The following is a 115,786-nucleotide window of genomic DNA, read 5'->3' on the forward strand; positions in this document are numbered from 1 at the left end:
AGGAAAACCTACCAGAGAATGTACTCCAGCCAGAAGAAAAATGAATCCAGGAGAATATATTCATTTTTTATTTTTGTAATTAAAAAGTAACTTTTGAAAAGATTGGGGAGAAAGAAAAATAGGAAATACAACTTAATTCTTTACTTTTATATCCATTCCATTTTACCTTTGTATAATATGTCATCACAGTTTACAAAATGCTTTCAGATAAACTGTCAGTAGCCACAATCACAGGACCTACAAAAATATGTTTTAAGAGGAACCATGTTGGAACAAATAATAATTCCAATAAAACCTGGAATTGCCCTTCCTGAGGGTGGTAATGCTCTTCTTGCCATGGAAGCTGACTGCCTTGCACCAATCATCATGAGGATAATGATAGTGGCTCTGAGGAGGGGTGATGAATGTCAGGTTTAGCAGACTGTTTTTCTTACTCTGCCTGCCAAGTTGGACTAGATTATGAATTGGTAGGGAAGGAGCTCAACAGAAGTAAGAACTATAAAATTTCAGACCAGCTGGTGCACCGAAAAGGGACTCGTTAGGCGCTCAGGCTATGAGGGCTGGGGACTAGAAATCTCTCGCTGCCAGGATGTAGCCAAAGGGACCCACTCTGTGCAAGAGGCCTGCTAATAAAAGATCTTAGGCTCCACAAAGGCTTCTGTTGAGAGGTCTATGGTGCTATTGCCTATGATGACACACACGATGAATTTAGGGCTTGGAATCTCTCGCTTGAACTTTTTGACGCCATCCCGGTGTGTGCCAGAGAAAGAGCAGCTGTTGAAAAGCAAACATTTTCCTGTCTCTAAAAATAAAATGCTGGCAACACTTCAGCCCCCTGTGCCAAGACCCGGCCCTTCCCAGGATAAACAATAGGTGGCCAAGCTGATCAGAGGCAGGCACTGAGCCCCAGGTCCAGCCTGGAATGCCTAGGTGCGGCCATGTGCAGCTGTAAAGCTAGAAGCCAGAGGGGGCCCTCCCTTCTCCACAGCTGATGGAGGGCAGCTCCAGCCCTCCAGCCAGGGACCAGTTGCGGCAGACTTGGGTTACACCAGAAACCTTGACGCAGCTGAGGTCATAGAACTCCCACCAACCCCTGCCCTCACAGCCCTGGGGTGCACGGTGACGGATCTGAGGGCCTGTGAGATCCTGTCCAGAGAAAGTTCCCTACGAAGGAAAGTTTCATAAGGATCTATCTGCATTCATCACTCAGGGCAGTGGCCATCCCCTGTCAAAACCCATCATGCCCAGCTGAGAGCCCTCACCTGCTAGACACAGGCCCCATAAACCAACTTAGTGTGGAGATGCTATAATAACTCATCCTTCCCACTCTCATTCCCTCCCAACTCATCAAATGCTTCTACAGCACTGTTCCAGCCCCTGTGCCTTGTCATTGGGGTTCAAATCTTCCTGAGACCATAAGCTTGGCTGTTTGATGGTTTGGGGAGTTAAAAGGGCTAAGAGGGGGTTAAGGGAAGAGAGGGACTAAATACAGCAAATATTTGCAGACATAATCACTCCAGAAACATGCTTCAGTGGAACAGAGTGTAGGGCCGACCCAGATGATAGATGTCGCTCACCCAAGTGTCATATCATAAATAAAACTGAAGGAGCCCATTCTCCTGCGGAACCAGAGCGACGCCTTTCACACTATAAATATTTATGTAGTCATGGTCCTTAGAAGACTTTATTTTTCCAGGTAAGTAGACTTTAATGAAAAAGTTAAGCAGAGCTTTTCCCGCCATTACAGAATAGTCGCTGCAGCTTTTCAACGGGCATTCCAGGGAAAGGAAAAGAAAAAGAAGAAAAGGAAAAAATAAGGCTCCTTCCCAGGAGGCTGCTGCTTGGAGATCTCATTTATGCCAGTCCAGGTTCATTCTCATTCAGAAAGTGACAGCCATCAATGGGGTGGCGGAAACCAGAGGAAGCTCTATTGGACTCCTTCGGCCCAGGCCTGTGTGATGAAGGGAGCACAAGAAGATACACGTCACCCAAGTTCAGCCCCTCCCACCACCTCTGCCAGGTGAGACCGGCTCCTTACTGCTCTCAGCTCTCTCTACCCGCCTTAGTAACAGAAAAAATGTACACCTCAGCCCACTACTCTGCTCACTGGAGAAGCATTCTCAGAACGTGAGGATGTGTGTCTGGGTGTCTGGGAGTGTGCATGTCAAGTCCACCACTCCTGCTTTTATCCGCTCCTGGTTGCACGAAGCAGGGCACCCCAGAAACCCTGCCAGCGTCTGACCCGCTTTTCCTGCGCTCTTCACCTCACACCCTCCGCCAAGAGCAAACCCCCCTTGGGCTCCCAGCAGTGCTGTCATACTCCCCTACTCCAAGGCACTGTGGCAATCCTGCCACCTGGAGCTCGGGAGCCATTGTCTCCACAACAGTTCATGCTAATTTTCATGTCACTTTGCAGTTTACTCATCTCTTCAATGTACCAAAACCCTAGCCCAAGTCCACCAAGCCAGTTTCTTTCCCAGGGCTGGCCTTCTGCCCGGGCTCCCTTCCCCTCCAAACCTCAGGGTGGCCTCTGCTATGTCAGCCTGAACTGGCCTCTCTGGGAAAATTTGATGATCGTTTGGTTCTAGTCTCGGGAAATCTTGTTTCACCAGGAACAAGAGTCTTTGGTTTTGTGCAATGAGTCTCAGGCCGCCTTGATCATGCCTATCAGGGGGGGCTGGGGCTGCCATGTATGGTCCTCGCTCTGTGCCACCCACCTCTCCGTGTAAGTCGCAGCTCTTTGCCAGGACAGCCTGAGTCATAAAACTCAGCACATTCCTTACGCGTTGGATAGTCTTTCCTTGCTATTACTTTGCTTTTGTTTTATGCAGCACCTGGTTTCATTTTAAAAATTCAAATAAAATCTCATGGTCGGGGCTCAGGTGGAGTGGGGGGGTAGGAAGGAAAGAAAAAAAGAAAGGAGTGAAGCCTAGGTTAGGGGAAGGAAGAAAGGGCTGTAACTCCCCAAATAGGCAAGACCCAGAGCAGGACAGAGAGTGAGGGGCAGAGTAAAAGGCAGGGGAGAGAGAGACAGGGAATATGCTAGAACTGAACTGAATTTGATCAGTCATTTTTCTGTATGTGATAAAGCACATGACGTCAGTCTCCTCCCGAAATGAGGCCCCAGGTCTCAGTTAGTCCTTTACTCATAAACCATGGGATCTTCTGTAAACCCCTACACTTTCTGAGTCTCCTCAATAAACTGACAGACTTCTTTTTGACGAATTCTAAGGAACTTTCCAGTTACAACACTATGATTCTACGAACCTATCTGTTCCCTTTTTTCTTAGACCACAAACCCCAACCCATGTGTATGGGAATATTTTTCCAGAGGCTAACATTTGTTTGTTTTTTTTTGTCTTTAGGGGGCAGAGGAATGGGGGACAGAAAGGGAGAAGGTGTAGACCCAACCGTATAAATGTTTCTGGTCAAACTGAATTTCTGTGGCCAGGTTATTTTGTAAAATCATCCGTAAAGCTGTTCACACCGGGTTTTAGAATTTAAAGAGTATTCTATTAAGCTATGCTTTGCATTCCGGAAAAAAAAAAACACAAACACAAACACTGAAAGAAAGAATGAATAAATACCTATTAACATAGAGAACTGTGTTTTCTTGGAGTAGTAAAACGTATTAATTACAGCACAAGACCAGGACCCTTAGGTATTTAGACCTTCAACAGAGGCCGTCACCTCCCTCTGCCCGAGATCCTCTCCACGAGGCTGGCCAGGGCAAAACCCTGAAGGTTTCCGAGTGGCTCCAAGGCAGCATTCCAAAGCACGGTTTGGAGACCTTAAAAAAAACATACGAAGGGATCCCGGGAATCAGACCAGATGGCTTTCCGGGAAGGTATTTAGCCTAACTTGGGCTAAAGAACAAAAATAACCACTAGGAGGTTTGGGAAGGCGAGGGGGGGGGCACGGGTATGTAGGGGTGGTGGTGCGACTTTTAATTACCTTTTCTATTTAACAGAAATCATACCGAGAAGGACGGCTTGGTAAATGGGAGTAAACGGGGCACTGGGCAGAGAGGCGGGCGCGGAGGAAGAGGTGTAGCAGGAGGCAGCTACTTCCGTAACCACACGTAGTTCGGCGTCCCCCGGTGGGACAGCAGCAGCGGAGGCCCTTCGCGCCCGGGACAGCGACGTTGCCTTCCCGCACGCAGGGTCTCCGCGCCCTCCCTCCAGCGCGCTCGGCGCGGGCGGGGGCAGCGCGCAGGAGGAGGGCGGTGGGAATGCAGGGGGAGGAGGGTCGCAAAGCCGGAGGAGAAAGAGCAGGAGAAGGGGCCGGACACTAGATCCAGCGGGGTAGGAGGATCTTGGAGGGAGGAGGAGGACCTGCGGAGAGGCGGGAGGCGAGCGCACGGGAGGAGCCGGGAGACCAAGACGGCGGCGGGGAGGGGCCGGGCCGTGGGCGGGGCGGGACGTGGGAGGGGCTTATGGAGGCTTGAGGGCACTCCGGAGGGAGCCGAGGCGAGAGAGGCCGCGACTCGCCCCGCCCCCAGGCTCCGCCCCCGCCGCGACGCGGACCGCCCCTCCTCGCCAGCTTGCTTCCTGGCGGCGCCTCGCGCGGAGGAAGACCTGGCGGTGCAAGGCTGCAGCTCTGCCGGCTATTGCTCTGAATACAAAAGAGCCTTTCTCACGCCCCTGCGCCCTTCCCGGCCCGGGACCCCCGGACGGAAGGGGCTGGCTCGTTGGACGCTGGAGACGACAGCTGTCGGGGCCACACCACCATTTCTGTGGTTCTTGCAGAGAAGTGTGGTTCCAAGTATTTATTTTAAAGGAAATTTTAATAATGATTATAACGATGACTTTTGTCCCCTCTTCCAATTTAAGAGAAAAAACAAACAGGGATGAAGGCGTTTGAAGCCCCGGCAAGTGCCCAAGAAAGCTAACCTGCCCGGGTCCGGGTCTTCCCGGGCCCTCTCATACCTCAAAGGCGTTAATTAAGCAAGCTCTGGGCCTCCAGCTTTGTGGCTTCGTTTTCCGACTCAGCTAAATGATGAGAATGGTCTTCCCAGACTGTAAACGGAGTATTGATCAGCTTCTGAGTCTTCAGATGAGCTAGTCTTGCTTGTAGAATTACATGGTTCCCGAAGCTGGAAAAAAGAAATGGCCTGGTTGTCAGCACTCGCCCAAACGCTAAGGTTACTTTTTTGAACAGAATTGGGAATTAAATTGCCAAGACATCGGTAACGAGCAGGAATTGGGATTGTTCCTGCATTTTCTTCCACCTCCTTTAACCTTCCTATTTCATGTATTGTGTCTGTGACAGGAAGCCCAGATCAATAAGCAGGAGAGGAAAAAAAGGCAAGAACTCTTGGAATCAATAACCGAACCATTCACTGCTTCTCTACTGCCCCTTAATCATCCTTTAGCGGTAAGATTTTTTTCCCCCTGTCTTCCCTACCATCCCTTTAGTCCAGACATTCCTGGGTGTGGATGTCTCTGCTTTCCAGTGTTACATCATGAACTTCTTGAAAACAGGACCCAGAAATATAAATATGCAGAAGATGGTTACCAAAAGCATTAGACACCAAGCAAATACTTTTTAAAGTGAGAATACTGTTAATCATGGTTGAAATTTTCATTCAGTCCTTACTTATTGCTGAAAATCTCATTCAGTCCCTACTTGCTGCTGATGCAGGAATGTGTACATTTTACATCTCAGTGCTTGTTCCCATTCCCCCAAATATAATGCCTATTTTTTTTCAAATTAAGATTTTTGCCTTGGCCTATAAATTACAAGTTGTGATTTATTCTTTACTCAGAACCCTAGGCCCAAGGCTTCCCAAACAAGCACCCCATATTAATTGTGTGGGGTGTGCCTGTGTGTGTGTGTGTGTGTGTGTGTGTTGTACTTTTAGCCTGTTGCACCGTACAAACAAGAGCAGGATGTAATGTCATTGATTTGTCGGTAATTGTTGACTAAAAAGAAGCTACTGTGAGTATAGAAAATTCACTTTAGGGGAGGGGGTCGGGGAAGCACCTCGAAGAGACAGGCAACTGTTCCCTGGAACAGCTGCGGACACTGGCAGCGGAATTGCTTGGCATCAGTACAACTCTGTGCAGCAAGAGGGATTTATTTATTTAACAATAGTTCATGATTCTCCCAAGCAACTCCCAGGAGGCCAGCTAGCAGTAAATATACTTTCAGGAAATCAGCTACCCTTCCTAGAAGCAGGCATCAACCCTACAGGGAAGGGAGGTCCCTGGCTGCCCGCATAATACAACATTCAGTGGACTGCCCAGCTTCAAATGCCCGCACATAACTCCCTCCACTGCCTGCCACAGCCCTGCCCTCCCGTGCTAGGAAGGTTACCTGGTAACTTTCTGGAAGGCCGCCATTAAATAGATTAGCTACCTGGGAAGGGAGGTGGGCCGTTTCAACCCTGTCCCATTAGCGAAATTTATCAGATAAGCCTGTTGGTGCCCACAGACTAGGATTTTCCAAAGTGATATGTGTATATACTGGTGGTTCTTATGATAATGTTAGATGGTAGTTGAGTAACATTTTTATTTTAATGGTCAGGTTTTGGTTTTTTTTGGCCTCGCCGTGGTGCGGCAAGCGGGATCTTAGTTCCCCCACCAGGGATCGAACCCATGCCCCCTGCAGTGGAAGCTTGGAGTCTTAACCAATGGACCACCAGGGAAGTCCAGGTTTTTTTGTCTAATGCACATAACTAGCATACCAAACCCATGGTATTGTAAATATAATTACTTAGGGTGAGGCCACATTTTTTAAGTCAATTTAAAGAGAAATCTTAAGCAAAATAGGATAGCAGAAATCGTTGTAACTTTTATATTAAATGAGGTGAAGTCAGTAGGGTGCTTGTAGAAACCAGTTTTTATTCTTTCTTTCTCTAGAAGTCTCTGCCAGAACTCTTAAGATATAAGAAGAATCCCATTTTCGTATCCTGTTAAAAATTACTGGGTTTTGAGAATGTCTGAGTAGGCAAGACAAAGCCCCTGCTCTGGAGGGCCACGTCAGGGGGAGCGGGGACAGGAGATGTTGGGTAGCAGAACGGGCACATGAGGAAGCTGAGCCCAGGACCCTGGGCACCCACGGTGGGTCCCCAGAAGGGGAGGACAATCTGAGAACTTATTGCCTTTTTCACAAGAGGTGGAATCCAGCAAATCCCTGATGTCACTGATGAGAATTTGGACCGTAGGAGAGAAATTCCTGTCCCTAAAAGCCTCTGAGGCTTGCTTCCAAAATAACTGTAGAGATCTAAACAAGAAATGTTCATGATGCTTTTGGGAAGACTGCTTATCAGAATAGTCTATTTCTATAGTCTTTTCTATTTATCACATGATTGTAAATTGTGGATTACCTTCACACCAATTCTAAACACACACACACCTCCACCCTCACGGCTACACTGTGCAAAATTACTGACACTCCCAGGGATCCACTGTTGGGCGACAAGTGAAAAGATTCTTACATGCTTCAGGAACTCTCTCCTTAGTCAGCTGTACTTCATCAGGTTCTCAGATGCTGGCTTTTTAATTCTCACATCTGGCATGAAGAGACAGACAGCCAGTGTGTAAGTGCTCGTGGTAGAGTCTATCATAGTATAAATAAATGAACTGTACAGACATTCCTAAACCATTTTTTAATCAATAGTTCATACACACTACCTACCTCACACACACACACACACACACACACACACACACACACACACACACACTACCCTCCCACCCCGACCCCCAGCTTCTGTCACCATCACAGCCTTTTCACAGGTGCACTCTTTTTCAGAGCTGCTGCTAGCAGTGCCTCTATGGGAATCCCCCCACTGTTTACTTCTGCTTCCTACCATCCTTACAGTTAGGAGGGGTATGTGCAATGACGTAACAAAGTGCATGATGGGAGGAAGGAGGCAAAAATGCAAAAGGCCTTAAATGACTTCAGACTCTGGAATGGATGAAGATATCAGATAAAGATCATAATTACAATAAAGGCAGAACATGAATGTAAAGTGGTAGTTTGGGATTGGACTTACAGGTTCTTTCATAACTTGGAGGTGCTAGAGGAAAATCCCCAGACAGAATTTGGTGTGCCTGTGAAAGAGAGGTAAAAATAAAACCAACCACATTCACAATAGAAACTTAATAAAATTCCTTTTCCACTGTTGTGTTTCCACTGTGTCATCCTCCCCATTCAAAAGGCATTTGATACTGCTGTCAGCAGCCACTATACTAACAGATACTAGCAATAGAATAGAAAGACAAAATTGGAGAAAATATTTATAAAATTGCTATCCTTATATGCAAATAGCCTACACAAGCCAATAAGAAAAAGCTAAACACCCTGGTAGAAAAATGGGCAAAGGAAGTGAATACAATCACTTCTCGTTGCTCATGGATTCCATATTTGAGAATTTGCCTGCTTGCTAAAATTTATATGTAACCCCGAAGTCAATACTCGCAGCACTTTTTAGATTGTTCAAGGACATGCCCAAAGTGGCAAACAGTTTGAGTCACCTGACGTGCACAGTCTCGATGGAGGTCCAACAAGAGCACACTCTTTCTTGTTTCAGCTCTCAGACAGTAAACAAAGTATGCTTTTTGCAGCCAATTTAATGCCACATGTTCTGCGTTCTCATGTTTTTTTGTTAATGACTTCACTGTTTAAGATGGCCCCCAGGTGCAGTGCTGATGTGCTATCTAGTGTTTCTTAAGTGCAGGAAGGCTGTGATGTGCCTTACAGAGAAAATACGTCTGTTAGATAAGCTTTGTTTAGGTACAGGTTATAGTGCTGTAAGTTCAACGTTAATGGATCAACAATATATATTAAATAAGGTACTGTTAACCAGAAACATGCATAAAACAAATTTATATATTGATCAGTTGGTGAAAACCGTATGACCAGAGGCTCACAGGAACCTGACCCTCCATTTCCCTTAGGAGCAATAATAGTTCAGTATTCAGTGATTCAGTGTTAGTGGAGACTTTAGAAAAGATAACTACCTTGAATAATGAGAATTGACTATAAGTCACAAAAGAGCTATGAATAACTAGTACACAGAAGATGCTTAACCTCACTGATAATCAAAGAAATGAAAGTTAAAAGGAGATTGAAATATCTTTATCAAAATTATTTTTTAAAGCCAGTGTTAGAGAAAATATCGGAAAACAGGCACTCTTGTGGACTGCTAGTTCATAAGGCTAATTTTCTGGAAGGCAATTTGGCTGTACATCAAAATTTAAAATAAGCATACCTTCTAACCTAAGAATTCTACTTATGGGAAAGGACTCTGAGATGATGATTGTACAGTTATAAAAATTTATATTCAAATTTACTGATCCCAGCATTATTTATAATAGTTACAAATTTTAAAAACCTAAATGCCCAGCAACATGGCATATTTTTAAATTGATACATCCAGTCAATGGAATATTATGTATCCATTAAATTAATGATTGTGTTAACGTTGAAGATGCCCATGAAAACATTAAGTGGTTAAAGCAGGTTACAGAGGACTATGGATCCCATCAATGTACTCTTAAGTGTATGCCTGTGCGCACCTTTATGTATGCATAAGTATAGAGATAAGTTTCTAAGGAAGTTCACTAAAATGTTAGTGGTGATTATCCCTGGGGAGAGGGGAAGGATTTCAGGTGACTTTTACTTTTGTCTCTATTTCTCTATTTCTATTTGAAAGTTTTCAATCAGAGAAAAGCTGTTTTTGTTTTTAACTGTCAGTGTAGTATGTATCGTTATTGTCACACATGGGAAAGAGGAAAAGTTGGTGACTATTAAAGAAAGTACAGTATCATCAGTTCACAATTATAATATTGGTTATCTCTGTTTCTCCATCATCTAGAGGAAAGCTACACACATAATAAGCACTCAGGAATAAATGTTTGATGAATGAATATATTAAACAATAACTCCAACTCCCTCCAGTTTTTTTTAAATAAATAATATGCAGTATGCAATCATTTAAGCTCTACATGTAAATGATCACTGAGAAATGTTGCACTTACCACTGCATGCTTGACATCAATGAATTTTTAAAGGAGCTGGTTGTATGAGGGAATAGTCCTGCGTGCAAATGAAGAAGGAAAACCTTCTTCAAAGATCAAGCCCAGTGCTAGAATAAAATTTCTTACATTCCCAATTAGGCTATACCAACAAATTGTATACACATCACTTATTTCCCTTTAGAATCTGACCAACAGAAAAGTAAGAGGTAAGACAAAGCTATAACTAAAAGTTAAGTCATAGTAAACATTCTGGAGCTTCTGGGGTGGCTGGGTAAAATTGTTTGTTTTTTATAGTACATATTTCAATATTATTTTTAAAAGAAAACCATACTGATAATAGCTAAGAAGACATTGAAATTGAGTCTATAATAAAAAGTGTTATCAGAATAATTCAGTTTTATATGTCCTTTGGCTTTCTCTATGAGGTTTTCCTGAAGTAAGTCTAAACTAGGGACTGTGTTTCAGTCTTTATTAATTTTCTTAAATTTTAATTCAGCTACAAAATAATTCTTTATGTCCCCTCTCCCCCATAAAAAAGAAAAGTTAACCTTTCAAATGCTCTACATTTTTAAAGATTTTAATTTTTTAGAGCAGTCTTAGGTTCACAGAAAGATACATAGAGTTCCCATATACCACCTGCACCCACATATGCATAGCCTTCCCATTATCAACATTCCCCCACCAGAGTGTTAATCATTGTTACAATTGGCACACCTACATTGTAACATCATAATCACCTAAAGTTCACAGTTTCCATTACAGTTCCCTGTTAATGTTGTACATTCTATAGGTTTGGACAAATGTATAATGGCATGCACCCATCATTATAGTATCATACAGAATATTTTCACTGACCTAAAAATCCTCTGTGCTCTGCCTATCTATCCCTCCCTATACAAATTTTAGAATCACTTTGTTGATACCCACAAAATAACTTGCTGGGATTTTGATTGGGTTTGCACTGAATCTAATTTCAAATTCCACTTGTTCATTGCTGGTATATAGGAAAGCAATCAACTTTTGTGTATTAACCTTGTATTTTGCAACCTTTCTATAATCACTTGTTACTTCCAGGACTTTTTTTGTCAATTCTTTTGGATTTCCTGCCTAGAAAATTATGTCGTATGTGAACAAAGACAGTTTTATTTCTTCCTTCTCAATCTCTATACCTTTTATTTCCTTTTTTTGTCTTATTGCATTAGCTAGTACTTTCAGTATTATGTTGAAAGGAGTGGTGAGAGGACAATCCCTGCCTTGTACCTGATCTTAGTGGGAAAGCTTTTAGTTTGTCGTTAAATATGTTAGCTGTAGGTTTCTTTTGTAGATTTTCTTTATCAAGTTAAGGAAGTTCTCGTCTTTCCCTAGTTTACTGAGACTTTTCCTAGTTTACTATCATGAATGGGTGTTGAATTTTGTTAAATGCTTTTTCTGCATCTATTGATATGATCGTGTGGGGTGTTTTTTGTTTTTGTTTTTTGCTTATTGATGTGATGGACACATTTATTGATTTGTAAATGTTGAACCAGCCTTGCATACCTGGAATAAATACCTCTTGGTTGTGGTTATAATTCTTTTTATACATTCTTGGATTTATTTGCTAATATTTAGTTGAGGATTTTTGCATCTGTGTTCATGAGGTATGTTTATCTGTATATCTCTTGTAATGTCCTTGTCTGGCTTTGGTATTAAGGTAATGCTGGCCTCATAGAATGAATTAGGAAGTATTCCTTCACCTCTTAGTCTCTGAAAGAGATTGTAGAGAATTAGTATAATTTCTTCCTTAAGTGTTTGGTAAAATTAACTGGTGAACCCATCTGGGCCTATTGCTTTCTGCTTGGGAATGTTATTAATTATTAATTCAATTTCTTTAATAGATATAGGCCTATTCAGATTGTGTATTTTTTTCTTGTGTGAGTTTTGGCAGCTTGTATCTTCAAGAAATTGGTCCATTTCATCTTGGTTATCAAATTTGTCAGCATAGAATTGGTCATAGTATTCCTTTAGTATCTTTTTTTTTTTTTTTTTTTTTTTTTTGCTGTATGCAGGCCTCTCACTGTTGTGGCCTCTTCCGTTGCGGAGCACAGGCTCCGGACGCGCAGGCTCAGCGGCCATGGCTCACTGGCCCAGCCGCTCCACGGCATGTGGGATCTTCCCGGACCGGGGCACGAACCCGTGTCCCCTGCATTGGCAGGCGGACTCTCAACCACTGCGCCACCAGGGAAGCTCTTTAGTATCCTTTTAATGTCCATGGGCTCTGTAGTGATTTCCCTTCTTTCATTTATTTCTGATAGTAATTGATGTCCTTTCTCTATTTTTTCTTAGTTAGCCCAGCTAGAGGATTATTGATTTTCTTGATCTTTTCAAAGAAACAGCTTTTTGTTTCCTTTATTTTGTCTCTTGATTTCCTGTTTTCAATTTCATTGATTTCTACTCTACTACGTATTGTTTCTTTCCTGTTGCTTACTATGAATTTAATTTGCTCTTCCTTTTCTAGATTCCTAAGGTGGAAAATAAATTGATTTTAGATCTTTGTTCTTTTCTAATATATGCATTCAATGCTATAAATTTCCCTCAAAACACTGCTTTTACTGCATTCCACCAATTGTGATAAGTTGTGTTTTCATTTTTGTTTAGTTCAAAATACTTTAAAATTTCTCTTGACCTTTCTTCTTTGACCCATGTGTTATTTAGAAATGTATTGTTTAATCTCCATGTATTTGGGGATTTTCCAGTTATCTTTCTGCTATTGATTTCTAATTTAATTCTACTGTGATCTGAAAGCAGACATTCTATGATTGCTATTCTTTTAAATTTGTTAAGGTGTATTTTATGACCCAGAATGTGGTCTATCTTGGTGAATGTTCCATGTGAGCTTGAGAAGAATGTATTTTCTGCTGTTGTTGGATGAAGTTATTTAATAGATGTTGATTATATCCAATTGATTGATATGTTGTTGAGTTCAACTATGTCCTTACTCATTTTCCTCCTTCTAGATCTGTCCATTTCTGATAGAGAGGTGTTGAAATCTCCAACTATGATAGTGGATTCATCTATTTCTCCTTCCTATCAGTTTTCACCTCACGTAGTTTGATACTCTGTTATTAGGTACATACATGTTAAGGATTATTATGTCTTCTTGGAGAATTGACCCCTTTATCATTATTATTATTTAATGCCCTTCTTTATCCCTGGTAATTTTCCTTGTTTCAGAGTCTACTGTGTCTGAAGTTAATAGAGCTATTCTTGCTTTATGTTTCATTGGTATTAGCATAGTATATTTTTCTCCATCTATTTACTTTTTTTATAGCAATTATTATGATTTGAAGTGTTTTTTTAAATTTTTCATACTACCAAGCATCTCAAAGCTTTCTCAGTTACTTAGTTTGCATTGTAAGCATTTATTTTCTTTTTTTGTAAGCATTTATTTTCATTTAACTTTGTATGGTATTTCTAAAACTTACATATGTTGAAAATCAAGTAATCCATCCATTTACTTTCAATCTATACGTGTCTTTATATTCAAATGGGGTTTCTTGTAGATAGCATAAAATTGGGTCTTGTTTTTTGATCTACTGATAACCTCTTGTCTTTCAATTAGTGTATTTAGACCACTGATGTTCAAAATGACTATTGATACAGTTGGATTAACATCTACCATATTTGTTTTGTTTTCTACTTGTTGCCCTTATTCCTATTTTTGTCTTCCACTTTTTCTGCCTTCTGTCATTTTAAATGAGCATTTCATATGATTGTGTTTTGCTCCTTTCTTAGTATAATAATTCTACTTCTTTTTTTTTACTTTTATAGTGGTTGCCCTAGAGTTTTCAATATACATTTACAGCTAATCCAAGTGTAGTTACAAATAACACTATAGCACTTCACAAGTATACCTTATAATAATAAAATACTCCTATTTCCTCCCTCCTGTTTCCTGTATTATTTTTGTCATTCACCTCACTTATATATAAGCATAGGTATATAAGTATATACATAAGACATATACATATGCATAAGCATACATAATTGAATACATTGTTACTACTATTATCTTTGAACAAACTTATCTGTTAGATCAATTAATAGGAAAAATTAAAGTTTTTATTTTACCTTCACTTACTCCTTCTTCGATACTTTTCCTTTTTTTAATGCAGATCCAAGTTTCTGACCTATATTATTTCCTTCTTGCTAAAGAACTTAACATTTCTTGCAAGGCGGTTCTACTGGCAAAAAATTCCCTCAGTTTTTGTTTGTCTGAGATAGTATTTCTTTCTCCTTCACTTTTCAAGGATAATTTCACAGGGTATAGAATTTCAGGTTAGTGGGGTCTTTCTGTCAACATTTTAAATATTTCACTCTACTCTCTTCTTGCTTCCATGGTTTCTGAGAAGAAGTTGGATATGATTCTTATCTTGTTTCTTTATAGGTAAGGTGTTTTTTCCCTTTGGCTTCTTTCAGGATTTTTTTCTTTAACTTTTACTTTCTGTAGTTTGAAAATGATATGCCTATGTAGAGTTTGTTGTTTGTTTGTTTTACATTTATCCTTCTTGATGTTCCCTGATCTTCCTGGATATGTGGTTTGGTATCCAACATTAATTTGTGAAAACTCTCATTCATTATTGTTTTATATATTTTTTCTATTTCTTTTCCTGGTGTGCCCATTACACCTTCTGTTGTCCCACAGTCTGTTCTGTCTTTTCTGTCTTTGTTCTCCTTGCCTTTCCGTTTTGGAGGTTTCTATTGAGGTAACCTCAAGCACAGAGATTTTTTTCCTCAGCTGTGACCAGTTTTCTAATAAGCCCCACAAAAGCATTCTTTCTTTCTGTTATACTGTTTTTGATCTCAGCATTTCTTTTTGGTTCTTTCTTAGGATTTCCACGTAGGCTCATATTGCCCATCTGTTCATGCATACTATCTATTTTATCCATTAGAGCCCTTAGAATATTAACCATAGTTGTTTTAAATTCCTGGTCTGATAATTCCAACATCCTGCCATGTCTGGTTCTGATGCTTGCTCTGTTACATCAAATTGTGTTTTTGCCTTTTAGCATGCCTTGTAATTTTTTCTTGATGGCAGAATGTGTTGTACCAGGTAAAAGGAATTGCTGTAAATAGGACCTTAAATAATGTGGTGGTAAGTTGTAGGGGGAGGGGAAGCATTCTATAGCCCTATGATTAGGTCTCAGCCATTTAGTGAGCCTGTGCCTCTGGACTGTGAACTTCACAAGTTTTTCCAAGTTTTTTTCTCCCTGCTTAGGTAGAACAGAATGGCTAAAGTGGACTGGCGTTGGGTATTTCTTTTCCCACATGGAAAGCTTGGGTATGCTGGAGTGGGGTACTTCCCTGCTCCCAGGTCAGTTAGGCAATGATAACAACCCTGGCAGATTAGGCTCTGGTTAACTAGCTTCTCATGAGGGTAGACCTTGTTAAGAAGAATATAGTGCTCTGGAGTATTTCAAAATGGTTCCTTTTTCCCCTCCCCCCGCCAGAAGCACAAGGGGATTTTTCTCTGATATTTACCGTGGGTACCTGGTCAAGTTCCTGGGGTAAATCTCACAGTACTGTAGGGGTTGCCCTATGCCTGGGTCCTTTTAGAATTTTTCACTCTCAGACTTGTCTACATTGAGCCTCCAGCAATTTGTCAGCAATTACAGTTCAGGTATTCCAGCCCTGGCACTGGTTCCCGTAGTGGCTTCCACTTGTGAGACTCCTCTGCTAAGTTGTGACTCTCTGAATTCACCTGTCTGTCTCTTCAGTCTTGGGGGTGGCGGTTTTCCCTGTGTCCTCACCTCTCTTATGGATCTAAGAAGAGTTGTTGATTTTTCAGTCTCTTCAGCTTTTTACCACATTGTGAGGATGGAGTGGACTCGTTCAAGCCCCTTACATGCAGAACTGGAAGCCAGAAGTCAAGGTAAATTTATGCCTGGAACATTCTTCCATGATGCACAGCTTATACTCTTAGAATCAGAGGGAACCAAGACTATGCTGAAATGCTAAAGCTATACATTTTTCTCAAGGTCTGAAGAAGCTCTAGTGTATTTTTTAACAATTTTATTGAGGTTCATCCACATTCCATATTTCGTTCTTTTTATTGGTGGGTAGTTAGTATTCCATTGTATGAATATATCAGATTTTGTTATCCATTCACCAACTGATGAACGTAAGGGTTCTTTCCAATTTTCGCTACTATAGATAATACCGCAGTGAACATCACGTGCAGATCTTTGTGTAGACATTTGTTTTCGTTTCTCTTGAGTGGGTACCTAGGTGTGGAATTGTTAGATCCTATTGTAAATTTGTGTTTAACTTTTAAAGAAACTATCAAGGTGTTTTCCAAGGCAGCTGTGCCACTTTACATTCCCACCAGCAATGAATGAAGGTTCTGGTTTCTCCACATCCTTACCAACATTTGTCTTTGTGATTATAGCCATTGTTATGAGGAAAAAATTATAAGTTATAAATTTCCTATAAGATGAAAAAATTAAACTTGATTAAAAGTAAGTAAAAACTGATTTAAAAGGGTAAAGAGGGTCTGGTTTGGCATAAAATGATGGGGCCTGGTCAACAGGGATGAGTCAAGGGAGAGGAATAGCATTTGGGAGATACTCATTATTTGTGCTATTTTATGCTGATAAACTTTTAAAAACAAGCTATCTTAAGCTAAAGTCAAATAAAGAGTTCAATAATTATTTAGCTAAATTCAAGAAAAACTCACTTTTTCACAGCGGCAGTTAAAGCATGTGGATTAGAAGTTGATCCTGCATAATTAGCTATGATTATTCCATTGGCTGTAAATCCTTAGCTTTTCGAAGCTCTATAAGACTTTTATAAATCCCATAGGCCTGCCAGAGGCTTTAGGTCGTTTTTTGTCACCCTTCCTTGCAAGAATTATATGAGATAATCATTAATTACTAAATTATATGATTTTATAATATAGAAGTTTTATAGAAAGTAATTTTGAGGCGTTTGTTGGATTATAGGGGGAAAACAGGCATTAGGATTTGTGCTAGACCACTGCATGAGGGATTTACACGTTTATGCTCATCTTGTAGCCAAACCTGGTCATTCTTCTGAGTTAGAAACATCTCTCATTTTCTTCAGTCTGTTTATGGAGAAGAACACCAGCAAGCTCTCATATGTTGGAGTTCGGTCAGCTGATGATTTTTTTCTTTGCAAGTTAACAGTTGACAAAATAGAGCCCACAGGGCAACTTGACCTTGGCAGTTTCAACTGGCCTGTTAATTAAGGACATTTAACATTACCCTAATTTGCTACTGTGTATCCACCTCCCTGCTCCCACTTCCTCCTCCTAGAATTGCAACCAAATTGGGCAATTTTGTTGATGAAACTAACAATGTCAGTAAGGGCCAACAAATTCTACCTTACATATTAGGTCCATAAATCTTGCCCCAACCCTGATGGAATGCCACAAGTATTTGGTTTTAAAAGTGAATTATCAAGAAAGCAAGTGTGGGTTTGCGAGCACCGCTCTTTCAGAATCAGAGAAGCTCAAGTTGGAAATATTCTTGGTCTTCTAATCATGTAGTCCACCTACTGGGTATCTGTCATTGTACTGCTCTCAGCTGTATTTGTGATTCCGTTTTCTTAGCTTAGATTACGGGATCATATGATCCCCTACCTACCCATCCCTGAGGTCCTTGAAACTTTGAGTTCCTTGAAATGAAGCTTCATGAACACAAAACATAATGTTGGAAAGGGAAGAAAAATAGTTTTTAGCCTTTCTGGAGTACTGTGGTCTCAAATTGTATGTACACAAAAGAGGAGAATTTAGATCAAAGATTAACAACACTTAAGCAAGAGTCCATGGACACCCTGGAGGGATCCAAGAGGTACGCGTTGTTGGCTTGTAGAAGGGTCTCAATGGATGTGTTTCTGAAGATAGGGCCCAGAGCTTTCATCAGGCTTTTCAGAGTGCCTCAAAAATATAAGGTATTTCAAAGAGAGAATTGCTAACCATTGGGATAGATGACAGAGTGAATCTTTTCCTGACAGATTTTTAAGAATAAGGTATTTAATGGTCTGTATATTAGGTAAAAATTTTTCTATCAATATTAAGTTTCTTACGTGCGATAATAGTATCACAGTTATGTAAGAGAACATTTTTTTTTTTTTTTTGCTAAAAGAACATTCTTAATTCCTAGGAGTACATGCTGAAGTATTTAAGGATATACTGTTATTATGCCTGTAATGTACTCTCAGTAGTTCAGCAAAGAAGTACTATATACAAGTATCAATAGGGAGAGACTGAGATAAAGCTGTATGTTAACAAATGTGGCAAAATGTTAACAATTGGTGAATCTGGGCAGAGAGTAGGCAAATATTGGTTGTACAATTCCTTCAACTTTTCTATGAATTAAAAAAAAAATTAGGACTTCCCTGGTGGTCCAGCTGTTAAGACTCCACACTCCCAATGCAGGGGGCCCAGTTCGATCCCTGGTCGGGGAACTAGTTCACGCATGCCACAACTAAAGATCCTGCACTCCGCAACTAAGACCTGGCGCAGCCAAATAAATAAATAAATATTTTTTTTAATCTTTAATTGTGTATAATAAGGCATTCACTTATCTGCCTTAATTTCATAATTATAGGCAAGGAAGTGCTAGTATCATATTTTATAGATGGCTAAAAAGACAGAAGAAGATTAAGAAAACCAGGCAGCAGCATCCCAAATTACATTGGAGCCATAACCAAGGACAGACCTAAAAACAGTGTCTTCTTCCCATCTTCTCCCCACATAGCTCCAGCCCACTCCGTAGGCAGACCCATGGTTTGTTCACACAAGCCCCTGAAATCACGGTAGTGCCCACTGTCGTGCTATCTTTTAAGTTCACGGGCAAAAGCAATCGCAGCCACCGCCTAGTCGATGTTTTGCTTGAACAGCAAAGTATGCACAGTAACAGATGGCATCTTGTGACCTTCTTAATAACAGGCTCAGCTGCCAATGTTCCCTTGTGTCCAGTCTCTGCAGGGAATTTGGAAACTCTTGCCTTACACTTGAATATTTTCTGAAAAACACATTTAACCATTTATTAGACTGTTGCCTGATTTCAAATAGAGGAAAACAAAATTCCCAATTCCTGAAAGGGACATGGGTATTCTGTGGGTCTGGGGGGCCCATCCTGGGATTCTTTGGGGTGTGCTGGCCATCATCCGGCGTATCTGTCATGTTGAGTGTGGTGAGGACCTCAGTCCCAGGCAAAACGCTTCCCAGGCTGCCTGGATTGATGGGTGGCCAATATAAGCTTTTTTCTTTCTGTAGTTTAAAAGAAATGTATGCGCTTCCCACAGCCAGGCATACAAATTAACCAGAAAACAAACTAGATGCCGGCGTTAGAAGGTCCCTCTGCTGTGACAGCCCACACCAGGAGTGAAGTCGGGAGCCCCGTGGTGGGTGGGGCTTGTTCTAAGCCACTTTGCTCCCTTCCTTGGGCAGCTGCGCTGTCGAGCTCCACGGTGGGAGTGGGAAGAAGGGGGCGGGGCAAGGATTAGGTGAGGCAGTGGCCTGCCCGGCGGCCCTGCTGGTCCTCAGCTGTCCTGCAGGGGCAGCTCGCCTGTGTTAACAATGGAAGGCACACAAGAGTGGCCCTAGGAACAGCCAGGGAGGATATTCATGTGGAAGCCTGAGGAGTCCTCTTCTCCCCCAGCAGAATAGACCTGCAGGGCTTGCACCAGGAGGAATCCAGGAACAAGTCATATCGGTCCCCATCAGGCAACAGGTGTGTGGGGGGGGATGGGATGGGTGGAGAAAGTGCTAGAACATTCTCAGTGCGGGTGGTAGGAGTGCAAAGTGTGGAACCTCAGGGATAAACAACTCAGGTGACAGGCACAAGGTGGCGTGAATTCACACGCAGGAGGAGATAGGTAGGAATTAGGTTTCTGTTTGGCGGGGTGGGAAGTTTCATCTGGGGGTTTCTCCTGGTAGCTGAGGCAGAGGAGGGGAGTCTTTCCTCTTGGCCCCAAATTCTGGCCTTAGGAAAAGAGGATGCCTTGGAGAGGGGCGGCCCTCCAGATGCCTCTGCCTGGGAGATGCTGGTTTGGATGTAGAGAAGCCTGGATGACGAGCTGCGAGTCTCTCCCAGGACAGCTGGGGCAGATTTTGCCTGGTTTGGTGGCCATCTTACCCCTTTACTGTTCCGTCCCGGGGCTGGCCTGTTGCTCCCTCCCCAGGCCGACCAGCACACCGGCAGGAAAAGTCCCTCTCTTCGGGCATGCCCTCACCCATCTGCCCCCACCTTCACTCTGGGGCCCCAGCCTCCAGAAGCCAAAAGCCTTGGAAACGCTCCCAGAACAGCACAAGGGGGCACATCCCTGAGACGTTATGGAAACAAGGTGAACAAAGCTTGGAAGCCACAGGACACCCACATCACGAAGCAGAGGAAGGTACTTGCCCTGCCTCGGGCCCTACAGGCACCAGCTCTCCTCCCGCTCTCTTTCCTCTCTCCCGCTCATCCCCGATTGTGTTCACCATCACGAGTTTACACGACTGCGTGTGTATGTTTCAGATTTGGGTTCGCCTGACTGTGCCTTGTTCAGCCTGTTACAGAGCCTGGGTGGGGGGTGGCGCAGCGTGTACATCTAAAACCACGTACCGAATGCAACAGTGCCATTTGGAACGCTATTTTTCATTCCTTTTTTTTTTTTTTTTTTTGGCCAAGCCGCGCTTGGCTTACGGGATCCTAGCTCCCCGACCAGGGATTGAACCTGGGCCCTCGACAGTGAAAGCACGGAGTCCTAACCGCTGGATCGCCAGGGAATTCCCTCATTCAATTTTTAAAGTATTACAATTTTATGTGCTACTACAGAGGATTTTAAAGCCTGCCATTGGAAACACAAGTTGTTTTTTTTTTAACAACTTTATTGGAGTATAATTGCTTCACAATGGTGTGTTAGTTTCTGCTTTAGAACAAAGTGAATCAGTTATACATATGTCCCCATATCTCTTCCCTCTTGCGTCTCCCTCCCTCCCACCCTCCCTATCCCACCCCTCTAGGTGGTCACAAAGCACTGAGCTGATCTCCCTGTGCTATGGGGCTGCTTCCCACTAGGTATTTTACGTTTGGCAGTGTATATATGTCCATGCCACTCTCTCACTTTGTCCCAGCTTGCCCTTCCCCCTCCCCGTGTCCTCAAGTCCATTCTCTAGCAAGTCTTTGTCTTTATTCCCATCTTGCCCCTAGGTTCTTCATGACCAATTTTTTTTTTTAATTCCACATATATGTGTTAGCGTACGGTATTTGTTTTTCTCTTTCTGACTCACTTCACTCTGTATGACAGACTCTAGGTCCATCCACCTCACTACAAATAACTCAATTTAGTTTCTTTTTATGGCTGAGTAATATTCCATTGCATATATGTGCCACATCTTCTTTATGCATTCATCTGTTGATGGGCACTTAGGTTGCTTCCATGTCCTGGCTATTGTAAATAGAGCTGCAATGAACATTTTGGTACATGACTCTTTTTGAATTATGGTTTTCTCACGGTATATGCCCAGTAGTGGGATTGCTGGGTCGTGGAAACACAAGTTTTTGAAAGGTTGCTTCAGTAAAAAGTATATTCTAATTTTTGAAAGTACTTTATGAATTCCCTTTGGGAAGGCAAATTCTATGTAACAATCTGCCTCTATAAGGAAATATATTGTGGGAAAGAAAAAGTCAACCATGGAAAGTCCATAAAAACCACTGTTCAACATACAGTTAAACGACATCTGGTTTGTACTGAGCCCTGTCCTGGGTGCTGGAGTTACAGAGACGAAGAAGACAGACAAGTTCCTTCTCTCATGAAGCTTATGTTCTAGAAGAGGAATGAGATAACAAGTAAACGAATACAATAATACATGGCAAATTAGGAACTAAGATGGAAATTAAAAATGGAAAGAGTGTGAAGAACTGACTTTAAATGTAGTGGCCGGGGAAAACCTCTTTGAAGAGGTGACATTTAAATTCAAACTTGAAGGATACAGCTCAGCAGAGCTGAGATCATTGCATTCCAGCAAAGAGAACGTATGTGCAAAGGTCCTGAAGTGGGAAATGGCTTAGCAGTTTCAAGTTTCTGAAAGAAGCCAATGTAACTGGAACAGAGTGATCAAAAGCAGAAAGGCATGGAGTGAGACTGGACAGATAGGCAGGGTCCCATTTGTGCCAGACCTTACAGCCTTGGTAAGGAGTTAGGATTTGATTGCAAGTTTGACAGGAAACAGAGAAGTGACATCATCTTGTTTATGCTTTAAGATAAAGACATGACTTGTTTATGCTTTAAGATCTCCCTGTGTAAAGACATGACTTACGGGTGGTCTGCTGAGTTCTTTTTACTTTTGTAAGTCTCTTGAGGTTTGGAGAAGGCTTTGCAGGAGAATAAAAGTGAGAGTGAAAGAATAGGAGAAAAAAGATGTTAAAAATGGACACACACACTCTTGAAGTAACATGACAAACTATATTCATGTTGCCCTCTTAGAATATTATTTGGTTCTTATAAATATCTTCCTGGATCCTGTCATCCTTGTAAAAGGCCATATACCATAGAGTTCCAAGTAGCTGCTTTAGGGACTTGGAATTTGTTATGTGTGGCTAGGGAATATCCCAAGAAGATCTTACACATGCTGTCACATCTGGGCTTTGATGTGGTCATTCTATAGATAACCTCTTCCCTAGTACATACGTCTCCTGGAAGAACAAGAATCAAAGAGCCCAGTGTACCCTTCTGCAAGGGTAAGTTGGGCTCATCCTGGAGGGACACAGGCATGGCCTTAAGAACGAGAAGAGGGAAAGGAACAGCCCGTGAGAGCTACCCCAGCTGCCCCGCATCCCACCTCACTCTTCATAAATTGCTTCTGCTGGAGGGAAGCTTTTTAATTAAACAAAACTTGCTAGAATCTGTCTCAGAGAAAGTTGAATTGTTGAACAGTTACTGTCTGTGGTATTGCAGTTTTAGGATCCTTGATTTTAGTTTTTATTAGCTATTGCTTTGTTCTTTGAACATGAGAGATGGGCATATGAGGGGCCAAAGAAGGGAAAAGCCACAACCACATCACTTGGAAAGAAAATTAATAGTGGCGCAAAAGGAAAACCCGCCTTAGTGTAGGCAGAACAAATAAGATGGAACTCTGTGAAAGGCAGTCGTGAAAAAGAATTTGAGAACGTATTTCCTCTGATGATGTGAATCACACTTAAGAACAGCCTGTCTGATTTGCATATCTACGAATGAACACTTTAAAAAAAAATTTTAATGACATCTCTCATCTGCTATCAATTCTTCTTCGTTCTTTTTTAAAAATTTTTATGTATTTTATTTATTTTTGGCTGTGTTGGGTCTTCATCGCTGCGCGGGTGCTTTCTCCAGTTGCGGTGAGCAAGGACTACTCTTGGTTGCGGTGCAAGGGCTTCTCATTGCGGTGGCTTCTCTTGTTGCGGAGCACGGGCTCTAGGCACACGGGCTTCAGTAGTCGTGGCTCGTGGGCTCTAGAACGCAGGCTCGGTAGTCGTGGCGCACGGGCTTAGTTGTTCCGCGGCATGTGGGATCTTCCCGGACCAGGACTCGAACCCGTGTCCCCTGCATCGGCAGGCGGATTCTTAACCACTGCGCCACCAGGGAAGTCCCAATGGACACATTTCTACAAAGAGACAGTCAACAGACCAATGTCCGCTAGTGGTGAGCAAATTTATCCAGTGGGCTTGTACTGACAATCTGATCCTTGGCTTTGTGTTTCAATTCCCTTCATTAGAAGCTTCTAGCACAAAGTTGATGATCCAAAAATTAGACCTGGACATTGAAAAGAGGCACAAAGGGAAGTTATCCTCTGGCCCAATTAAATAATTCTACTCTGATGTACTGTCACCTCTTAATGAAGAGTGTAGTCATCAGTTAAATTAAAATGACCATTTGAGGGGCTTCCCTGGTGGCGCAGTGGTTGAGAGTCTGCCTACCGATGCAGGGGATACGGGTTCGTGCCCCGGTCCGGGAAGATCCCACATGCCGCGGAGCGGCTGGGCCCGTGAGCCATGGCCGCTGAGCCTGCGCGTCCGGAGCCTGTGCTCCGCAACAGGAGAGGCTACAACAGTGAGAGGCCTGCGTACCGCAAAAAAAATAAATGACCATTTGAGGAAAATGAAAAAGGCAACATGGGCGAGGTCCATTAGTAAGTCATCATTATGAATACAACATTTATGTCCTTTCTACCTTTCCTCTACTAATACTTTACCATAAAGACAGGAGAGGAGATATAGGAAAACAAAGCAATTCCTATGGTAGAGGGGTTAAGTAATTTAATTTCCCTTACCCTAGCTCAGACTTGTCTCCGAGCTATGTAGTGTGTTTCGGTTTTACGTTTATTACTGCAAACGGGGAAAGAAAGTCTTTCCTGACTTTCACAATAGCACAGATGGTTACCTGTGCTGTCTCTTGCCTCAACAAATCATACAGGGACACACAAAACCCATTTCAAATGCACTATTCCCATAAAGTTCAATTTTATTAAGAAAGCCAGCAGAATGGTGATAGCCATTATTTAGGAGAACCCCATGAGGCTGCAGGGTGGTTCCTGACACCATCCACCCTCCTCCCACAACACATGGGTACATATTGAACAACAAATACAACAAAAAGTATTAACAGAATATTTTATAAGGTGCTTTAAAAATCCTAATTTGAGATAATCTTTAGTCTTATTAAACCTTCAAAGATGGAACCCTGAGAGGTGGAAATTGTATGAGAAAAACCTATTGTGTTTCTTCCCCCAAAATCAGAGTGTGTGGCAGGAAGGCCAGCTGTCCCCTTCCACAGTGTGCAGTTGTTACTGGGAAGAGTCTACCCAACCCAGGAATCTAAACTCTCTGGCATGTAGGTGGGGTCTTGTGACCGCTTTTCCCACTGGAATGTGAGCATATGAGATGCGAGTCATGTCCAGGCTGAAATGGTGAAAAAGCAGGGGTGCCTTCCCTACCCTTTATTCCCTCCCGCTCGATGGAGAGAAAGGACTCTGGTGCCCCAGGGGATGTGGAACCCCAAGATGAAGGAAGTCTGTGTCCTTAGATCACCCTGTGGAAGGTCTGTCTGCAAAACACCCTCCTGGGCCTTTAGATGAAGGAAAAAACTGCGTTTTAACGTGTTAAGCAACTGGAATGTGGAGGTTTATCTATTATAGCAGCTAGTGTTATCCTGATTTAACTAAAACTGGGTGGAGGTGGGTATAGATTAGTAAATGGAGTTTCCTCCATTTACTAGTTTACTATAATTGGTCGTTTATAATAGTTTGTTTTTTCTTCCCAGTTCTTTGATGTACCCAGTAAAGCTCAGATTCCATTACCTAGAGCTCCAAGCTCTGTCAGAAGGTACATTTGGGACTAACATGGAGGAGGAAGTTTTTTTGCCCTGGAATAACTGTTATTTTTAAGAGCGACAGATCCAGAGTGGAACATGCTCGTTTTCTTGCTAGAGAAGCCTTGCCTTTAGTAGGCAAATGGAAACCATCTGGATGACAATCAAGTATATAAAAGTTATCAAGACAGCAAACTTGGCCAAAGGGCTGTGCTCAGAACTGATCATGTTGCACTTACCTTTAACATCTGTGGTCTCTTGGAGACCAGCCCTGCGGGCAAAGCCGTTTGACAATGACATCCTAAAGAGAGCAAGTACAAATTATAAGCTTATGGGTTTATAAGTCACAGACTATGGACTTAACAGGGCTTTTCACTCACCCTTTCATTTGATTTCTTAAACTTCGACGCTTCTTCTCTTCCTCTCTTTCCACACTCCCAACCGTAAAATCTCATTAAATCAACCCAAGTTGGACTTTCTCATTGTCTTTAGTGATTTGTTTGGTCCCTGATTTGTCATAAAAGGGTCAACTTTTGTACACGAAAATCTCAAACATTAAGTTCAAAATTGTTTTCACAGGATTTCTGAGACTTTCGCTAGAGAGTTGTTTTCAAAATAAGATAAGTGCTGTGAATGGAATAGGAAATATTACGGTAATTATGTTGGTTTCCCAGGAAAACTTAGTAGCAATGCGGTAACTTGGGGATTCACAGATGCTGTGTCTCTCTTTCAAAACATATCTGTAGTTCAGTTTCCCTGAATCCAGATATGACACTCGTTTTAGGCAAGCAGTTGGCTTGGCGGGAAGCACAGTCATCAATTTCTAGAGGGCGACACATGGTGGCCATCGTTTTAGGGCCTCTGATTGGGGGGAGGAGGGTCTCTGAGCTCTGAGGACCTGGAATGTGTGTGTGAGGTAAGGATCGAGGGGAATTATCTCAGCCTAAAGAGTTCTAAAATGCTCCTGGACATGTATTCAGCCCACAGACTAGCCCTAATAACTCCTGAGATGACAGCTGGTGGCCCACCCTGTATCTTTCTTCTCCTAACCAACAGCAGCGATTGAATCACTAGAGGGTATTACTTTTTAAATGTACATTTCTGAGCCCAACCCCAGTAATTATTTTTCCAATAGGTTTGGGGCAGAAGGTCTGAGGCAGGTAATCAGTGGGCCAGTTTCCTGACTTCTTTGGGAATCATTTCTTTGCTTCTTATATTTCTTATTACCCAGGCAGATATACCCAACACTATAGTTGGGCTTAGACTGTGTTTTTTTTTAATTTTACGTAAATGGAATAATACAATATGTATTGCATCTGGCTCAAAACGCTCAATATAATGTTTGTGTCATTACAAGGTGTAACCATAGTTTGTTCATTTACACGGGCATCGTATGATCACAGCACTGTCTGTGCATTCTGCTGTAGATGAATAGTACATATCGTACCTTTGGCTTCTTTTCAGTTTTTTGGCTATTATGAAAAATGCAGCTATGAACATACTTGTACATGTCTCTTGGTGCACGTGTGACAATGCCTTTCAGCTGGGTATATACTTAAAACTGCTAAGTCCTAAGAAATTTATAGCATCAACTTTAGAAAACAAGACCAAACAGTTTTTCTAAAGAAAACAATTCAATGCACATTCCCACCAGATGTACATGAGAGACCTCATTGTTCTACACTCTCACCAGCACTTAGTATTCATGGTGTTTTTAATTTTCACCTTTCTGGAAGATGACATGAGTAAGCTCACTGTGGTTTTAATTTACATTTCCTGATTACTAATGTGGTTAAGGACCTTTTGATAAGTTTATTGGTCGCTTGGATTCTCTGTTCCATTTTTCTAGTGGGTTGTCTTTTTCCTACTAATTTGTAGGAGTTTTTTTTTTTTGCGGTACGTTGGCCTCTCACTGTCGTGGCCTCTCCCTTTGCGGAGCACAGGCTCCGGACGCGCAGGCTCAGCGGCCATGGCTCATGGGCCCAGCCGCTCCGCAGCACGTGGGATCTTCCCAGACCAGGGCACGAACCCGTGTCCCCTGCATCGGCAGGCGGACTCCCAACCACCGCGCGACCAGGGAAGCCCTGTAGGAGATTTTTTATATGTATCATAGTTATGAGCCCTTGGTCAGTCACTAAATTGAAAATCTTGTCTTCCTCTCCATAGCTCGCCTTTTCATACTCGTAAGGGTGTGTTTTGTTAAAGAGAACTACTTAATTTTAAGACAGTCCCATTTACTTCACTTTTTGTTTCTGGTTAGCGCTTTTTGTGTCTGTTTAAGAAATCTTTGCCAACCTCAAGATCAACAAGATATTCTCTATGTCGTCATCTAATGGATTTGCTGTTCTGCCTTTCACACTTAGGCCTCTAATTCATCTGGAATTAATCTACCTGGGATCGCAAACACGACCTTTCTCCACGGTTCTGCTACCTTCCTCATAAATAAGTGCCCATATATGCATGGTTGTTTCTGGGCTCTTTATTCCCTTCCATTGGTCTGTTTGTTATCTTTGTGCCACAATACCATCCTGCCTTAATTACTGAGGCTTCATAGTAAATTTTGTTGTCTGTAGAACCAACCCTCTTACTTTGTTCTTTTTTGAGAATGTCCTGGCTATTCCCTGGCCTTGAATCATCTTGTCAAGTTCCACAAAAACACCTATTGGAATTGCATAAATCAATTTGGGGAGAAATAATATTTTTATCATATTTAGTCTTCTGATCCATGAACATGGTTTATCTCTCCATTGACTTAGGTCTTTATTTTCTCTCACTAATGTCTTATAGTTTTCTGTGTGGAGATCTGACACATCTTTGATTATCTTTATTCTTAAAAACTTGACATATTTTAGCAAAGTGGCATTTTTTTTTAATTTTCATTTTAAAAATTGCCTCTGGCTCAAATTAATTAATCTGCCTGAGATTGCAAACACGACCTTTCTCCACCGTTCTGAGTGTTTTCACTGGTAAGTGAAAATTTGGTCTGGTAAGTACTAATTTTCTTTTATATTTCCTGCTTTTAAAGATTCATGAAAATTTTGTATCGTGCTCCTTCCTTTATTATAACAATTTTTACTTTCCTTTATTATGAAAATGTTTCTGCTCTCCACTCTACCTGTGTTATAGGCATACCTTGTTTTATCGGACTTGGCTTTATTGTGCTTTGCAGATACCGTGTGTTTTACAAATTGAAGGTTTGTGGCAACGCTGTGTTCTCAGATGATGGTTAGCATTTTTTTTAGCAACCAAGTATTTTTAAATTAAGGCATGAACATTGTTTTTTAGACATAATGCTATTGCCCACTTAACAATATAGTGTATACATAACTTTTATATGTACTGGGAAACCAAAAAATTTGTGTGACTTGCTTCATTGGGTTACTCACTTTATTAGACCAAATTGCAATATCTCCGACATCCGCCTGCACTTTTCTATTGCTGCTGTAACAAACTAATGCTCCCTATTTGTCCCGTGGCCTTTTAGTGAGTCTGGCACAGCGCCTCTTCATTTCAGAAGCATGATCCAACATGCTGCTGCTTTTTCATTCAGGGATTTGTCTCTATAAGTACCAATGCGAAGGGAAAATCATTGCTTTTCAAAGAATTTGGGACTCTTCTGAAAGGCCCAGTCAGAGTTCTCACAGTTTTCATATTTTCTGGGTTTGTATACCTCAGGGAGTCCAAGGTTGAGATAGGGAAGCAAGCATTGCCTTGAAGATTCCCCTGCTGGCCTAGAGGTGCCTCAAAATTCACAGAATTAGCAAAGGGACTTCCAAAGTTAATTGAGGTGTCAACATACTCGAGAGCTATTAAAAATGCAGTGACTGTGTCGTTCACTGGAATACACCAGATGAGGCATCCAGTTGCAAAGTACTTCTGAGGCATTTTGGCTTTAAGCATTGTTTTGATAATTTGGAAAGCCCTGGAAGGCAAAATAACTAGTATTCGTTAGGGTATTATTTGAATTATTCCTCACGTCTCAAGTTGGAGCCAATAATCCAATTGATTTTCAAATAGATTTCCAGAATTTGGACAAGACATTTGACAACCTACAGAGGGAAATACTACATTTCGAATCCTCAGCTTTTCCACATCCTCACTTAATGCTTTCTGTCTCAAACTCACTGAGTTGCTTGCAGCTCTCAGATAACACCTGGGATTAAGTGCTTGCTGCCTTTGTGCACTCTCTCCTCCAGGCAGCCCTCCCTTCTCTCCCCACCTGCTAAACCAGCTCAGAAGAAAGCTGCTTTACAGAGCTCTTTCCAGAAACACAATACCCCTCCCCCTGCCACAGACACTGATAAAATCTCCTTCCCCTGTGCTGGTTACTTATTTCTGTGGTTTCAGTTACCCTATGAAACTGAAATTAATGTTTTCTGTAGGCCTGTCATAGGGCTTGGTTTATAGTAAACACTCAGAATATGTCTTTTGGGCCCCCAGCACTTGAATTCATCCAGAGACAATTCATGGTGGAGGGCAGAGGAGGGTCTAGTCGACGTTCCTCCTGATCCGAGGGAATTTTTCAATTCCCCAAAGTGGAAAAACTAGACAAGAAACAAAGTGAAATTCTCAGGAGCACCTCTTTGCTGAGCAGAGAAGACAGAATATCTACATCTTAACTGAATACTCATATTTTAACTTTTCAAGAGTAAAGGTACGGGCTTCCCTGGTGGCGCAGTGGTTGCGAGCCCACCTACTGATGCAGGAGACACGGGTTCGTGCCCCGGTCCGGGAAGATCCCACATGCCGCGGAGCGGCTGGGCCCGTGAGCCATGGCCGCTGAGCCTGCGCATCCGGAGCCTGTGCTCCGCAACGGGAGAGACCACAACAGTGAGAGGCCCGCGTATCGAAAAAAAAAAAAAAAAGAGTAAAGGTAGTTGCGCATAATTTTAGGAGTACTAAATAGAGAATACAAACATAATTTCAGCTGGTAACTGACATTTAGGTCTTCCTCCCCCTGACATTTACCCAGGAAAATATACAGCGCGGAAGTCTACAAAGTGTCTCAGGGTTGACAATACCCTCCTCCTTCTAACAGCATTCTCATCTAGTTAGAGTGACATCGCCAGGGGTGAATCACAAAGGAACCGTGCTGGTTACACTCAGGCCAGTGCCGCCCTGCTTGAAGTCGGCCGCACGTGGAATCATGCAGCTGCTTTTTCCGGTAACTGCCCGCATATGTTGTTACAGACGAATCTGACCACCTTGTTTCATTCTGCCAAGATGCTCCAGCCTTCAGTCGGATCAGATCAAACTCTTGAGAAGTAAGAGGGCTAAAGGGCAGAAGAATTTGTGGAGTCAAGCAGAAGAAGTGTGACATGGCCTGCTCTGAAGGACGACTTTTCAAACCCTCTGAGTAAGGAAGAATTAATTTCCTTTTTGTAGCAAGAACTAATTGACCCGCCTCACCAAACTCCGTGACTTCCGACAGTTCACAGAATGCAGAAGCTGAACTCTCTTAAAGTTGCCAAGCAACAGGTCACACAATTCCACAAATACCACCTTCCATCCCCCCAAATTTCAACTTGCAAACTTAGAAGTTATATAACTTTCTGGCTTTTGCTCTAAGCGATATACTGCTACAAATTATGGCAAGAAAGCAGGTGGCCACTGCTTTTATAAATAAAAGAGTGAAAGGTTTAAGATGTGGAACAAGAGGACAGTGCCAAGCATTCATTTCCTCTAAAGACTGGCCTCCAAGGGTCTGGAGGCAAACGTGCCCCTCTTGTGATGTCAACGAGAACAGGTGACTCAAACGGCTTCTTGCGCGTCATACAGCAATGATGCTGAAGCTGGCGGCGTGCTGAAGTCGCCCCAGGAGCTGGGAAAATCAGCCCCCCAGCCTATAGATTCTGATTGACTTGGTCTGGAGTAGGGCCCAGGCTTTGGTAATTTTCAAAAGCTTATTTCTGGAAGGTTCTAAAGAGCAGCCAGGGTTAAGAACTAAGGTCACTGAAACACCACTGTGAACCTTTTTTAGGATCTTCTGTTCACCTGATTTCCTCTATCGTTCACTAATAATTACTCTAAACCTGGTTAATACACTTGCCTCTCCTCCTCCACACAATTGTTATTCATTGGCAAACCGAAACAGATCTTTCTATTTTTGTCCTTTCTCTGATCAATTCTTTTTTCTTTTAATTAATTTTTAGTGGAGTATAGTTGCTTTACAGTGTTGGGCAGAAGTTCTCAACCCTCTGTGTTCACTCACGTAACCTGTGGGATTCTTTATAGAAACGCGTCTTGCCGCACCTTGATTGGCAACTCCGTGAGTGGATCCATCATCAGCATTAAAAAAAGAATCTCCAGGACTTCCCTGGTGACCCAGTGGTTAAGACTCCGTGCTTCCAATGCAGGGGGCGTGGGTTTGATCCCTGGTTGGGGAACTAAGATCCCACATGCCACGTGGCGTGGCCAAAAAATTTAAAAAAAAAAAAAAGGATTCTCCATAGGTGGCTGGATCAGCACCCATGGAGCGCCTTAAACATGCAGAGGACTTGCCCTCCCTTCACAGACTATAGGTCTGAGGAAAAGCCCCAGAATCAACATATTTCTATGGTTACATGAGGCAGTCTATCTTTGAATGGTTACATGAGGCAGTCTATCTTTGAATGCTGGGAATACGAGCTGAATTTAAACAGTCTTTTATTTTATTTTTGAGATTATATTCTTCTTTTTTAATTAATTAATTTATTCTTGGCCGCGTTGGGTCTTCGTTGCTGCGCGTGGGCTTTCTCTAGTTGCGGCGAGCAGGGACTACTCTTCGTTGCGGTGCGCGGGCTTCTCATTGCAGTGGCTTCTCTTGTTGTGGAGCACGGGCTCTAGGCGCGCGGGCTTCAGTAGTTATGGCATGCGGGCTCAGTAGTTGTGGCGCACTGGCTTAGCTGCTCCACGGCATGTGGGATCTTCCCGGACCAGGGCTCGAACCCGTGTCCCCTGCATTGGCGGGCGGATTCTCAACCACTGCGCCACCAGGGAAGTCCCTAAATAGTCCTTAAAAGTGAGGCTGACACACTACAGGGTATGCTTCTTTGAGAGTAAAATTACTTGCTAATACTTGTTAGTATTTAAAAGTAGAAGTATCTTTCCTTAAAAGTTTGAAATTTGGAACATAAGCACATTTGCCCTAGAAGGATTAGGCCGATGTTAGCAGAGCTGGCTGCTTTTTCTCAGGGAGTTGGAGGTTCCTTCGGGAAACCCGGATGAGAGGAGAAGGTGGAGATAAAGAGTGAAGGAGGGGAGCACAGACCAGGATGCCCAATTCTTTTCAGCACACCCAGTGTCAGGTGGCAACTGCTTCAATGCTTAAACCTTTAGCCACTCTAGCAAAAATGGTGGTTTAAAAATCTGCTAGCAATAATTATTGTTTTGAGGCTAGAAAATAAATAGAACAGATTGTGAAAGACTATTTATAGAAAGCATTTAAAAATTTTCTTCTTAGATTGTGTGGCTGTCTATAAGCAATTGTGTAATGAAATAAACTCTAAAAAATCAATTAGGGTATAAATATACCTTATCATCACATTCCTGCCCTTTATTTTTATTTATTTCTTTTCTTCTCCCAAAATCAATTACAATATCATTTTAACAATTATAACCTCAAGAACCAAGAGTAGTGAAACTTAACAATTTGAGTGAAAATGTCTAATATTGGTTTAGATGAGATTATAGCTTAGTTCATCAGTCTATTAGATGTTGAACAAGTCTGTTAAGAATAAGTTGGTGGGGAGGGGGAAGGGTGAGCTGTGACAGGGCGAGAGAGAGTCATGGACATATACACACTAACAAATGTAAGGTAGATAGCTAGTGGGAAGCAGCCGCATAGCACAGGGATATCGACTAGGTGCTTTGTGACCGCCTGGAGGGGTGGGATAGGGAGGGTGGGAGGGAGGGAGACGCAAGAGGGAAGAGATATGGGGACATATGTATAACTGATTCACTTTGTTATAAAGCAGAAACTAACACACCATTGTAAAGCAATTATACCCCAATAAAGATGTTAAAAAAAATAAATTAATTAAATAAAAGTAAGTGCTGGGGAAAAAAAAAAGAATAAGTTGGACTTCAAATTAGAAAAGAAGTAGAACAGACTAACTGAATTTATTATCATAAGTATTTAGTCTAAGAAATAGTTATTATAAAATAGTTATAGTTATTATAAAATATTGGCTATATTCCCCATGTTGTACAATATATCCTTGTAGCTTATTTTATACCTAATAGTTTGTACCTTTTAATCCCCACCCCTATCTTGCCCCTCCCCCTTCCCTAACCCCACTGGTAACCACTAGTTTGTTTTCTGTAGCTGTGAGTCTGTTTCTGTTTTGCTATATTCACTAGTTTGTTGTATTTTTTAGATATAAGTGATAGCTTATTCCATATATAAGTGATAACACAGTATTTGTCTTTCTCTGTCTGACTTATTTCACTTAGCATAATAATATACTCCAAGTCCCTCCATGTTGCTGCAAATGGCAAAATTTCATTCTTTTTTCTGGCTGAGTAGTATTCCATTCTAGATATATACCACATCTTCTTTATCCATTCATCTGTTGATGGACGCTTAGGTCTGACAACCCAGTTTTAAATATATGAGTGAAGGACTTGAAAAAGCACTTTTAGAAAAGTTACCTAAATGGCCAATCAACAGGAAAAGGGGCTCAGGACCATCAGTCACCAGGGACAGGCCAGAGTGAGACGGCACCAGGCACCCCTCCCCCTGCCCCGAATGGCTAAAAATTGCAGGCTGTGGCGAGATGGCCCTCCTGCTGATGAGTAAAATCTACAATCACTTTGGAAAATTGTTTGCCGGTGTCTACGGAAGCTAAACATGCAAACATCCTATGGCCCAGCGTGCCCCTCCTGGTATATACCCAACAGAAACGAGAGGCTACGCACATCAAAAAGTTGTACGAGAATATTCATAATGATCTAAATGGAAACCTACCGTTGTCTGTCCGTAGTGAGACGGACAAACTGCATGTCATACAACCAGAGTACTGCACAGCGGTGCAAAATGGCAAGCTACTGACCGCTCAATACGGGTCAGTCTCTCAGGATACGACGTGGAGCGCAAGAGGCCAGACCCCAAAGCACGCACCGCAGGCTTCCATTTATGTACTCGGGTAATATTGGTGATGAGGCAGAACTAGTCTGTGTCATAGAGATCAGGGCAGTAATTACCTTCAGGGCTTGGCGTGGACTGGAAGGGGCCCAGGGAGCCACCAGGTCACTGGAACTATTTCACACCTTGACCTGGGGGGCGGCTCCACAGATGTGGCCGGTTGTATTGTACAGAGACGGCTGCGTCAATTTCTCCCTTCCCACAAGGTTTTCACAACGTGGACTTGAGGCTCCTGTTGAGGTGCGAGGTGGATAGTCCCTCCCTTTGAACGTGAGCAGACCTTTGTGATCCCTCGATCCATAGAGAGAGGACCACGGAAAGACTGTGCGCACTTCCGCCTGGACGGACGCTCCAGCGGGGAACCCAGCCTCCAGATGCCGTGACGAAGCCCAAACCATCCCGAGGAGGGGCCGCGTGGAGAGGCCGCGTGGAGAGGTTCCGGCCGGCTCCTGACCCGCAGAGCCCTCACATCACGAAGGGGCTTCGTCCACTGCTTCTGGCGGCTGGTGCGGCAGCGCTGGTGACGGGAGCGAGTGCACACGTAAAGAGTAAGTGAAATGCGTACTTGGGGTCTGTGCACTTAGCTCTGTGTAGGCTACAGCTCAACTTTTTAAAAAGAACCATCCAAACTCTCCTGAAGAAGAAAAAGAAGGCAGTGGGGCTTACCCACCAGTTGAAAGGCTATCTATCTGTAAGGTAGCCTACAATCAAGGGTGAAGTGTGGTGACTTCCCTGGCAGTCCAGTGGTTAGGACTCGGTACTAGCGCTGCAAGGGGCATGGCTTCCATCCCTGGACGGAGAACTACGATCCCGCATGCTGTGCAGTGCAGCCAAAAAAAAAAGGGGGAGGGGGTGGGATGAAGTGTGGTGTCAGCCCAGGAGGTGACACACTGGACAATTGAACAGGATACAGAACCCAGAAGGATACACACCCATAGATGGGCTTTGATAAATAAGAGAAGTGGCATGATGGGTCCTTGGAGAAAGACATGCAATAAAGGAGGCAGGAAAACCCCAGGACAAAAAATTAGATCCTTTATGACACTCAAAAAGCATCTCCAAATGGATTCAGAAACAAAATGTCAAAAGCAAAAGTTTAAAACTTTAGAAGAAGATACACATGAATATCTATGTGACCTCGGGATAGGAAAGAATTTCCTAAACAACACACTCACACACCTTGACCATATAAAAGAAAAGATTGATACATTTGACTACATTACAATTAAGGACTTTTACACAATAAAATATAACTTAATGAAGGTGAAAGGACAAGCTGCAAACTGGGAGATAATTCTCACTGCACCCAAAACCAACCAAAGACAAGTGTCAGAATTTACAAAGAATTCCTAGGGTTCAGGTAGCAAAAACAACCCAACAGCAAGATGGGCAAAAGACAGGAGCAGGTGCTTCCCGGAGAGTAGAGGGGCCAACAGACGTGGAGACAGGCCCTCTGTGCTCACTGTCATTAAGGGACACGTTTCATGGTGAGATGGAATTTTGCACACATTTGACTGACCAAAAAAAATATGTTGATAATTGCAAATGTCAGAGAAGACGTGCATCACCAGAACTCTTGCCAAGTTAAAATTCTGCGTTCCCGTGATCCAGATTCCATCCTCATCTCTCCTCCCAGGAGGGTCCCCTGGGTGTGCGGACAGGAGGCCTGTTTGTCAGAGCAAACGTGGGAGCAGCCCAAAGGCCCGACAACGGGAGAAGAGAATGGATAATGTATGATGTAATCACACAATGAAAAATTCTACCATGGAGACATTCACTATCTACAGCTGCTCGCAGAATATAAACAAAGCTCAGGAATGTAATGTTGAATGGGAAAAATCAAGTCCCAGAACTAAAAACAAAATGAACACCAAGTGCAGAATCATGTTTACCTCAGATGGAGGCGGAAGAGGTTGAGGTACTGGCTGTTCCAGTTCTTGGACTGGCTGGTGGTGCAGAGTGTTCCTTATATTTCTACTATAATCTTAAAGGAAAAGAGCATCCAGCAGGGACCAATGCAGAGAGTGTGTGGCGAAGCACAGGTTTCGATAAATCCAGCCTGTGCACGTGAGGTCTGGAATCTACTAAAATATTTGTTACAAAGAGAGGGGGAAGGCTGAAGAGGCAGAGTACGGAGGGTTTTTAGGGCCATGAAACTACTCTGTATTATACACATCATCACACATTTGCCCAAACCCCAAAGTGTGCAACACTAAGAGTGACCTAATATAAACTATGGACTTCGGGGGACAATGGTGTATCAGTGCATGTTCATCATTTGTGACAAATGCACCACTCTGGCGGGGATGTTGGTGGGGGAGATTTGCATGTGTGAGGACAGGGCATGTATGGGAAATCTCTATACTTCTGCTTCATCTTGTTGTGAACCTAAAACTGCTCTAAAAAATAGTCTAATAAAAAAATTTTTAAGAGAGTGGGCTGGGACAATTTACAATAGCCAGGTCATGGAAGCAACCTAAATGCCCATTGACAGACGAATGGATAAAGAAGATGTGGTACATGTATACAATGGAATATTAACTCAGCCATAAAAAGGGACGAAATTGGGTCATTTGTAGAGACGTGGATGGACCTAGAGTCTGTCATACAGAGTGAAGTCAGAAAGAGAAAAACAAATACCGTATATTAACACATATATGTGGAACCTAGAAAAATGGTACAGATGAACTGGTTTGCAGGGCAGAAATAGAGACACAGATGTAGAGAACAAATGTATGGACACCAAGGGGGGAAAGTGGGTGGAGGTGGTGGTGTGATGAATTGGGAGATTGGGATTGACATGTATACATGATGGGTATAAAATGGATGACTAATAAGAACCTACTGTATAAAAAATAATTAAATAAAATAAATTTTTTTAAAAAAGAGAGAGAGAGGGCTGGGGAGAGAATTGAGGAGGAAGAAGAGTTGCTATTAAATATTGTACATTGTTTTTGGCTTGACCAGCCAGCATATCCTCCTCTGTAAATCACAAGTGCTGTCTGTGTCAGAGGACCCAGCTATGTCAGGACCCAGCCCACCCACTCCAGGGAAGGGCACCTGTGAGACATGCCCAGCTGTTCCTCAGCACCAGGTGAGGGAGAACGTGGACCTGAGTGCCCTGAAGAGCCAGCCCAGAGCACATCCCATGTCACACTGGTCCTCACAGCACCCACACAGCAGTTGTCAGCATCCTATGCCTCAGCTGAACAGGAGAGCTGCCTCTGCACCTGCCCTCACAACAGAGGGAGACACTTCAAGCTTGGTCACTTCACTCTCAGTGAGCCAGAGTCCTGGAGGGACAACTAGCACCTTGGTTTAATTCCCAGAGCACCCGCTCTTTGCAATCAGGGCTTCCCTGGAAGTGGGAATGCAGGAGTGAAGGCCTCTGCTCAGCCCACCTCCCCTCTGGCCGTATGGGCCACTGTCACTGGGACATAAGGCTCTGCTGGAATCCCCTGGGATGGTCTGGCTGCAGCTGAAAGATTCTGCCCTGGCTGGAGGCTGCAGGCGACAGGGGCCAAGGCAGCCCAGTGCCCAGAGCTGCCCCCTGCACCTGGCTGCACTTCATCTGCCCCTGATAAGTGGCGAGGTCCAGGGGGTGGGTATTAATGGGCAGGTCTTGACCAGCCTTTTGTCTAAACACGGGCTGATTATTCTAATGAGGTATTAATAGGTATTAATTAAAAGAATTTCATGGTTAAGTAGGTTTAGGACAAGTTGGAATAAACATGTTTCTTTGCTGTAGGACTTTAGGGCCTTTAACATTTCAATGTGCATCGTGAATCCTTCCCAGGGGGCAGCATTTCCTAAACTTATTTGACCACACAACTAACTCCCTTTATGGGGCGGGGAGTGTCTCTGGGTATTGCTGTTTTGTGGAACAGTCCAGGAAGTAAAAAGGCAGAGGTCTCTATAGCTAAGACAACGGCTGGTCTATAAGTCTCTGGAATTTACTACATCTTGACTAGATCTCCAGCCTAAACCAATGACAGCCTGGCAAGAGGGTGACTCAAGCAGTATTTTTTTTTTAATTGAGACGTAACATCAAACAGTAAAGTACACAAATATACTTGACATACGTGTACATCTATGTAACTACCACCCAGATGCACCACTCTGTGTCCAGTCAAAACAGCACATACACACACATACACACACACACACACACACACACAGGTAACTACTATTTCGATTTTTATCACCAGGGACTAGATATGTCAGGCAGAAACTTACTGATGCCATTCCAAGACAAAACCCAGGGAGAAACCAAGTAATAGAAAGACCAAAAACAAGCAGAATTCTCTTGAGAAAAAAGATCCCATTTGAAACTTAAGCTTCCATCTCAACAAGAATCTGTCTCCTGCCCATAAGGTGCCAAATTCCAGTATTTGGACAAGCGTGGCCAGCAACTGACAGTGTACGTAATGCGTTATAGTTAATAACTGCTTGTCGGTTATAATAATATTAATTCTCAGTCCTTGATCTTGCAATAATTTCTTCATGCTTATCAAGTGTAGCATTTGGAAATTTTAGTAACTTGTCAAAAACTGTGGTCTACAGTCTACATGGTCTACAAGACACAGAAAACAAGGAGCCAGCTGCAACCAGAACTGGATGGAAATAAATGAAGGGCAGGGCTTCCCTGGTGGCGCAGTGGTTGAGAGTCCGCCTGCCGATGCAGGGGACACGGGTTCGTGCCCCGGTCCGGGAAGATCCCACGTGCCGCGGAGCGGCTGGGCCCGTGAGCCATGGCCGCTGAGCCTGCATGTCCGGAGCCTGTGCTCCTCAATGGGGGAGGCCACAACAGTGAGAGGCCCACGTACCGCAAAAAAAAAAAAAAAAAATGAAGGGTGAAGTGCAAAGGAACAGGAAAAGGAAATTGATAAAATTAGGGAAGAGGAGCCTAAGGGAAGGATCGTTTTTCTTTCCTTTCCTGAAATTTATTTTTGGTTATGTTTACTATATGAAAACTGAAACTGCTTATAAAACGTAAACACTGTGACCCAAATTTTGTTTAATAAAAAGTATATGTATGGGGCTTCCCTGGTGGCGCAGTTGTTGAGAGTCCACCTGCCGATGCAGGGGACACGGGTTCGTGCCCCGGTCCGGGAAGATCCCACATGCCGCGGAGCGGCTGGGCCCGTGAGCCATGGCCGCTGAGCCCGCGCGTCCGGAGCCTGTGCTCCGCAATGGGAGAGGCCACAACAGTGAGAGGCCCGCGTACCGCAAAAAAAAAAAAAAAAAAAAAGTATATGTATGTGTATGTATTTATAAGAAAAGGCCTAGTGGGCTCTATACAGAGATGTTAGTACTTATAGCTGAGTAGGAGGATTGCATGTGATTTGTATATTTTACATTCCTTTCTTTATTTTCCAAATGTTTTACAATGAATATATGTAACTCATAATCAGAGCCAAGACTCTATTTTACAAAAATGAAAACAAATGGAATGCATCCATATATAATCAATCTTCCTAATCTTACAAAGAGTCTCTCTTGAGTTTACATTTATTTTTCTCTTCCAGTTCTCTCTGGAGTCTAGGCCATAAAAACAAGAGCAAACAAAAAACAAGAAACTCTATGGCAAAAAGACTGGAGTCAGTTCAATCAAATATGATGCTTCTTAGACTTTCTCTCCCTCTAGTTCTGGGTGCATAGTCAAGGGAAAGGAGAAAATAAAGCACAAGGTCTTCAGGGGTGTGTGTGTGTGTGCATGTGTGTGTGTGTTGGTGGGGAATAGAGAATAGGGAAATAGAAATAGATCAGGTATATTGTGGACCCCAAAGTGAGGAAAGTTGAGTTAATGGATGCTGTTTTCCAAGGAAGCCCTGTCTGAATTGATAAAGGAAGTAATCCACAAATTGTGTCTCACACTCTCAAAGAAACAAACAAAAAGACTCACAATAATTGTAACTAAAAAAATGAGCCATAATAATGGTCGAGGCTTTTGAGATCTCATAGCGGGTACGTCCTGGGATAAACAGCATATAGCAAGCGATAGCTGATTTCTTGGATTCACTCAAGGTGAGTGTTGCGGGAAGTAGGCCCACAAGCTGAACAGGCCCATCTTTCCTCTATTATAAAATTAAGCCATTGCCGTACCATTATGCTTGGACAACACTCTTAATCTCAGATAGAACCATTATTAGGATAATCAAAAGTCATTTAGAAGAATATCCTAAAAGGTATTTCAAAGTCCTACTCAAGTAACTTGAATCTTGGGAGAGTCTCATGTATAGGATAATAATAATTGGTGACAACAGAAGCAAGTATTTATATGTTCTAGATACTCTTCTAAGCCCTTTATATACAATAACTCATTTAATCCTCACAACAACAACCCTATGAGGAAGGTACTGGGTTTTTTTGTTTGTTTGTTTGTTTGTTTTTGGTACGCGGGCCTCTCACTGTTGTGGCCTCTCCCGTTGCGGAGCACAGGCTCCGGACGCGCAGGCTCAGCGGCCATGGCTCACGGGCCCAGCCGCTCCGCGGCATGTGGGATCTTCCCGGACCGGGGCACGAACCCGTATCCCCTGCATCGGCAGGCGGACTCTCAGCCACTGCGCCACCAGGGAAGCCCCGAAGGTACTGTTTTTATCCCCATTTTACAGAGGAAGAAAGTGATCCACCAAATGTCTGCCCAACATCACACTGCCAGGAAGAGGGAAAACTGGTGTTGAAACTCAGGCAGTGTGACTGCAGAGGCTGGACTCTTTAGACTATTAAAACTACTGCATCTTTAACTTGCTTTACTCTCCTTATCTGTCACCTTCCCCCATCTCTCCCCAGTGCCCACCCTGCACCCTTTGTCTGGTCCCGCACCTGCTGACTACTGCCTTCCACATCAACCCAGTCCAAAAGCATCCCCAACAACTTACATAGTAATAATCTTCATATTCAGAGAAGCTTCTAATCGATGACCTAATAAATGTGCCCTGCAGAAAAGACCAATGAGTTTTAGGGGTTTTTTTTGTTTCTTTTTTTTGCGGTGCGTGGGCCTCTCGCTGTTGTGGCCTCTTCCATTGCGCAGCACAGGCTCCGGACGCGCAGGCTCAGCGGCCATGGCTCACGGGCCCAGCCGTTCCGCAGCATGTGGGATCTTCCCGGACCAGGGCACGAACCCGTGTCCCCTGCATCGGCAGGTGGACTCTCAATCACTGCGCCACCAGGGAAGCCCAAGTTCTTATTTTTCTAAATGAACAACTACTTTGTGTTCCCAAGCTGAGGTCCATAGACTTGTTTATGAGGAAAGAGGTATACGGGCCTCCTGTTAACACACATAATTTAATACTTTGAAGATTCTGAGATCAAGTTTAAGAATGATACATCAAATATTGTCAATTAAATATTAATATGAAAAACCCTTGCAACCCCCGATATTTTCCAAGATGAGAAGAGAGATTCTAGGAAGCCTATTACCCACGCATAGTTCCTAACTGGGATTCTAAAAAAACTTCTCTGTTAAAAAGAGATCAATCTCTTTTTTTTTTTTTTAATTTATTTATTTTTGGCTGGGTTGGGTCTTCGTTGCTGCGCGTGGGCTTTCTCTAGTTGCAGCGAGCAGGGGCTACTCTTCATTGTGGTGCACAGGCTTCTCATTGCGGTGGTTTCTCTTGTTGCAGAGCACGGGCTGTAGGTGCGCGGGCTTCAGTAGTTGTGGCACGTGGGCTCAGTAGTTGTGGCTCACAGGCTTAGTTGCTCTGCGGCATGTGGGATCTTCCCGGACCAGGGCTCAAACCTGTGTCCCCTGCATTGGCAGGTGGATTCTTAACCACTGCACCACCAGGGAAGTCCTCTTTTTTCGTATTTTATTTTATTTTATTTTTGGCGGTGCTGCGCAGCTTACGGGATCTTAGTTCCCTGACCAGGGATTGAACCTGCGCCCTCAGCAGTGAAAAGTGCAGTGTCCTAACCACTGGACCACCAGGGAATTCCCCCAAACGAGATTAATCTTAGTGGATTAGAGTTTCTAAATGCTTGAAGACAAATAATAGGTAGATGAACTCCTCATAGCTTTAAACAAGTTGAATCCTACCTGGAGGTCATGGCAGGAGTGGGTGGAAGGCATGAAATAAAGTTGCTAAAATGATCAGTTAATGCATGTTTTTTCGGTGAGCAAAGACCAGAAGAGAAATCCTAGGATTTAACTGACAGACCCTTCATTCTCTCTCTGGTCTCCAAGGGGGGTTATTTGCCTATGTTGTTGGCTAAGTCAAATAGGAATCTAAGTTCTACTTCCTTTTTTCTGTTACTGAATCACACCACATGCTGATTTGGGGTCCACAGGTTTAGGGATGCACAGGAATGAATGTGCACAAGACCTGGGAAAAGGCTACCCTAGCCCTAGAATGATCAAGGTTAATACTCCCCCCCACCTCCTTTGGACACGTAATCTGAACGGCAGCACATTCATAACGTGCACAGGCATTTATAGGCCTGTTTCTGCATTTCCGGGGTTACGCCTTGAGCTAAGAGACATTCAACCACATTTTGTCTTACAAAATTGTAGGTATCCCAATAAATGCAATTTTAGGGTGCTCCGGAGAATTGGATTAATTCAATGTATTCATGCCCTTTCATGTGCCATTCTTTGTAAGGACTGTTCAATATGTAGCTATGTCTCTTTGTCCCTGTGGCTACGTATGAGCTTTGCTCAGAAGCTGTTCACTCATCCATTCATTCAATTAATATTTATTGTGCATCTACTCTGGGCCACTGAACAACAGCACTTGTTATTTTGCGCCATATTAGCCTACTTCCTACAAATACAATGATGTATGATATACCGATGGCATTTTTCCTGCCACCCTGATTAGGATTTGTTCACTAATCAAGAGCTATTTAAGTAGAGAACGGTGTAAAAAGGCAGCATAAACAGCATACAAGTTTAATTGGGTACACTTCATAAATATTGGGAAGTACGCAAACCACATACAGTGAACTAACTTTTGTTGTTGTTCTGAGATGCAAATACCCAGTACAATTTTTCAGCAGATTATTCAGGTGAAATTATTTTGAGCTAAAAATTCATATTGCAAATACCATATGATAGGGCATGATGCTAGAAGCTTAATGCACATGATAAAAATTTGAATAGAACCAGAGTGAGTTTATAAGAGCACAGCGCTTTTATATACTCCAGACCTCCCACACTTCCCGGGGGGTTTCACACATTCTCTCCTCCAGGCAGAATACCCTGGAGCAGCCAGACATTTCGTGATCGCTTTACCGTTGCTCATGGCTAAGTGTTTTAGGATGCCTCTGTAATATCCCCGCTCCCTCTTACAGGAAGCCTGCCTCACAGACTTGTACACTCTAGGTCCTCTGGGATAGTCAAAGCTGGATACCGAGTTCAATGGCAAGATATGGTAGAAACTGTGGAACGTAAACCGAAGCAAGGTATCTTGACAAGAGAAACACTAGGAATCTTTTGTGTTCCTTTCCTTTTATGCATTTTCATTGTACTGAGGGAAGGCAGACTTGGAAGGTGAAGACTATATTCTTAGCTGAGGTGGAGGGGGAGTGCAGTAAAAGCTTTGCAGAACTTTCCCTCTTTGTGTTAGGCTCGGACAGCAGTTGACGATTATATCAGTTTGCTGGGGCTGCCTTAATAAAGTACCACAAACTCGGTGGCTTAAAACAACAGAAATGTAATGTCTCAGGTCTGGAGGCTGAGTCTGAAATCAAGGTGTCAGCAGGACTCAGGCTCCTTCTGCTTCTGGAACACATAGGAGGATCCTTCCTTGCCTCTTCTAGCTTCCGGTGGCTTCCCGGGGATCTCTGGCATCCTTTGGCTCGCAGCTGCGTCTCTCCAGTCTGCCTTTCTCGTCACACAGCATTCGCCCTGTGTGTCTCTGCCTCCACGTGACTGTCTTCCTAGGAGGACCAGTCACATTGGATTGGGGCCCATCCACCTCCAACATGACCTCCTCTTGGCTAATCATGCCTGCAACAATCTTATTTCCAAATAAGATCACATTCTGAGATGCTGGGGGTTAGGCCTTCCAAATACCTTTTTAGGAGGACACGATTCAAATCATAACAACAATGAGGGTGTATGATAGATACCACAGGGGCAATAAGATGTTCTGAGAGTCACTGAGTAAAATGGTGTCTGTGTCCTCTAGTATGCCAAGGGCCCCAAGTGACTGGAGCTAGTGGGACGAAAATTTCTGGAACCGGCAACGGCACTGGTCTTAAAAAGAGGTGGTGTGACTTCTTAGATGTTTATCCTAAATAAAGATGTAGTATCGCAGCAGATTGTTAGTAAATAATGACATTTCTAGAATTAAAAAGACTGATAACATTCTAAGGAAGAGCAGGAATAATTTAAAAGATTATGGTCAATAGGCAATATATTTTTCTTAATCGCTTGCTTCTAATCCATGTAATAGATCACTGAGTAAAGAGTTAGTAAGAGGTAGGTTTGAGTCTTGAGTCATACTGGCTGATTCAGCAAATCACCTCACCCCTCTGAAACTCCTTTATCCACCTAGTAATTTGTTCTATAGTGGAAGTATACATCATTGCCTACCCCACCCACAAGCACCAAGAAACAGTGCCTTACAAACTGTCCTTGCTGAGTATGAAGGAACCACATTTATACGTTATTCCACCCTCTGAAACACAGATTGAGGTGGGCAACTGATTCTGGGAAACCCACCCAGAGACTTCCTTCAGTGACTTCTACTGCCTCCAAAAGATGAACAGGCCAATCATAATTCTGTCAAGAATTTGAAATTGGGAAACAAGAAACTAGGAAGTGTTAAAGGAAGAACTAGAGCTGTAAAATAATGAGATAAAACTGGAGCTAGAAAGGCCCTTGATGGTCTTCACGGAAAACAATCATAAAGTCTAGAATGGTGCAGAGAAAAGCAGAACTGTCATGACTGAAATTTTCTGGTTCATATGTGAGAGGTGCCTCCATTCTTTTTCTCTTCGGTTTTCTGCAGTTTGAATATGATACGGTAACGTGTGGGTTTTTCTTTTAGTTTTTGGTATTCCTCCTCTTTGGTGTTGTCTAAGCTTCCCAGATCTGTGATTTGGCTTTTGTCATTAATTTTGGATAGCCCTCAGGCATTATTACTTGAAATAATTCTTCTCTCTCTTCTTCCAGTATTCCGATGACTTGTATGTTTCATCTTTTGAAATTGGTCCACAGTCCTTGGATGTTCTGTTTTATTTCTTCATTCTTTTTTTATCTTCAATTTCAGTTTGTGAAGTGTCTAATGGCCTATTTCCAAGCTCACTGATCCTTTTTCTTGGCTGTGTCAAATCTACAGATGAGCCCATTGAATGCACTCTTCGTGTCTGTTACAGTGTTTTGATTTCTAGCAAAATTCTTTGCTAGATTCTTTCAGAGTTTCCATCTCTCCACTTACATCACCCATCTGTTCTTGCCTGTCATCTATTTTTTTCTTTAGGGCCTTTAATATATTAATCATAGTTATTTTAAATTCCTTGTTTGATCATTCCAACATCTGTGCATCTCTGACTCTGGTTCTGATGATTAAGACTATGTTTTTTTGGGACTTCCCTGGTGGTCCAGTGGGTAAGACTCTGTGCTCCCAATGCAGGGGGACTGGGTTCGATCCTTGGTCAGGAAACTAAGATCCCACATGCCCACATGGCACAGACAAAAAATAAATAAATAAAAGAAAATTTTAAAAATAAAATAAGACATCATTAAAAACAAAAAAGGCAATTTTTTGTCTTGCCTTTTGGCCTCCCTTGTAATTTTTGGCTGAAATCCAGACATGACGTATCAAGTAGCAGGAACTGAGGTAAATAGGCCTTTAGTGTGAGGATGTTTGCTAATCTAAGGGTTGGGGTACATGTAATGGTTGCTGGAAGTGCCAGAGGCTTCAGATCCCTCTAGCATCCCTGCTTTTGTCTTCCCGCCTCGACTTTGGGCTTCCCTGAGTAGCCCTCCTCAGAGAGTCTGTGTCTTGTGACTCTTTCAACTGTAATCTTGTCATTATATTGGAGCCCTGTTAGTGTGCTGGCCACGTGTTGGGGAAGGAGAATTTTATAATCTTCTGATTAAATGTCAGTCTGTTAAGTGGTCCTGCATCCCTGGGCTTTGATCTCCCACCCCTACTTCTTATTCCATTCGCTGGCTACAGAGTTTCCAATCTGTTCAATATTTCCTTAAAACCCCGACCCCTGTTGACGATGTCCCCCTCCCCACTTTAGGTGAGAAAAAAAGCACTAGGCGGGATGGAGTGGGAGGAATGCCCTTGCCCCAGCTGGGATAAGGCGCTAGCAACGTCCTTTTTCCTGCAGAGTAGGTCTTACGGAGAAGGCTCTGGAGTTTTACACATGATTACACTTCACCGGCTCCTGCTGGGGTCATGAGGGGTTTTTCTCGCATCTTCGCTTCATGACAACACGGTTTCTGGAAGTAAAAGCCCACGCAAGTGGGGGGCTCCCGTAAGACCGCGGCCCTCAGGAGTTTCTCACTCTCCTATTGGTTCACACTCAGACTTCAGTAGTTCTACAAAATAACCACTTTAGTGTCCCCACCAGTTTACGGCCCCAAAGGTCTCTGCTCCAGGCAGGCAGATCTCGACCGACTCTCTGGATGCACGTGTCTGTCCAGATTTTGGGGTTGTGGTTTCTCTCCGGGTCCAAGAAAAGTCATTGACTCTCAATTTGACTGGCTTTTTCTAAGTTGGAGGGATGGGAGTAGAGATTCCCGAGTTCTTTACATGTCAGAGTTTAAAATCAGAGTCTTTATCGCCTCCATTCTTGAAGGCTGAAGTTTGACTCCTGTCTTTGGATTTTAAGGAAACCTCTACATTTCAAATAAGTCTGTCTTCTCTTGAGTTTGTCTTGAGTAGGACAACCATGCAATCAAAAGACCTCTGTTGGGCTTCCCTGGTGGCGCAGTGGTTGAGAGTCCACCTGCTGATGCAGGGGATATGGGTTCGTGCCCCGGTCCGGGAAGATCCCACATGCCGCGGAGCGGCTGGGCCCGTGAGCCATGGCCGCTGAGCCTGCGCGTCCGGAGCCTGTGCTCCGCAACGGGAGAGGCCACGACAGTGAGAGGCCCGCGTACCGCAAAAAATAAAAATAAAAAAAAAGACCTCTGTCACAGCCCCTCCTCCTCCTCTTACCCCCTCTCTCTCCCCCTCCTTCCTCTTCTTTTTCTGTATAAAGGGGGTGGTTAGGTTAAAATAACTCTAAAATATCCTATTAATCAGCTAGACATAAAAGGGAAATAATACCTAAACAATACCATACTTTGTTTAACCATTCCTGTTTAGGCTACTGATCTTTTCCTGTTTTCAGATGCATCTTCACTATAAGGAAGGGTAAAAATAACCTAGGGGAAGTATTTGGAAAACTGGATTAGGGAAAGATATTTTCAATAAATGAGTGTTAGAGTACTCACATAAGTTTGAAGATAAGTGACAGCTGGCTATATGAACTTCACTTGTGTGTTCTGGTGGTATATTAATAATTAAGTAGTTAAACCTTTTCATGAAGATCACACTTTACAATAATACATCAATAACACTCATTTATTTATATCTCACTTTATTCCAAAACAGATTAAAGCATGTTTAGCAGACATTTGTTTTGTCTGCCTGGCATTCTACTTTATTCTGTGACTAGCAACTCACTTATCTTGGAGAATGGGTCTTCCCCTGACTCCAGAAGTTTCCAGTCAGTCATAACATCATAACACCCCACACCACTGGCCACGGAGACAGACCTATGACTTGTCGGGCAGGCCAGTCTGAGTGTTTCCCCAAGACTCTCAGAGCTGGATCTCTGGAGACAGGGGAAGCCCTTCCCCTGGACCTGAGTGCCGCTGGTTGCTAGTTCTCCAGCTACGTGGAGAATGACGTCAAAACACAGAGAGGAAGCGATGGAGAATCCTAGCTTTGTTTGCGGCCCTGAAGCTTGCTGCACCGCTATGCTTCTCCCTGAATGATTAGATGAGCCAATAAATTCCTCTTTTTGCCCAAGCTAGTAGGTTTCTGTCATTTCTGGACAAGAGTCCTGGCTAATACAGAGCTGACGTTAAGTTTTGTTTTGTAATGTCTAAAATATTATCTTCAACCATAAGCAGTAAAGCCTACTGGAAAAGAAATACCTTGAGGCACCATTCTCCAAAAGAGCAAAATCTAAGATATATGAGGTTACAGAGAAGAAAGGCCTTAAAGATAACATACTGAGCAGGATCTTACCATCTGAATTAGGTACAAATCCCTTACCCATTCTATACCACAGAGGCATCCATAAATAAAGATAATACCTGAACTATCTTATGGAAAGTATGAAATAAGGTTCATAAAGTACTCTGAGCAACTGGAAAATAGTATTTTTTTAAATCTAATGTATATAATGTATCACATTTAGGCTCAGTGAATTTAGACAAATTTCTTAATATTCCTATTGCTCAATTCCTTTTCCTGTAAAATGGGAGTCATAATACCTTTAAGCAGTTGTTGATAGAATATTAGCAACCATATATATGTGAAGCTGGGAGATCACGACTCAACTGAAGATGATACTGCCAGACAAGGAGAGACTGCCAACTACCCAGGCATCTTTGCAGGGGTTGACAGACATTTTGAAAAGGGGGCTTGTGTGGGGGAAGTTTTCTGCAGAGATTGTGGGCTTGTATGCTGGGGGAAGAGACAGGAGAGCTGAGCTCAATGAGAGATGCTGTGGTAGTGGGTCCCGACCCCAGCACTATGGACCAGCCCCTGTGAGAGGAGAGGCAGGGATCCTGTGCTCTGTGAACACAGCACTATTTCGGCAACTTAGGAGTTTCACGGTTTGGGACCATCTAAGCAGGGCAGCGTTCTCCTACAGGAACAGCGGCAGCTACAACAGTGGAGCCCAACAGAAGCCTGCGGGGAGTGAGCTGCACCCAAGAATTAAGCTTGTTGGTGAATCAGTGAGGAACCCCTAGAACTTCCAAAAGTACTTGAGGGGTCTGTGGTCCTGCCTGATGTGACGGAATCCTGAGTCAGCAAAATTTGGGTGTAAAAGTGACTCTATTCATAAGAAGGCAGTGTTGATCCTTGAATAGTTAGGTTCCATATGTAACAAGATTTGCCACCAAAACATGGGCCCAATAAATGGCTTTAAGATATCATCCTAAGATATCCCTGTGTAGAATTCTAACCACACCTCAGATCAGCCAGGTGGACGGTACAGAGCTTTGAGGACAAGGTTGCATGATTGCCTCTGTGTTGGTTAAAAGCAACATTAACTGATTAAGCATTTAGACTTGCTGAGAGTAGAACAGTTTACCGACTTAGATGTGCCCTCACCTCGTTCTGTCAAGAAGCTGAGGGAGCTCAGCAAAATTATCTGCCCCAGGGCACCTCTATGCATCAATTTTCAGGTAAATATTAATGTACTTTGACTCACAATAGCATCATCTACATTTTACATGACCAAGTTGAATTTTTTCTGGAATCAAAAAAAAGCATCCAATATTGTATAACAGCTTTTGTGCCATTCTAATATTCTGTTATCAAACATACCACTAATGACCAAAAAGTGTACTTACATAAGCCTCATGTGGGGCAGGAATTACAAATTCATGCTGCATGGGTTTTAAAAGTTCATAAATTTAGTAACCAAGTAACCAAAATACTACAACGAAGGAAAGAAAACCAAATAGTCTAGAGTCTCATTCTGAAGTTTCTTTTTCAAGGAAAATTTCGACTTGCTCATCATTTTCCAAGTCTTCCCTGAATAATGACGCTGACATTTAGTGAGTTTTCTAACACACTACATGAGTCACAGTGGCACCCCAAGATGTACCCCTTAGGTGAGGAGAACTGGACTTTGTGAGGAGTGTCATAAAGTTCGCCTTAGGAAGCATTTGTGCTTGTAAGCCCCACGTGGACTGCTCCAGGAGCAGCTGAGCTCCACCATCTGCATGGATGTATAGACCACAGGAGTTGCTTCTCTTCTCGAAGCCCTTGCAGTTTACCAGTTCTTGGCAGTAGCATCGTGACTTCTATGATGGCAATCTGCTGGATGAGTGCCATGTTAGAATTGTTGTCACTGATTCTTCCTGTTTTGTTTTCTTCCTGCGTTAAAGACTTAGTAACATAAACACTGAGGATCACATGTATGTGGTTCATGAGCTTTTGTCTTCAGTGTATACTGGGTAATAGCCACAAGAGCTTAGGGAAAGAGGTAATAGCCATCCTGGTGATTATGAAGAGACAATTCCCTGCTAGGTTGCACTGTGATAGCTACTGTTAACTGCGGCTGTACCTGTACAAGAAAGTGCAGTCATTTTATTGAAATTTGGTATTGTTTTAGCAAAATGTCTGTCAATTTTGGAGCTCAGTTTGGAACACAGCACATTTTTACCCACCTACGGAAATTAATGGTAATTATGCTTCTGACAAAAGCGAAGTCAGGTTTATTTTCAGAAAAGAATTACCCTTTTAAGACAGAGGAAGATGAACTCATTTAATCCTTACAACAACTCTAAGAGGTAGCAACTCTCCATCGTTAAATATTTATTTAGCACTTACTACGTTCAGGTACTCTGTGTATTAACTAACCTAGTCATTTCAGGAACTCTGGGTGAACACCATTGTCAACCCCTTTAATAATAAGGAAACTGAGGCACAGGGAGACTAAGTAGTCTGGCCAAACTAAAATTAAATGACGAGAATCTGTTTTGTAAAAACAAAGAGTGCCTACTGTAACATTTCTAACAACACCTACCAATTACTGAGTGCCAAGCAATTTAAATACAGTATCTCATTTAATTATTTCAACAACTCTGTAAAGCAGCTATTCTTACCCTAATTTTACAGATGAGGAAACTGGTGCATACAGAGGAGAAATAACCTGTGCCCCAATCATATGGCTGGTTAGTGACAAAGCTGAGATTTGACTCTGCGGGTATCTAAACCTGTACTTTTGACCAGGTCAGGGGTCCAGCACAGTAGAATTACAGGTGGGAAGGAGCGATGGCATTTTTGAGCTTAATAAAAGGGAGCATTAATTTTTTTTTAAGGCCACAAATCTTTTACTATATTATACAGCTTCCAGTGTAGCAAATAACAGAAATAAAGGTAAATAATACCTTGGAAATTGGTCTCTATATCATAGCCAATGGTACAACAACATAAGAAACACAAGGGAGGTTTTCTAATGCTTTTTATGACTATATTTATAACACTTAAAAGCAGTTCAAACTAAGATGAAATGCATAGAAAAATTTAGGGCTAACAAATGCCACCCTTTCTCTGCCTTGTTTGTAATACAGTGCGCGTGTGCCCCGCTGTGGCTTCCACTGTACCACAAATGACAGGCTTGTCATTCCCTGTAACGGCTTACTAAGGGAAGTTATGGAATTCCTTCTCTGATTCTACAAACAGTTTTTCATCTGATAGGGTGGCTTAATAGTGGTCCTTTCTGAAATTAGATGAATTGGCTGGATGACCTTTCCAAGTTTCTCCTAATCCTCAAATGTGAGGTAGGTATGCCAATAACACAAACCTTAAAAAAAAAAACGTAAAGGAATGCTTGCTAAAATAATAATCAAGAAATTCGATTCTAGGTAGGAGGGTAAGTCACAATGAAAGCGGACATACTGTGTCAAATATTCTCAGAATAGAATATGTTTGAAAGTTCTAGAATGACATTTTGTGCAATGGAGAAATTTTATGGTTAGAAATGATTTTATTCAAATGTACACAGTTATAACTACCATCAAATAGTGTAAAATATACTCAAAGAATTAACTAGAATGGGTGCTTTAAAGACTATCATAAAATATCACAAGAGCATGATGGTAGTAATAAGATCATGGGAGAAAACTGAACCTTTTATAAGGTCTGTACAGCTTCACATACTCATAACTTTAACATAATAATAATAATGGCAAGAGGACTCTCAGTATTTCCCATGTACCATCATGACAGCAAAACGAGTTTCCTGAGTTATCTCATTTATCCTCATCAACCCTATAAAGTTAGTATGTCAATTCCATTTTACCAGGGACGAAACTCAAACTGAGAAAGGTAGGTTATTCGTCCAAACTCACACAGCCGATAAGTGCTTGGTCTGGGTTTAAAGTTTAAACCCACCAGTCCCAACGCCAGCACCCAAGCCCTCAATCACTGTGCCATGCTTCCTCCAGAGGACAAAACTTGTTCCTCACCATCAAGAATAAAGTAGATTTTTAAGATGCTAATAGGAAGTCAAATGGCCAAGAAGGAAGAGAAGCAAAAACCTTTGATTACAACCCACCTTATTTGTGGCTGATTTCCCCAGTTCCCTTTGGGCTCTCCTACCTACCGTGGGGAGTCCGCAAGTCTAGACGACAGACTGTAAAACTGTGTTCACATCCCTACACATTCCAACTGTTTTGTTACTCGTGTACATGGCCATTTCAGAAATTCCTAGGTAGTCTGGCATACCAAATGTCGATCACGATTTTCAGCTCTTAGAAACCCACTGTGTATTATTCTAGCCTCAAGTAAGACTTCAAAAATGTGGTCACTCTTGCTTACATTTTCTCTGGAAACCCAGAGAATAGAGGATCAAAGAAAGCGTTTTAAGGTACATGATCTTTTTCTGTCCTCCTCAGCTTTCTCTGCTCGTGACTGATGAGAAGACACCATCCTACAGGCCACCGTGTATAAGAACAGAAAGTAATGGAGCTGAGTAACGTACAGCAGTTACCTTACAAATGCTGCTGACTGCCTGACCTTTGCCATCCGTACCTAACGCTCTTCCACTTTCCAAGCGCAGTTCACAGATAAGGAGGCCGAGGGCACCACAAGAGAATTACTGAAAATATAAGCATGCAAGTGACTTTTAATATTAAAATACTTTATTAAAATGAAGTGCACCCTATCCAATAACTTTATATGTATGAAAAGATATATAAAGTTATTGGATAGGAAGTATTTCATTAGTCTCTGCTTTTAAAAGCTTTCAACAACAGGTCTGCTGCTAGTCCTGGGGACAGGGCCCCACTGAGAACCCTTTTTTCCAGAAGAGGAATCTGTTCCCGGACTGTGGGGTGGGTCCTGAAATGTTCTACCACATTTTCCCGAATGAGGTTCCACATCCAAACTTTCTGCTGCTTCTGTCTCTTGGCAGTCAGCTCCCCACTGGCAAGCATCACATCCTGGAATTCTTTCATTGTATCCCACATTTCAGTGATCCCCTCTCCACTTCTGGCAGAAATACGAATTACCTGTTGAAAAGGGAAGAACCAGAACTATTTTACTTAAAACGATAGAAAACATTGTCATGGGGACTCTGGCATTTGCCAATTAAGTCTTACAGTCTATGGCAATAGGTAGGCAACAAAAATGAGACATTTTATCATCGTGTCAAAGTAGACACGCTGAGAAATACACTAAGGTAACTTACTAAGGTTACTAAGTGCGAAGCAGAAATAAGACACTGATCCAAGGTCGTATTTTTTAGCTCAGAGGTTTATTTTGACTGGGGATTGCTCGAATGGTCTTCAGAGACCACAGGGATGAACTGGGAAATGGTCACTAGGATGAGAAGGGCAATGCTACGTAGGTTTCCCTGAGGGCTGAGAGCCAGAAAATGAAACCGAGCTGAGAGAATAGCCCCGTTCCCTCCATCAAATTGCCTGGTTCAGCAGGTGCTACGAGCATGGGTATCTGCACGGACTAGACAGCTCCAGACGCAGCACAGACAACGTGCCGGGAGCCGACAGCAAGAAGTGTCACTGTTGCTCTCGTTATAGTGATTATAGGTTACTCTTTAATAACACAGGGCCCTGCTACAGATAAAGCGTCCGCATCAGTATTTCTGCATCACTTACTACGGGTTTTTTTTTTCCTTATCGAAAACATCACCCGACAACCATAATGGGAAGGAAAGTTACCACATCAAAAGCCTGTTCTCTCCTACTCAAACTCTAACCTAGATGGTCAAGTCATTAATTGCGCCATAATCTTCAGGATGGTTCCTTGCAGAATGGATTTGTCATCACATCCAAGTGGCTCGAGCCAAGCATTAAGCAATCAAATTTATCGCCTCACATCTAGTCTTTGGCCTCTGGTGGTTGAAGGATTATACTTAAAATCGTAACTACACACTCTGTGGCTTTGCCACAATTTTTAAAATTATAATCTCATCTACAAGCAAAGATTGATCATATGTCTAGCTTGGGACTCACATCCTCTCTTCTAACGGGCACAGTCCACTCAGGGTGAAAACTGCAGAACAGAATGCAAGCTGACCTTTGGTCTCCAGACTCCTGAACGCCTGCGGAGCAATTTCAGCGCGCTCACATACTCTGCTTGTATCCTTCGAGCTGGCACGACCAAGTCTCCATCAGATTTGGTTATAGCCACCAGGTCTGCCATCTCAATTATACCTCTTTTAATACCCTGGTGAGAAAAAGAAAAGAAACTGATTCGTCTAAAATATTTCATGCCATCAAAAATGGGACACCAGTTACTGCTAAGGTTTTGAGAATCATACACTCTAACTTTTTCTCTGCACCCTCCCAAGGCCTGGGTCCTAGGAATCACAATTATTGACAGAAATTACTCAAAAGCACCGACTCTTGGGATTATGGAAGTCATCTGTAATATCTCTTTCAAATTTGGAGACTAACACGCTGAAATACATTCAGAATTAGAGTAAATATATCATCCAGACACAATATGATTGAATGGCAGGAGACAGTTCACACTGCCTCATGATAGATTCCACTTCTCGGGAGCTAACCCTGCAGGATGCAAAACCATCCATCATTCAGGTGCTTAAAAAAGAAAACACCGGGCTTCCCTGGTGGCGCAGTGGTTGAGAATCTGCCTGCCAATGCAGGGGACATGGGTTCGTGCCCCGGTCCGGGAAGATCCCACATGCCGCGGAGCGGCTGGGCCCGTGAGCCATGGCCGCTGAGCCTGCGCGTCCAGAGCCTGTGCTCCACAACGGGAGAGGCCCCAACAGTGAGAGGCCCGCGTACCACAAAAAAAAAAAAAAAAAAGAAAACACCTACGTCACTAACATGTTCATTTCCAGAAAGAGTCTTTGAAGTTTTCCTTAAATGTATGTAGCATTTTTGTTTTGATTTGCATTTGAGGAAAAAATAACCTGATGGCTAAAAACGCCTCAATCTCTTGATTTAAATTATGTTGCGTGAAAACACAGAAAAATCCTAAGGCCAAACCTTATTTGGAAAATGAAGATTTTGCTATCTAAGATTAAAATTTCTTTTCAAATATTTTAAAACGTAACTTTCAGTGGTTAAATTCTAATAGTTAATGTTTCTAAACTGCAGCATCCAGAGTCTGATGTCACTAGTTTTTCAGAATTTTTCAGCTGAAGGGGAGGTGTTGTGTAATATAGAATTTGGGGACTTCCCTGGTGGCGCTGTGGTTAAGAATCCGCCTGCCAATGCAGGCGACACGGGTTCAAGCCCTGGTCTGGGAAGGCCCCTCATGCCGCGGAGCCACTAAGCCCGTGCACCACAACTACTGAGCCTGCGCTCTAGAGCCTGTGTGCCACAACTACGGAAGCCTAGAGCCTGTGTTCAGCAACAAGAGAAGCCACCACAATGAGAAGCCCACGCACCACAATGAAGAGTAGCCCCCGCTCGTCACAACTAGAGAAAGCCCGTGTGCAGCAACGAAGACCCAACGCAGCCAAAAATGAATAAATAAATATAAAAATTAAAAAAAAAAAAAGCATTTATCTGGTCTTTGTCCCAAGGTTCCTGGGGGGAAACTGCTAAATCCTTGGAGTTTCCTGAGTGATAGGAGTGACTTTGTTGTTTGCCATGGGTACCTGGGACCATGCCTGGGACCATACCTGGGTTTATGCAAGATCACTCAGAATGGGGGCTGAGCACACCAGTAGAACCAACCACGTGATTAGAGGGTTGGGGCTTTGAGCCATGCACTAGCAGCCTGACCTCCTCTGGGGAGGGTGGGGCTGGAGACTGACTTCAATCACGTGGATAGTGATTTGGTCAATCAGGCCTGCATAATAAAACCCCAACAAAAACTGCAGACACTGAAGCTCAGGAGCACTCCTTGGCTGGTGAAACACATGCATGTGCCAGAAGGGAAATGTGTCCTGAGGACACAGAAGTTTCGAGTTTGGGACCCTTCCAGACCTCTCTCTCTGTGTCTCTTCATTTGGCTGGTCCTGATTTTCATCCTTCATAATAAAACTCTAGCTGGTACCGCAGTGCTTTCCTGAATTCCGTGAGTCATCCTAGTGAACTGTCGCACCTGAGGGGTAAGTGGGAACCCGCACATCTGCGGGTTCCCACAGAGGCATGGGTGACTTGGGAACCCCCGGGCCTGCTGCTTGCGTCCGGAGTGAAAGCAGTCTTGGGAGGATGATGCCCTCAGCCTGTGCAGGCTGTGCTAAGTCCAGGGAGTTAATGCCAGACTGCTGCAGGAGGAAAGGAAGAACGCTTTCTACAGTATATAAACTAGGACAGTGGGATCCCAGTTAAAAGCAAAGGAATATCTCATGAGGACCTTTCAACCAGCTGTAGCACAAACACCCATGTAACAGTGGTCTCTTGGCTGGAGCTATCCCCCACGTTACAGGTGGAAAGACTAAGTTGTGTCATTAGCTCAAGGTCATAAGTTCTACTACTATAAGTTGGAAAAAAAAAATAGAGAGTTTGCCTTTGACTCGGGTATTTTAGCCAACGTGAATGATGTTTCTTTCCCTACGCTAATATCAACTTAATTTACAAAAAACCCACAACATGGGGAATTTGTACTTTCAGAGATGTACACTTTGTGTTTCGGGGTTGGGGGGGAAAGTCAAAATAATTACCTGCAATTCATCTCCTCCTGCTGGCGGCAGTAGTAAAACAAACATGTCAACCATGTCGGCAACAGCAAACTCCGACTGCCCCACACCTGGAATTTTAAATCACGCGTGTATATTGAAACATTCACGGGAATTTGACCTCCTCGACTCCCCTGACCACCACCTCCGCTCCAGTTCATCTGCTCATACTCGCCATCACGCACTCAACCTGACCCCGCTCTAACCGCCACCTCTGAACAATGTATTAAACGCCGCTGCCTCGCCTGAAGAGCAAAGCTGGGGTCCGCCCCACCTCTGTCCAGCCCCGCTCCCACCAGCGTGGTCTCTGACTGGACGGAGAAGGTGAAGACCTGCGCTCTCCCCTCGCTCCCGCTGCTCTTTCTCGGCTCCCCTTTCGTGGGTGAGCAGCTTGAGCGCCTGATTCCAACCTTAGACCATGTCTGGCAGCTTCCTTGCCTCCTGATCCTTCTATCACCCTGCAAAGCCCACCCGTGGATCAGTCCTACTGCCCGTGTCTCTCCTCCATTAAGTGTCCTGGAGAAATCCCTCAGCTGTGTGGACAGGCGCCACCAGAGGGTCATGGGCTCCAACATCGGCTACATCTTCCTCTTGGTACAGGACAAGCGATGCCCCTGAACGCCCTCGGGCAGCTTCCTTCCTGTTTCCCACAGTGGCTACTACAGACGTTCACTGTCCCATAATCTCCCCACATGACGATGATTGATGACTGCGGCACCTGCTTCACGACCAAACAGAGGCAAGGACGTCCTCAGCCTCCCCCCACAACCCCACAGAGAAGCAGAAACAACACACGCTCAGCCCTGCTGCCTCCTTGCCGGGCCCAGTGTCAGAAGCCTCTCCTTCCTTCCCACCTCCCCTGGGCTCCGGCTCTGCTTTATCTCCAACCTCCCCTTGTCTACAGGCTCCCGTCCCTCAAACATCCCATGAGTTGGGCTCAAGTCTTTCTCATCTGAAAACCAAACACGACCAGAAAATAAGAAGACAAAAACTCCCAACCTCCTGCCCTCATCCCCGCATTTCTCACTTCCTCTTGATAGCTAAATGTCTGGAAAAAGGCAACTTATGCCCACTGTCGTCACGCGACTACTTCACATTAACCGCAATCCACTTAAATCTGACTTCCACGTGCCCCACTCCACTAAACCTCCTCTCCAACTCTCTCCTTCCTCGGTGGGGCAGAGACTTCTGGTCGCCCACGCAATGTTCATCCTTCCCTATTTCCTTCCCCCAGGTTCACCAGGGGCATCAGTGTCCCAGGTGAAAGACCACATCACCAGACCCCCCAGAGACCCCCCACATCACCAGTCAGCCAGAGATGTTAATGTGTGAAAGCAGAAGTCACTAGATGGCGTTTCCAGGAGAGTTCTTTCAAGAGGGCAAAGCCAGCCAGGAGGTATACCGCTTCCGACCCCTTCCCCTTCCTTATTCCCCCTTCTTCCTTCCTTCTACCTGGAACAGGGAGGTGAGTTAGAGCTTCATCAGCCGTCTTTTATCCATGGGCAACCTTGAGGCTGGAAACTAAGTGCTAAGAATGGAGAGCAGGGAGAGCCCCCCCCCCCCCACGGGGCGCTGTAGAACCACCACGACCTCTGGGCCTGCCTGCCTCCAGGCTTCTTTTATTTACAAAAAACACAAATACACAAACAAACAGAACCCACCCTCTTCCTTGTTTGAGTCAGAGATAGTCTGAGTCTCTGAAACATGCAGCCAAACACAACTTTCCATGAATATGTGTGATTTTATGGTCCTCTTCCCCCTTGATTCTCCTACCACTACTCAGGCAACTTTTCCTCCATCTGCCCTTAGACGATGGACTCCTGGACTCTAGCCCACGTCTTCACTCCCTGCCTTCGTGCTCCATGCTCTAAGGATCCTGCGCAAAATGCAGTGCCCTGACTGGGCCACATTCGCTCACTCCTGTGTTTCAGTCAAGGCCCCTTAGCCCATACTTTACTTAACTCCAACCCTCCCTTCAAAACTGAGTTCAGGGGCTTCCCTGGTGGCGCAGTGGTTAAGAATCCGACTGCCAATGCAGGGGACACAGGTTCGAGCCCTGGTCCGGGAACATCCCACATGCCGTGGAGCAACTAAGCCCGTACGCCACAACTACTGAAGCCTGCGCACCTAGAGCCCGTGCTCCGCAACAAGAGAAGCCACTGAAATGAGAAGCCTGCTCACCGCAACGAAGAGTAGCCCCCGCTCGCCACATACTAGAGAAAGCCCGTGCACAGCAACAAAGACCCAACGCAGCCAAAAAAAAAAAAAAACAAAAAAACTGAGTTCAACTGTCACCTCCTCCCTGAAGTCTTCCCTGATCCCCCAAATCTGAATCAGGTTGTGTCACAAACATTGATCACACAGTAATATAACAAATTGTCTCTCCACGGGAATGTGAAGTTCTTGGGGTTTCCTTTTCAGTATTTTCATTGTGTGTAACCACGTGCTAGGGATATAAAGGTGAAATAAAACATGAGGTGCCCAACTACGCTAATCTTCTCAGTGAATACTGCAGACATATGACTCTGCTTAAATAAAATGGGTGTTATGTTAGTGTTTCCATAGGTCATCCTAATGCTGACAGTTTCTCCAGCACTGAAAACATACCACCTTGTATAACAGTTATCCAGACACAGGGCTCACCTTTCTTTTCTTTAAGGGTAAGGATTATAGTCTATATACTCATATCTCCTACAGAGTCTGAGATAGCTTATATTTAATTACCTCTTTAGTAAGTATCTGCTGAATGAACAAAATGAGATTAGCCGTCATTCATCTTTATGCAGCATTCATTTTAATAGTATTTTATTGTTATAGAATAGAAAATCACACTCACCCACGGTTTCAATAAGAATTATGTCATATCCACCTCCTTCGCACAACAGAATAGCTTCGTTTGTGGTCCTTGTCACACCTCCTAAAGTACCTCTAGTAGGAGATGGCCTGATGTATGCATTCATATCTCTTGATAACTCAGTCATTCGGGTTTTATCACCTAAGAGTGATCCTAAAACACACAGTTACATTTTATAATCATGGAACACCTATAAGGGCCAATTATCAATCAGCCAATTCCTAGGGGAAGTGCTTCAGGACATTTCTCCCCAAACCTCAAATTGTATTTCATATTATTAAGCTTTTTTCCAACACCATGTATGTAACGATGCCAAATTAATCTATTTAATGTTTTAAGCCCCTCAACACCTATAATGGCTCCCACTGACTAGAGGTTCAAATCTAGATTCTTCAGTCTTGCATTGGAGGCCCTCAGAATGTAGCCTACCTTACCTGTCCAATTTCAGCTTCACTAATCCCCAAATCAATCTTCCATTCCAGGTGGGGTGGTTCTTTACTGTCCTCTTAACGTTGCTGTGTTTATGGTTCTCAGCTGGGAGTGATTTTTTCCCCCAGAGGACACTTAGCAATGTGTAGAGATATCTGTACTTGTCACAACTGGAGGGAAGGGTGTTCCTGGCATCTGGTAGGTAGAGATCAAGGATACTGCTAAGCATCCTTCCATGTGCAGGACAGCTGCCCACAACAAAGAATGTCATCAGTGCCAAGGTTGAGAAACTCTGCTTTCACTGAGTTGCTTGTCTATAGGACCATGTCTTACATATCTTGTACACTGAATGCAATTAATGTAATGCCTGTGGAATAGAACCGTTGCTGTTTCCGTGTGTACTGCAGTATTCTGGCAAACACCCGTACCTGCAAATTCTAGAAGACTGAAAGCCCCGGAATTAGTGAAATTACCTTTACCTTCTCTCCTTTAGCCACGTAGTAACATCTGAAAGTGTAGTGCTGTTCTAACCTGAATTTTAATTTCTGCTCAAGAGCTCACCTTTCCAAAGCTGCTGCTAAACACTGAGGAGTCCCTTAAAGATACGACCTTTTCCTTGATGATTCCAGTTTTGACTTCTCATAGGTTCTAATGCCCCAGCATACACCTACCAACAGAGCTCGACTACCTTATTTACTGGACATAAAACTTTGTTCTAAAGTAATTTTCTGGGTGAAATCATCTCTGTGTAAGTCAACAGTCTGCCAAAGCTACACTTTACATTATTATCCTATAGATCCTAACACACCGAACTGAAACATTTATGAAATTACTCTCCCATATAATTGTCTTTGCCAGTGAATCTAAAACTGGTGACTGCAGAGCCTTAGGGAGGTCTCCGAGCTCCCACTGCAGGGGGCCCGTGAGTCCGAAGCACAACAGGGATTGACTACAGGCTTCTCAAACTTCAATGGAATGCTATTTTCAAATGTATCTACTGTTACAATGAAAAGGTAAGAGCGTCCTGTTTATCCTTGCACAGTTTTTTCTTTCAGAGTCTTTGTATTTTTACCTGAGAAAAGGACCTGCATTTTTGGTCTGAGAAAGGTTAGGAACCACATAGCTACGTAACTTCCATCAGGTTATCTTATGTCACCATTTCCGCTACTCTTATCTCAAACTATTGTTTTCTTTTGCTATTGCAAGTATTCTAGAGTATTATGAAGGTGGGAGGCAAGTCTCTGCACCTGTGTGAAAATGAAGGCCACTATAAATAAATTCTTTGTTCAAGTGCTTACCTTTCACAAAGTTCTTAGACTATAAAAAAGGATAATACACTGACATGGATTTAATCTTGAACTTTGCGAGTATAAATTTTACTTTACGGTTAACCCTTTCATTATAGTGAATCAAAAACTGTGAATGTTCTCAGCTAAATTTCTCAATGGATGGTAACAGGAATTGTTGTCCACCTCTCTATTGACCTAAAGCCCCTGAAATATGATATTGTATTTATTTTTTAGCATTAAACCCACAGGATATAAACCAAACCCTTCCACAAAACACCCTGTATTTCCCCCTTCGCAACACACATTACATTGTAATGGCCTGCATGCACCCGTCTGTTTCCCTCATGAGATATAGAGCTCCATAAGGCCAAGAGAACTGCATCTTATTCAACATTAAACAACACAGTACCCTTTTTGTACAGGGCCTCGCCTACGATAGGTGTTGAAATACTTGTTAAATGAATAACTGTCATGTGAGATGCTTCAATCATCAAGAGGGGTAAGGGAAGAAAAGGCTTTCCTGAGTATTTATATAGTATGATTTATGTTTCCCTTAAATGATCCTTTGGGGAATTTAGTTTATTCATTTTATCTCTGATGAGCTGCGAGTTAAACTTTGAGTGACTGCATGACCTCAAATCAGTAATTGCCGAGCACTGTGTGCAACGTACTAGGCTAAGTGCTGCCAGGAACAGAGTATATCACATGGTCCCTCTAAGAGCTTTCTGTTTAACTGAACATGTAATATAAACAGGTGACAAGTTAAATAGAGCATGAAGTTTTTTTTTAAGCTTCAGAAGAGACATTACAATATGGGGAAATTACTGAGTAAGAAGCCATTTTCTGAACTGCGTAGGGGCTGATGGAGCCAGGAAAAACAATAGAAGGAAAAGGGGCTGAGCCTCAGGTATGATAGACGAAGGGGTGAAACTGACTTTTGATCATCTCCAACTTCTGGCACCTGTTCTCCTAGCTCTCTACCTACCCAGGCTACTCCTAGGTTACCTGTAAGCTAACCTCCCCTGGAGAACCCGATGCCCCAAACACCTCCCTCAGCCTCCACCTCACACCCACCACCTCCCTTCCTTCACCGAGACCAAACTCAGCCAGAGGTTAGAAGACACCCGTCTGTGCAGATTCCCCCTAAACTGCAACAGAGAGTCGGCTCCACTCCACAAGCCCCTCCTCTGCAAGTTACGAAGCAGCAGCAATACTCACCACCGCTAGTACAAGAAGAAGGGTCCACAGCCAGCACAGATAATTTGTGCCCTCTCTCAGTAAGCATTTTTCCAAAATATTCTATAAAGGTTGACTTCCCAGCACCAGGAGGCCCAGACAATCCTATGGTGGAGACAGACTTTGTAATTTAATGAAATAAATGAAATCAGCACCATGATGAGTTCTATTAAAATACCAGACTACCTTCTACTTCTCCTTATTAAAACCGTCATTAATGTAGTTTAACGCTTCCTAAAGCAGTAAAAGAAAATCTACCTATTTATCTAGTCCCTGAGTAATAGGGTTACAGGAGGGAGAGAAGTCAGAGTTCCATATGTTCACCAGATTCACTTTTAAAATTACAAAATGTGACTTGCCTTTTTAGTATAACGTAGAGCTTTTGGGGCAGACTTCATTGCCTGTGTTGTTAATGTGCTGAATTTCTCCAACATCTGCCCACCTCTCATCATGATCAATGATTATTCCACCCACCCCGATTCTGTCCATGCTATGTTTCCACTGGAAGAACAACTCATTACTCCAGAAATTCCCAGTGATTGAGAAAATAATTTTCTACTTATGAAATACAATTTTTTCATCTCACTCATAACTCAAAGAAAATAATATAAACTGAATCCTGAAAAAAAAACTTTTTTTTTTTTAATCTTAAGAAAGGCAGGAAATTCCCCTACTTGGAGAGTTAGCAGAGCATGGCAGGCAAGAACACAAACTCTGGAGCCAGTCGGCCGGGTCTATTTCTAGCTCTACCTCTTATGAGCTGTGTAATCTTGGGCAAGATTCTGTACCTGAGTACATTCTGCCATAAAATGGATATAAGAGCACCTATTTCTTCAGGTTATTGTGAGGATCAGATGAGTTAATTTTGCGATATGTTATGCGATAGCACATGGCATCAGGAGATATATATGTGCGATATGCGATAGCACATGGCATCAGGAGATATATATGTGCGATATGCGATAGCACATGGCATCAGGAGATATATATGTTCAATAAAATCTATAAAACATAAGCACTTAATTGTAACTACATAAAGTATGTATGGCATATGGTATGCTTGGCGACATACCACAATCTTCAGGGCAGGTCTCTGTCTTAATGGGTGCTGAATAAACATTTGTTGCTTTTATTTACCATGGTGATAAAACAACTGCAACAAAGACTCAGGTTTATCTGGCCTCATAAGGTCCGGATGGAAGAAGCAGAATAGTGCTGCAAATTTATGAGTTGCTAGTTATGTATGAGTTGCTGGTTAACTCTAGGTATTTCTGGACATTTTCTCTTCAAAGATTCTCTATAGCCTAATAAGTAAACACTCTGTCATAACTGGAATTTCTCTTTGGGAATTTGCTATTTTGTCCACAATACATAAAGAGTATTAACACCCAGCGCAGTACTCTCAGAAAGAGAGTCCCCGCAGTGAGGGCAGAAGAATAAGGTGAGGGGGAAATGTGGACTAGTACCAACAGCAGTTGGTGAGCTCTTTTGGGAATTATCTTTAAAGCATTAGGCCCCATTACCCTAAAATCTAGGAGGTTTTAGGCCCCATACTGCAAATAAACTGAGACGTAAGTAATGCCAATCCACTTTTAAGTATATTTACCCATTCCTCACACAATTTATGCACTTTGTCCCCCATTTTAAGTTGTTTGTAGTGCGAGGGTTGGCTGGAATCACCTAGTTTGCCATCATGAAAGGCGCTCGCTCCACCCAAAACTTGCTTAATTCCTTCTGGTCAAACACGTCTAGATTATTCTATAATGCACAGCTTCGAAAATATAACAAGCTTATTTGCAATTACAGAAACAGATCAACTGTTCAAGAAGTGAACACCTAATATTTTTAGACAGCAAATGAACATGGTGTCTCCTTTAAAAGGCATTTTGGTATTGAGCTGGCTGTGCTTAGAGCCAAGCCATTTCCAGAATCTCTAATAAACAAGTATCTGAGGTACCTCCCTAGTGGCACAGTGGTTAAGAATCCACCTGCCAATGCAGGGTACACGGGTTCATGTCCTGGTCCGGGAAGATCCCACATGCCGCGGAGCAACTAAGCCCGTGCGCCACAACTACTAAGCCTGCGCTCTAGGGCCCGCAAGCCACAACTACTGAGCCTGCATGCCACAACTACTGAGCCTGCATGCCTAGAGCCCGTGCTACACAACAAGAGAAGCCACCGCAATGAGAAGCCCGCGCACTGCAACGAAGAGGAGCCCCTGCTTGCCGCAACTAGAGAAAGCCCGCGCACAGCAACAAAGACGCAATGCAGCCAAAAATAAATAAATAAATATATATATTTTTTTTAAAGTATCTGAAAGAAGTGAGACTTGCTTAGAGAAAAGACTAACGAAACACCTAAGAAGTAGAATTCTGAAATGTGATAAGGATAATTATGGTTGCTATAACCACAACAGCAGGGAAGTCACTTTAGACTATTAAGCAGAAGTTCTACTGAGAGAAAGGAGTAAACTGGTGAACAGTTCTTCCTGCGCACGTTTCTGTTCTGGGAGCCACAGCGAGATCCCTGCCAAAAGAGGAATCTCACCTTATTCTCTTAAAATACAGAGCCTTCGTTCAAATGGCCATTGCATTTCCCACCACGTAACAAGACTAATATTTACAAAGAAAAGGCATTCAAAATTCATTCCAAAATTCTGCAAGGACAAAAAAATCCCCATTAGATCATAAGCTATTTTGACTTATTTTAAAAGAAGAGAGAATTTAGAAAAATATTCACTGGACAAAAAACAAAACAAAAAAACCCCAAAAAAACAAAGACTGACCCACTCGAAATGCTAGTGGTTTTCCTTTATTTAATTTCTCTTGTTCTCTGTGGCGGACTAACACTTTCTGAAGAAGCACCTGGGCTAGCTCTTTCTTCCTGTTGTGAGTTGATTCTATAAGAGTTATGGCCTCCGCCAAGCAGGCCCTTTGCCCTTGGATTAAACCAGTATAAAGCTCATCCACAAGCCTTTGTTCTTTATCAGAAAGTCCTTCTGTCTGTTCCTTTAAGGTTGTTTGCAGACATAATTTTCTTGTTAAACCATTTGACGGCAGCATCCACTTTGCATGATGGAGTCCGAGATAACTGAATGGCTGAGCACATGGAAGTCCTGATCTGAGGTGAGTACTTGAGGGTAAGATGAAGTGGTAACGTCGGTAAAGTGTTCTTAAAAGGACTTTAAGGAAGTCCCGATGAGGATGTTGGAGCAGCATGGGAATATTCATTTTGCTTGTAACTGAAGAAATGGCTGGACGTTTTTTGGTTCAGTGCGATTCGTGACTCCCTAAGAGAAAGAAAAACATATTTTGCCAGTTCAACATGCAACTAAGATACGGAAGTAGTAAAACTGCAAGCTTAGTGTTCTCCCTAGATTCTAAAACACACATAATCAGGGGTTTGGGTTGTACAGAGGCATGAAAGTTTCTTCCCAAACTTAAGAGCAAGGACTCCTTCCTTGTCCACAGTTAATATTCAGAGTAACCCAAATCATGAAACTACTGCTCTGCTGTGAAGTCCAGTACACATTAAAATTTTCTTTTAAACAAAAAACAAACATACCAAAAAAAAAAAACACCCAATAGAGTAGAAATTCTATGTCATGATTATTTTCTTCCGTCTACAAACCTTACATCCATCATAACGATTTCCTCAGATCGAATATACCCTATTCCGAAGCTCATTCAAAAGGTTAAAAAAAAATCCCTCTGATGCTGGCCTTTTATTCATCTCCATAAAAGAAAGGTGATTAGTAAGGCAGGCATTCAGGCAAAAGTTTAGATCCATGTATGTATTCAATAGACTCACCTGGCACACAGATAATACACAAAGAATGGCCTAACATAAGCACACAAGCCACCACCACAAGCCTTCGTGTGAAATGAACCGTGAGGACTGTCTGGAACCTGATCCAGGGCATCTCAAAGTACGGTCAGAACCACCTTGGTGCGTATTAAAAATGCTTATCCCGGGGCTTCCCTGGTGGCGCAGTGGTTGGGAGTCCGCCTGCTGATGCGGGGGACAAGGGTTCATGCCCCGGTCCGGGAAGATCCCACATGCCGCGGAGCGGCTGGGCCCGTGAGCCATGGCCGATGAGCCTGCGCGTCTGGAGCCTGTGCTCCGCAACGGGAGAGGCCACAACAGTGAGAGGCCCGCGTACCGCAGGAAAAAAAAAAAAAAAAAAAAATGCTTATCCCCATCCCCAGGAATCAGAATCTCCGTGGGTAAGCACACTAAAGTTTGAGCCACTATAGGATTGGATAAGGACCCTTCGCTTAGATCTACTGATATTCTCCGCTTCAGACTGTATTAGACAATGAAGGCTGACAGGGTCCACTGAGAGTCAGGAGAGTGTGGAGGTTATGAGCCAGGGCCACTCTGCGTCTCTGCCACTTAAGCTATCATGTTCTTGGGCAAGTTACTTAACCACTCTGTGCCTCAGCTTCCTCTTGAGTTAAGAGAATAGAGAAGAGACTAGGAAAGCTAGAACAAAATGAGTTAATTCATATAAAAAGCTGGGAACAGTGCCTAGAACATAGTAAGAGCTCAATAAACATTAGCTCTTATTACTACGACACCAATTTATAAAACTTTAGTAAAAATTAGGTCATAGACCTAGCTTCCAGTGGCAAACTAAAATTTACAAACAATACATAACACCTACCAAGTCTGCATTTATGATTATTTGAAATTTTTGGTTTTCAAGTACCTTGTAGCACATGAAATAAATTACCTTGTGGCTCCCAAGTCCCTCTCTAAACTGTGTTCCAAGGCCAGCACAAAATTAATTTTAGCTAAATAATGTTTTATTAGGAAAAAAGAAGAAACATTTTAAGATTTTTTTATTGTTAGAAATATAACTGCTCATCATTTTACTGTTAGTCTTCTAAAAGGACAATTTATTTTAAAACGTGTAAAAATGTTTCTAAAAAACAACTTAAAAACATCCACTACCGCCCTTCACATAAACACACAAAAAGACATTTAAAACAAACAAAAAAAACTAAGAGGTGCTCTATTCTGGCTCTCTTTCGATACCACCTTTAAACACACTTCTTTCTCATACATACCACCACCACTGCCACCAGACTAGAAAGTGAACAGGCAAGGCTATTTTCTGAGCAGGTACTACCTTCCAGGTCCCAGGCTAGGTTGGTTACAAAAATAATAGCGATAATAGTGTCTTTGAGGGTGGTGACAGTGATATTTTATTATGTTCCAGTCACTGTACTATAAACTTCTGTATTAGTATTCTAAGGCTGCTGTAACAAATTAACCACAAACTCGGTGGATTAAAACAACAGAAATTTATCCTCTCATGGTTCTGGAGGCTGGAAGTCAGAAATCAATGTGTTAGCAGGATGTCACTCCCTCCAAAGGTTCTAGAAGGGGACTCTTCCCTGCAGGGGTCCTCAGCTCACAGCTGCAACACTCCAATCTCTGCCTCTGTCTTCACACGGCTTACTCTTTGTGTCTCTCCTCTGTGCAGACATCTGTTGTTGAATTGGGACCATTCAGATAATCCAAGATGATCTCACCTCAAGATCCTTAACTTAATTACATCTGCAAAGACCCTTTTTCCAAATAAAGTCACATTCTCAAGTTCCAGGGATTAGCACGTGGACATATCTTTTTGGAGGCCACCATTCAATCCACTACACCTCCTTAGGTGGACAGCCTCCTTATCTTACCCTAAATGACGTAATCCCAGCACTTCAACAGCTCACAGAGTAATAAACACCGTGTCCAAAGAAAGAACAATGTGCTGTGGGAACAGACAAGGTTACAGAAACTAACTCTCCTGTGGGAGGAGAGGGTTCAAGTCATGCAGGAGACTATGTCAGGGCTGGGTCTGAAAGGTTAAGCAAAGCTGAAGAAGGATGAGGCAGGCCTTCTAGGCTGAGGACATACTTGTACAGAGGCCGAGCTGGGACCTGGTCTCTTCCCTGCCATATCAGAGAAGACTGAGTAATTCAGTGAAGCAGAAACCTGGCATACATACATATGGAACTAGTGATAAAAAATGAAGCCCAATCAGGATGTAAACTGAGGCCAAAGAAGTAGATGTTGTCTTGGTGGAGGAGAAACAACAGAGATCTTCAGGGACGGCAGCGACCTAATCAACTTTGGTGTTTAGGAGATAACACTAGGAGCAGCAGCAAGAAGTCGAGTGACCAGATCCTGGTAACATACAGCCCAGCCTAGCAAAGACCCAAAAGAGATGATGGGGACCTGGGCCAAGGCAAGGCATTAAGGGACGGAGAGGAGAAGCCGGATTCAAGACCCTCTTGTCCACATTAGGATCCCCAAAGCTTGCCATGGAGCCTGGCGCATTGCAATGGTTCAAAAAAATGCTAATGTGAACTTATTTCATTTCCCACTTGCTTGTCACTCAAGAGTTTATGAACCATTTTCAACTACTTTATTTCACTTTATTCTCCCAGACAATTCCATGAGGACAGTTGGATAGTTGTTACTATTCTCATTTAATAAAGGGAAACCAAGAGCGAGTTAGGTGACTACAGTCATAACCAGTGGTAGGGCCAGGACTCAAACACAGGTCTTTTGACTCTCTGTGGCATTTTGTCTTAATAAATTGCTTTAGAATAAAGGAAAGCTCCTTTGGCTAAGAGGGAAATAGATATTAGTAACTCTGCCCCTCCCAAAGTGGAGCAAAGAATGGATTCGATTTAAAATATGCCCTTTTATTAATTCCAGATCTTGGTGTCAACTCTAGATTCTCGTATAAAAAGAGGAGTGGAGTCATGCCACATTAAGGGAACACCAAATAACCCTCCACATTTGAGTATGGAATGAGTATGGCAGGCTGTTTATCTTCATTTTGTTTCTTTTTCTTTCTCTCTCTTTTTTTCCCCCCTTAGGCCAAGATGAAAAATTAGTTTACATTTTCTGTGCAAACCTTATCAGTAGGAGATCCCAATAATGTATTAGGTGACAGAACAGACCAAATTTCTAAAACTTTTAAATGTTTTCTTTCCCCACAGAATAATTCACACCTGACAACGAAGTGCACAACATAGTTAAACTCATTTTAACCACATCAACCAGATTTTAAAGGAGTTTGTAAATTTTTTAAAAGCCAATATAACTGCCTTGTAGGAACACCTTTCTGCCCTTATTTACGTGTCGCAGGCAGAACAGACTAAGTCTACTGGAGTGGCAAAGTCATGCAGGTAGGGAGAAGGCCTTCCCACCCACTCATGTAACTAAGCAGCTTTCGCTGCTTTCTTACGGAAAGAAATCTAATAACCTGGCCAATAATCAAATCAAACTGTTTCAATGAATTTTCACAACTCTTAAGAGTATGGCTTCATCCTACAATTTTAAACTGAGCACTACCAAAATAAGAGAAATTTTGCAGCATTTACAACACACAGTAAGATGCCTCAAAGCACCGCCATTCCTAATAAACCAGAATGTCAACTTATTACTATATAATGAAAAACATCAAGTAAGCAAAAATACTGAAATAGGTTGGGTAAGTGCATCCCCTTCCCTGCAAGAGGGTTCATATGGACAGCAGCATTTTAAGGTGCTAGTTTTCCACATTTGTTTTCCTCCAAAATATCTTTTATATCCATTCCATTCTCTCCACCATCATGTCCACATTACTATAATGACTTTCAAACTCGCATCAAAGTCCACAGGAAAAAATACACTTACATCAGTCAACACACAGGCATACATATAACTAAAATAGAAGTTTCATAAAACATTATTTAACCCTATTACATGTGATATCCTCTAATACTCTTTTCTATTTTTTCTTAAAATGCAGATTGCAATCTACCAATAGGCAGAAACTACTATAGCCATTTCTATGGTCATTATTAACCATCTTCCTTCCATACTACCACTTATCCTCATAAAATGTAAATCTGACGATATTACTCCACTGCTTAAAACACTTTAAAAGTTCCCTCTATCTTATCTTAAAAAAACTGTTTTCTATGATTTACCTGTTCATTCATTCAGCAACTATTTATTGAGAACCTACCATATGCTAGGCACTCTGCTAAGGCCTTGGAATACACTCGTGTACAGGTCCAACATGGCTCCCAACATCATGAGGTTTACAATCCAGCCAAGCCAGTCATTACATAAATCTTTCATACTCTCTATGAGTGCTCTTATCTACTTCTCCAACTTAACTCATCCCCCTCCTCTGCTTTTACCATATTGCTGTAACTATTCTGATCTGCACAAAGGTTCCAGAAAAAACCACACTCTTTTATACATCTTGGTCATTGTCCGTGATGTTCCTTCTGATTGGAATACCTTAATCATCTCACAAATTCCTCCTCAGCTGTCAAGACCAACTCAAGAGTCTCCTCCTCTATAGACAGTTCCCTGGCCTCCTTTCTATACCCCTTCAGTCAGCATTTCTATCTCCTGTCATCATGTACTGGTCACATCCCTCTATTACAGTGCTAATCACATCGTTTTGTGACCATTTTTTAAGATGTCAGTCTTGCCTAGACCGAGTTATCGTTGGATCCACAGGTTATGGCTCACAGTTTAGGGCTCACAGAATAAATGAATGAATGTATGTTATAGTTTTGTATGGGTCAATAACTCCATTATGCTGATTACTCAGTTGATCAGTGTTTGAAAACTTACATTTTTCTAGATTTCACAGTATAAATATATTTTTAGGACTTCCTTCTTAAAATCTATTTCAGTATATGGATGTTTTCCTTCATTAAAAATTTGCTCTGCAGCAGCCAGTCTGACTTGGAATATTTGTCTTGAAATTGATCCAATGAATATTCTCAATTTCAATAACTACTCTGGCAAGAAAAAGCATCCAGGATTTCCAAAATCAATACATTAGGTCAGTGTCTGCGGCACAGCACAGTTCATACAGGCGAAGCAGTGTTTACACCATGTGTTTCTATTCCTCGATGCTAATCACTTTTGATGTGAAGATAAGTTGTCAGATGCCATTAATCTGGTTACCATCTCCCATCATCCCCACAGGAGGCTTTACTTTCTTCTTTTCAAATAATTTCAGGAAATTTTGGTAGAACAGAATGACTTTTTAAACAAGCAGCTTTTAAATAGGTCGCTGTTATAGCAGAGTAATACAGAACACATACTTAATTCATGCAGGGAATATTCTAAAGTTCTCTGTCCACTTTACCTTTTATCACTCTCTGTTAAGACTATTTCCCAATTTCTACTTTTAGGTTTCAATTTTCTGAGGAAGTCTTGATTTTTCTAAATTCCATCACCAGTCAATGTCCTGATTCATTTCCACTGCTACTACCCTAGTTCAAACCTGAACTAGTCTTAAGGGGCTCTGAGACTAGCTATGGGACCTGGGCAGTCTCTACTATTCTCCATATGAAAATATTAAGACTTACACATCAAGGTCAAAGTGAGCATGAAATGAAATTGCGTGCATGAGCGGGCCTGGCATCGACAGGCGTTAATCAACTCTAAGGAAACTTCTTTTCTCTCTTCCCCAGTCCTCCATCTTGGACGTCACAGCAAGACTCATACTGAACCATGAATGTGATCTCCTTACTGATCCACCTCAAATTCCTCCAATAGTTTCCCACACCCTAGGACAGTAGTTCTTAAAGTGTGCTCCCAAGACCAGTAGCATCTCCATCAACTGAGAACTAGTAAGAAGGGGATATTCTCAAGCCCCACCCCAGACCTTCGGAATCAGGAACTCTGAAGGTGGAAGCCAAGCCTGCCACCGTCTCACAAGCCTGCCAGGTGATTCTGATGTAAGCTCAAATTTGAGAACCAGTGCCGGAGGATAAAGTCCAGTCTGGTATTGAAGGGTTTCCCAAACCAGTTTTCCTCCATTTACTGCACTTGCCTTCTCAGACCTCTCCTAAGGAGAGTTAACTAATTATCTTCCAAACCTGCTGTTCGCTTTCCCCACTGAGATTTTACTCACTCGTTACATCCTTCCCCTCCATGACACCTCTCCATTTCAACCCAGCTTAAACCCCAGTTTTCTTAAATCCCTTCCTATCAGTTTCCAGGAACTTCTTGCTCTTTTGATTCCAATTATTTCTGAGTACTCAGGTGATAATCTGCAGATGTCACAAACTCCCTGTTCCTGGCCCACAGAGGGTGTGTGAGTGCATAACTGCAGGTTGCCAACAATATTAAAAATCAAGAAAAAGCACAAAGAGAGAGATTTTTGGCCTGTGTTGGAGAAAATCATATCTGTGTTTGAGGGACCCACATTCCCACATGGCAACAATCAGCTGAGGGGTACTCATTTCAAGCATTCACCAGCACTTTCCATGCCAAATAAAGGATTTTCGATATCTTCAAATATCTCAAGCTGTAACTTACATTTCTTACCATTATATAACTTTTCACGTTTCTTTGTCTCTCCTAATAGAATACAGCCCTTAAAGGAACGGAACTGTCTGGTTCTTATTACCTTGCACACAAAACGATATGAAGTTTTTAACTACATAAAAGAACATTCTGCACATTGTAGACCCCAAAATGATTAGGAATCTGCACAGGCTTTCGGGAAACTTTTGGTTTTCTACCAACTTGGAAAAGCTATAGTAGTGTTTGTTTTCCAAAGTATATGTATTAAGGCACAACTCTCAAGATAATTAAATTTTTTCAGGTCATTCTGGCTTAGATTGTCTTTCATTTTCTAATGATAAAAACAAATTATCTGAATACAGTATGTCTGCTGGAAGAGACCTAGTCCGCGCCCGGCACAGTATTTGACAGAACCTAGATGCTGTTTGTGACTTTCGATTTGAACCCTATTTTTTTTTGCACCCTATTTTTATATCCTGGATTTTATTCCATAAAAGATGAGTTTTAATTTCCCTCTTTGGTAGTAGCTAAGCTGGACTATTGTGCCTTTTTCCGACCCATCCTCTGGTTAACCATTAGGTTTGGCAGCGGCAAGGGACCAGCCACCTTACCAAAACTGCCTTACTGAGGCACAACGGTAAACTCACAAGCCTGTCCAAAATGATGAAAATTTTAAAACGCTGTTTGAAGAGAATTTCCTTTCTAAGGAGAAAACCAACCTCTGAACCCATTTTGCCAACGCCTGCTTGTCCACACACTTCCCGCACCCCGACATCATCCAACTCAGTAATAGTCTCTTCTTCCTTCCCCCTCCCCAAATCCTCCAGGGGGCGCCGCGACGCCGACATGGGCTCCCCGACGACCCGAGGCGGGAACCCCGCCGGACTCCGGACGCCGCACGCTACCCCGAGCCCCTACTCACCCACCCGCGACCACGGAAGTACAGCCCAGCCCCGCCCCGCCCCGCCCCTTCCGCCGGGCCGATTCGCCCCGCCCCGCGCTCGCGGGCGCGCAGGCGCAGTGCCCACTGCCGGCGCGTTGGGCAAGGGGAGCGGCCGGGGACCGGGTGGCGGCGTGGGGTGTGGCCTGGGTCCCGGCGGACTTGGCCGCGAGTTATGTGGCGGAGGGCCTGTGAGCCTTGAAGGCCTGCGGGCCCGCGGAGCGTAGGGAGGTCCGCGGGGCGCCGGGCAGCCGTCAAGGAAGTGCAGCTGGGGAGGGCGCTTGACGGTGTTCACGGGTAGCTTTTGCTCTCCTCTAGCTCCAGATCGCCTCCGAAGGTCGAGGGGTAATGTCCATCCTCTCCCGGGCTTGGCGCTCCGCGAAGCCCGGGAGATGGAGCCCGAGTCCAGCCCAGCCCCCGCATCCTGCGGCGGTCCAGAGACGCAGACCTCTTCCTAACTCTCCCTGGAAGCTAAGAAGTATGGGGTGAAGGGCGGGACATGGGGACGTTTGACAGTCTGGTGAAATTAAGGGAACTCAAACTCCGCAAAGCAATTTCCAACCTGTAGGAGTAAATGCTCACGTTCTGTACAACTCAAGCTTTTAAGCATGGCGTGGTTTTAAACGGCGGAAGGGCTCGCAGATTTTTCTCTTAAAAGTTACACATTTGTATTGATTAATATTTCGTGAGTTGTACCAAAAGCAAGGACTCACGCTCACCGCCCTTGGAAAGTCGTCAGAGGGCGAGAGGCTTTCGCCTGAAATGGGTGAAAACAAACATGCTTAATATTTGCTACCTCACTGCGGCTAAGAATGGTAACTTATTTTTTTTGAAAAACTGTTGAATCCTGTAATAAGTAGAAAAACCTGAGTTTGAGTTCCAGGACTTTTAGGAAAAACTGACGTCTCCCAAATGTTTGCTGTAGTGTAATAAAGACAGCATCATAAGGCAATAGCAAAGGATCAAATTACGGCGAATAGAAATAGTCATAAATGGGGGCTATATTATAATTAGTGCCTGGAGCCAAGCCCCCAGTCCCCACATATGATTTGCATAATTGCATGCATTTGGGAGGGGTTAGGCATTCCTCAATTACTTGCCATGAATTGGTTCTTACTGAATATGGAACAATAAAAAATGGATTCGTCTTCCTTAGCATCTTTATTATTATTATTTAGACTAAAAACCGCCCACCACTTACATCCCAGAGTAATTGTAGACCCAAGAATAGTCAATGACAGAAAGTAAAACAGGCTAAGTGAAGCAGGGGGTCTGGTGGAAAGAACATGTAAGCACTCAGACCTGGTTTTAGGTCTCAGCTCCTGAACACAGTAAATAGAATAAGGATAGAACTTGGGAGAAGTTATTTCCTTTCTTTAAGCTTGGTGCTGCTCACCTGTACAATGTTTTGTGCGTTTTTTTTGGTATGTGTTAAACTTGAAAGCTGAGTTTGCATTACCTAAGGAAATGAAGTTTGTAATTTAAAAATGATTTACAATCCTTACCTGCTTTTTAACTTCAAACTCTTAAACATTTTTGTGCATTTCACTTTTTTTTTCCTTATCCAAGTGTTCTCTAAAGCATGTTCTTGGAACATTAGTACTTTGCAAAAAGTTAATAGTTGCTTCGAGGAAAAAATTTCTAGCATCAATACTGAGGAAAACACAAATTATTGGAAGTACACTGATGTAGCATTCTTGCCAAAACGTTTAGCAAGAATCTGTGAGGAAACACTCAGTTAAGTTAAGAATGTGATTTGTTTGGACTTTTCGATAATGTCAATATCATGAAAGACAACGAAAGACAGAAGGACTGATCTCCATTAATGGGCAACCATGATTTGGATAGGAATATGGATTTTTAAAAAGTTATATAGGACATTTTGTGGACAGTTGGGGAAATTTGAACATGGAAGCATAATAGATATGTTGTTAACTTAGATTTCTCAGGCATAATAATATTGTGATTATTAGAAAACGGCCTTTGTTCTTAGGAGATGCATGCTGAAGTATTTAGGGATGAGGTCATGATATCTGCAAACTGCTTTCACATAGTCCAGGCCAAAAAACAAAAAGTGTGTGTGCAGAGAGAAAATATGGCACTGTGTTAATTGTGGTTCTTTCTTTCAGATTTTCTATAGGTTTGAAATTTTTCAAGACTAAAAAGTTGGGAAAAATGTAGCTAGTAATTATCTTTTAAAAATGTTTTGGTTATGCTTATTTATAGGAAAATGCAAAATTCATTTATATACTAGTTTTCTTATAATCTGTAGGATTATAAATCTTATAAACTGTAGTAAGTCATCTGAGAAATGATCTCATTCTTCAAGGCATGATATTGAATCTGTACACTGAGGTCCATTTGCCAACCAAAGTAATGTTAATGTGTATCTGCCCTGCTCCATGATGTGTATTCTGCATTAGAATTTTAGCATAAATGAATTCTTGTAATCTGTCAATTGTTTTGAAAATGTTCCTTTAGTCCTACAAATATTTATTGAGTGACTACTATGTGCCAGGCGCTGTATTAGGTTCTGGAGATACAACTGTCATCAATACAGATAAAGCCCCTGGCCACATAGAGCTTATATTTAGGGAGCAAGAAAAAACCGAGTAAACAAGTAAATACATATCAAATGATTAAAAGTGCTATTTAGAATAATAAACTAGGGTTTAGGGGTTAGGGAGTGCCAGGTAAGGATGGGTATAGATTTTATAGAGGGTGGACAAAGAAGAAGGCCTCACTGAGAAGATGACGTTTGAGCAGAGACCTGAAGAAAGTGAGGAGTGAGTTGTGGATATCTAAGGAAAGCACATACTAAAAAAAGGGGACAGCTTGCTTGGCATGCTTAAAAGATAGTAAGGAGACCAGAGTGAATGGGTGATAGAAGCAAGAGGTAGAGCAACAGGAGATGAGGTCAGAGAGGTAACCAAGGCCAGATTATGTAATATGATTTCAGGGTGCTTTATCTTCCTTTCATAAGAGAGTTATCATCTGAGATAGATGTAGTGCTGTAGTGCTAGAACATAGTAACTGTTAGCTGTTATTACCAGATTCATTTTCTATTACTGTTGTAAAAAAATTACCATAAACTTAATGGTTTAAAAGAATACAAATATATTAAAGTTCTGCAGGTTTGAAGTCCCACACATGTCTCACTGGAGTAAAAGCAAGATGTCAGCTGACTGCTTCCTTTCCAGAGGCTCTAGGAGAGAATCTGTTGCTTTGCTTTTTCCCAAATTCTAGAGGCCACTTACATTCCTTGGCTTGGGGCCCCTTTCTTCCATCTTCAAAGCCAGTAACATTGGTCAAAGAATTTTAAGGATGTGGGTGATTAAATTAGGCCCACCCAGCTCATCTGTCCATCTCAAGGTTCTTAGCCTTAACCACATCTTCAAAGTCCCTTTTTCCTCATAAGGTTATTTATTCACAGATTCTGATGATTAGGGTGAGGACACCTTTGGGAGGGGCCGTTCTGCCTGCCCCAGTCTGCCCTCTTCCTCCCAAAGATTCACATCTGTTCACATGCAAAATCGATTCATCCCCTCTCTAAGTCCCTCAAATTTTCAACCCGTGACAGCTTCTCATCTAAATCTCAAAAATCCCAAGTATCATCTAAGTCTAAATTAGGTATAGGTGAGTATAATCCATGCTGGGGCAGATATCCCTTTCTATTGTAGATCTGTGAGACTAGGAAACCAGTTCTCAATGGTGGAGGAGGAGACACAGGAGAGCAGTTATAACCATTCCCATTCAGAAAGGGAGAGAGTGGAAGGAAAAAAGGAGTCCCAGGCCCATACGATTTCAAATCCAATCTGGCAGTCTCCATTTAGTTTCAAGGCCTAGGTATAATCCTCTGTGGCTCCTGGTTCTGGTCTCTGGGTGCAAGGCTTCATCCTCTGGGCACTGAGTATTAGGGCATGGATGTCTTTGAGGGGCTACTATTCTGCCTATGACAATCAATGTTAGATTTAGTTTTATTTTTTTTTACTAATCTTCATTTAGCAGTGGTTCTTCACATCTTAAGCTCCTCCACTAGCCCCAGTCAAGTGATGAATTACCTTTACAGAAATACACAATCAGTACCTGAGGAGCTCACCATTTTAAGGAACTTTATTGTATATCATTTCATGGTAAATGCAAATATGCCATCTGATTTCTCTTAGATGGAAAAGAATACACTCCCATTTTAATACATAGATCATATTTTTATATGCAGTTAATTTATTCTAGAATTATTGATTTCTGACAGGCCCAAAGGTACCTATATTATGTTTCATTTTATGCTATAGGCAAAGTTTTACAGCTTCTAAGGTCATAATTCTCACCCTTTGAGGATGCTGGAAACCCGTTTCTGCCTCCCAGCAGGTGGCACCAAATCAATACTTGATAAGGTGCTGTAAAATCACTGTTATTTTCTCATCCTGGTAAACATTTTTCGATGTTGCAGACTGGCTTTTCCTAGCTAGAAGAGCAAAAAGAATATTGCCAAATTGTAAGAATTTATATCAGTTTATCAACTAGTTGGGACAGTATGTGACTACATTTTCTTAGATTGTTATATTAATATTATCCCTTGTCTCTCACAGAACCAAAAATCCATTTGTAAGCAATTTTGTTGGAATAATACTCAGTAATGCCCATATGTTATCTCCATAGATAAACAATACTAATTGTTTAGAGCTATTAATTGGCTGATATCCATCAACACAGCATAGGATTTTAAAATTTATGGGATACAGATAAAGTATTCTTAGAAGAGAAGTTTATAGCATTTTCATTCCTTTATTAGAAAAGAAGAGTTAGTGATCTAAGCTGAGGTCAGCAAAATGATCCATGGGCCAGATCTGGGGCAGAGCCTGCTTCTGCACACCCTACAAAGCTCTTAACAAAATTAATCAAAAAATAAAGAGACAAATTACCAGTACATGGAATGAAAGATCCCTAAAGATCCTATAGACATTAAAACTCTGATTCTCTATCAGAGCTGTTTTGTCCCCAAGGAACATCTGGCAGTGTCTAGAGACATTTTTGGTTGTCACACTATCAGCATTCAGTGGGTAGAGGCCGGGCATGGTGCTCCACATTCTACAATGCACAGAACAGTCTCCCACAGCAATTTTCTTGCCCCAAATATCAATAGTACCGAGGTTGGAAAAGTCTAATTAAAATCATAAAGGGGGAATATTATAAACAAATTTAGGTCAGTATAATATGATAAGTTAGAATAAATGAACAAATTCCTTGAAGAACAAAATTTACCAAAACTGGCTAAGAATAAATAGAAAAGCTGAGTAGTTGTACATTTACTACAGAATCTGAATTCATAATTAAAAACCACTTAACAAAGAAAACTCCAGGCCCAGATGACTTCAATGGTGAGTTCTTTCCACGTTTAAAGAACACATAATGTCAATCTTTTATAAACTCTTTGAGAAAATAGAATACTATCCACCAAATGTTATAATGACTGCATAACCCTGATAGAAATATCTGACCAAGACATTAGAAGAAAAGAATCACAGACCACTATCACATCTATGAATATAAATGCAAAAATTCTATACAAAACACTAGTAAATTGGACACAGCAATATAGAAAAAGGATAAAATACAATGGCTGGGTTTTTCCCAGCATGCAAGGTTTACCAAATCAAACAATGTAATTTAATGACATTAATAAAGGAGGAAAAAAATGTGATCATCTCAGTGGATTCAGGAAAAGCAATTTGATACTATTTCCATTTAATGACAGAAACAGTCACAAAATTAGAAATTAGAACTAAGTTCGTATTATGAAGATATCTACAGCTACTATAAGACCAATAGCTACTATCATGCTTGGTGGTGAATTAGTCAATCCTAGGATTAGGAAGGTGAGAATGTCTACTCTCACCACTTCTATTCGACAGTGTATCAGAGGTCCTAGGTGGTACAATAGCAAAAATTAACAAAAATAATAGAAGGTATAAAGATTAGAAAAGAGTAAAACTTTCTATTTACAGTGGTCTACATAGAAAGTCTAATTTTTAAACTATTAATTGGCTTTAGATTAATAGATTTATCTAGATTGTCTTTATTAATATTATTTTTTACATTTTTTTATTTTATTTTATTTTTTGGCTGCATCGGGTCTTAGTTGTGGCACGTGGGCTTCTCTCTAGTTGCAGTGTGCGGTCTTCAGAGCGCGTGGGCTCTGTAGTTATGGCGCACAGGCTTAGTTGCCCCATGGCATGTGGGATCTTAGTTCCCCCACCAGGGATCGAACCCGAGTCCCCTGCGTTGGAAGGCGGGTTCTTAACCACTGGACCACCAGGGAAGTCCCTAATTAATTGTCTTTAGATTAATAAGTTGTCCATGTAGAAAATCTTTTAAATCTGCTAGAATTGGGCTTCCCTGGTGGTGCAGTGGTTGAGAGTCCGCCTGCCGATGCAGGGGACACGGGTTCATGCCCTGGTCTGGGAAGATCCCACATGCCGCGGAGCGGCTGGGTCCGTGAGCCGTGGCCGCTGAGCCTGCGCGTCTGGAGCCTGTGCTCCACAACGGGAGAGGCCACAGCAGTGAGAGGCCCGCCTACCACAAAAAAAAAAAAAAAAAAATCTAGTAGAATTAATAATTGAAATTAGTGAGCTCATAGGATAAAAGATGAGTATATGAAAATCAACATTTCTATATATTAGCAAGCAGCAATTAAAAAATGAAATTTTAAAATGTACCATTTATAATAGTATTATAAATACCTAGGAATAAATTCAATGAAAGGTATGCAAGAGCTATGCTCTGAAACTACAAAACATTGCTGAAATGAAAGAAGATCTAAGTAAATGGGGATATATACCATATTCGTGCACACAAAACATATACCACATTCTGGGCAAAAACACGTCTCAATTCATTCATAAGGATTCAAATCATGCAAAATTTGCTCTCTGTCCACAATGAAATAAAAATAGAAGTCAATAGTAGATTTCTGGAAAATTCCCAAATCTCAATAAACAAAGGCATACATTTTTGAGACTGCTTGCCTCAGAAGTTCAGGTTGACACTGAAGATATTTTTCTCTTTGCACAGCCAGTTGAATGACATAGGAATTGATTACGAACATATTAATGCCACATTCTAACCAACTGCACTAACCTGGCACCGCCCTGAGACTGGGTATGCTGGGAGCAGCAGCAGACGGCTGTTACACACTAGAATACTGCACTGAAACAGAGTTACAGCATACTTAAAATTCATAAAAGTGTTCCATTTCTTGTTTTCTTTCCCTCACAGTCTGGAAATGCTGATGACAAATCTGGGAACAAGACTGTGGGTGTAGTTGACAAAACAGAAAATCTGTTCCTGGACAGCTTTTGATGAATTTAATAAGTAGAAAGATAATGAACATAGACTACATTTGCATAATGGCATAACAAAAACTTATTGAATGAGGCTGTCTGAGGAAACTACAGTTTGAAAACTGAATGTAAGATTATGGTTCTGGGGACTTCCTGGGGCACAGTGGTTAAGAGTCCGCCTGCCAGTGCAGGGGACATGGGTTCAAGCCCTGATCCCGGAAGATCCCACATGCTGCGGAGCAACTAAGCCCGTGCGCCACAGCTACTGAGCCCGCGTGCCACAACTACTGAGCCCATGAGCCCACAACTACTGAAGCCCATGTGCCTAGAGGATGCTCCGCAACAAGAGAAGCCACTGCAATGAGAAGCCGGTGCTCTGCAATGAAGAGTAGCCCCCGCTCGCCGCAACTAGAGAAAGCCCGTGCGAAACAGCAACAACGAAGACCCAACGCAGCCAAAAATAAATAAATAAATAAAATTTATTTTAAAAAAAAAAGATTCTGGTTCTGGCAAGGTTTCCCATTCTATTCAATCATGATGCATTGTTTTAAGGTGGAGGGCGGAATACCCCACATACTTTATTCTCACTGATCTTAAGTATCTTTTCATCCTATTTTTCTAATCAAATAATTAAAATTCATTTTTACTAGAAAAGTGTCCAACATCCAGGTTTTCCTAAGTGTATCTTTTCCAAGGATTTATAAAAGTAAACATTTCTCTTTAATAGAACTTTGAAAGGATTTGGGGCTATAAATCATTTTTAATATTTAAAAGTTTTTTTCCACCCTTAAAAAGGATTTTAAGTTACTCCCCCCGCCAATTGTTTATTTTGACTGTAAATTATGGTTAATTTAGACAGATAATTTTCAAATTTCACTTTGTAGGTAGAGTTTAGAAGACATTTTTTTTTCACAAGTTCCCTTCCTTTTTTCTATAAAAGCATTTTTATTTAAATGTTTCTTTCAACATCAACATTTTGTGGCTTTTACCTTCATGCTACTTCTGATCATTCTAAAAATAATTATGCCATTTTGGTATAACTTTCTAAAAATCTCAGGGGAATCATTCTTTCCTGATACTCTTTCTATCCTGGGTTAGAATGTAAGGAAAACCAAATGTGATGGTTTGTAAACAGCTAATGATCTTATTGAACTGTTTGATGGCCATTGTGCTATTATCATAATAATAACTGCTTCTCTCAACATCCCTGTGAGGTAGATGCTCCTGGTATCCCCATACTCAGGAGTAAACTGAGGTTCAAGGCGATTAACCTGGCACACAAGGTCATATCATTATAAATGGTTTGAACCAGGGTTTGAGCTCATGTCCTTGACTCCAGTATCCGCATGCTTAATCATTGGTGTTTATTAGCTCCCATTTTGCTGTGTATTTACTAAACTAACAGAATTATTCCAGATCCCCCAACTTATCATGACCTAATTTCAGTGTTATCTCTATGTAAGATGTGATATGGCATCCTGTCTCACTATATGTGGCAGATTTTCCAATGTGATACACAATTTCACCACATGATGGTGCCAATGAAGTGAGAAGCCATGTGATCCTAATATTTGACACTAGGCTCAGACCAAAATATAAATGTCAACAGAATGTAATTAAAGGTGTTAAAAAAATAAGAATTTTTTTAAAAAAGCAGCCATAAAGAATTAGTCTAAAGTGTCTTTTTAAAACATAAGGAATGAAAAGATCACAACTATAAAAAGGGTAGGAGTAAATGACTCATAAAAGTTAAAAATAAAAAGATAAAAGATGAGCCTTTGTATTTATAAAGAAGTATGTGGGACAGATGTCAGAGGCTTCCCACAAGAAGGAAAACACCAAAGGAAATGAATTAAATGAGAGCAGGTGACTTACCAAAAAAAATAAGAAAGAAAGAAAGAGACCAGCTGTATAGTGATGGAGCTCCAGGGTCAAATGGATGCCTGTTCCAGTAAGATTCCACAGTAAGTGCAAATGGGTTAGCAAAAGCCAGTGACTAGAAGATTTTAGAGAACCTTTAAATAGACATCACTACTTCCTTTTCCAACCAGGATAAGCATTACCATTTTTTTCCCTGAAATATCAAAGATATAACCTACTGTGGAAGGAAGAAGCATTGCTTCTCAGAAATGTATTAAAGCAAATCCTTATACATTCTATTAATTACAGTGATTCTAGTGACTCTCAAAATGTGGTCTGGCACCATCAGCATTACCTGAAGTTATTAGAAATGTGAATTCTTTGCCCTGCCCCAGACTTACTGAATCAGTAACTCTGAGGAAGGGGCTCTCCAGGTGCTTCTGATGCACCTGAAGGTTCAAGGTCCACTGTATTACTGGAAAAAAAGAAAAGAAATTCATCAAAGCATTATTAACAATACAAAGATATTGAAAATGATAGTCTATCATTAAAGGAATATTTAGTAAACAGTAGAATGTTATCGAGGCATTTAAACATGAGCTTGATGGACAGTTTTTAAGAATGGAAAATGCCTATGATATAATACTGGAAAAATCAGAATACAAAATTGATCTCAATTGTGTAAAAACAATTCTTGAAAAAAATAGAAGGAAACAGGCAAAACTACTTAATAGTGGTTGCATTGGAGTGATGGGATTATATGTACCTTTTTTTCCCTGCTTCTTAATATTGCAGATGCTGTTTTCAAATTTTCTATGAGAAACCATTTTATTCCTATTAAATTCCTATTTTATTCCTATATTTTATCAATATAATGATTAAGGAAGAAATAGAGAGGGGGGACTTTCCAAAGTCAAAATACTAGTTAGAGACACCATTCTTGCCCATTTTTTCCCCTAAACATATGGTTGCTAGGAAAAGATGGACACAGTGACCATCCAAGGCATAAAGAAAAAACACAGTCGTCATGTTACCTACTGGAAAGACAAGACACAGAAAGACTATAGGTGACATGTATTCAACTGTGGCAAAGTTGATATGTATTTAGTTTGAAAGAGGTACAGGGAATAAAAATTTGACAGAGAAAATAATCTTGTTACAGACACTAACCATGTGCTTTACTCTTTCCAGTATCACTAGTGAAAATATTAAGTATTCTAAAGTAATGTAAAGGAAAATGTCTTCAAATTTAGAAAAGCATAGGCTTAAACATGTTATCCCTAAGCAGATTCATATTCTATACCTGTGTCATTTGAATTAATGACCTGACAAATCAAGTAGGAAAAAAACCCCTCAGATGACTATAATTTTAAAGATTGGTATCTATCTATCTACCTGCCAACTATCTGTTTATGTATATCTTGAATGTTAGACCTGATGTATCACTACTTCTTTATGACAAGGATCTATAAAATATCTATTTAAAATATTAAATTTATTTAATATTTAAAATTGATTTAAAATTTAAAATTGAAAATTGATATATTTTCAAATATATCAATATATTCAAAAAATATAAAATTTAAATTTTAAATATAAATAAAATATAAAATAAATAAATATAATATAATATTTTAATATTTATTTATATAATAAATATTAAATATAATATTTAATATATATTTTAATATATAATATATTATATATTACATATATTATATAATATATAATATATAATTAAATATGATAAATATTAAATATAATATAAATGTTTATTTATATAATATTTATTATTTTATATAATAAATATTATATAATAAATAAATAAATATAATAAAATATTTATTTATATATTATTATATATTATTTATTTATATAAAAAATAAAATAAATATAAAATTTAAAATTGATATACATTAAGCCACAAAAAACTCAGTAAATTTTTTAAAAATCTGAAACTAAACAGGTCACATTCTCTAAAAATAATAAAATACAATCAAAATTAATAATAAATGGTCAGGGACTTTCCTGGTGGCACGGTGGTTAATAATCTGCCTGCCAGTACAGGGGACATGGGTTCGAGCCCTGGTCCGGGAAGATTCCACATGCCGCGGAGCAACTAAGCCCGTGAGCCACAACTACTGAACCAGCGTGCCACAACTACTGAAGCCCGTGAGCCTAAAGCCGGTGCTCCACAAGAGAAGCCACTGCAGTGAGAAGCCTGTGCACCTCAACGAAGAGCAGTCCCTGCTCGCCACAACTAGAGAAAGCCAGCACACAGCAACAAAGGCCCAACACGGCCAAAAAAAAGAAAAAAAAAAAAAGATGGATTCAGAGAGCACATGTTTAAAAATAATAATAATAATAAATGCTCAAACAAGAAGGAAAAAAGCAATCCTTTGGAAACTGAGGAAGGAAATTATTCCAAATAAGTCTTAGAACAAAAATGATCATAGATAGATCCTTTACAAAAGATCCTTTTACATAGATCCTTTACAAACTACATAGATCCTTTACAAAACTACATAGATCCTTTACAAAAGAAAGATATGAAATAATAAAACTAATAGAATGCATACAAAGATGAACTCAAAAACAAATTCATTATTAAATATTTTCAATATTAAAAAAAGCCTAAAAGTAAATGAACTAAGCATTCAAATCAATAAGTTAGAAAGAATTTTTTTTAAATGAGAAAGGAAATAAAGGTAAAACCAGAAATTAAAGAATTATGAAATAAAAACTATTTAGAATTATAAATAGACCAAGAGTTATATATTTGGAGGAAAAATAATACAAAAATACCCTGGGAATTTCTAATTAAGGAACACATACATGCAAGCACACATTAATATATTAGGAATGAGAAAGGGAATAGAAACACAAGTTGAATATAATCTTTTTTTTAATTATAAAAGACCTCCATTTCCCATAATGTGGAAGGCTACATTACTTAGACCAACCCTCCCAGCTGGAGGGAAGAACAACTTAAAATGATGGATAGCACATAAAAGCAAGTTCTTTAAAGCAACAGGCATCTGATGGGATCATAAGAAATTTCCAGGCCAAAATCTAAATAGAGAAGGGACCCCGGAAATATAAGCAGAGCACTTGACCTGCTTTTGCCTTAGGAACATTTGCTAAACCAGGGAAATTTTGGCTTTAGTAGCTTTGTAGAGCATGGAAAAAGAAATGAAAGCCAAGGGTTTACCCAAGGTGAAGATCTAAAAGGAGATCCTTACCCCATAAAGCCAAGATACCAAAGGGAAGGATGAGCCAACAGTGAACATGCCCACTTCTGCAAGGAAGTTGCCTTGGCTCTGACCAGAGCAGGGATGGGAAATAAAAACCATTTCTGAAAAGTTGTAACCATAAGAATGCTTCAGATCTACACTGATGGATCACGAAAACATAATATTTGTGAAAGAATCTAGATATAAAATACTTTATGCTATATGATTTCATTTATATAAAGTTCAAAAATAAGCAAATTAAACTATAATTTATGGATATTACTTGGGTGGGAAAACTATTTAAGAAAAAAAGTAGAAAGGTGATTTTTTTTAAAGTCAGTACAGTCTACCCTCCATATCCATGGATTTCCAATACTTGGATTCAACCAATCTCAGATCAAAAATACTTGGAAAAAAAATTCCAGAAAGTTTCAAAAAGCAAAACTTGAATTAGCCATACAACTATTTACCTAGCATTTACATTGTATTAGGTATTATAAGTAGCCTAGGGGTGATTTAAGGCATACAGGAGGATGTGTGTAGGTTACTGTGCAAGTACTACACCATTTTATATAAAGGACTTGAGTATCTGAGTATTTTGGTATGTGTAGGGGTCCTAGAACCAAGCCCCTGTGAATACTTAGGGACAACTTTATTACGGTTGCCTTTAGGAGTTGGAGGGGTTTGTGTTTGGGAAGAGGAATGAGGAAGGCTTCTGGGAATCTGAGAGCATTCTATTTCTTGACCTAAGTGGTGGTTATATGAGTAGTTACATCACTTTTTATTATTTATTAATCAGTACACATATATTTCATGTACTTTTCTATGTTTATATTATATTTCACAATAAAAATATTTCTTACTATACAGGTCATGTTTCTCTGACATTTCAATTCAGTTAAGCTGAGAGGGCAATAAGAAAGTAGTAGAGGGAATTCCCTGGTGGTCCAGTGGTTAGGACACCACGCTTACACTGCAGGGGCGTAGGTTTGATCCCTGGTTGGGGAACTAAGATCTCACAAACCACGCAGCACAGCCAAAAAAAAAAAAAAAAAAGGAAAGAAAGTAGTAGAAAATTCCCATATGTTTGCAAAAAAATCACTGGAGAAAACATTATAGTGAAAATTAGAATATACTTTGAAGTGAATAATACTCAAAATAGTACATAACAAAAAGTGATGGGATGCAGATAAGCTGTACATAGAAGGAAATGTACTGCCTTAAATACTCAGTATAAGAAATGAAGAAAGGGTGAAGATTAATGAGCTATATACATCATCTCAAGAAGGCAGAAAAATACTAACAAAATAAATTCACAGAAAGTAGAAGGAAATAGTAAGAAGACAAGCATAAATAAGAAATAGAAAACAAACATACAATGAAAAGAAACAACAAAGGCAAAAGTTGGATCTTTGAAACGATTAATAAAATTCTAAACCTCTGAGGAGAGTGATCAAAAGCAAATAGATATGGCACAAATGATCAATACAAATAATATAAAATAGAATATAAGGGAGGTTAAAGATACTATACATAATAATTAGAGGGTATTGTGAACATTTTATCTGTTACATCAACAGATTTGAAAATTTAAATGAAATAGATGAATACTTTAAAAATATAACCACAACTTACACAAGAAGAAATAGAAAACTTGAATAGTCCTATAACCATTGAAAAAACTGAACCAGAAGTCATATATATTCCCATTTAAAAAAAAAAACAAATCTTCAAGCCCAGATGTTTTCATCAGTGAGTTTCAGCAAACAATCAGAAAAAAAAAATCCAATTTCACACAAACATTCCCAGAGAATAGAAAAGAGGGAAAACTCCCATACTAATTTTAATAGGCTACCATAACTTGGATATGAAAATCTACCAAAAACTTTTCAAGAAATGTATTTACAGGCCAGTCTGAAACATGAATTTAAATGCATCAATCGTAATTGAAACTAACATCAAATACAGCAATGTATAACAAGTACAGTAATTCAAGACCAAGTTGAGGTTCTCTCAAAATGTAGATTTGCTTTTAATTAGAAAGTCAATTATTGTAATTCACCACATTGACAATTCATAAGAGAGATATTAAAAGCCAACATAAAACTTAAGGCTTATTCCAGAAATACAAAGATATTTTAATGTTGACTATTAAAGCTACATCAGCTTGGTCATGTTAGGGAAGCACCTTATTCCTTGTTTACTATAAGTTTAAAAATATAATCAAGAATGAATGATAAATGTTATCAAATGTCTTACTTTTTATCTAAACAGATGGTCATATGGTTTTTCTCCAATGATCTATTTGACTTAACATCTTACATTATATTTATAAGGTATAAATACTGACAAGGTGTGACCAAACTATTTTTATTTCCTGATGGTATTATTGTCTACCAAGAAAATTAATTTTAAAACTAACTCTTAGTTAGAGAGTATCATCTGAGACTCTTGATAAACCTTAACAACATCAGGTTAGTCTTCCTTCTTTCCCACAGGAACACATGGAGTTAATAAACTGTGACACATTCTTAAGTCACACTAAGATTTGCATGTTCCTTCCCAGAAAATAAATTATACATAATGCAACACGAGAAGATCATTTAATGTTTAAAATATTCTTGTTAAACATTTCATTTGTCTAGAAATTATGTTTCTTGCTATTTAACACTTATAGCTTAGGTATGCAAGTTAGAGCCCTAATGAGGTTCAAGTTGTTTTTGGAAATCACCGCTGAACACGTTTCACTGGTAAAAGTCTTGAGACTGAAGGATACCTTGAGCACACAGGTTCTGACCCAGAGGACGTAGTAACAGGGGTCGGCACAACCCCTTTTTGTGATGAGTAAGGCAGTGGTCCTAAGAAACCGCTTCTTCACAAGAGGACTGGAAGCAAGAAGGGGATTGTCTGAACGTGCTGATCGTATTTGATGAGGAACAAAAGGGGACCAGAATCCCTTGATTGGTCTCCATTTCTTGGTGTCATAAAACTTCCACACACTGTGACCAGGTTTTAGAGCTGGAGTAAGGCCTCACCAAAGAAAGGGTAGCAGTTGGTAAGTTTGACAAGCTTTTTACATAGAAACTTTACTAAGGAAGCCAAAACAAAACAAATTGATAAACATTGATAACTTTCCTTTATAACTGCAAAACTAGTTATTAGGCACAATAAAAAAATGCCTTATTCACAATATCAAAAAAAATTTGTCCATAATAAAGATGGCATCACAAATAAATGGGGAAAGGAAGCATTAAGTAATCAATGGTTTAGGGAAAATTGGTTAATTAGGAAAGGAAGAAACAGCAAGGCATTATGTGAAGCTGGGTTGTCACTGCTGGTCCGCGGGAGAAAACAAAGACGGCAGATTTTTTGTTTTAATTTTTATTGGAATATAGTTGATTTACAATGTTGTGTTAGTTTCAGGTGTACAGCAAAGTGAATCAGTTATACATATACATATATCCACTCTTTTTTAAGATTCTTTCCCCATATAGGCCATTACAGAGTATTGAGTAGAGCTCCCTGTGCTATACAGCAGGTTCTTATTTGTTATCTATTTTACATATAATAGTGTGTATATGTCAGTCCTAATCTCCCAATTTATCCCTCCCCCCCTTATCCCCTGCTAACCATAAGTTTGTTTTCTATATCCATGACTCTACTTCTCTTTTGTAAATAAATTCATTTGTACCCTTTTTTTTAGATTCCACATATAAGCAATATCCTATGATATTGGTCTTTCTGTGTCTGACTTACTTCACTCAGTATGACAATCTCTAGGTCCATCCATGTTGCTGCAAATGGCATTATTTTGTTCTTTTTTATGGCTAAGTAACATTCCACTGTATATATGTACCACAACTTCTTTATCCATTCCTCTGTTGATGGACACTTAGGTTGATTCCATGTCCTGGCTATTGTAAATAGTGCTGCAATGAACATTGGGGTGCATGTATCTTTTTGAATTATGGCTTTCTCAGGGTATGTGCCCAGGAGTCGAATTGCTGAGTCATGTGGTAGTTCTATTTTTAGTTAAGGAAACTCCATATTGTTCTCCATAGTGGCTGTATCAATTTACATTCCCAAGCACGGCAGATTTGAGAATCTTCTGCCTCAGTTATCAAATCTCCCAGTAATGTGTGATTCCTAGATCTACATCTATCTGGTTTAGTTATTTAAAGGTTGGAAGGGAATACACAGTGTTAGCAGTGGCTATCTCCCAGTTTCATAATGTTTTCACTTAATAAGCAAAGAGCACTTTTTTACTTTTTTCAATGAAAAGTAACATTTAATAATGACAGCAGAGACATACTCTGCTTCTGGTTTCAACAAGATGATGATGTAGCCTTGTTTCTCCCTGCCCCTCCCTGCTAAGGACAACTATAAACCCCAGACGCAAGGCAAGACACAACCAAAGGAAAACTCTGGAAATGTAAAGAGGAGATGAGCTGATTTAGGACCCAGGAAAGGAGGACATCTAACACCTTTCCCCAGTTTTTCTTTGTTTTGTTTTAAATCAGAGAAGTCTGTTTCTAAGTAGCTCTAAGAGCAGGTAAACAACTTTACTGCAAAGAATTTTTAAGCTAAAAAAAAAAAAACCAAAGCCTAAATTAGGGTTGCCAGATTCAGTATCTGTATTTGTTGTTTATCTGAAATTCAAATTTAACTAAGCATCCTCTATTTTATCTGGCAACCTAACCTAAACTTAAACACATTTTGAATTTATAGAATTTTGATGGTTACGTTACCACAATTATTTCTTAGGACAGTAGTTCTTAACTTTGATGTCAGATTATAATCAACTAAGGAGCTAGAGTCTCGGGGGGGTGGCGGGCGGGAACAGGGTATCAGTAATTTTAAAATTGTCCCTTCCCCACCCTCTCCACCATCCACCTCTCTCCCAACCAAGTGATCCTAATGTGCAAAGCTTAGAAAAACTGATCAATGTTTTCAGGTGCTTAAATATTCTCTAGCTTACAGAAAGTTATGAAAAATCAAATTTCCAAGATAATTACCGTAATCTAATTTGATGTCTTTAAATACATTGTCTTAACTGGACAGTGACATATGTGACATGACCACATCACTCTATAGGCAGCCTGTTTTTCACTACATTTCTCTGGAAATTTCAAGTTTTTTTCCCCTCTCATTTCGGAGAAAACTTGCTAAAGATGATGGTATGAAAGCAAGTAAAAACTCTTCCCTAAGCGGAGATGAAAAGCAATTCAATGTAGTATTTTTTAACTTGTATTTGGTGACGGACTTTTATTTCAAAGGAGAAGGAAAGAAATTTATAAAAAGCAGATTATGTTAAAAGTATGAGCCCTTGCCTTCCAGCATAATTCAATATTTATCAAATTCTTTGTTTATTTCTGCTGAGCTTGGAAAGAGTAGCTTTGGTCTCATGACTAATATTCAACTGTCTATGATAAATATTCTTAGTCCCATTTACACAAAATTCAAGCGTGCTTATTTTTTTCCTTTCAATTTCACAAGAAAGGGAGACAAGACTGAACTGCTGAATGTTTATTTTTTGATCTTATGTACTATTGCAGCTTGTTGGAATAAATGAGAAACGTCTGCATTCCATTGTCTGTGTTAGCCTGTCTTCCAACTGCTAAGTGTAGGCAACTACACTTACAAAAGGATCAAAAGTTGTGAGTTCAATTGCTCCTTCGTTTTCTAGTCTATTGACAGTTCTTGGGAATATCAGTCAATTTTGTTGAAAATGGTTTATTATAAACCTTGAAATAACCACTTCCTATCTCACATCCTAAATCATTATTTCCTCCCTAGGGATAGTTGATGAGGTGTCTTCCAAATATCTCATGATCATTGGTTAATGCAAACTGTGGTTTGGAAAGAGAACTTACCCTAAAACTGGTGGTCTCATGGAAAAAGCCTGGGGCCACCCTGACGGGTAGGTACTGGGGCACCACCTGGGGTGAGTGCTCAATACTCCATCCAGAGCCAGCCCTTGACCTCACAGACTCAGGTTAAACACACTCTTACAGATTAATGTGTGTGACCAGAAAGCCAATTTATTGATCGGTTATAAAAATATAACATAGGGACTTCCCTGGTGGCACAGTGGTTGAGAGTCTGCCTGCCGATGCAGGGGACACGGGTTCGTGCCCCGGTCCGGGAAGATCCCACATGCCGTGGAGCGGCTGGGCCCGTGAGCCATGGCCGCTGAGCCTGCGCATCCGGAGCCTGTGCTCCGCAACGGGAGAGGCCACGGCAGTGAGAGGCCCGCGTATCACACACACACAAAAAAAAGGTCGTTCGGTTCTCCCATAATATCTTATGGAAAAACCCAAACGAACTTTTTGGCCAACCCAATAGTTTACTGCAGAGTTTAGCTATATTTTTATCTTTTCATATTCTGAGGAGCATCTCGACTCTAAGCCCATGAGAACAGAAACCTTGTCTGTCTCAGTCACAACTCTACACCCAGAGCCTAGAACAGTGCCTGGAACATAGTAAACACTAACAATGATAATAGTAATTGAAAGAGCAAAGCCTGTTGTCTCTGAGGTGTTCTTACACTACACAAATGTTGTTAGAAAAAAGAGGATATACTAAGTACCCATGGCTTATTCTGCTTTTTGAGGATCTCAAAGAGAATAACTCACAGAGCATTTGCCCTTGAACAATCAATTTAAATTAGACTTCCCGTCCCTGTTTATTTTTTTAAGGTCTGAATCATAAGCTACAGAAGGCAGGGACTGTGTCCGTTTCATATATCACCTGCATCTATAGCCCACCTGTACCTATAGCCCACCTGTATGCCGTGGGCTTCATGATATTTAATAAAAATCGCCTTGAATTTTATAAGCTGCATCTATCTTGCTCCTGGGAGAAATCACTAATGACGTGAGGACTTTGGATATCAGCCTCGTTGGAGGATGAGCTATTCTGGAAGGCAGGCAGCCCTCCCAACACCCCGAAATCCCACCCCACAGGGAACTGCTGGTCATAGGCGGACTGTGGGTCATCAGTGTTCCCAGGCTATCTATAGAAGGAAAGAGCAAGGAAGCAATTTAGTTCATGTTCATTTTGTAAATCTGGAAGTTAAGATTAATTTATCATTTGGATAGGAATCTAGCTGCATGCTTAATCATCACCAAAATTTGTTCATCTCAACTAACATTCAGTTAATAGTGCACTTTTGCCTCGACTATTAAATTTTATATATTTAAATGCTATTTACATCTAACTTTACATTTTTATTGTGTGTGATGATAGGCAATTCACTGAAATAAATCACGTGCTTAGAGGTAGTTAAGTAAAATATAAAGGTAGTGATAAAAACGGTAATGTAATAGAAAAACAGTGTAAATGTAAACAGTGAACAGGAGTCCAATGCAAATATCGAATGTGAGGCTGTATACGTTAGAACAAGTGAATCTTGATGAATATGTGAAAACTGGATTTTATCAGACCAGCAATCAATTTGCCTCTAGTTTCTATTACATTGTCTCTTACAAAACTTTGTTAAAGAATGGCAAGAAGCCACAGAGGCTTTTGCATTGCTTTCAAAGTATCATGACCTTTCTGATAAACCAATTGAGTTTTTCCTGAACAAGCACAAAATAATGCTTTCTAATATGAAATTGATAAATTTTGTCATTTAAAGGTGGAGAAGGGACCAAAACTAAAGAAACATTCATCAAAGTTGTACACCAAACAACACAAAACACACCAACCAACAAACAAACAAAAAAACAAATATAGAAGTCACATATTGCTAAAAAGTTTACAAATCCAGCTAGAAGGCTAATGATAATTACCATGCTCAGGAAGAAATTTTAATTAGCTACTGGGAATTTCATAATCCAAGTGGACTGTTGAACATTGTATAATATTAATGGCATTCAGCAAAGAAGGGTCATGTCTATCATGAGTGCATGCTGGTAGATATTTGGCCTACATTTGGGAAGAATCAGATGTCCTGAGTATCAGTCAATGCTTGGCAGAAATGTGCAGAAATATATAAAAGGGAAGTGCTCAGTGACCTACTGGTTAGTTTATTGCTCCACCCCCATGCTAGAGATTTTTTCATGTAGTTGACAATTATTTTGTGAATCATGATGTAGGCTGGAAGGATACTGCCAGCGCCAGTTATGAATTCAAGGAGGAAGTGCTTACCTATTTGGATAAAATGCTTGTATCCTTATCCCTTGTTTCCTCCCCAGAACATAGTTGGTAAAAGTAGTTAATATGTTTAAACTGTGGTCACCAAGTGTTTATCTTTTAAGCGTGCTTTGTGAAGAAATTGGCAGTAAGTACAAGCCTTCTTTTCCACACAGAAATAAACTGTTTATCAAGATGAAGGTGTTTAAACGAGCTTTTAAAATCAGGGAGGCAATAAAAACATTTCTTCATGACACTAGTTATGCCATTTTTTAAGTAGTTTTTTCAAGTAGTATATTTCAACGATATATTTTGTTTTTAAGAGCCTTAGTCTATCATGTCAGAGTATAAATTTTTATCATTTTAAATATTGTGGCGCTTAGGATGTCTTAAGAAGATCAAACTATGGTATAAATATCTTAATCAACAACTTTGATTTTAACACGTGATTTTTTCATTCATCGGAGAAATCCAAGACATTATGGGATGTGCTTCTGTGTTCTATCCGTAAAAATAAGATAAATAAAAGAAACTAATTCAAATGCTGTCCCCAAGCCTGGTGAAACACTTTGCAGGACCAAATGAAATCAAAGTGGAGACCTACTCCATTTATCATCATCTCTGACGTTGCAACAGAGAACGTTCCAGGTATTACATGTGGTGGTGTTGTTTTTTTTATCCTGATGACTGACTTACTGCTGAGAGAGAAACCACAACATACTTTCTGGGTATATGTTTGAGTCGTAGATTTAGAAGTATCAGACAGAGGTCGTGAACAATTTTGCAAATTCTGATGACCAGTAATTATGGTTAGGATTTTCTATTTCAGTAGAAATGAGTAAGAAAAAAATCTGGAGCGTTCCCTGGTGGCCTCGTGGTTACGATTCTGGGCTTTCACTTCCGTGGCCCGGGGTTCAATCCCTGACTAGGGAACTGAGATCTTGCAAGCCTCACAGGGTGGCCAAAAAAAAAAAAGAATCTGACTGGATGTGGGCTCTAACCTGTGCCTCCCGTGCTCCCTCTTTCAGAGGGTTAACGAAACCTTGGTGAAAGATTACAAACAGTATTGTCCCTTTCCCTGATACAATAATTATTATTGTTCGCTGAAACTATTTTGTTTCAGATGAACCTTGCAAACATTGTGTGAAGTGAAATAAGCCAGACGCCAAAAGGACAAATATTGTATGATTCCGCTTATATGAAGTACCTAGAATAATTTATAGAGACAGAAGGTAAATTAGAAGTTACCAGGGATGCAGGGTGGGGGGGACGGCAGTGGAGAGCTCGTGTTTAAGGTTTCAGAGTTTCTGTGTTGGGTGATTGAAAAGTTCTAGAAGCGGATGGGAATGATGGTTGCATAACAAAGTGAATGCACTTAATACCACTGAACTGTACACTCGAAATGGTTAGAATGGTAAATATTATGTTGTGTGTATTTTACCACAGTGAAAAACAATGGTTTATTACTATTTTAGATCTTTTTTTTTTTTTTTTTTTTTTTTTGCCACACCGCGCGGCTTGTGGGATCTTAGGTCCCCGACCAGGGATCGAACCCGCAGCCCCTGCAGTGAGAGCACAGAGTCAGACCACTGGACCACCAGGGAATTCCCTTATTACTATTTTAAAACTGGAATAAAAATGCATTTCAACATACCGCACATGGTAGTCTTGCGAGGAGCAAACGCCCAACGAGCAGCCCGTACACGCCGGAAGCCAGCTCTGGACATTCCCACTATTGATGCCTTTTGAAGCATCAATGCCACAGTCTAAAGGAAGTGAGAACTGATTGACAAAGGCCAAGAGGAGGCGGCCTTGAAGAATGAAGGCCCGGAGGTGAAAGTTGGAGCCCCGGGTAGTTTGCTGTGGAGAATCCACTCTCTTCTGGAGTCCAAAGAGAAGCTAAACATTTGGTTTCCTCCCCACTGAGAATTCTGTGCAATGTCAGGCAACAGAAGCACACTTGTTGCTGTTTGTTTGATAGTTTATTTTGCCCTTTAACTCATTAAGCATATTCAACTGAACGCCTTTGGCTGTGGAATTTCTTCTTTAGGCAACTGCAGTAATGGAAACAAGAGGCCTTTGAGACTTAAAGAGGAGCATCTCCTAGGCCTTTACTGGAAGACAGGCTCCTAGAGTGAGCCATGGAATGCTAATAAGTGTTCCATGAAAAAAGGTATCTGTGGTCCAGTAAGGAATTGCTGCTGCAGGTTTCTCCACTGCAGAACTTTCCAAAGTGGTCTTTGAATTGACAAAAGGGTTAGTCCTTTCTTTTTGTTTTCAAAATTTTTATACAATTTTTAAAGGTTACTTTCCATTTACAGTTTTACAAAGTATTAGCTATATTCCCCATGTTGTACAATACATCCTTGAGACGATCTTACATCCGATAGTTTGTACCTCCCACTCCAGGTTAGTCCTTTCTTAAATGTTGCTGACATTGTGGTAGGTCTTAAAGTCGACCTCCTTTATTTTTTTCACAGGGTATTTTGTGGCACGTGTGTTCTGGGGAACACACCCTGGGGAAGGTTGGCCCTAAGGAATTGTGATACTGTGATCAGAAATATGTATTTGGCTTTCCTCCCCATTTCTGGCACAGAGCTCTTAAAGCCCCTGGTATTTTCTAAGTGATAAGAATGATAAAGGTGTCTTTTTAAAAATTTAAGTGCCAGTTTACACTTAATGTTGTGTTAGTTTCAGGTGTACAGCACAGTGATTCAGTTTTTTTGCAGATTATACTCCATTATAGGTTATCATAAGATAATGGGTATAATTCCCTGTGCTATACAGTATATCCTTGTTACTTACCTATTTTATTTATTTTATATACAGTAGTTTGCACCTGTTAATCCCATACCCCTAATTTGTCCCTCTCCACCTTCTCTCTCCCCTTTGGTAACCACAAATTTGTTTCCTGTAGCTGTGAGTCTGTTTCTGTTTTGTAGAACCATTCATTTGTATTATTTTTTTGGAGTCCACATGTAAGTGATACCATAGAGTATTTGCCTTTCTCTTACTCACTTCACCTCATTCTCTAGGTCCATCCACGTGGCTGCAAATGGCAGTATATCATGTTTTCAGGCCCACCCCTTGACTTCTAGAGATTGCATCAGTTGTCAATGGCCAATGATTTAATCTACCCTGCCTATGTAATAAGGCCTCAAAATGATAAGATCAGGGCTTCCCTGGTGGCGCAGTGGTTGAGAGTCCTCCTGCCGATGCAGGGGATATGGGTTCGTGCCCCGGTCCGGAAAGATCCCACATGCCGCAGAGTGACTGGGCCCGTGAGCCATGGCCGCTGAGCCTACGTGTCCGGAGCCTGTGCTCCGCAACGGGAGAGGCCACAGCAGTGAGAGGCCCGCGTACCGCAAAAAAAAAAACCCAAAGATTCCAAAGGCTTCCAGTGGCGAAAAATAACAGGTCATCTAAAAAAGATTGATAATCAGGCTGGTACCAGTTTCTCACCTGCAGTCCTAGATAACACGGAAAAACTCTATCAGTGCTTTCAAAGTTTTTAGGGGGACATTATTTTCAACCTGGAATTCTGTACCCAAACTGTCCATCAAGGGGGAGAGCAAAATGTAAAACATTTTCTCAAAGTTTACCTTCATTTTTTTAAAAGGAAATAACTTGTAGTAGAACTCCAACAAATTGAGGAAATAAACCAATAGACAGGATGATGTGAATCCAGGAAACATAAGTTCAACTTGAGAGAGCAGTGAGGGGAAGTCCTGAGAAAGCGACTGTCCGTTAGGAGTTAGAGAGTGATGTCTGTGGATTGGAAGGGGAGCGAAACAGCTCCAGGAGGGAGGGCTCCAGAAAACACGGCATTTGGTGGACTAAACAGTCTGATGAAAACACTGGTAAATTTTGAAGTTGTGATAAAGGAACAGAAGGGTTCAAGTAGAAAAGCAGAACCAGTTTGAGATGATAGAAGATTGACAGATGACAGATTAGACAGATAGATAGATAGATAGAGATGGATAGATAGAGAGATAAAGAGATAGATGGATAGATAGACTGATTACAAAGGGATTGGCTTACATGATTGCGGGGGCTGGTTACAGAAGTCTCAAATCCATAGGCCAGGTTATCGGGAAGAAGATATCATGGCAGGCTCGAAACCATAGGCACAGACTGAACCTGTTGTCCATAGGTCCAAAGAAATTCTTTTTCTCTGAGGGAAACGTCACCCCACCCACTTTAACCTCCCTTACTTAGAATCAACTAATTGGGGACTTTAATGATCAAAATCCCTTCAGAGCAACACCTAGATTAGAGTCTGAATAACAGAACTCTAGCCTAGACAAGCTGACATATCAAAAACCTCATTCCATGTAGGCAAAATAAAAGAGAAGGAAAGGAATCAGAAACTACAAGAAAAAAATTCACATCATCAGAAAGTTATGGTCTACTACTGGACAGCACAGTGAACTACACTCAATTTTCTATATTAACCTATATGGGAAAAGAATCTGAAAAAGAAGGGATATATGTATATATATAAAACTGAATCGCTTTGCTGTGCACCTGAAACGAACACATCATTGTAAATCAACTATACTCCAATAAAAATTTAAAAATAAAATAAAATTTTGATTATCTAAAAAAAACCAAAGAAAGTTATGGTCCAAGTAAAAAGCAAACTAATATTAACTGTTATTTTGATTACACGGTAGAATACAGAAAAGGAAAATCCATTTGAACTTGACTGTAGAAACATTTTCCGTTCAGGGGCACAGGTGTTGTGATATTGGAGGAAGCCTGGTGATCTAGGCTCACCACTTGTCTCTGCATGGATACTATTTACCTAGTTATGATAGTAAACATTGTTTATTAGCTTGGAACATATAGAATCAACCTGTGGGCAAATCACAGGAGACTGGACTCTGTTTAAGGAACACAGTGTAAATGCCATCAACCTTGACATTTTACCAACAGAGGTTCAGGTAACAAGGCTGGGAGAAGTTAAGTGCAAAGTGAAGGAAACAAGAATCGTGAAATTTCTACACTGGGACTGTAACAGGGAAGAACAAATCTGACTCCATATTGGATCCATTTCTTTTACTTTAACCTTTGTATTCTATTGCTTTTGCTACAAGTTAATCACTAAATGGATGTTGCCTATAATTTAAAGTATACATAATGGCCCATCTCCTGGAACCCTTCCTCCCCGTGCCTGAGCATTAAGCTAAAATATCTTTGTTTAAGCTCACAGGAAACATCCTCACCAGGCTCACCTTGGAACGGCTGCAGGAAAGAAGAAATTAACACATCCCCTCCTGAGTCTGACCAGAGCCAGGAAACATTTGCAACAGCTTATCACCTTGTTTACTTTACCTCCTCACTTCCCTCTCTTTGCTCTATAAGAAAAACTAGTAGCCAAACCTGGTCGAGATGGTTCTTTGGGACACTATTCCACCATGTTCTCGGTCTGCTGGCTTTCCCAATAATGTCGCTATTCCTTGCCCCAGCAACTTGTCTCTCAATTTATCAGCCTGTCGTGTGGGCGAGCAGAACAAGCTTGGACTCAGTAACAGGAGGAGGCAGGAAGGGGATGTGGGAGCCACGTAGACTAACTAAGTCCTCTATCGCAGTGAGAGGGATTCAGTAGGATAATCAAATAGTCACCTTGGAAACCCCATTAGGGGATTGCAGATAGGGAGGGAGTTTTAGGGGGCTTTGGGAGACCACAGTAAGATTAATGATCACTCAAGAAAGTAATGGAAAAATCCTGAAACAATGTGGGCTGGCTTGACTCATAAGGCAGGACAAGTCGCTTAGCATCAAAGCCAGATTGGCTTGCTTAACAACAAAATAAAGCTAACTTGATTAGCAACAAAATCGCACAACAGAAGCACGAGACATGCCCCCAAACAATAAGACAATGGTGGCATGAGGCCTACATCCTGCCCAGTGAGCTCAGTAAGTTAATGACCCCCAAAACATGCTCTTTGACCCCTAGGACATGCTCTTTGCACAGTGTCCTAAAAACAATAAAACAACAGTGAAGAATAAGGCCTGCAACCTGCCCAGGGGTGTCATCAAGTTAATGACCCCCAGGACATGCTCTGTGCACACAAAAAACAATCACTTCCGGAAAGGTGACATTTCAAAGTGAAAGACCCTCGTTGCACTGAGACCTGAAATCATTTTTCCAAAGTGGCATGACAGTCCTGGCCTGACCATGTAGGGACAAAAAACCCAACCTGGAGGAGGAGCTGATGTTGAAAGCATGATGTCTACGCAAGAAAGACAGGGCTTCCCTGGTGGCGCAGTGTTTGACAGTCTGCCTGCCAATGCAGGGGATGCGGGTTCGTGCCCCGGTCCGCAAAGATCCGACATGCCGCGGAGCGGCTGGGCCCGTGAGCCATGGCCGCTGAGCCTGCGCATCTGGAGCGTGTGCTCCGCAACGGGAGAGGCCACAACAGTGAGAGGCCCGCGTACTGCAAAAAAAAAAAAAAAAGAAAGACAAAGAAGGTCCTCTCCCCTCCCCTCTCTTCCTTTATTATAAAAATGTAACCCACTAAGTACTCGGGGGCAGTGCAATGCTTGCCTGCCCGCCTGTAAACCTCACAATCATCCTATTCTAATAAATCACTTCTTATCCATCACTTTGCCTCTCGCTGAGTTCTTTCTGTGCTGCGACACAGAGAGCCTGAGCCTCAGCAAGTCCAGACATCAGGTGAGTGATTCTAATGAAAAGACCATGGGTTCAAGTCCCAATCTAAGTTACATGAGTTTCAACGGGAGGGAATCAACAAACGAGGTCTAGAATTGATAAATCAAGACGTAGAAGTAGAAGCTGACTACGTAGAGCTGTGGAGATGGCAACCAAAAGAAAACAACAGATGGAACAATGGTTACGACTGGGCAGCAAAATCAAGAAAGGGGAGGGCAGAGTCCAGGATAGTTGCTTTGCAATGATGAGTCCTCTGGACTCTTTGATTTTTAATTAATCATGTACATTTTAGCTTTATGAAAAATTTAAACAATTGTATCTGTAAACAGAATCTCAAACCAAAACAAAGGACCATGTGAGGTTTTTAAGAGATGAAATTAGACACAAGAGAGCACTGTGGTGATCACAGTATTTATAACAGTAATCCAGGATGACCTCCCAGTCTTCTATTGCCTGTGTCCTCAATGAAGCCCCCGAGGATTGGTATTTGGGGGTGAAGGTTCAGCATGGTGGTGCACACGCCCAGCCTGGAGAATGGGGAAGAACACCAGAGAATAAGTCAAGTATAACGTGGTAATAACATAATATCTGACCCCTAACCAGTATCAGAGGGCGTTTCTCCAATCTCCCGGCTTCTCAGGCCATCTGCTCAGAGCAAACAACTACTGGACTACCGTGTGAAGGAACCTGGGGAGAGGGGACCACTTTGGTAGTGACCTCAATTCTATTAGCGTGTCACCCCACACTGCAGGTGATTAAGGCTCTCCTTAAAACTGTCCCAGGTTTTACTTCCTCTTTGCAATTTCCCGGCAGCCCTGCTCCAAGGCTGGATGAAACCTTGACTCTTGCCAGAAGCCATTTTCAGTAAACATTTGCTGGATAAACGCTCGCATACATGAATGAATGAATGATTGATTAGGAGCTAGAGGAAGAAGCTTGCAAGAGGGGTTTTGTAACAAGCAGGGTAGCAAGTGGGAAACTGAGTCTCTTTGAGGCTGTGGGTACCTGGTGGGCTCGTGAGGCACGTACCGTAGGGAACAGGGAGTTGGGGGCAGACAACAGTCTTCTCCTTTTCCTCTTTTTGCTGTCAGCTCTGAACTCAGCTCCTGTTTCTCTCCTGCCTCGGGTGGCTTTGTCCCTGGCCTGGGCTTCCAGGGCCCCCCTCGTGTTCTACTCCATTCTGTTCTGCATTTCCAATGTACACGCAGCTGTCCCTCTTACATATGTGATGCTAACTTTGTTTCTCCATATTTACATAAGGTTCCTATCATTTCCTTTCTGGCCTTTCTTCTTCCGAAGCATCTAGTCATTTTTAGGGATCCCTAGAGAGAGAGGACAGGTGTTTAAGAATGATAGTGACATATCTCATTGAGCTCTTCGGCACCTGAGAGCTTTTTCTCCCTCTCTCTCTCCCTCCCCTGATTGATTTGAGCCCTCTGAGTGAGACTTTTTTAGCAATAACTCCAAGTTTTCAGTAGAATCACCACAAGCAGTTGTGCAACCCAGGAAGAACTCCTGTTCTTCAGTATTATTTAAAAGCCAAGGGAAACGGGGTTGGGGGAGGGATGGAGTGGGAGGTTGGGGTTAGCAGATGTAAGCTGTTATATAGAGAATGGATAAACAACAAGGTCCCCCTGTATAGCACAGGGAGCTATACTCGATATCCTATGACAAAACATAATGTAAAAGAATGTGTGTATATATATATATATACACATATATGCATGTATGTATAACTGAATCACTTTGCTGGACAGCAGAAATTAAACAACATTGTGAATCAACTATACTTCAATAATAAAAAAAAAAAAAGCCAAGAAAACCAGCATGTGACGATAGACCATTCTTGCTGCTTTTCACAGCAATTGCACCAGGGCAGTAATTCTAAGGAGGGTCCCATTCCACGAGGAACAGAAACACAGAACCTCTTTTTTACCAACCCCAGCCAAAGAGCCATGATGCTCCTCTTTCTAAAAGCATAAAAATGGAGTCAAAACAAGAATTTTCCTGGGAACTTCTCATGGTAATTTCCAACAGAGAAAACAAGTAATAAAATCCATAGTCCCTTTAAAGGAGTTAAATAGCTTGGCTCATGTATAAATAAAGCAAGTCATCACAGTTTTAGAAACCAAGAGCCTATGAAACCGCAATTTTAAAAGCTCAAACACAGCTCAGTAATTTTATTACAAAATTTGCATTCTGACCTGTAGGACAAATAAAAATGAAATTTAAAAGTGCCTCCAAAGTTTGTGTGGGGAAAAAAATGGAGGTATCCAATAGCACTTAATGGTAGTACAGTTATACAATCTTGGTGAAAAACCGAGACCAAATGTAATGAACCTATTATTTACCCTCAGTTTTAAAGTGGTACCCCTTGATATTATATTTAATTTAGGACAAATGAGAGCCTGCCATCAGTTGGTGAAGCATTGCTAAGGAAACTGTCAGAGCATCAGGCCTCTCTGAAGGGATGGCAATATGGCTAAGGGGAGGGAAGATCCCAGAGACTGGGTTCTAGATGCAGGTATGACACCAAGGTGCTTGAGGCCTTGGACAAATCACCCAACTGCTCAGGCCTCAGTTTATTTCCTAAAGGGAGAGGGGTTGATAGTGGGCTGTATCTTAACCTTTTACTGGTCACAGATGGTTTTGAGAATGTAGTGAAATCTACAAGCTCATCTACCCCCAGGGAAAATACACCCTTCCAGGAAAAATATATGTTGGTGCACACGAAGCATTTTCTACGCGATTTCAGGGGTTCATCACTGTACACCTAAAGCCCATACTTGGCCCATCTGAGGGCCTGGGGGCTACATGATCTCCTGGTCCCTCGAGCTCTCTCCCCTGTGACTGTCTGCTGGGCCGCCTCAGCTTAGCTGTGAACCAGGCTGGGCCGCAGCCTCCACTCTTGGAAACCTCATTATAGTGTTATGGTCACAAACACCCTCCGTAAAAGCTTGTTGACTTTAACATACATAAATATTCACTTGCCTCCATTCATCTTTGTACTAAACAGTATTCGAAAGAGGTGGAACATTTGAATCCCAAGGAAAGAAAGTCCAGCTCTCACATTCAGACTCAGTGAGCTTTCCCAAGGGAATCATGTTCAATTCTCAAAGGATAAAAATGATATTTAAAATAGCAGCTTCTGGGATATCAGTTTACTCCAGCAAGAAGAGTTATGAAGCTTTCAGTGAATGCATTCTTTCATTCAGACAAGCATGTACTGAGTGGTTATTATATTGCAAGCCTGGGGATAGTAGCACCGGGAGGCCTAATATAAGTAAGATACAGTCCTGTAAGCAAACAGCAGCTAGGTGAGTGGAGAAGTATGATGAAAATTACACTAGAAATGCTTACTGCTTAAAATGGGGGTCTGTTGAGGGTAGTGCAATGGGAGAATAAGAGAGGGGCACCCAACACTGCCTGAGACAGACATCAGGGAGGCTACACAGAAGAGGTGATGCCTCAGTATTTCTTGATGATGAGTTAGGATTTTCCAGGCAGCAGAAGGGCCTCTCAGGGAGGGGCTGTGTAAGAGCAAGCCACTGTCATGAGTGAGGATGACAAGTGTTCCAGTGTGACTGGAGCTTAGGGCCTGTGTGGGGACATACAAGGGGATGGGAGGAGCCGGACTATGAAGGGTCTTTGCCTGCTCTGCAAATAGTGACACTTTATTGCTTTCATGAGTATGCACATCATATGTGGCAATAAGGACTTACCGGAGGATTTCCGTCAGAGTAGAGAGGTAACATTGGTATTTTAGAAAGAGGGTGTAGAGGATGGATTGGAGGTGAGGGAGGCTGGAGGCAAGTTAATTACCACCCTTCACACACATCTCTCTTTGCATACTCTCTGGATAAATTTTTGCTCATCTAAGCCCAATGCTTTTACTCCAATTATTGATGCTGATCATTTGCTTGTTAGTAATAGTTTGCTGGGAGTCATCTGACCTCATGTTCATCCATTATCATTTGGTTTTAGCCCCAGTTTGAACAAGATCTCACTTTTCTGAGCTTTTATGCCCTACACACATGCCCACAAATATATAATAGTTTAACTAAAACACCACACCTAATCGGAAAAAAAAGAGCTTGCAAAATATTGTGAACATCACTTTCAGTTAGCGCTAATTTGCAGACTCTGAAATGGTGAGCGTGGGTGCCACCCCTGCCACAGTATTGGTTCAAGTGTCTTAATATCTTATTTCATAAGGCAAAACCTTACAGTTTTAGATATGATCAAATGATGAATGCTCTTTATATATCACCAACAAGATGCTTTACCTTGCCTTATCTTATTCATTCTTTCATTCCACAAATGTTTACTGGGCCCCTACCATATCCCAGGCCATGTTCAAGGCACGGAGGATACACTGAGGCGTAGACAGAAAAGGTCCCTAATCAGGTGGTGACAAGGGCTAAAGAGAATTCAAGTAGGTGGTGTGACAGCGAGTGCCTCGGGGCCACGCCTGCCAGAGAGGTCAGCAAGGGCCCTGGAAGTAAAACTCAAGGAGGCTTCGTCCTGCAAACAGCAGGGAGCAAGGACTGGGGCAGGGAGCGTTCGCGGAAGAGGAGGGGCTGGTGCGGAGGAGCTCAGGGGGAAGAAGCTTGGTGTGTTTGAGGATTTGGATTGGGGTGGGATGAAGTGAGCTGGGAGACGTAAGCAGAAGCCAGTGCATGCAGGACATTGGCTCTCAAACTCGAGACCCAATGCCTCCTTAAAAAAATATACTTTATAGTGCCCTTCCTCCTGCCTAAAATGAAGTTCTCAGACAATATGGGTTTTTTTCCACCTTAACTGTTTTTAAATTTAAAAACATATTAAGAAGGCAAAAGCTATCTAATTCTCCTAGGAAACAGAAGCGATGTTAAAACTGAAATTCCAGCCCCGAGTTTGTGGGTGGTCCGTAAATTAATGGACCTCGTCCACAGTTTTTCTCATGAGAAGAGTAAGGCCCCTCCTACGTGGCCCATGTCAGTTATTGGTTATTCTGTTATAAGGTTGTTATGACAACCATACTCCATGCATTGGGAAATAATTTGTGCTTCATATCCAAAGGCCCTCATCTCATCCCTCAATGGATGAATATAATTAGTCCAAAATGTTTACTCTTAAGCCCGGACTGGGGTCATCAACCAATGACTAATTCATGCTAAAGGAATAATTTTAAAAAGAAGTTTATAACAAAGTACTACTTTTGTATCATAAAAGTAGCAATTAATGTTTGCATTAAGGGCAGGATACCTAAGGGACAACTTGGGCTCCTGTTCTCATGAAAAACTACAGATGAAGTCCATTAATCAATATTTACTGGTCACCTACAGAATAGGCCCTGAGATTTTTTGGTTTAAAAATCACTTGTGGGCTTCCCTGGTGGCACAGCAGTTAAGAATCCGCCTGCCAATGCAGGGGACATGGGTTCGAGCCCTGGTTCGGGAAGATGCCACATGCCGCGGAGCAACTAAGCCTGTGCGCCACAACCACTGAGCCTGTGTGCCACAACTACTGAAGCCCGTGTGCCCTCGTGCCCGTGCTCCGCAACAAGAGAGGCCACCGCAATGAGAAGCCCGCGCAGGGCAACAAAGAGTAGCCTCCGCTCGCTGCAACTAGAGAAAGCCCGTATGCAGCAACGAAGACCCAACGCAGCCAAATAAATAAATAAATAAATTTATTAAAGAAAAATCACTTGAATGTTTTCTAAGGGGATTTGATAGATCCCCTTTTCTAAATTTTAAAAATCTTCCTTTTTTTACCTTTATTGAGATGTATATACAATTTTCATACCATACAACTTTAATATTTTTGAATTTGAAGGCAGTTACAGTGAATTTTCAAACAAATCTAAATAAATTAACAAATAAATCACCCCGCCGACTCAACCAAACATAATAATGGTAACTACTGTTTATTGGGCATCAACTCAGGTGACAGGTACGGCAAGCAGCACTTTACATAATCATTCCTAATCTTTAGGAATGAATGAATGAATGAAGAGTTTGTTTCCCACTTTACAGAGAGAAAATCTGGCCTCAGAAGATCTGGAGAACTTCACAGAGGTCACCACGAAGGGAGCTCTGGGGCCAGGATCAAGATGCCATTCTCTGACTCAAAGCCTTTCTCTCTCCCTTACTCCATCTTGCACCCAGTCTCCCCAAAAACAGAAGCTAGAGGCTGGGATATATATATAGAAATCCTCCACCCATTTTAAGCATAGATCAATGTCACACCTCATCGGGACTAGCTTCTCAAGGGCTCAAATTTTAAAGCGTTTTAGTGTCCTACGGGGATTAGCTTCAGAGACATTTCTTAACGGTATTACCTTTAATGCCTTATGCTTAAGTAGAATTACATATCCTATAAAGGTTAAATTGGTTAATCTTGTCTCCTTCCTCTCAAAAGGACCTATGTTAATTGAAGTTTCTAAGTATATTTAGGCAAGCAAGGGGGTGGGGTAGGAAAATTCGTAGGGCCCTGAGTTAATGGATTTTACTAGATACAAGTGAGCTATTAATATCTGATGACTGGTAAGGGTAGAATCTGCTGTGTACTTAGGCAGACACCCAGGGCAGAGTGGCTGCCACTTCACCCAGTTAGGAATCATACCCTTCCAGAAGTAGAACACGAGCCTTCCGTGTCCCGACCAGCGGAGACAAAATTACACTACCAGAATAAATCCTTGCCTACAAAGGGATAAACAAGAATCTGGAATGTGGCACTACACAGAAGGACGATGGCTCAAGTTGTGGCAAAGGATGAGAATGTACCTCGGATGAGAATTCCCAGTGGTGCGTTCTTTTAGCAGATGAAGCAGAATCTGGGTGAAAGCAAGCACGGAAGAGTGGCTTGAATCCTTTGGAGTTAGCAGTAGCCTAAGACTGGTGGTGAAAGTTACAGGTCTGAGATCAGGTGTGGCAAACATTCAAGTAGAAATGGAACCAGGAGTAAAGAAAGGTTTTTAGAATTAGAAGTCACCAGGCTAAGAGATGTCCTACCAAGGAGTTAGTCTCTAAATTAGGGTGACGTAGGGAGTGATGTAAATGAAAATCAATATTTATAAGCACCTCGACAGCACAAGTATTTAGCAAATAGGATAAACCTTTCAATATAGTCACCTCAAGCTTCTTCAGTCAAGAATCCACAGATGGATATCACTCACTTGGAATCTAAAAAATACAACAAACTAGTGAATAAATCAAAAAAGAAGCAGATTCATAGATACAGAGAACAAACTAGTGGTTACCAGTGGGGAGGGGGGAGAGGCAACACAGGGGTGGAGGAGAAAAGGGGGTCATTATGGGATTATATGAAATCATGTGTGTGAAACTTTTGAAAATTGTAAAGCACTATAGAATTTAAAGAATCTTTCATTCAATTAAAAAGAAGAAGAAAAATGCAGAAAAACAAAACAAAACAAAGACTCCACAGATGGGATTCTTGTTGGAAGCATCAGGGGAAAATGGACAAGATTTAGGTTTTATTAACATTAGTTATGCTACACACTGGACATTTCTTTTTTTTTTTTTTCTTTTCCTCTGCCAGAACTCACTGCATTTTTCTTTACTAGAATGTTTATTATTGTTATGGGGATTTGAAAAATTCTTACGGGTTTCAGGTCATCTACCAACTCCCAGAGGTACCAAAGAGCCTACCCCCCCCCTTTATTGAGAGGCCTGCATTTATGAAGCCCACTGGGTCAGCATCACCAATGCCACCAAGCCACTAGTAAGCGTTCACAGCGTTCCTGGCTCTGCACCAAGTGTTCAGTGTGAATCACACAACCTACGAGAACATGGCTATTATGTTCCCATTTTACAGACAGTGAGATTGAAGCGCAGACATTCATTCACTTGCCTGAAATGACACAGCTCGAAAGTGATGGAGCCGGCATTAAAAACAGGTCCCTATAACTCAGGTGCCCTGACTCAACAATCACATCCACAGGGGATGGAAATAACGGGGAGGCGACTCGGACCCAAGACCAAGGGAAAGAAGAATATTTTCTTCCTCAGGTTCTCAAAGGGTATCTAGTCCTAAAGGGTAACAGCAGCTCAATTTCACTTTTTTTCTTCTCTCTTTTTCTCCTTTTTAAAACTTACTCTGTGTTAAGGGATAAAGAGAGCAGAGCTGTGTTACTTGGATTTATTTGGTTTTCTGATCAAGGGGGGAATTTACACATTGTCAGCTTTTCACAAAGTCTTCCTTAGAGAAGTCAGTCCCGACCTTTTAAATATAATACAGCCCTGCCTGTTAAATATCATGTTACGTTTCAACTGGAGTGGATTATGGCCTCTCAGTTGCCGGCACCGAGCTTCCAGATCTGCCGAAGAGGTTTTCAGTTCCACTGCTTGGGAAACCGCAGCCCTCAGGATTCCCTACAGCACCCTCTTTGGGGACCACTGCTTTGAAAACCATTTAAGAATGATAAAAGTCACCAGACTCAATAAAAATAGACTTTTCAGTAAACCACCTACAATTTTTCCAATCCCACTTCTCCCAGAAAAAAATAAGAAATGTATATGGAACAAATAAATCAACTAACATGGAGGCTAACAGCTCATCTACTATGTTGGGGGAAACCTAGTAATGAAATCTAAATCTAGTACAATAACTTGCAAGGCTTGGGCAAATTATTTCTTTTTAATAAGTTCTGCTAGTGTAAGAAAACACTGTAGACCCAATGCAGGCAATATACAAAACATATTCTTTTAAGAAAAACCTACTGCTCTAAATGATTCAGCTGGTACTGTATCAGCCCAGAAATCACCCGAAGTTTCCACACCCATGGTCCCTAGAGCTGGCAGTGGGCAAGCAGCTCTTCTACTTTACTCTTCTTTCGCCTGCTGGAAATCTGGTGTGCTTTGGGAAGTGGAGGAGACTGCCCTCACGTTCTAGAGCAGCTTGGATCACCATCTTCCTGTCCTGCTATTGTGTCCGTCCCACCGTCTTCCATTCATTCCGCTTGCTGACCCTGCTCTTATTATGTACATTATCGTTGACATCGTATCTCTGGGGAAGCAACTAGTCTATAACCTGAAATACAAGAAATAAGACTCCCAGGAGCCCAGAATTCTATCCCATGAGCTTCATCAACGTCACTCCTCCCCACACCTGTTTCCTCTTTCTTGCGTTCCTATTTTATTTAACTGTATCACGAACCCTATGAACTGAGCAAGAAATTCTTCAGAAATCCTTTCCAAAACCTCAGGCACAGGGAATCTTTAAAAGACACAGATGACGTAAATTTGTGTGTGTGAAGTATGCCAAGCACTGGGGAGAAGGAAGCTTTTCACCTTTCACTTTGCTCCCTCTCGGATCCTGGGATGAATCGATAGACGCTCCTAAGTCTCTCTGGCTTTCTTTCCCATTTATCTTCCCTTGAAGACTGATGTTCTTCTGGAGTCTTTTTTCTCACTACAGTAGTTCTGCTGGTCCCTTGCCCTAATTCCACTGTAAGCCCCTACACTGTCTCCTCCATCACCCTAAATGACCTCAGTATCCATGCTGTTAGACCATATCATTCATTCATTCATTTTTTTACAGAGTACCTATCACGGGTTAAGCACTATCTGGTGACACAATGATGGGCAAAAACACTTGTTACCTAGTCCAAGCTCTTAATTGCTCACCCCACGACAGGCCAGTAAATCGAGAGACGAGGTGTAGCAAGGAATAGTGACTTTAGTTGGAAAGCCAGCAGACCAAGAAGATGGTGGACTAGTGTCCCAAAGAACCATCTTCCCCAAGTTAGAACTCAGGCTTCTTTTATACTCAAAGGGGAGGGGCTGCGGCTGGTTGTTACAAACTTCTTGCTGCCGGAATCCTTTGTTCTTGCAGCTGTCCATGTAGGTCAGGTCATGATGTTCCTATAAACCTGCAGCAAGACAAATATTATTCTCTGCTCTGCAACTTTTTCTCTCTATGTGAATAGAAAAGTGTTACCCCTTTAAAGGTCAGAGCCTTGAGGATGAGCTATCCTGTATATTTCAGGCTCTAGGCAACATTCTTAACTCCTAGCAACAGCAACAGAATACAAAGTCAAAGAAACAGATCCAATATGGAGTCAGAGTTGTTCTTCCCTATGACACACTTAACTCCTCTCAGTCTACTTCTTGGTTCCTTGATTTTCTTTCCTCCAACCACTTTCACAACTCTACCCCACAAAGCACCCTTTATGAAGGGCCTTGGTTCAGGATTTATTGTCTGAGATGCAGTATTTTCAAATTTCTCTGAGTGACGGAAGGAGAGCAGGCTGTGGTCATTCACACCAAACATGCTCTCTGTTCTCATCCCAGTTTCCCAGCGACTCCTGCTTGGTTTCTCGTTCCTCATTTGCTTCTTAGCCTGGACCACCTAGGCCACCGTTCCATTGATGGTCATTAGTCCCCTTGAGTTTCCCCAGGACTGCCTTGTCAATAACCTACTCTGGGAATTTTACCACAGTCTTTTTCTCTAATCCTGCCCCCAATTCCAGAGCCTAACCATGAAGATGGGATCGACTTCCAGGCCATGTCCCCCACCTCGGCTTTGCCAATGATGCTCTCCCAGGGCTCGAGCTTATTGCTGGTTGAGTCCTCTCTTCAGCACCTGCCGTGGCCTTTCCACTCTTCCTCAGCCCAGCCTTATCCTCTTGTGGTGGATGACCTCACTGAAGAGGCACACATCATCTCACAGGCGTGCGATAGCTCTGTTCTAACACAGCCTTCCTCATATCGTCCTCTCTCCAGCCACCATATTCACTTCCTTGTCTTCTCTGCACCACTCAACGTTTCTAGATTCAATGCTCTTTGCCTCCACTTTTTTAGTCCAGACTCTCTAACCCTTATCTGTTGGCTTTATGCACCACCCCCCAAAACTTCTAAGGTCGCCAGAGACTTCCTAAGTACCAAGCATAAACCTTTTCTAAGTTCTCACCTTTCTGCATCTGTTCTCTTCATGTCGTTCTTTAAATCCTCCTTATTGACACGCTGCCCTTGGTTTCTACGATTCTTTTCTATGTCGTTAGCTCCTCTCTGTTCCTTGTGTGTATGCCTCACCGTAGATTCTCTCCTGGACTCTGGACTGTCATAACCACTTCTAGGTTGAGATGTCTAGGAGCTAAAATTCTAGGGGGGAAGTCCCTAGACTTCCCTAGTCCCTAGTCCCTTTTTAGTATTACATATACAAGATCTTTAATGACCTGGCCCCTTCTTTCCCCTCCATTCCTTCCTTTACCATTGCAAATTGCCCTACACTCCAGCTACACTGCAGTTTTGCCCCCAAAGGTGCCAGGCTCTCCCACCCTCTGCCCGTCCTGCCTGGCTCACATCCTTCCCCCGCCATCCCATGCCCGTATCATTCCTAGCCAGCACACTAAGACTGAGCCTGCAGGCACCATCTCCTGTTACAAGTCTTCCCTTACACTTCTGGTCCCGTTTATATCCCCTTCTGGCCCCTCGCTGTCACAGCACTGTGTCATTGCCTATTCACTTGTCTGCCTCTACCAACAGGGTGCAGGTTCCTTGAGGCAGGGCCGAGGATTTGTTTACTTTTATCATCCTGCACGGTGGCTGGCACAGGACTGGTGCCAGTAACTGCTTAACAAATGGAGCCAATCATCATCTCGCTAATAAGACCAACCTTTAGACCTGAATTTCCTATAGCCTGCTGAGTATCTCTCTGCCAGGTTATCATAATCACCTAGTTCAAGGATAACCTTACTTATCAAGGGTTAGTACAGGTGACTTTGTTTCTTCTTTTTGTTTTTCTTGGACTTTTAAAATCTTGCATGAACAAGAACTGCTTTGGTTAAAATTACCTATAAAAATGATCTCTCTTTAAAAAGTCAAATGTGTCCTTACTTGTATTGCTTAAGTCACATTTGCTTGCAGGTAACAAAAACGCAAATCAAACTACATGAAGCAGAAGAGGGGATTCTCCCTAAAGATTCTGGTGTGTCCCAGGATAGCCAAGAACAGGAACACGGCAGCACTTGGGAAATCCTAGACCCAGGAACCAGGATTCCCTGAGAACCCTCTCTCTCTCACTTTTTGTCTCCAGCACAGGTAGCAGAAGAGATGGCAGGAAACAATTCCCAAGGTTTACCATAGCTTCAGCCAGGCACAGAAAAACCCGCTTCCCTATTTCCAGTCCCAGAACAGGCCCCTGCCTGGACCACGTGACAGTAGCCAGAAGGGACATCACATTATACTGTATGGTAAATCCCACAGTAACCCTGTGGGTTGGAGACGGGTCTTTGGAAATTGGTGGGCAGATGCTGGGTGACTGTCACACACACTTCTACTCAGACTGTTCTCTTGCCTCAAAGTTTCAAAATGCTTCCATCTTTCAAGGTTCAACCTTAAACACCACTTTCTCTCTAAAACCTTCATTGATCTCCACTCAGCCGAGTCCGAACATTTTTCTTTCCTCTGTTCTCCTCTATGCTTTTCATTTTGCCTTATTTTATTTTACATTTTTTAAAATTTTTATTCATTCATTTATTTATTTTTGGCTGTGTTGGGTCTTCATTGCTGTGCGCGGGCTTTCTCTAGTTGCAGCGAGCGGGGGCTACTCTTCGTGGCGGTGCGCGGGCTTCTCATTGCGGTGGCTTCTCTTGTTGCAGAGCATGGGCTCTAGGCGCACGGGCTTCAGTAGTTGTGGGACGTGGGCTCAGTAGTTGTGGCTAGCAGGCTCTAGAGCGCAGGCTCAGCAGCTGTGGTGCACGGGCTTAGTCGCTCCACGGCGTGTGGGATCTTCCTGGCCCAGGGCTCGAACCCATGTTCCCTGCATTAGCAGGCGGATTCTTAACCACTGAGCCACCAGGGAAGTCCCACTGCCTGTTTTGACAGATGAGGAAATAGGTGCAGAAAAGTTCAGAAACTTGCTGGAGGTCTAATTCTATGAAGTAGTGAAGTGAAGCAGTGGCTACAGGGCCCTCCACTTCTAATCATCCCACCTAGTGCTCTCTTAGGGCAGAAAACATGTCTACTATAAAACAGTTCACATTGCCTTGTTTGTTTGAACTAGCTTAAGTTTTTTCTAGTAATCCAAACAAATGGTTGCTTTGACTTTTTCATTCCTTTAATTAAAAACTTCCTGGAGACTTAAAGCCTCCTATGGCTGATGACAACAGTCCTAGGATTTCACCAAAAATACAAATAATTGCAGTTGTATGAGGGCCACACTGCCAACTCCTAGGGTCGTGGACCCAGTACATTTCAATCTCCTGGACAATCTGGGGGTTTCACCTGGTAGATCTCCAAGCTGGCTGCCAGCATAGCTACACCACTTAACCCCTTGCACAACTGTCCTAGCAGGCAGCCCCAGGAACTCGGGAAAGCAAAAAATAGCTGTCCACTAGGAACAAGGTGAGAAATCCTGACCTGAGTTCTTTATTCTTAGACAATTTCCAGTTATACTTCATTGCTGAAGCCTGATAGTTTTATTAATCTCCTTTTATTACAGCTCACCAGTCACCACTGTGTATCCAGATCACCTGTGCCAGGAATGATAGCAGGTAAGTGAGAAAACAGAGTACGGGGGGGTCAAAGCAAAGAGTGAGCCCATACTTGCATGGCAGTTATGTTTGCCAGGTATATTCAAACACATTTTTCTTCCAACAGATCCTCCCCTCAACCTGTGATGAGGACACAACGACATTATCTCCATTTTACAGATGAGGACACAGAGGTTCACAGAAGCGAAATGCCCTAGCAAAGCATGAATGTGTGTTATAACAGAGGTCTTCCATTCAGGGCTTTCTACACTTACACCATGATGCCTTTGGAGACAGCAAGATGCAGCAGAAATTTCTGCTTGGTCATAGTTTGGGGAATAGAAGGGGCTGATAAATACCTCTGGGAAAGAGGTACAAAAACGTACGGGAGAAACAGAGGCATCTATTTGGCCAGGGAAGAATCTGAGTCTCCCCAAATCTGTGTCCTTCGTGGGCAAACTCCATTTTGGGGGTGAGGTGGGGCTGAGAGAGAGAGAGGATGGGCTCATCCCAGTCACAAGTAGATGGCAGAAGCGATCATCCTGTCTCGCTGCAGTTTTAGTTCTCCTTCTTCCCACAATGTTACGTCCTTTCACATTCATCCTTGCATCCTCATCTGAAGTTTAGAAATTGGGACTTTTGGTGGACTGAGAGGCATCCCCCAATAATGGCCGCTACAGACACTGCTCACACGAGAAGGTATGTTTAGATCTGGAATTCCAG

At 41.8% G+C, this 115,786-nt stretch overlaps 1 protein-coding gene and 2 long non-coding RNA genes across 7 annotated transcripts; 1 reads left to right on the forward strand and 2 right to left on the reverse strand.

Moving 5' to 3' along the window:
• Nucleotides 1–1,635: 1,635 nt before the first annotated feature.
• On the reverse strand, nucleotides 1,636–4,079 carry LOC109548559 (uncharacterized). The gene is made up of 3 exons (XR_002174659.3): nucleotides 3,955–4,079; nucleotides 3,588–3,790; nucleotides 1,636–1,951 (listed from the first exon to the last, which is right to left on the reverse strand). It is a non-coding gene; the product is annotated as an uncharacterized lncRNA (long non-coding RNA).
• An 89-nt stretch (nucleotides 4,080–4,168) lies between these two features.
• LOC117312441 (uncharacterized) lies at nucleotides 4,169–82,150 on the forward strand. Of its 5 annotated transcripts, none has more exons than XR_012332152.1 (5): nucleotides 4,169–4,304; nucleotides 4,833–5,143; nucleotides 5,272–5,376; nucleotides 15,814–15,897; nucleotides 53,036–56,637. It is a non-coding gene; the product is annotated as an uncharacterized lncRNA (long non-coding RNA). The 5 variants fall into 5 exon arrangements; XR_012332150.1 differs by lacking the exon at nucleotides 4,169–4,304 and adding an exon at nucleotides 81,614–82,150 and having other exon boundaries at nucleotides 4,435–5,143; nucleotides 53,036–75,153; XR_012332151.1 differs by lacking the exon at nucleotides 4,169–4,304 and adding an exon at nucleotides 81,614–82,150 and having other exon boundaries at nucleotides 4,435–5,143; nucleotides 53,036–74,816.
• Nucleotides 53,260–66,296, reverse strand: MMAA (metabolism of cobalamin associated A). The gene is made up of 6 exons (XM_019926539.3): nucleotides 65,852–66,296; nucleotides 63,049–63,171; nucleotides 60,095–60,265; nucleotides 57,244–57,329; nucleotides 54,678–54,827; nucleotides 53,260–53,650 (listed from the first exon to the last, which is right to left on the reverse strand). The coding sequence occupies exons 1-6, from the start codon at nucleotides 66,294–66,296 to the stop codon at nucleotides 53,363–53,365; spliced, it is 1,263 nt and encodes a 420-aa protein (XP_019782098.1). The 3' UTR covers nucleotides 53,260–53,362.
• Nucleotides 82,151–115,786: the final 33,636 nt, after the last annotated feature.

Source organism: Tursiops truncatus, chromosome 5, assembly GCF_011762595.2.
Source record: "Tursiops truncatus isolate mTurTru1 chromosome 5, mTurTru1.mat.Y, whole genome shotgun sequence".
In the NCBI taxonomy this organism is placed as follows: domain Eukaryota; kingdom Metazoa; phylum Chordata; class Mammalia; order Artiodactyla; family Delphinidae; genus Tursiops; species Tursiops truncatus.

Bases quoted from the DNA above. Each gene is read 5' to 3' on its own strand.
- MMAA (XM_019926539.3), bottom strand. From the start codon at position 66,296: ATGAATATTCCCATGCTGCTCCAACATCCTCATCGGGACTTCCTTAAA. The intron at 60,266-63,048 runs GTGAGTATTGCT...TGTGTGTTTTAG, and splicing joins TTCTTCTTGTACTAGCGGTG to GATCACTCTTAGGTGATAAA. The intron at 54,828-57,243 runs GTAATTATTTTG...TTTTCTCACCAG, and splicing joins CAGGAGGAGATGAATTGCAG to GGTATTAAAAGAGGTATAAT.